The following is a 144,179-nucleotide window of genomic DNA, read 5'->3' as shown; positions in this document are numbered from 1 at the left end:
TGGGGGGGATAGCTAGCATTTACTGGAGGAAAAAGAAAATTCATTTTACATTTACAGTTTCAATTAAACTTTGGCAGTACACTGACTGTGAATCTAAATCTAAGGAATACTGGGCTGCTGGTCGCCTCACGTGCAGGTAGCCTTGCTTCTGTCCTCACAGGCTGGCTCCCAGCAGCACTCCCTGACACCAAGGCTTCCTTCCTGAGCTAACCTAGTGCTGTTGGAGCAAGTGTGTGGACTCGAGGTAGACTACTTAGGTTTGAATCTGGATTCGGCCTCATTGTCTCTCTGGGACCATGGGCATAGTACTTCTCTGTGCTGTACATTCCACACTTGTAAAATGCAGATATGTCTCAACGCTCCCCCACTAAATCCCTGTGTAAAATTGCAAGATAGAATGACAAGTACATGGCAAGTACAAGAAGAAATTATTATAATCCAAACAAAGCAAAATGGCCATGTTTTAAACAAGACTTGTTGGCTCCATGTAGCATTGTCATAGTTCCTTCTGGAAAAAAAAAAAAAAAAATGGCAAGGAGTCTCTCCATCCTAGCAAAAAATAGCTGAAAATAACATATACTTCCTACCATTAGAATTATTTATTTCAGCATTTTAGATTACATTCTAAACAATGCAGGATTGAGTTTTATTTTCTTAAGGTATGTCTAGTAAAAGCTTCACATATAAATGTTTATATTTAATGAGCATCTTATACATTTTTTCAATAAAGAACACAAGACTTTATAATTATCCAGTTAAAATCCATATTTGCCCGGCCTCCCATCAATACTCTAAGCTCCTATTCCACATTGTGGTTCATACAATGACAGGTTAGAAAACCAACAATTCAACCAAGTATGTGTGACGAGTAATACAGATTTCACTAAAGATTTCAGGAAGAGATGGAAGAGATTTCAGGAAGAGATTTTACCTTCAAGTAAAATCTATAACATATCTTCTGAAATTCTTTTAGTTTCACCCACTGAAGCTCTCCTGGTTATTAGCGGCCTCATTCCTTTTGTCCTCATAGAATCTCTCCATCTTTTTAATTTTCCAGATAAATAATCCACTCAGGAAAACAAAACATTGAAATTAGCTAATTTCTTAAGGGTGGCTCCTTAGGTAACAGCTCACCCAAATGAAAAAAGTTGTTCCCTGTTTCTCAAATGTCCCCTGCCTCTTCCCATCCTGAGAGGTAACCTACTCCAACTAAATTGTCTCTGTCAGAAAGAATTTTAATGCTTATGAGGTACATTTAAAGCTACAGCCATTGTAACCTATTCATGTGTTTTGACCACACTCAGGTAGAGGTATTTCCCTCTAAAAAGTAGTAAAGCAGCATCAGAGTGGGATTGGGAGGCTCTGCACAGCATCTGCGTAAACTTCTCCCCAGGCCCACCAGCCACCAGCACAAGCAGAGGCAACAGGATCAAACAGGATGAGAAGATGCTCATAGTTAGCTGATTTCCAACTTATGTGTCTTTCTTGATGAAGTTTGTTTGCTATTTACATGGTCCGAGAATAAATAACACTGCAGTTTACTGCTTTTCTCTTGAAAAGTACACAGGTGATTTAATGTCTATTCATGTTTCATGATTTAGTCTTTGACATGTCATCTATTTGGACATGTCATATGCGTGTGTGCATACGTGTACACGTGCATATACACACGTACATATGCATATTACTTTCCCCCCTCTCTTCCTCCTGATGTATCTGGATGTTATTCTGTGATCTTGGTTTAAGAGACGGAATATTATGATCTCATTTTCTTAATGCTCTGTTGCCCTCTTGTCAATTTATTCTCCCCAGAAATATATATTCTTGTCCAAAAACTTTTTCAGATGCATAATCCTTTCTGAGCCCTTTCTTTCCCTGCTTAAGATGAGTTAATCACGGCCTCTTCAGAATTGCTTGCTTCTTCCATATATTCACTATTATTTATTTTAATATAAATGCCCTTCTTCTCAACCCTTATGGGAAGCTTACATTCCTGTTGCCTAAAAAAATATCTGTCCACGTAGCACATGATTTTTTTTTCATTGAATGTACTGAAGCCATTGAGAGTGATTACTAGTTTGGTTTTTTACTGTTAATTTTGAGAAGCTGTTGTTTTGCAATTGATTTCTCACCAGATGAGCAAAAATACATTTAATGCAGATGGGCACAAGTAAACAAAACTCACACTTGGACTTGCAAAATATCTTCATGAGTAGATATTTTTTTTATAAAGATGAACCCAAAAATATTTCTCAGAGTTGCTCAGAAATGGCTTATCACTTGTTTCCTACCGGTATGAAGCTCAGTCGTTTACATTATATGGTGGGTAGATAAGTTACTACAAAACTTTTTTGGGGGGGACGGGGTGGCTCAGTTGGTTAAGCACCTGCCGTTGGCTCAAGTCATGATCCCAGGGCCCTGCTTTTCTTTCTCCCTCTGCCCACCCCCACCCCCACCCCCCCGCCCTGGGCTCGTGCTTTTTCTTGCTCTCTCTCTCTCTCTCTCTCTCCCTCAAATAAATAAATAAATAAATAAATAAATAAATAAATAAATAAAATCTAAAAAAGAAAAATTTTGTCTGACCTTTTTCTCCTCTTTCTCTGAGAAAGAGAAAGGGAACGTGTGAGTAGATATATGAATAGAACAAAATGAACTCTTGCTTCACTGATCAATTATAGAGGGCACTAAACCATGGCCAGTGGCAATTATATATGTGCATGCAGACACGCGAACATGCCAAGCATGGGCCTCCTTGAGTGAAACAGAACAGTGTGGTGACTTCATTGAGTTTCAATGGAACTCATGTCTGAAATGTAAAATTCTACCATTAATCACTACTGACAGAGTATACTATTTGTCATGGTCGTTTTTTAAAGATGTATTTATTTATTTTAGAGAGAGAGAGACGGAGAGACAGAGAGAGAGCATAAGTGGGAGGGACAGAGGGAGAGGGAGAGAGAATCTCAAGCAGACTCCCCTCTGAGCATGAAACCCAACACAGGGCTCCATCACATGACCCTGAGATCATAACATTAGCCAAAACGAAGAGTTGGAGGCCTAACCAATGGTGCCTTCCAGGTGCTACATCATGGAAATTTTTATTAAAAGCTACAAACTGCTGCAAAAATAATTTGGGAATATATCAATTGATCTCTATTCAAAATAATTTCTGTGTTTTCACTGGTTTAACTCATTTTACTAATGACCATTTTAGTAACAGGTTTATGTCTTTATGAAAAAACCCTCTATAATACCTCCAAATATGTAAAAAAATTTCAATTTATGACCATTGATATTTCTGTACCTTTCAAGAGATTCTTAGATGTGTTTCCTTTTGCTTCATTTTCCAGAGTGTTAAGTGAAAGTGAAAATCACTTCCAAGTAACAATTGACACTTTTTAAAAAAAGATTTTTATTCATTTATTCATGAGAGACACCGAGAGAGGCCGAGACATGGGCAGAGGGAGAAGCAGGTTCCATGCAGGGACCGATGTAGGACTCGATCCCAGAACTCCAAGATCACGCCCTGAGCCGAAGGCAGACATGCCTACCTGCTGAGACACCCAGGTGTCCCAGCAATTGACCCTTTTTGAATTGAATTGACATTAATTCAGTCCTACTCTCAAATAATGACCTAGAATTAAATTCAGAATAATGTACTTACCTATCCCTGACTTTCTTTTTCTAATACATTGAGGTCTGTCCTGTTCATTGATGAGACTATCAGTCTCTCTCTACTCTGTGAGAATACTGGCAAAATACTGGTATATTCTTGGGACAGCTTATAAAGGCAGAGGAGCTTGGCATAAGAGATTTCTAAAGAGCCAATTATAACTAGACAGATAGCAATGAACTATTCCAGAAATGTGACAAGATATCTGTATTGATGACAGAAAACCTGGAGATGTTTCCTGAAGAGATGAAATTGTTTTTAGAAGTTGCCCTTTGAATTTATGAACTTTTTTCTTCTTGAGAACTCTAACAACATTGCTGATTTTGTTAACTTGGTTCAGTTTTGGGTTTTACAAATCCTTCCTTAACTCAGACATCTGCACTGAATATTCCTCCCTCCTAAGATCCAACATCACTATCCTAACCAGGATTGTAAACAATAGGACTAAGAAAAGGGAGAGGGCTGTTCCTTTTGTTTACACCGCTTACTTTATAGGAAGCATATCTCTTACATAGTACTCTGTTTACTAAAAACTAGTGGTTTAAGGATAAAACGAAGAAGCTTATTGCCCCTAAAATAAAATTATATGAAAATGTTGAGTCTGTTCTAAATTCAGGCTTTACAATCAAGCTAGAAAAAAGAAGCTCCTTCTGGAGATCAAAATGTTGGCAACACTTTAGGATGGAACTCGTGGCTGTGATACTGGAAAGCTACTGAACAAGAAATAACATCACTTGGGGTTTGCAGCCCAGTGCCAGGTTGTGCCAAACTCCTCGTCTTCATAAATATTTATGAGTGGTCTCTGCCATCTCATTAGAATTTAATTCAAAGACAACAGGTGCAAGCAATGATTGCTCACGCTAGGCCAACTCACTTCATTATTCTGTTCCAAGTCTTAGATTTAGAGGAATCTATAGAGGGCGGTCTCGGTGACTTTTTTGGTTTATTCATTTTATTATTTTTTTTAAATGCTGGTTGGGCACGTCTAAAGATTTTATTTATTTATTCATGAGAAACACAGAGAGAGAGCAGGGGGTGCAGAGACACAGGCAGAGGGAGAGGCAGGCTCCATGCAGGGAGCCCGATGCAGGACTCGATCCTGGGACTCCAGGATCACGCCCTGGGCTGAAAGCAGCGCTGAACTGCTGAGCCCCCTGGGGCTGTGGTTGGGGACTTCTATATACTAGTGACTTGTTTCTAGTCAGCTAGTCTAGTTTAAACAACAGACACTAAATGAAAGATCATGCAAATAATTATTGAATTACGTGTATAAAGAGTATAATGAAAGAAATAGAGAACTGGCTATAAGTATGTATGGCAGAGAGATCTGCCTCATGCAAAGTGTTCCCCGACTTGTAGGGGATTTGAGATTTGCCAGGCCAAGTAGTGTGAAAGAGAGATGGAAGAGGATCACTCTGGGGAGCTTGAGATGCCTTGATGAAGGGCTTAAAGCAGGATGACACTTGGTTCCCCCCAAAAGCAGAAGACAAGAGTGGTGGAGGCATAGTAGGCCAGAAAGGCATAGTAGGCCATAGTAGGCCATCAGCAGTGCAAGATGAGACTGGAAAAATAATCAGAAGTGAGATCTTAAAGTATTTCATAGGCCAGGCTAAAAGATCATTCACTCATCTAGTGCATTCAACAAGTATCTACTGAAGGCTCAATCTGTTCCAGACACTGTTCTAAGTGCTGGGGATATGGCAGTGATTGCAAGATTGATTGCTATCTTTACGCAGCTTGAATACCAGTGGGGAGACAGAAAATAAACAAATGAGTAAATATAAAGTGGATCAGTAAGTGCTACAGAGAAAAATAAACTAAGGTTAGGTGGATATGTAATAACTAACATAGGAGGTGCTGTTCTACTAGCCTGCTCAGGGAAGACATGAGGGACACAGACACACACACAAAATAAGGGACACTCAAGTAGGCAATGGAAGTACTTGTGGTAAGAGTAAAGTAGATACCTGGGAAAATGACGTTCTATGAAATAGGAGTGTTTAATCTGGATATCCCCCTGAAGTTCAGGCAGTCTATGAACTTGATTTAGTAAAAAGATTGAAACGTTACATATTAACTATCCCCTTCCATTTTGAATTTTACAAAGACTCCATGGGAGTCATAGCAGCAACTGTAATTTTGTTACCCAAACAATTCAAGGACATTTTCATTTTAGATAATAGTGTTTGGACATGGTGAAAAACTTTGACACTAGCTACCACTTGAACATTATGGTTATTGTCAGATGTGCCTCTAGATCAGTATTATTATTATTATTATTTTAGATTTTATTTTTTTATTCATGAGAGACACACAGAGAGAGAGGCAGAGACACAGGCAGAGGGAGAAGCAGGCTCCCTGCAAGGAGCCCGACGTGAGACTTGATCCCTGGTCTCCAGGATCAGGTCCTGGGCTGAAGGCGGATCTAAACCACTGAGCCACCCGGGCTGCCCAAGATCTGTATTATTCTAATAAGTTAATAAAGAAGCATAGGGGTTTTTATAAAATACATTTAGCTTAAAAATATTTTTGATAGTTTTGTTTCAATGTAGTTGGTTACATTTGTAAATCCTGTGATTTTTTTTTTTTTTTTTTTTTTGGTATAAAACATCATTTTGAGAAGTGTCTGTAGGCTTTGCTGGACTGCTAGGATGCCAGAGAGGGCTCTCGGGCAGGAAATGCTAAGAGCCCCTTTTAGAGGGAATGGAGAGAAAAGTCCCTTGATAGGAGTGTACTGGGTGTGTCTGAGGGACAGCTCAGAGGCCAGTGAGGAGAAAGCAGAGGAAAAAGTGGGGGAAGTGGTAGAGAAAGAGCTCAGGGAGGTAGAAGCCCAGATCACCACATCATGGTGATGCACACACACAATGAAAAACTGTTAAGGAGTTTTAAGTTAGGGAGAAAAATTAAGAAGATTCAGAAAGCCTAATGATAAAAATAATTAAAAACTAATTAATATTTAGAAAAGCCTACCTAACTGGTATAATAGACTTGCTCCCTATGAGAGCCATGAAAATACATTGCTTTCCTCCAAAGCACTTTGCTTGTTAAATCGAATGTTTCAGGGTCAGGGCTGTGCTATACTTTATCAGTTGAAAATTAAACCATGTGAATTAGAGTACTATCTAGAAACAATTTCCTTCACTGCTTTCAATTATCTACATGCTGAGCTTTCTAAATTGGACTTGGCTTTTTTTCCAATAAATTTGCCTCCCTTTTTTTGTCTTAATTTATTTTACATCTACAATTTCAAAATTTCCAGGGGTAAGACTTGAAGTTAGCTAGAATCATTTATTGTCGTGTATACAAGGACAGAAAGCAGGTGTGTGTGCGTGTGTGTGTGTATGTGTTAAGATTTTATTTATTTATTTGACAGAGAGAAGCAGAGAGACTAAGCAAGGGAGAGGAGCAAGAGCAGAGGGAGAAGCAGACTCCCTGCTGAGCCGGGAATCAAATGTGGGCTTGATCCCAGGACCCCAGGATCATGACCTGAGCCAAAGGCAGACACTTAACCAACTGAGACACCCAGGTGCCCCAGCTGATGTGTTTTTGGTAAAACACATTTTGCCATTGTGTGATTTTTAACACGTTTGCCTGGGCAGTTCCACCCATCCTTCACAGTGATGTTCTATTAAGTCTTATCCTCCCAGTTCAGCATAAGAGCTACTTTATTGCCCACTGTGAGGATTCTGATGGATGTGTCCTTCTTGTGACATGTGAAAAATATATGTCATCACAATCATCCTCATTCCTATTCATATAAACCTTCTTAGGTTAGATCTTTAGTATATTTACCATCTGTTTATTTACCAGCTTATTGTCTTCCTCTAGCTAGGAAGACACTGGTTTTAATTGTTTTTTTTTTTTTTTGTCTTGATTAATTTTTAAATAACTAAATCTAATATTCATTCTGCTACTCTCCCAATAGACTATTTACTTTTTAGACTTTCCTTAGATTCCAAATTTAAGAAGTCTCCTTATGTTATTTTAGGTTTTTCTTTCTCTCCATAATATCTTTGGTGTTTCTTTCTTTCTCAACTTGTTTGTTTGCTACATTCATTCTTTTATTAGCTGACATTTATTAGGACTTTTTGCTGAAGGGCATTTTTTTTCTTTTTAGAGAGAGAAACCACTTTTAAACAGAGAGAAATGGAAGAAGGTATAGTGACTCACCAAGAGACATTACTCAAATTTTCTCATGGCAGCTAAGAATTTTGAATTGACTTCATAAAATCAAAATATCAGCTTGGGGATCATAGACTTGGGCCTAATAATTGTTCAGTGATTGTTTTTGTTCATTGATTTATCAAATATTTGAGTTTTTGCTACATACTAAGCATCACAGCAGATGATTCAGGACATACAGGTGGCATGTCCTGCCTTCTTGGAGCCTGCAATAAAATAAGTAATTGGGAATTAAGCAAAACTGTAAATAATACAATCAATTGTTATGAATTTTAAAAGCTACCAAGATCAATAATGTGGTGATTGACAGGACTTCTTTAAGGAGATGGTGTTAATGCCAACCCTTGAAGATACATACTGATTCCTTAGGTGATCAGAGCCTGGGAGAGCATGTCAGGCAGATGATTTGGCATATTCATGCACTATGGTGAAAGCTGAGAGAATATACAGGCCTGTGCAAAGAGATGAGACTGAAGGAGTGGGCAGGCCAGATTGTAGTAGGTGTTTCAAATTGTGTTTCCATGGTTAATGAGAAACAAATAAAGGATTTATAGAATGGATTTGATAGATATGTTTTGTATTTTATTTTTTTAAATGTCCTGAAAATATTAAGCAAAATGATTTTAAGAAACAGTGTATGTACTTTTTTAAAACATTATTTCAGTAATAGCTTTTAGTAATAAGAAGAGAAAGAAGGAAACATGCTCTGGCAATAGAAGGAAAATGTAAACAACAGACCTGGGTGTTTGATTGTGTATGGGATGAGGAAAAAAGAGGAGGTAAGGATGAATTAGACTTTTGGATTAAACACTTAGATGAGTAGTGGTGTTTTGAACTGACCTAGAGTTCACTGGAGCAAAATAGTTTTTGCAGGGAAGGAGATGACTATGATCTAACTTTGATACATGTTTTGTTTGAGATGTTGGTAAGAAATTCAAGTGGAGATGACAAGTGGTCAGATGATATATGAATCCTGCTTGACTGGTCAGGATTTCAGACAACAAGGAGGCACAGAACAGAGGCAGTAAACACAACCAAGACTCTGTAGACAGTAAGCACAAAAAAGGTCAGGAGAAGAGGGAGTGCTGGGTATTTAATATTCAGAGTTAATGAATCAATGGATTCATAAAAAATGCTCACCTTGCTAATGACTGAATGCAGTCTTAGAAGGGTGCTCCAGGCACTTGACCTGTTCTTTTTCTTTTAAAGATTTATTTTTATTTATTTATGATAGAGAGAGAGAGAGAGAGAGAGGCAGAGGGAGAAGCAGGCTCCATGCCGGGAGCCCAAAGCAGGACTCAATCCCGGGACTCCAGGATCCACCCTGGGCCAAAGGCAGGCGCGAAACCACTGAGCCACCCAGGGATCCTCACTTGACCTGTTCATTAACCAAATGTCTGCAGCGTAAACCTGGGAGGGCTGGAGGCCCATGTGAATCGTAGAGATTCAGTTCTGTCAATCTAAGACCAGATGTGGAGTTTGCTGAAAAAAAGTAGAAAAGTTTAACTCATTATTGCAAATTTTCTCCCTGTGAGAAATCTTGAGAAGTCATTTAGGGGTGGGAATTGGGAATGGAAGGATGAGGAGATGCGGAGAGGTAAACCAATAACAATGGTTGATTTGGGAGAGCCTCTAAGTCATCTAAGACTAATGTAGAACCCTCCTTTGGTAGGGAAGGCAGAAAAATGACAAACTCACTGTTCTTGCTTCATCACACCACATATTAAATTCCGCCTCACTGTGATATAAGGGACAAAAAACCAGAGGCAATTAAGGAACTACAAGTCTTATGGGTTGAAACAGGCAAAAAGTTGCAAGCTATATTGCCTCTTCTCTCTTCCTCTTGATGGTAAACCCATATTGAGGGCTTAAAAGTCAAGGAGGAATTCCATTTCAATAAAAATAGTTGTCTTTTCAATACTTGTTATTTCTACATCCCTTTCTTTTACTTTCTAACATAAAGCATTAAAAAATACTAAAGTTTGGCAGAAGAGAGATATTACGAATGTGATAAATGCCAATCAACTTGGACTCTACTAATATTTATAACTAACTTCTCAAAGAATAAATGAAAAACACTGCGATGAATGGATCTGCAAATCTGGGGTAGATGTGGAGCCATTAGTAGCAATGGAGGATACATGAATGTTAGTAAAGTTTGTAGAATTAAAAAGATTTTGGCTCCTTGGTGCACAGATGTAGGTGGCTGCAATATCTAACCATAGTGACTTACTGTCAAATTATCAGGGAACATAAATGATTAGCAAAGACAGGAATAATAATGAGAAATTAACTACATCCCACATCCTTTTTGAGTTTTCACTACCTGATGACTACATGCACACACAAACATTTGCATGTGTGACTTCTACGGATTTTTACAATATACTGGTGTCATCTTTCATGTAAACTAGACTACAGTGTTCTGCACTGTAGAACTATATTATTTGAGCTATCTGGATGTGTAGGAGAAATGTACACCATGAAAATTTAAGAAAGAAGCACCTCGAACTTAATTCATTCAATCATTCCACATTTGCTTATTGAAAGGCTACGATCAGCCATGGTCTGGCCCTCTCCGAGGGACTCAGGATGCCACAGTGGACATAACAAAGTCTCTATTCTCATGGGCCTTACATTCTTATGAGGAGAAATTGTTAATAAATAAACAATTACATGTACAGAGTATATCAGTGATGTTAAAGGCTATGAAAAAATACATAAAATGGGGGAGGGGATGGAGAATGTTTATCAGGGTGGGGTGTGTGGTTTTATACAGTCAGTAGATCACATTTGAGCAGAGGCCTGATTAAGGGAGACAGGGAGACTTGACAAAGTCAGAAGAGCATCTTAGGGAGAAGGAGCAGCAGAAGCAAAGGATCTAAAGCAGAAACATGTTTTTGTCTTCTCAAGAAGAGCAAAGGAAAAGTGTCCTTGGATATTTTTTTGCTTTCTTAAAAGTCATCTGCTTCTTTTTTTATATATTTTTAAAATTGTTTTAAGGTAAGCCATCTGCTTCTTAAAGCACATTTTCTTAGGGATCAAAAAATGAATGATTTAAGTAAGGCTACAAATAATTTTAATAAAAGTCGATTTGATAGATTGAAGCCATATTATCAGTTTTTATATAGGCAAGTATGAGAGAGTGCATTTCTTCATTCAAATTATAAAATTCTGTTTGTGGTGGTCAGTAAAAAGTTCCCTTGAATATTGGTTCAATGTTCAGTAATCATTGTGAAATAAACTGTGTCTCTATTTCTGCGGTTCTCTTTAAAGTGATTTATTTTCAGGGCAGTTCTTAGCAAAATGAAACACATTCTTTCATCCATGCAAGTACAGAACAATGGAGTTCTATGCACCTCCAGTAAAGTTTGGGTCTTTATTTTTCAGTTCTCAGAAGCCTGCAAAATGTATCGGGGCAATGGAATGGAGAACTTACCCTCCATCCACAACAAGGCTTGGAACTGGAGATTTCCCTCACAGCGGTAGCTTGGTACCTGGTAAGTGGTTTTAAAATTTTATCAGCCCGATTCTTAAAGCACAGTTGCCTTCCCCTGCTTGCTCCATCCCATGAAAAGAAGTAACAACTTTCTCTTCCTGTTAGTCTAGCTGCTTAAAAATAACACATTCCAGCAAGGAGGGAGGGAGATTACAAGCAACAGGACATATGAGACTTGCCAAGGGGGCCAGCATTTCCTGGCTCACAATTGCAGGAAAGGCTTTGCTCCATTATCAATGGGACCTGGATGCTTTGATAGGCAATTGTTTTAAAAGCTAAACAACATTTGCAGTTGAAATATTGTGTGTGTTATACAAGGCTTGTGTGGAGGAAACATAGCACCAGATGGATCAGACAATAGTCTTGTCTGATGTTTTGTTCTTTTACTGGTAATAAAAAAAAAAAAAAAAAAAAAAAAAACCTCAAAAAAATAGCCATATACAATTTCGTTTTTAATAAAGTCTCTGTTGTTTCAGAGAAGAATGGTGGGACTGTCATGAACAATACTGATTTCCTTTGCAATAATTGCTGATTTTAAAATGTGCTGAGTTAAAATAGACATTGCCCAGAAACAATGGAATGGCTGTGACGTTACAATCGCTTTGAGTAAGGAGATTCCTTATTAGGCACACTGAATCCATCATCTCCAGTGGAATTTGAAAAAAATGATCAACTAGCTAGAAATATACTCCCCCTATAGTCAGGACAGAAGCATGACTTCTAAACAATTTCTTTTATTTAAGTAATACCTTTGCTGATATTGCCTTGCTCTCTATTCTGAATTCCTATGAGAAATAGGTAGATGATAGAGAATTTAGTGTATTTATAAAATATGTTTCATATATATTTAAAGTTTTATTTATATATATTCTCTACTTCTCAGAAAATTTACTAGCTATGATGATCTTACTAGTATGGCTAGGAAATGTTTGTTTTTTGTCTTTCTTTCTGAAGAAGAAGAGAAGAATGGATTGAAAAATAGAGCTTCATTAAAAAACTACTTGTAAAAATATCTCTTCATGATAAATCTTATAATCCCATGTCTTATCTTCAAGTGATAGAGAAGCTGACAATTCTCTCTCAAAAGCTGTGTGGCATTTGGTTATCTTCAGGCAATTGCTGGTCTTCCTTACTCTGGGTCATCGAGATTAGAACATCTGCATGGTGGAGCACTATTTTCCATCCTCTTTCCACCTGAAAATATAGAATAATTTCATTATTTAGTCAGTCGAATTCTGATGCAGTGCTGGAATAATTATGATTCCAATATGCTCCCATGTTATTTTTAATGGGTCTCTCTCTGTGTGTTTTCCCACATGTAAAGAGGTAGAGAAAAATGCATCTTGACCAAAGAAAGTGAAATTTAGACTAGGGTTAGGGTTAGGGTTAGGGTTAGTAGGGACTCCACTACTGCTGCTGAACAGGTAGTTACCAAATCCAATAAGAGAATCTTTCGAGGCTATAAGAACAACTGAGAAATGAGTAGAGAAAACAATACAGACTATGAATAGAAGATAAAAAATCATTTGAATATTCACTTTGTTGATTAATGACAGGGAGACTTTGAAGATATTACTTAACTTTCCCAAGAGTAGAATTTTAAAATGAAATTGTGTTAATGCTCACTTCATATGTGTTAATATGTGTGAACTATGTGGCAATAGTAAGTTCTCAACATGTACACCTTCCCCATTCTCTGCATTGTTGTTAAATATAAGCTGACTTTTGAGAAAGTTTATCCAACCTTTTCTGGTTTCTCAATTTTATCTGATAGGAGTATAAATCTCCATCCACCCAACTATTTTGGACCATATCAAATTCTGAGGAGCCTACTCAAGTAGCAAGATTTCATATAGAACTTTCATAAAATACTTGAGTCAATTTGTAGAAAATATCTCTGTGGTCCTACCCCAACACTTCTTTTTTTTTTTTTTTTATTTTAAAGGTTTTATTTATTTATTTATGAGAGACTCACAGAGAGGCAGAGACATAGGCAGAGGGAGAAGCAGGCTCCCTTCAGGGAGCCCAATGTGGGACTCGATCCCAGGACCCTGGGATGAAGCCCTGAGCAGAAGGCAGATGCTCAACCACTGAGCCACCCAGACACCCTGAATCGAGGATATTATGATAAAATTAGTCATTCGTGGTTGAGCAATTTGGTATTGTCTAAGTGCAGCTGTGAGTTAAGCACTAAAAAAAAGTATACAGTTTCTCTGGTGGAAAAATAAAGATTTTATTATAAAGTGGTTTTGACATAAGCCCCAATGAGTTCCTTAAATTCATAATGTCTCTCGAAATCTAACCTTAATTCAGGATATAATGATCTACATGGTGACATAAGTTAATTTTATTCATGTCACAATTGGTAGTGATGCTACCCCAACACTTCTTTAGGATATTTTGGAGTCCTCGAAAGGAAGATGTGGTGGCTGAAGTCATGAGGGTAGCTCAAAGAATCTTATTTCCGGGGAGAAACACGTTCTATTTGACACACAAAATGAGAAGAAAAAAGATTTTACAATCAAGTTGAAGAAGTTGAAATTGAAAAGATAAATCAGGCAAAGTATTTTTAAAAATCAATGACAATATTTGTAAAATAGAAGTAAGTTCAGACTTAATATTTACTTTTATTTTAATACTGGCTCCTAATGGAACTTAAAAACAGCTGGCTTTGTTGATCTAATGGTTCCATCTACGACTGAATAGACAGAGTCAGAATCATTAAAGTTCCATTCTCATCAGATTTGTGCTTGAGAAAACTTAGTATACTCCTGCAATAATTTATTATAGACATTTCTTTGTTTCTCTTAGAAATATTATTAAAATGACAGAAGGGGATGAAATGAAATAGTACAGCAATTAAACAGTTTAAAACTTTTCAATAATAGAGAAGCATTCAACTGCATCTTTCATTACCACCATCTGCGTTGTATATAACATTTCAAGATCAACAGCAGGCAGGATTTTGTTTGTTTCTTTGTTTATAGGGAATTCCGACCATGGTAGGCTTTTCCCATTTCTGGAGAATACTGTAAAAAGGAAGATAGTTATCTTTCTTGGATGGCAAGGACATTCTCAAGGTCTTTCCCAAACTATTCACTTCCCTCACCCTCACCCTCCTCCCACAATAAACCTACTGTAGTCTCAGCCATGAATATTTTCATTCAAAATAAAGAGTACATTATCTTCTTACCTAACCTAGTGAAGGAAAAAAATTGATAATGATATATTCTCATCTTCTGGAATGTTAAGTACAACATGGGTTTGAATTTCAACACTAAAATGGAAATCAAGGCTGGAAAAAAGTCATCATTTGTGGTTTCATAGAAATTAATGTTCCGAATTGCATTGCCTCCTAACGGCCTCATGGAGTTACCACAATTTCCAGTGTGGGTAGCTCACTTCTCAATTCAATTCATTTTAATTCACTTCTGTTCAATTCAAATACACAAGAATTCATTGAATACTTTTTGAACAGAGTGAACACTCTGATGCTATATATCGAAAATTGCAAGAAACTCTTGACTTTACTTCAAATGAACTAATTTTCTGGGCCAATGATTTTAATTACTAGTTGTAGTACTTGGTCTTTTTTTTTTTTTTAATTCTGTTCTTTTAAAAAGTAACAAAATAGCACCACATTCTAATACAAATAGTTAGTTGGATAACCCTCCTGCCTAAAGATGGCAACACTATCAATGCTGAGCTGATGTTTGACCCACAGACTCATGGTGAAAAGGTATGGAAATCTAAAAAAGAAGTATTTGGGGTGCTTGAATGTAGTGGGAAGCATGGAGCAGTGAATAACTTCTAGGAAGGCAGATGCTGGACTGGAAATGAATTAGCTTTGGGTCGATGTCAGAATACTACTTTCTAGTCATCACTCTGCTACCAATTGTGTAATCTCAAATGAGTTATTCAAACGTCCTTAGACTCCTCAGTCATAAAGTGAGAGAAGAGAACCAAAAAGCCCCTTGGGTCCCTTCCTGTACTGGGTTTCTAAAATTGTAGTTTTTAAACTTCCATGGGATAAAATCCAACTCGAATTCTGACACATATTGACAGGCTTCTTTTCTTTCTTTCTCTTTCTTTCTTTCTTTCTTTCTTTCTTTCTTTCTTTCTTTCTTTCTTTCTTTCTTTCTTTTCTTTCTTCTTTCTTTTTTTTTTTTTAAGAGAACAAGAGACAGAGGGAGAGAAAGAGAGAGAGAGAGGCACAGGCACAGGCAGAGGGAGAAGCAAGCTCCATGCATGAAGCCCAATGTGGGACTCGATTCCGGGACTCCAGGATCACGCCCTGAGCCAAAGGCAGATCCTCAACCACTGAGCCACCCAGGCATCCCTATTGACAGGTTTCAAATAATCTTTGAATCTCCAGCTTATTGTCAAGTCCACAATTATACTCAGATTATTTAATGTATTTTCCATTGTAAAAACCTCTTTCAATTTTTAACGTTATTTAAAAATGCAAAATAAAACTAATGTACAAAATAGATTCATAGTTATATATGAAATAAATATGTAATAGACACAAAACACTGATTCACCAATTTAAGGAGATCTTTAGATTTTTACATATGTTCTATTCAGTACCAGGGTAGTACTTTATGTATTTTACTATTCAGTATCATGTTTATTACTATTGCTACCAAACTCATCAGACAAGTCTTGAAATATTGGGACACTGTCAAGCTTATGATATCAGATGGGAATCTTCTAAAACATTGAATTTTCACTTAAAAGCTTGAGTTTTGCCATTGGTTGCCAGTTGTTTTCTTAAACATTAGAGGCCTACTTCATTCATTTCTGAGAAAATGTCTGCCAAATATGCAAATCTCAGTAGCCATTGTTTTCTGCTATACTCTGAAGTAAAAATGGCATTCCTTTTAAAAAAGGAATTGTTCAGTTCACAACTCAACTGTGCAAGTGCTTTTCCTCAAGAAAACCATCATACTTCAATGTGCAAAAGTGCTTATGTGAACTTTCCATTTCATCATGAAAAATATTAAATAGATGTGTGCTCAAGTTCAGATGCAAAACTTCTATAAAATGAAATAAACAATTAAATTAATAGAATTACTAAATTTTAATAAGTGAGAAAATGTACTTACAAGGCTTATCTTGAAAGGCCACAAGATGAATTAAAATTTATATAGGAGCCTAAATTAAAAATTTATATAGGAGCCTAATTAGTCACATATACCATCTAGCTTGTCTCAACAGTACCTTACTCTTTCAAGGCTATATCCTTGGAACAGCTCCCACTGTGGAAATGGTAAGCAGAATGTATACTCCAAAGACAGAGGAAAAGGTGAGGAGTCTTTGGTTGCTGGTGTCCAGGTTGTAGGTCAACCAGTGGTCACATATTCTGATGACCTCTTCCAGCATCACACCTCTGTGATTGATAATTACTATTAAAATATCAATGAGTCCCTTTATTTGTTTACTGATTTAACATAGAATCCTGTGGTTGATCCAATTTAGAGGCATGTCCTTCCTCCTTGGCAATCATTCTGAATATACAGATGGTAGATATCTTGGGGTAGGAGTCCCCATATCCCTTCAGTGGGTTTGATGAGATAAAAAATATTTTCATAATAATTCTATGGCATATGGGATGGCTCAGCGGTTTGGTGCCTGCCTTTGGTCCATGGTGTGATCCTGGCGTCCCAGGATCGAGTCCCACATCAGGCTCCCTGCATGGAGCCTGCTTCTCCCTCTGTCTGTGTCTCTGCCTCTCTCTCTCTCTCTCTCTCTCTCTCTCTCTCCATCTCTCATGAATAAATAAATAAAATCTTTAAAAAAATAAAAATAATTCTATGACATAAATTACTTATTTCACTGTGTTAACATTTGTGCTAATTGTATAAAGCAAGGGTGGTAAAATTTCTGGTGCTTTATTATCAATCAAGGCAGTAGAATCCAAATATGCTACACTCTTGGTTCTCAGTTTTTAATTTATAATTGCCACTTTAATTCTTTTTTAAATCCAATTTCACTTTAATATACTCATAACAGGGTAGTAAATATTAGTAATTCTTTGTCTCAGCCTCTAACAGGCTATCGACTACAGTAAATTCTCAATAAATTACTGAACAATTTCTCAGAGAATCAAATCATTATGGCTTGTTTGATGTAATAATAATGAACACAAATGTCTTTAATTCTACTTTTTGGTATTTATATGAGTGATATTTATCTAATTTCTAATGATGGTAAATGGGATGATTCATATTTTTTTTTGCTGAAATGGCTCTAAATATTGCAGAAGAGTTCAAATCATTGGAAGCGAAGCTGTGTGTATGTGTATGTGTGTGTAAGAGAAAGAGACAGTTTCAGATTCCTTTCCATTTAAGTATTATTGTGAGTATGACTACAGTAAAGGGTAAGACAACATTCACGCTATGCCAGGCTGTCATGTGAAGGGTTGGGCCATAGGGCCTATGCCATTCTCATCACGAACTGCTCTCTGCACAGCCAGAGTTGAACTGTCTGTGCTGTACATCTGGATGAAACTGTACATCTGGATGAAATTTCAGTAAATGAGATGGGGAAATTATTTGGCACTTTGTTTCCCATGTTTGTCTGAGAGGATTAAATTAAATTTTGCTGGGTCACCATTAATGCACACGCCCTGCCATAAGCAAATGACAGAAGATTTAGAAATCTTCTTTAGTGAAATCCTTTATCTTATATAACTGCTTTCACTGGTAAATAATTTAGCTGAATTTTTATATTATTTTCCAGACTTTTGGAAGTCTCAGAGTCAGAGACATTTAACGTTGGGAGCAACTTTGGTGATAACCTAATTCAACACTTTTGTTTTGTTGACCTTGACACACAGAAAGGTTAAGTTGTTTACTCCAGGTTACCCCAAGCCCTGACTAAATCAGAACTTGAACTCAGTTTCCAAAGCCTCAATAAAAATGTATACACTTTACTTTTTACTTACGTTAGAGTTCAAATTAGAGTAGGAACAATATTTTCCTACCTAATCTCTTTCACATGGAATCAGGTCTCTTTACTTTTACAAAAGAATTAAAAAGTAAATATACTTGATGTTGGAAAATAATCTTTTTGAACTAACTGCAAGTTACTTTTCTAGCACAGCTACTAGGTTTTTTTCCCCCAATATTATCTTGTTTATTCCAGCTATGCTATTGAATACCCACTCTACTAAAAAAATAATAGTTTTCATAATACATTTCAATTTTGTTTTCAGTTGGCTTAACTTCCAAAAGCCCTAACTCTGAGAAATCTCAACACTGTCTTCTATTAACTTTTTATAAGACAAATTTTACATACTCTAAAATAATTCAGCTTGTACCTTACCTTTGAGATTTGAAAGTTATCAATAACAGTAGCTTAATATATCCACTGAATACAATAAAAACTAATAGGAAATCTACAGGAGACACTCGTTTAACCAAAATGATTTACTTTTCCCAGAAAAACATTGACCTATGTCCATTTCACTCTGAATCCATTTTAACCTATTTAAAATTTGCCTGGGTACTGCTATTTCCATAAACTTAGTTAAATACTCAATGAATAATTTGTGTTTGCTCCTAAACCTATATATGCTAGCTATACTCATAATTATGATTATAATAGAATGCTTTTATTGGTTCCTACTATTTTGAAACTATGTATGTGCATATGTAACAGATAACTTTGGGATGCCCTAGCATGGCCCCTTAAGGAAACTTTCTAGTGATGAGATAGGACTCTTTGAATTAAGAGTATATTGCAAGCTGTTTTGTGAGGTCTTAAATCTCCTATTAAGATCAATCTTAATAGACCTTTTATTAATTTTATTAGAATTTATTAATGTAGAATCATTTTTAAAGATTTTATTTATTTGTTTGTTTTTTTATTTATTTATTTATAGCAGAGAGAGAGCAAAAGAGAAAGACTAGGAGGAGAAGCAGAGGGAGAGGGACAAGCAGACTCTGCAGACTCTGAGTGCAGGGCACAAAGTGGCCCAATCCCATCACCCTGAGATCGTGACTGAGCCACCCAGAAGCCCCACTAATGTAGAATCTATTAATGGGAATTATTTTCATTCTCATCATGCACCCTGCGTATTGAATTTATACTATTGCAAATTTGATGTTTTTATTGTATTATTTTCCTAATACTGTAGGGAATTGAAGCTCTCCCAAATAAATTCAGTTCATTTCTCCAATGTCCAATATAGTTATCTTATAATCTGGGGGGAGAGATAAATGTGTTTTTTACTTTTATAAAATTTTTATAAAAGTCAGTTTTATAGTCCTGTAGGTTTAAAGTAATTACAACTCTCTTTTCCTCACAAATTATAATCTCAACTTCTCATGCCTATACTCATCTACTTATTTTGAATCAAATAATAGGCAGAAATACCTGATTCCAACCATATTTTATTACAGAAAAATATTCTACAAATAACTAAACCCTTACCTTGAACAATACAAGTACAGATATTTAAATAACAATATAAATATAGCAATTAAAATACGAATATAAATAAAATTAATGATTGGTACCATTTCATCTCTTAGCAGAACAGTTTGTAAAAAGAATATTAGGGTCAATATTTTGAAATTTGAGACCAAGTACTTTACTTATACTTTTTCAGCCTCAGTTGTAAAATGGTAAATGGGTAAAGAAAATCTAAAAAAAAAAAAAAAGTTTGTATTCAAAATACTTAAAACAGTGCTTAGTTTAGCCAAGAAACTTGATGATTGTTACTCTCTAGTTCTCCTTTCTGATTCCCCTAGAGTATTTTAGCAATCTTTAATGTTTGCAATGTTGATACTTTTTTATGCTGTTTGCTATTTGTGTCACAGAGATGCCACTGTTGATGCCCAGAAGAACAACAAAAATGTTTCTTTATTTTGTTTAATCTATAATAGTTCTGACTTCTTTTATGATTAGTTGGAAATAAAAGGCTACTGTTAGTTCAATTTGGTTTAAAATTTATTCCAATCCAATAATTTTAACAGTCCTCTAAGAAAATCCTCAGTCCTTAGAAACTGAAATCCTGACTGTTATTTCCATTCTCTCCATGCACTTGATATTTTCAAGGATGGTATTGAGTTCAGGGATGGGTCCAATTTGGAATCTTTAGATATATACAAGGAAAAAAAGGAGAGTCTTTGGATTCATCCATCAGATACTGGATTTCAGTCCCCTGTAGGGTGTAGGGTGTGTGTTCTGTGTCTGCCACAGTATTTGGTTGGCCTGGTCCTTACTTTGGATATTCTGCTCCTGGCATTTTTTTTCCTGATATCTGAGGTTGATGAACACAAAATGAAATTTTTTCTGCTTCACCAATGGCTCCCAGTTACCTAGCCCTTACTGTCTTGCAGACTTCCATTCTTCCATTCTTCCATATGGATCCTTGCTCCAGGCACTCCATCCACCATGGAATGTTCTTTCTTGCCACATAGGGACCAAGATGAACTTGGAAGCTAATCCCATAATTTATTTCTCTGTGGCTTTTTCCCCATTCCCATAACTGTAATGCTGTCCCTTAAGGTGGCACAGGGTCCTTTCCATAGAGGAGAGGAGTCCTTTCCAAGTGTCCCAAATGGAGAATTGGACAAGAGTTCCTTGTCTTCAGCTTTCTAATCAAACTAATTGACACATTCACTCCTGCAGGCCAAACGCAGAGAAGTGAAATTAGCACATCTACCTGACAGATTCCTTGCCTGGTACTTTCCCTGTAACAACCAGGATTCAGAGAGTCTGCTGATTTCTTCCTGTCAACCTAAGACTTCCTGCCATTGCCTGGTTCACAGCGCTTGAATCTTGATTGGTAAAATGGGTGGTAAAAAAATTAAAAACTAATTTCTTCCTCAGCAATGCTTCACTCTCAAACCTGGTATCTTCTCAAAAATTCATATTTGCAATATAGTCTGAGTATTGATTTTTGTTTTCCTTTTACACTCTCACTGCAACATTTTAATTATTCTCAAGGAGATGTATCTGAGCTAACTAGGGAGAAGGTCATGTCATGAAAATGCACAGTATAACAATCCTTTAACTTTTTTTTTTCAAATAGTTTCTATTACATATACTAAACTACTGATATTTTTTCTATTTAAATTTATATCTAGGATATCAAATCAAAATGTCTAAGAATTCAATGTTCAATGCTATGTGAACTCATTCACAATATTTTCTGTTTCTATTTATTTCTAGCAGTTAATGTATTATTTTTCACCAAAAAAGGAAGAACACATATTCAGACACTCTGTGAAAATAATGTTTCCTTATAGATCTTGTGAGAGTAAAGATCAAATAACAATACTTATATTGCTTGTGAAAATGAAGAATTTAAGATTTTATAATATTTTTAATTAAATTATAGAAATGAAAATGTGATATTTTTTAGTGTTTATCTGATTAGTCACCAATGTACATTTATTACTGTAGTGTATGAGCTTCCTTTCTTTTCTTCTTTTCTCTTTCTTCTCCTTTTTTTTTCCTTTCCTAATCCATTTTAGGCTGCCTCTATGGATTCCAGCATTTGTCCCAGTACGATCTTATATGGAAAGAAGTGATCAAAAAAGCATCCAGGATATGGTAAGCAGAATGAGGCATAGAGTCTTGCTAAGAGAATTTTACAATCTGTTATGCATGATTGAGTATCGCATTTATTCCTAAACTACTTTCTGCCATTATTACTCGCTATAAACTTTTTCCCAAAGTGCATATATTTAAAATTTATTTACATGTGTTTTCCTTAAACACTTAAGCCCTCTTACATTTAAGCTCTTGAAGCAATGCACTGACTCAATAGATAGAAATACTCATTCATTACAAAGAAATATGTTTTAGATTCTAAAAAAATTCGTGGAATTTCTGGTGCCATTCAAATAAAGGAGGTAAGTTTCTAAGATGCATGGGGGAATCTCTTATCCAGAGGACTTTGGAAGGTCATAACTATTTCATATTTTATTATGCATAGAATGTATTTCTTTGAAGATGCTCCCATTATATTTAATCTAAATTATTATACTCAATCTTTTAAGGTCTTGTCCCTCTGAGTTGAATTCTCTTTCTTTCCATTGTTATCTATGAAATTTGATGAAGTGAAACTGGAATAAAAATGATGATACCACTCAATATGGTCTTCACAGCTCTGCACATCTGGAGATAAACAAAATGGCATGTTTGAAAATGAAAGTTAAACAAAACAATGGCAAAATGTGCTGTAAAAAATTTTGTAATTCTAATTTGTCTTTTATTAAAGTTTACCTTTGATAACTTGAAATACTTGATTTTGTATATATACACTATTTGCAACCTATTTATAATGAGTAAATGTGTTTTATATATTTAATAAATTAAGTACTAAAAACAGTGGTTATGACTTAGCTTATCTTGGTAACTTAAAATTACTTATTATTACTTTTTTGAATAAAGAAATGAGGTAAATGAGGTAAGAAGATCAAAACAACTAAGAAAACTAATGAATCAAAATAGTAGAACAAATAATTCCAAAATTAAATGAAATATGGTGTTTTATAACTGCTGGATAAAATCTAAGAAAATAAAACTTTGTGTTTTGTTTTTGTGTGTGTGTCTGAGCACATGGAAACACACGATTGATAGATTACTTTTATTGTTATTATTTTCAAATTTCTAAAAACATATATTAAGTATTTTCCACAGAAAAGAACCATATGTGCTCTTTAATATTGGCTAAGAAAACTCCCTTGGATAAAATAAATATTAACACTTGGCACAAAATGTAAGTTGTGACCATATTTTGCTCAAACTACCCCAGTATTTTAAATTAAAGGAGGAAAATTGTAACTTCTAAATTTAATTTTTGTGAAAGTTAAGAGCAAATCGATGAATGCGTATCAAACGACCGCTTGTCCCCATGCTCCATGAACTGAATTTCTACTTAATATCATATGCTTTGAAGGAGCCTTGTAAGACTAAAATGAAGACTACCTTAATCTTGTTTCCCACTAGAGAAATATTATGCCTCACCTCTACTCCAGAGGTCAGTATACTTCCAACCGAAGTAGGAATTCATTGAGTTCTAGAATGATTCTGCTTTGTAAAATCATATAGATGAATAGATTGAAACTTTGTCCCAAAGAAAGCATTCAGTTATGTATGAGTGTCATACTCTTGTGACTTGTATCCTTCTCATACACACACATAGAAACAATGAATTAGGGAGTAAATTAAGACACTTGGCAGGATTCCATTTCTGTATATTTTCTAGGAATCTCCCCAACTCCTACCTTGCCTTACAAACTTCGAAGGAATTAAATGCTCTTCTGATTGTTAACCATATATATGGTTATATATCTCAGTTATATAGCTCATAAATATATATATGAAAATTGTATATATATATATACATATATATATGCTATCAGCATTACAAAATCAGTTCAGAGAATCAAGCCCATGAGAGAGTAGGTGAAGGAGATCCATTTTAACACTCATTTTTTTTTTTTGAAAAACAATAATGAAAAGACACATGGCACCATTCATTTGTGAAAATATAAATAATGTGGGTAACAGAAAAAAGCAGGATGAAATCTCTCAACTAGGCGGGCTGTACTAATTTCAAATTGGGGCCGCAATTCTCAAACCCCAAACAACTCTTTCCCTAGCCTCACTTTTAGCTGATGATTTTGATGAGTATTTCAGTGAGAACATAAAAGCAACCAGAAATGAACTCCCGCCAGCTCTCAACAACACATTTATCTTCCTTTTAGCTATTCTCTGTTTTTTGCCATCAACAAAGGTGAATTCTCCATGCTCCTGCTTGAAGTCGATGCCTCCTGCTCTAACCTACTCCACTACATCCATCGCTTCATTGCTGCTCCACTTTCTCTCCTAAATCATCAACTTTCCCTCTAATCATTCTCATCTGCATAGCAACATGCTATTGTTTCCACGGTCTTAAGAGAAACAAACTGAAAATTACTGTTTGTAACAATTGGCCCAAACTTCTGCATCCTTTCTCTTCCCATTCAGTAATATCCTTGCAAAGAGTTGCCTGTGGGCTTCTCCCTTTCTTTTGGTGGCAGGGCCACCCAAAGATGAATTTTTTTGCCCCTTTAAAAATTGTTCTACTGTCTTCTACTTGTCTTTATCGAGCATGATTAACTTTATAATCGATAAGTGACAATATTTTAAATGTCTACCATGTTGCTGGATTCAACAGTTGGCTCTCAGCTTTTACCTTGCTTTGATTTATATAGAGCATTTGATTAAATTGATCACTCTTTATTTTTAGTATACTTTATGGGGGGTTTTGGTATATTTGTGGGTTTTTAAATATTAATTTATGTATTTGAGAGAGAGAAAGAGTGTGCATGTGTATGGGCACAGGGGTCCAGGGTGGGAGGTCAGGCAGAGGGAGAGCGGGAAGGAGGGAAGCACAGGCTGGCTCGATCTCACAACTCTGAGATCATGGCCTAAGCTGAAATCAAGAGTCAGTCGCTTAACAGACTGAGCCATGTTGGTGCCCCTGTACATTTGCTTATTAATTGCCAGGCATTATACTCTTGAATTTTCTCCATTCGCTGAGGCCTCCACCTGGTTCTCTTGTCCTGCCCCAACTTATATTGCTGGAGGCGCCAAGCACAGTCTTTAGAACTCAGCCCTATCTAGTCTTTCTTCTTGGATGATCTCAGAATTTTACAAGCCATTTATATTCCAGTGGTTCTCCAGTGGTTATATTTCTAGTCCACACATGTTTCCTGAATTTCAGATTCACATATTCAAGCCTTACTTTAAATATTCTCTTGGATGTTAAATTGATATTTTTTGAACTGAACTTCTGACCTTACCACTGCACCTACACCAACCCACTCCAATCCACACCTCCCTGGAAAATTCAGCTTTCACATGGTGTGCATCTCAGTGGATGGCATCTTCTCTCCATTTGCTCAAACTGTGGAGTCATTTTTGATTTCTCTATTTCTCTTACACTTGATCGAATCCATCTGCAAAAGTAATTGGCTATACCATCAATATTTATTTCATAAATGATCACTTCTCAACCTTTTGCTGTGGTCAATCTAGTCTGTGCCATCATTTCTCTCTTGGATGTTTGCAGTTAGCAACCTAACAGATTTCATTCTTATTGTTTCTTCTCAAAATAGCATCTAGAATAATCTGCATAATATGTGACTTAGAACTTATTTAATTATATCCTTCTTTTTTTTTAAGGATTTTATGTATTTACTCACAAGAGACACACACACAGAGAGGCAGAGACATTGGCAAAGGGAAAAGCAGGCTTCCCTCCAGGGAGCCTGATGTGGGACTCGATCCCAGGACCCTGGGATCACGACTTGAGCCAAAGACAGATGCTCAGCCACTGAGCCACCCAGGTGCCCCATAGCCTTCTATTTTAAGCTGATCGTGGAGTCATACCAAACTAAAATCTTACATGAATATTAAGAAGCAAAAGTGGGGATCCCTGGGTGGTGCAGCGGTTTGGGGCCTACCTTTGGCCCAGGGCGCGATCCTGGAGACCCGGGATTGAATCCCACGTCGGGCTCCCAGTGCATGGGGTCTGCTTCTCCCTCTGCCTATGTCTCTGCCTCTCTCTCTCTCTCTCTCTCTCTCTCTCTCTGTGTGACTATCATAAATAAATAAAAATAAATAAAAAAACATAAGAAGCAAAAGCGTATTTATTAATAGGAGAATAAGTATAATATGCTATATTCACATGGTTATGTTATCATTAAAAGCGGTTCTGTGGTCATTCATACTAATATGAAAAATATTTATGATAGATGTTTTAGTGAAAAAGGAAAGACTAGTTACATGATTACAAGTATATAAAAGCAAACAATGATGACATAACAAAACCAAAAACAAGAATAACGATAAACTGCATAAACAGAAACTAGAAAAAATAGTTCATATTTTTATGAGTTGTTTTCCTTAGATAGTGATTTTTAAAAGTTTTTAAATGTTTCTGATGTGCTCTAACTTTTCTTTTATTGATATGAGTTTTATTAATTATGGATAAGTGATATAGTTCTGTAATTAAGTATAGCTTATACAGAAGATTTAATTTAATTTAAAATTATAATAGGTAACTTCTGCCCCCCAATTTATTATATTTATTTTTTCATCTTTTGGATGTAATACCTGATTTTTAATGTAGTGGCCTACATTCATATGTCTCCATATTAACTTTTTAGCTAATAGGGAAAAATAATATGTATACATCTATTGAAATAAATATTCATAGAAATAATAATCTACAGGGGATCCCTGGATGGCTCCCAGTTTAGTGTCAGCCTTCAGCCCAGGTGGTGATCCTGGAGTCCCGGATCGAGTCCCGCATCATGGTCCTGCATGGAACCTGCTTCTCCCTGTGGCTGTGTCTCTGCCTCTCTCTCTCTCTCTGTGTCTCTCAGGAATAAATAAATAAAATCTTTAAAAAAAAAAAAAAAAGAAAGAATCTACATATTAGTAAAGATGTGTAAATAAGAAGACCTAAAGTACGATTCTGTCCCTCTTCCCACTAAACTAGCTTTTGAGCTTTTTTTAATAATGGAATTAAGTTCATAATTTCAAGATTTTGAATAATTCATTCCCTTATATAATTGTTGATGTTTCTCCTTTTGCAAATACTGAAATATTGGATACTATGAAAAATTAATTTTAAACATTTGTATTATTTTTAAATAAATGTTCTCCTTTTGGTATTCAATATTACATATATTTATACTAATACTCTTCTTGACTTAATGGCTTAACTTGGCTTGCTTCACTTTACTCTGCTTCCAGTTAACTTCATTTTTCTTTGTGTAGCATCCACTTTTCTGCCCATTTATGCCTCTGGGGGAATGTTTGTCAGATTCCTCTACAAAGAGAATATACTCCTGTGACATCCCAAATTGGTGATTTGGACTATTTCTCTATTAGCATGTTTTTGTTCCTATTTGTCATATGGCATTTTGTAAACACTTCCAAGATTCTTAAAAAAAAACACAGTTTCTGTGTGGTACAAAGCAAAAATTGTTCGATATTTGTAAATCTACTAAAAGCAGGAGAAGTACTACAAACTATTTGATTTTTGTAATGGATAGAATCAGACTTCTTTTTTTTTCAAAATGTAAGTTAGAAAGATAACAGATAAAAGATGTTCTTGGGGAAAATGATCTATAAACTATGACAATCTAAGATTAGAAACAGGAAATACTTTTTGATCTAGAGATATTTTTGTTTTATGACTCTTTTTTCTTTTAGTATCTCTTCTTTCCATCTGGATGGACTCATTATCACCTTTAGTTTTTATCTCCCTTTGAAAGGGACCTTTTAGAGTACTCACAGAGCTTTGTAAAATAAACTAAATTGCTGCTAATTCTCTACGTTTAAGAGGAAAATGCATTTTGGAAACATGAATAAAAATGCTTGCTTAGTAAAATTACCTAATAGCTATAACAGAAAGAAGGTATTTTTTCTTTTTTTCAGAGAAAGAAGGTATTTTAAAATACCTCCCATAAAGAACAGATCTGTGAGTTCTGAGCAAAATGCTATAGCAGTATAGCAAGGTGATAAAAGTTCATAAAATAATAAAATATAATACTTTCCAATTATTAAATAATTGCAGTGTGCTAAGGTATTTTTTAACTTTTAAACACATGTTCTTTAAGTAAAAAAGTGTTTCATTTCATGTTTAAACTTCAGTGTGAGAAGTACAAATCAAAGCTAAAGGTAAGTAACTTCCCTTTGTAAAAAAGGAAAGAGGATAGATTTTAAGGGAAGAGAATGAATCTAGAAAATACGGAACATAATTTTAGAAAACGGTCATTTTTCAGGTCAAAGATTCAGTTGGCTTTTCAGAACACATCACTAAAGATGAGGAGACGGGTGCGGTTGAAAGTATAGATTACATTTAGCAGTGCTCTTTTTGAAGTTCTAAGTTTCTGAGAAATCTCAAATCATAGGTATCATAGATACCAAACCATAGACATCAATTGCTACTGTATCATTTTATTGGTAAAAATCAATGTTATTGATTTGCAAAGAAAAATTAAATGGCATCTGGAGAAACAGTACAATTAGTGTTAGTGTTTTTACAGTCTCCTAGCACTGATTTTAGAACTAAATTTGAAGCCTTACACAAGTTAGGTACATGATTAACACCTTGCAAAAGAACACCTGTGAGGCTGCTAGATCTTTTTTCTTTCCTTCATTTCAGTAACTGACTCCTCTATTTTTCATTCTCCTGTAACATTAAATGATAAAAACCAAGTTGAGCAGGGAGGGAGTAAGAAAACTTAGAGCTAGTGTCTGGGTGTGTGGTGAGATTGTGAGTAGGTGGTCTACACGGTCGGGTCATTTGACCTACCAAAGGGGCCAATGAAAGGAAAACAGTGTGGGAACCATTAATCTTTAACTTGTTTATACAACTGTAATTTTGTATTGCTTGTTTACTGCCCCTCTGATGACAGAAACAGCTCTTCCTTGACTTAGCAACAGGCTTCTGGTCATCTTCCCTAAAAACCAATTTGTGATAATCATGATAATGTTTTAATAGAATAGTTTAATAAAAGTTCAAAATATTATCTAATATTTTAAGTAAGAATGATCTTTGACTATTTTAAAGTATTAGTAGGCTACTTCTACCACATAAGTATTATGGCTTTAATGTTTACTTTTCTACAAAAACAACTTAAGTTTGAGGAAAATAATGTTTCTGCAATGAAGTAGTAGGTATTTATGGAAAATATACTTTTCATCGTAACAGATCATTGGTTAAATATATATTTTAATGATATTTTATATGCCTTTTATTTGTTCCTAGTGTAATAAGATCTTTGGGAATTATCTTCATACTATTTCCATTTAATAGGTATCTCCTGGTGGGTTCTGTTTTAAAAACTATAATTAGGTTAAGTTTTCCTCCTGATAAAGATCCCAGAATTTCTATACAGCAAGTGATTATTTTGTAATGTACATAAAATGTAAATAAAGTCCAAAATAAATTGTGAAGTTCTCTCCTTACCAATAAATGTCTTCTTTCATTTAAAAATTCATTGTCTACAATATACCAAACACAGTGCTGAGGTTGGAACATAAAACATACACAATCCTGAGACTCCTGAAATTTATAATCTAAGATGGAGACTAGTTTTGAGCACACAAATTGTTCTATAAGTATGGCATACTCAGTTAAAAAAATAATTTAAAATGTTTAAAATTCTAAGGAAGATAATTTATTCCTAGATATTTATTTTGAAAATGTTAATTTAAGATGAATAACAAGTTTGAATAAAGACTACCCAATAACACAAGAAAATATGTAGTGAATAAAGAAAAAAAAAGTTATCTGAATATTTTTTTACTAACCATTAAAGATTTAGTTTGATTTAATACATGTTCCTGATTTGCTTAGTGGTTCTCAAAATTTTGATCATCTCAACAACTTGAAGACTGAAATACATATTTCCAGCAAAAAAAAGTGGCTCATTGAGATAGTGATTCTCAAGGCATAGGACCTTGATATCAGAATCATGTTGCTGGGTTTGGAGGAAGCATGTGTAATTTTTTTTAATCCCATTTGTTGATTAATTCTGACACATCCTACCAATAGGCAGAAAAACTTTTTCTCTTCTCTCTCCCTGACATTCCCTCCACTAACTAACGACAGTCTCATAATTTTAGAAAACCTTAAATACATGGCAGAGATTTCAGAGTATTCACAGCTTAGTAGAAGAGGTCTCTCAGTTGACCTGACAGGAAGGATTTACCAAGAACTTTTTAATACCAATAAAACAATGCATTTAAAGAATTCAAAACATTTAATCATATAATATTTGTTTACCAAGACTATTACTACTATTTGTGAGTTAAAAATATCTTTTCCTGAAATTAGACATCTTTATGAAGAAATAATCATAAGCTATAGTGCTTATCTCATTTTTCAAGTAGCTGCATTTACAATTACATTCATATATATAAAAGGTTATGAAATACCCTTAAATAAGCTTTCCTATTATTGATAAAAACTGTAGGATTCATAAGAAAAAAATCTTCAGAATTTCCAAAAACTCAGCCAATATCTTGACAATGCAGAAAATATTTAAGAATAATAGTCTTAAAATACAAATATTCTTAAGAAATAAATAAGCTTTAAAAATTGGTCAGTGTTACCTGAAAGTCACATTTTCAGCTTATACAGGATAAAAAAGCAGATCACATTAGAAGCAGTTTTAACATCATGCATAATATCTTACTGCCATGTACTCCAATTAATGTGTAGAAGAAAGAGTTTTACATAGAAGGGTAGAAGTGAGGAAAGAAGGAAGGAATGGAATCTGAACCTCTCTATAGTTTACAGAATTTCAGCACCAATAAACACAATGTTCTCATTCACAGAGAGGCTAGAAGCTAGACTGACCCCCAAAGGATTCTCATTGAAAAAGGAGAGCTACTTGAAATAATAATTATTCCTTGACTTGAAAAGATCCAGCTTTCCCCCCAAGACATGAAATTATTACACATGCACAGAACAGCTGCTGGAAATTGAATGAGGATGTCAACAACGCTGATAGCACATGGAAGGGTGCGCAGACAGCTTCAAAGGGAAATCGATGAATGCATGGGTATATGTGCTTACCATAAGCACTTCAGTACTATCACCATAATGTGTTCATTTCGTTTTGTTCTTCTATATTCCATTTCCATTCTTAGATTTCCTTAGGACTGGGAAAGATTAAAAAGCCTCTGTGAAAATGAAAGCAGCTAATTTAAGTATCTAGAGTCAGACGACAAAATCACAGATCCTTCTTCTATGTCAGTATTTCTTTTTTCTTATTTTGTACACATTATTCTGCTGCTATATTAATTTTGTTTATGAAAACAATGATTTTTAAAAGTTTTTAAATATCTGTTTGATATTTACCCTGGTAAAGGACTCTTCGTTAATGTTTTTATTAGAACTGTAGGGATATTACGTTTAGTCAGCCCAGACTTTTGTTTTTACCACTCTATGGCCTGTAGTCCTATTTCGTCTGTATCCACCACAATAGCATTGGGCACATGGCCCAAGCTGGCCAGAGAGTACTATACCCTGGTTCACAGATAAGCATGTGGCCCATGCCCAGACAATTAGCATAGTGTTGCCAATTAAAAATAGTTCTGGAATTGTATATTCATTTCCTCATAGGATGGACAGTCCCTATACCAGTGGAAAGTTTACTTTGGTTATACTTTAAATATAGATAAGCAGAAGGCTAGACTCTAAAAGGAATAAAAATTTAAACTAAAACAAAGAAACCACAAACTTCTGTTTTCCAATCATTGTGTAGGAAGCTTGGAAGTTCCCATTCTATCCTAATAAGTAAAAAGCTGAACAAACTGAAAAGTACACAGCTCCTCATAGATTCATCAGGGAAGTGAGGTCAAAGGGCAAACCAAGGTCCCTTCATCAAAGATACATGAATGGCAAATAAGGACATGAAAGATATTCTACATCATTTGTTGTTTGGGCAATGCAAATTAAAACAATAACAAGATACTACTACACAACTTTTAGAATGGCCAAAATCCAGAACACTGACAACACCAAACACTGGTAAGGCTGTAGAACCACAGGAACTCTCACTCATTGCTGGTAGGAATGCAAAATGGTACAAACACTTTGGAAGACAGTTTGGCGGTTTCTAACAAAAGTAGAAACAGCACTGTGCTGCTGTGTGTGTATGCACACGTGTGCATGCATGCTGAAGAGTAAGGAATGTCCATCCATTCCTAACTGTCATGCCTGAGAACATTAATAAAAGGTTCAACCTCATATGCCTGGAAGTGACCACAAGACCGCTATTGAGACATGTCTCTGTTTTCTGGTTCCTTTTGAATCACCAGGGCCCCTCCATAGTTTGCTGATGTGGATAATCATGGGGAAGTTTGCACCCAAATAGATTCCAGACTGACTGTGAGTGGCCCTCATATTCCCCCCTGTGGTGCTAATCCATGGTGTCTGACCTGGTATGACTACTGCAGCAACCCATTCTGTAGCCCACAGAGCCTGGACTTGGGGCAGAGAGTCATTAACAGCCTGGAAGTGGAGTTCTCTCAATCTCAACAACGCTCATGTCATGCAAATTTCTCCCAAGCTGAAAAGAAAAGAACAAACAAACAAACAAAAAAAAGTTAATGGCAGTTTCCATATCACATGCTACACCAGTTCAGGGCGAGAATTTTCTAATAAATCGTTTCTAATATTAAAACTGCTTCCTTTCCTATCATTCCAAGTTCTACCCTGAATTGAGAGAGAGAGAGAAGCTGGATAGGCCCTAAATTCCTGCGGGAAATCCAGATTGATGTCTCCTCTTTGTGAGGAGATAGAGCAGGAAAGGGACGTCTAGCCCCCCAAACAAAGGACTAACAGGCATAAATACATTATTCCACCCTTAGGCTGGCCTGCCCTTAAGAAGGAACTACGTAGCCAGCAGGTGATTTTCACTGGGATAGTGGCTCCCATTATTTCTTGCAGTGGAGCGCTTCTACCACCAGCGGTAGTGAGCCAGGGCACGGTAACCTACTCTTACCATAGGATTCAGCAACCGTGCTCTTTGTTATTTACCCTAATGATCTGAAAATTGCTGTCCATACAAAAACCTGCATGTGGATGTTTACTGAAAATTGTCAAAACTTAAAGGCAACCAAGATGTCCTTCTGTAGGTGAATGGACAAACTGTGGTACATCCAAATAATGAAATGTGATTTAGTACTAAAAAGAAATTAAGTATCAAGCCATGAAAAGACATGGAAGAAACTTTAATACATATCACTAGATGAAAGAAGCCAATCTGCAAAGGTCATGTACTGTCTGATTCCAACCTTATGACATTTTTGAAAAGGCAAATTATGGAGACCGTGAAATGGTCTGTGATTGTCAGGGATTAGGGAGAAAGGAAGGATGGGTAAGCAGAGCACAGAGGATTTTAGGGCAGTGATACTATTCTGTCTGGACACACATTATTATACATTTGTAAAACTTCATAGAATATACAACATCAAGAGTGACTATGACTTTGGATGATGATGTTTCAATGTAGATTAATCAGTTGTAACAAATGTACTGTCTGGGGGCACCTGGGTCGCCCAGTTGGTTAAACCTCTATCTTCCGCTCAGGTCATGATCTCAGGGTCCTGGGATGGAGCCCCAAGTTAGGGTCTTTGCTCAGCGGGGAGTCTGCTTCTCCCTCTCCCTCTGCCCCTTCCCATTGCTTGTGGTCTCTCTGTCTCTCAAATAAATAAACAAACAAACAAATAAATAAATACATACAATCATACACAAAATACTCTGGTGGGAAATGTTAATAACGGGGGAGGCTATGCATGTGTCAGGGAGAGGGTATATAGACAATTTCTGAATGTCCTTCTCAATTTTGCTATGAATCTAAAACTGTTCTAAAAAATTATCTATATATAATGAGTTGATAGTGGAGAACCTTTTACTTCTCGGAGGAAACAGGTATACAATAAATGGGATTATTGTCATGTCATTAATTGTACATATGCAAAGTACATGAATATGCAGAAATAATATTTTTTTCAATCCGTTTTAGGAAAATATAACCATATAATTATATAATTAATCATGGCAATTTTTAGCTCATTTCTCTCAGAAGACCTCCTATCTCTGAGAAAAACCACATTGATTATGTCTGGGAGTTAACAAATATCATATGTGCTCAAGAACTAGTCATTTCCACCATTTTAATTAAAGTCATTCTGTAAGTCACTTTCATCGCCCCAGATGATACTAGATGTACTTCCTGCTGCTCCACAGTAACTCCTGGATTTCCATAGTTAGAGTGTATCTCCAGTGGTGGATGCCCTAACCCTCCAGGGCCCAAAGCAGTGACACTGTCTGCAGTGGTCTAGGAGTGGGAGGGGAGAATGACCATTCTCCTTTGTGATATAGGGACACTGATATATTTGATATAGCACGAATGTGTTTTAGAGTTCTAATATTTAAGGAGCTAGGACAGAAGTAGATTTAAATAACATGACCCTCTAGAATTAGTATTTCCTTTTTCCTCCCAATGATAAAAGTGTAGTCATTGCATAAAACTCGACATACCTTAGCTTGTCTTTGTCTTAGGGTGTGCTAGCCTTATCACAACTCCTTGGCCATTCTCTATTTTACTTGATTTGTTTATATAAAGGATGCCTTAGTCTCTTTGGGCTGCCATAACAAAAATACCAAAACAGAGTGGTTTACAAACAACAAGGATTCATTTGTCCCAGTAGTGGAGCCTGAAGATTCAAGATCAGAGTTCCCGGCAGTATGTTAGAAGAGTGCCCTGTTCTGGGCCACAGTGTTCACGTTGTATCCTCACGTGAGAGAAGGTATGAGGGAGCAATGTGGCGGTCTATTTTATAACTGCACTAATCCCATACATAAGAGCTCCATCCTCAGGACTTAATCGCCTCCCAAAGATCTCACCTCCTAAAACCATCACATTTGGCATTAGGATTTCAACACAGAAATTATAGAGCTACACAAACATCCAAACCATAGCAAGGGGTTTTTGAAAGTAAAATTTCAAGTTATTAAATGGAATAATTTTAACTGGTAATTTTTGTAACTATTTTACGATTTAGATAACATTTTATTTAATCTAAGTATTAATTTAATTAATAGTGAAAAATAAAATTCAGACAATAAATTAATGTATACAAGTATACTTTTCTTTTCCATACCAGGATTACCAGTTTCCTCTTTTGGTGGAGGGGAAAAAAATCCAATCTCAGTAATTTCTGTGTAGCCTTTCAGAGAATTTCCATATGTAAATACAAGAAACTGTTTGTAATGGGTTGACAGCAGCCCATCAAAAGGTGTCTCCACATCTAAACCCTGGAACATATGAGTATTGCTTTATTTTGAAAAAGAAAAAGGACTTCTGAGACACAATTAAGTTAAAGATTATAAAATAGGACTATCCTGGATTATCTGGTTAAGACCTAATCCAATGACAAGTGTCTTTATAAGAGATAAACAAAGGAAAAGGAGACGTGTAGTTGGAGATAGAAATTGGAGTGATGTAACCACAAGCCAAGGCGGCTGGGAAGGAAGAGGAGATAAAGAAGGCATGGATCTAATTTTCTCTAGAAACACAGCCATGCTGGCACCTGGATTTCAAAGTTCTGGCCTCCAGAACTAGGAGACAATAATTTTTTGTGGTTTTATGCCACCGAGTTTGTGCTAATTTGTCACAGCAGGCCGAAGAATTGAATGCTTGCCCCCTAATTAAAACAGGAACATACTCTACTCAATGATTTTCACAATTCATCTTATTGTTTGATTCTCTCTTTTTTGTATCAACACACGTAAATGAACCAAATTTTATTAATATCTGAAAAGTATTTCATTACTTGGCTATATCAAAATTGATTTAACCAGTTTTCTATTAAGAGTCGTTTAGGTTGTTTCTTACTGATTGGTACCACTAACACCAACAAGTTCACATTTTTCTACACATGTGGATGGGTAGCTGTCCATCTACAGATGTACCACTTGTAGAATACATTTTTAAGAGTAGAATTATTTTTGAAGTGACGTGCATTTTAATATCTCCCCTTCATTCCATTAATCTTCTTTCTTCTCTCCTTCCCTCCACCCCAATCATTGTACAATACACTGAAGAAGTAAAAAACAATGTTGTTTAATGTACCTGGTGTTCTAATGGAGTATGAGTTGAGAAATTAGTGTATTAAAGGATTACGGTACACACAGCACACAGATGGGGACATACACTGTACAGAGGGATGGTCCAGTCTAGCTTTAGCAAAGGCATGATAGAGGGAACTCTTGGTTGGAGTCTTAGAAAATTTGTTTGCTTGTTGGGGAATTCTATGCAGAATGAAGAGCCATAAAAAAAATAATGAGAGGGTGGGCAGCCCGGGTGGCTCAGCAGTTTAGCGCCACCTTGGGAGACCCGAGATCAAGGCATGACCCTGGAGACCCGGAATCAAGTCCCGCGTCGGGCTCCCTGCATGGAGCCTGCATCTCCCTCTGCCTGTGTCTCTGCCTCTCTCTCTGTGTGTGTCTCTCATGAATAAATAAATAAAATCTTTAAAAAAGAAAAAAGAAAGGGCAATGTGAAAGAGCAATATATTGATTTACCTGAAGCAAATGTTTTTAAAAAGGAGCACGAGGGAAAGCCTGGAGAGGCAAGTGGGTCCAGATTGTGGAGTCCCAAACAGAATCTGAAACTCTTCTTTTCTATGGAAATATGGAGCCAATGAAGGATGAAAAGGAATGATATGGTTAAAGTCGAATTTTTGTCAAGTCATGTTGACAGCAGTGCAGAAAATGGATATGCTGAAGTATGCATAGGGACTGGAGGCTGTAATCTCAGTTTCTCAGTTTGGGGATACATTTCTATTTTACTCGGCACATTTCAAAACACCTCAAACTCGGTATGTTCAAAACAGATTTTCTTTCTTTCTTTCTTTCTTTCTTTCTTTCTTTCTTTCTTTCTTTCTTTCTTTCTTCTTTCTTTCTTCTTTCTCTTTCTTTCTTTCTTTCTTTCTTTCTTTCTTTCTTTCTTTCTTTCTTATTTTTTTCAGATTTTCTTTCTAGTCTCATTGTACTCTATGTCTCATCAGGAGAATCCTAAATCTTTTGAACAGCAGATATCTTCTAAGTGATTCCTTCCACTACCTCATGACTTCCATAAACTTGGCAGTCAATACCAGAGAATCTACCTCTGCATTGTCTTAAAAACCTGATGTCTCCTCTCCATCCTTATGTCCACTGCCTTTAGGTCAGACCCATACCATCTCTTATGAGGCTGGTATCAATGCCTCCCATCAGATTATGTTTCTCTTCATTTTTCTCCTATGGAAATATATTTAATTTCCCACATCGCTAAAGCATTGTCTGTCTACAGATTCCGGTTATGCCATTTTTTGGCTTCAAACCTCCCTTGGCATTCTGTTGTCCACAGGACTGTGTCCTGCACTCCAGTCTGACTGCAGTTTACCCTACCACCTGCTGGAACCATTTCTGAAATCCAGCCACCAAATCTGTCATCCATTCCCTGTGTACACCAGGCTTTGCCATGACTGCATGTCACTTTGCGATCTGTTTCCCTGCCCTAAAAATATTTCTCCTTCTTCATCTGAAAGCTCCAATTTTTTCCCTAAAAAATAGAAATGTCAATAAAAATTGGCATTTCCTCTTAGAGAATCACCTCATGGTCTGTGGCAGAGTGGCTCCACGCTCACTGTGCTGTGACCACATTTTGTTCTTAGATGACGATACTTTCTGTCCTGTGTTATAATTTTTGCATTTAGGTGTCTATCTCCACTGGTTTTCAAGCTTAATGTGAAAGGAGCCTAGCCTATTACTTGATGCATTTTAGGTACTGAATTTATGACTCTCAAATGAATAATTACCCAAGATTATGCCTCTATTTCAAGAACATGCTTGTTATGAGGGAGACAAATGTACTCTTCATATAGCTAAAGTTTACAAATGCTATTCTTTCTGTTAATCATTAAGGCAGTAGTTTTAAAATCAGGTTTATTATATATGTCATTTGAAAAATTGTCAACTTTTATTGGAATTGCTTTTGGTTTAAATTTGGCCTTAATGTCAACAGAGAGCCTGATACTGTGTATGTATCATATATAACTTATTTTAGAAGAGATTTACAATTCACATGGTGTTTGAATGAAATCCTGATCTGGCATTCATGAGCTTGTTAATCAATTATTGGTCAAATCAAAGTGCATGACATTTAAAGAAGTCTAATACTATGTTGCTCTATTTCTAACTTCATCTTGAGAACTCAATAGACATTAGCAAGAAAAGTGTATATACTAGAGTGAACTGAGATTTCAGACTACCAGAGAAAAGTCTAGATACCTAGTGAAGACCAAAAAACACATCCTCCTTAGCTTTGAAGTAACAGCTAAATTTGGACAGCATTTGACGGCTTTCCACAACTTGATTAAGAAGGGTCATTATGCTCTCAAAACACAATGTGGCACTGAAGTATGAATAGTAACTTTTTTCTTGTTTAAATGATGTTAGCTTACCAAATGTTTCCTGTCTTTATGCCCATTATGCTATATTCCAAGACCTCTAGTAAATTTAGACAACACTATCCAAAAAAGACACCTTAACAATGATATAAATATAGTTAGAACTCAGAAGTTCAATGTGCATTTCAATGATTTACTGCCTTTTTTTTACTGAACTGTCTTTCTACTTTCCTGCAAACACTCATGTGGTGAGTACAGGGACCATTGTGTAATTTAACTTCCTATTCTTTATGTTTTTGTTTCTGCCTCTCCCACAGAATACAAACCTTTAAGAGCCATTTCTCTGATTTTTTTTTCTTTTTTTTCACAAATTTTAGCCTACAACAATAGGCCTAATACAAGGTCAGTGTTGAATAGACAGCATTTGAATGAATGAGTGAATGAATGAGCAATGGTATACCCTGCCCAGAAATAAATTTGGTTAGGAGTTAATAGAATACTTTTTAAAAAATTTTTTTAGAATAATTTTTTTACTTGCATATTCTTTTTCGGATTTGAAATATACAATTTGGAGGGCTTCACTTAAGATATATAATAGACAATGATAAATATAAAATTGCTGGGGCTTCTTTCAGTGCTGAGTAAGTGGTCCATGCAAGCAAGGGTCTCTGAAGCTTCAGCTTCATTAACCAAATGAGAATTGTGCTTCTGTAGTTAGCACTATGAGAATGTATTATCATAATGGAGCACTATGAAGTTTTTTTCCGTGGCTGGATTTACAATCTGGTTTCGGTCACTGTTACCTGAACAATTGTGCTGGACCCACCCAGACAGATGAGATCACAGAGGGTTTGAGTGGTGCGCCCTGAAAGAACTGCTTCCATTAAACACAGTAGGACTTAGTTTTTTTTTTTTTTTTTTTTTTTTTTAGTAGGACTTAATTTGAAGAGTAATTTTAAAACTTTATGAGAACTATTGTCTTTTTAACGTAGAGTTCTTTAGTCTTCTTGCATAAAATTAAGATTCATTTAATTAATCAAAATATACTGATTATTAAATTAATCCTAGTCAGCTTCATGTGTGAATAGATACACAGACGGAGAGATAAAATAAGAGTTAGAGATGCATGCACAAATATGTGCAAAGTTAGAATGAGCCTGGGAGATTTCAAACGTACTATACTTACCCTATTTGTCTAGTGGTGTGAATTTTTTATTTTTTCTCCATCCTCACCCAAAATGGAATTACCTTCATTTATTTCGGATTTGAACTGTAGGGCCTACAATTACATCTGGGAAATCTGGGGTTTCTCCAGATAGTTTCCTAGGAGGTCCGGACAGCCCATCCCCCATTTTTAATCCCTGCCTTGTTTATATCCAATTTAATGACCGTCTGGCCTGTGTTACTGGCACAAGGGTGTTACAAATCTCAGTGGTCATTGGCGCGGGTTTTAGCCACAGCCATAGAGAAGAAGAGAGGAGTGGAAAGACTGGATTTGCTGCTACTCAGTGCTGTTTATATCTGAACTGTCTCATAAAGCCTGACAAGTACATAATGGTTACTTCTGTTCGTGGCAGGTCTGGCTGCTGATCCTGTGGCGCCTGGGTCTCAGGCTTCCTATTTGCAGGCTCCTCGAGACTTCAGTTCTGGGGGATTTACTCATCACTCAGTAAACTGGTTCCTCTCCGAGATTAGCATATTGGATTTATTTCAGATTCGGTTTGCCAATTCTTGAGAAGTGTGTTCTGACACAGCAAGTATAAACTAAATAACAGGCTTAGTGGCCACTTAGGTCTAATATTTTAGTGTAAACTAAGACATTTGCAAAATTTTTTACTCTCATGATATCCTCTCTACTGTATCCTTTTGTGCGAGCTCTTCAGAGACAATAGTAGCATGTAAATTGATTACTCTAAATTATTTGTAACTTGCAATGTGAAAATAATCCTTTATACCATCTTCACATATATATTCCAGTATCTGGGTAAAAACACATTTTCAGAATTAAACACGTATTTATGGAGATGCTTGGGTGGCTCAGTCAGTTCAGTGTCTGCCTTAGGCTCAGATCATATCTCCAGGTCCTGGGATGGAGCTGTGCTTAGGGCTCCCTGCTCAATGGGGAGCCTGCTTCTTCTCCCTCTCTGCTGACAATCTCCCCTGCCCCCAGCTCTTGCTCTCTCTTAAATAAATAAATAAATAAATAAATAAATAAATAAATAAATAAATAAATAAATATTTTTTAAAAAAACATGCACTTGTGTCTCTAATTTTTTATCCATTGTTCTGATATTGAGTTTTCATGAGTCATTTGGCATTTAGAACTTGACCTGACCTTTTCTTTTTGCTAGTTTTTTGTTTGTTCTTTTGTTTTTCTTTGTCTCCAACTGTTTAATTCCAGATAGGTAGAAATAATGCCTCATTCAGATTGCATTTTGGTGTCTTACACAATCTATGTGTTATGAATAAAAATGAATTATACCAGAAGTGTGATTCTGCCCTGCAGGTTTAGCTTCTCAATGGGAAGACTTTGCTATTATTTGTATAAATCATTTACAAATAAAATGATATAGTGCGAAGCACCCCAGCTTTTATTTTTTGTTTTTTTTTATAAAGAACTAAAGAGAATTTTAAGCAGGCTCCATACCCAGCACAGAGCCCCACGTGAGGTATAATCTCACAACCCAAGATCATGACCTGAGTTGAAATTAAGAGTCAGACACTTAACCAACTGAGACACCGAGGTGCCCCTAGAAGCATACTAGATTTTAAATCAAAATTTAGCAAAGAAAGAACAGGTTGAGCCTGGAGTGTTTGTGGGATCAAAAAATAATGGGTAAATCCCTAGAAGTCTGCTTTATTGGGGGTCCTGGGGATCCCTGGGTGGCTCAGCAGTTTAGTGCCTGCCTTTGGCCTGGAGTCTCAGTCTCAGGATCAAGTCCCATATCCAACTCCCTGCATGGAGTCTGCTTCTCCCTCTGCCTGTGTCTCTGCCTCTCTTTCTCTCAGTGTCTGTCATGATTAAATAAATAAATCTTTTAACTAACTAACTAACTAACTAACTAACTAACTAACTAACTAAATAATAAATAAATGGGGGTCCTACTAAATAAGGAAAGATTTGATCATCAAATGAACAGCAATAATAATGGATTTAATTCATTGAGTGAAATAGCATATGGTGAGTCAATACTAAAATAAAACAATTAATGGGTATATTGAAAGCTTGATGAAGAATGGGATATTTATCATTTCAAACTACCTCTTCATAAGACATGTATTAATTACAGAGTTGTAGCATAACTTAACAGAAAAACTTGGCTAACATTTCCTTAATCAAATGATCAAAATAAACATCAAGTAATGGGACAGATCGAAATTGTTTGTCACTTTATAAGATGCAATGAGGAAACACAAAATCAATGTATGTTATTACCATATCAAAATCCATAACCTAAATCTAATTAGGGCCAAATTGGAATACATTATACAAAGTAATTAGCTTACAATTTTCAGAATGCCAAGGCCATGAAAGTTAAGGAAAGACTAAGGAAATATTCAAGACTGAAGGAAAATAAACAGACAAGACAATTAAATGCAGCTAATGACTATATGCTGTATTTTTTGCTATTCAAGTCATTATTAGGACAATTGAAGAAACTTGAATGGGATCTGAGGATTAAGTGACAGTAATGTATAAATGTTCATCTCCTTTTGGAGATGTGCTGGTTTTGGAGATGTGTTTTGGTTGTGTGCTGTGGTTTTATAGGATAACAGCTTTGTTTGCAGGAGATATACACTAAAATAATTTGAGGGTGCTGAAGTATCAGGTTGGCAATTTATTTTCAAAAATAATTTTGAACTTGTCTTTTAAGTTTAGTAGAGGTTGGCAGCTGTTATAAATTTTTTTAAATTAAAAGCTAAAAAAACCTTAGAATTACAAGTCTGTGAGAAATTGCAGTATTTTGTTTGGTCTTAAACTGCAGAGAAAAAAAAAAGCCTAAGAGTATCCTTCAAAATTAACAGTTTATTTTTTTTAATACCAAATAAAACATTTTTAGAAAGTGGGCATAAATTATGAAAGGGAGCTACTGATCTAATTAGGATGCTTACAGAATAATTAAATGTAGGAAGATGTCATTCCATGTGTAACATTATTTCTTTGGTGTGACTATTGCTTCTGATTCTGATTTCATAAATTTTCATCTTTGCTACTATTTTTATGTACTGGAATGTACTTCATGACATTTAAAACACATATATTTCTCTGGAAAAAATATTATGAAAGGCCCATAACATTTATGTTTATTGACCTCAGTAAAAATCTAGACTATAATTGGAAAATAGAAAATCCATCTGTCTCACCGGAGTGTAATAGATTTTGACTCCCAGACAGGGTAACTGAGTTATGCTTGGTATTGATATACATTAGTATCTGCTTGTTCTTTCTCCTTTTTTATTAGGTAATCCTTTCTAAACAGTCTCCCTAGTGTGAGTTGTAGGCATTCTGTAAAAACATGATCTACTTACTTAGTTATAGACTGCCACATTTTTCTTTTGGTAAGACAATGAAAAATATGTTACTCATTAAACATTAATATATCTCTTTATTAAATCATGTAAGTTGAGCCCTAAAATTTTGTATTGGGTCTAATTATTTGGTTTAAGAGCTTGCATTGATTAAAATATTGAAGTATTGAATTATTACCTCATCATTTTTGTTCTTAATTAACTTTTTGCTCAATTTCAGCCTTCTATGGAAGTGAATATTTCATGTTTTAAGATACAGTAATTGCTTTATATAATAATTACTATTAATGTGACCTAAGTTTAGCACAGTTTTCAGAGAAGATTATACTTTTACTCATTCATGAAGAGAGAGGACTCTAATACCATGACAATTAATTATTAAAATGATCATATCAGATAAAGATATGATAACTATCCATTAAAGAACAGTCAAACTAATTTCAAAGTTCATCCTGCCCAAGCAGAGCCAAGGGAGAGTAAGCTCTCCATGAGATGTAAGGGTCAGAGATGTAACAATAGGGAAATATTGCCAGTAACTATAGACATTAGGGGAAGGCCCATATCAAACTGATTTCTCCCAGCATGCTATATAGGTCACCTGCCAGTAGACTGTTGAGTATAAATGGGCTCAATTATTCTAGACCAAAGTAGTGTAAATTTTTTCTGTTAACAATGCACATGGACACTGATTCAGACAGACCATATTAAATGTACATGTTGGCAACCAGAACACTTGAAGTAATAGCATATGTTTTCCTGTGCATTAATGATAATGTAAGCATATAATAGGACTCTTCATTCAAGGGCTCCAAAATGAAGGCAAATATTTTTTTCCTTTTCACTTTACAAAAGTCTAGTGATATTGTGACTATTTTTCCAAATATGGCATACCAAAATAAAGTAGTGTCAATATACAGTAAGTCAGCTGTAGCAGAGTTGATATTATTTCTACCACTTCCAGAGTCTTTTTCTTGAATTGTTCATAATGTTCTCTGCTATTTCCTTTGCTTACAATCATCTCCTTATTCTACATTTTTCCCGTTTCTGCATTGCAGTCTCAACTTTCAACCCAGGTGATACTGTGTATGTAAGATATACTTTCCTAAATAATCCATGTAGTTCAGAAATATAGGTTTCACGTTCACTTTAAGGGTTGAACATTCAGCATTCATTTTGTTTTAAGGAAGCATGGATTTTACTGGGGGATGGATTGTCCAAATAATCATTAAATATTATTATAATATGATATTTTATATAATTATATTATATATATTACATATATTATTATTAATTAAAGATTATAATTCATGCTCTTCACAGGTTTCTCCCTGTTTCTTTTCCCCATTCAAATAGATAGCCAGTGCACTACTTCCTTGTCCAAAGGGTAGCATATGGTAGGTTGTAAATTTCCAAAATAAATGTTCTAAGTAGTAAATCACTATAGATGGTCTTGAGAGAAAAAACAAGAGGAAATTATTTAAATCTAGAGGCTTTGCTACAGAAATTGGGTGGTGAGTGGAGGTTCTCAACTACATAAGGAAGGGAGTTTGTCCAAATTAGAAAAATCTCAGGGGGCAAAAAAGGCCAACTGGATTTCAATCCCCTGACCAAGGAGGTAGCAAGACTCTAGAGGGAAATGGTTTTATGCTACAACTAGTCAAAATGTGTTTGTCATAAAATGTGATGATCAACTCATTGATGAGAGAGCAAGAGCTTAGAAACAAGTGGTTTTATGATACAGATTGGACCACAGAGTAAAGATGTCAGGCTCCTGGGATGTCCCAAAGGCATCAGGTAGTCACCACCCCAGAAGAAGTTCAGCAGACAAGGGTAGTAAGCATCTCTAAAATCTTGTGTAAACAAATGACCAAAAACTAGAGACACTAACCTATTGCACCTTCTCCCTCCCACCCAAGACCTGACCCCAGAAATTAGCAGTGAAGAGGATTCCAGAAATAAAGTACAGTGTTGTGGGATGAGAGCTCATCAAAAAGACTAAAGTTTAGCTTTCTGACACCCCAGAGCTGAGAATCTGAAATAAATTGGAGTAATACAAATAAAAGGTTGTGGGCTGAGATTCATACTTGAAAAAGCAACAGGTGAACCTTAATCCATACTTTAAAAAGGTATCTCAGAGAATCTCTCCCTCCCTTCCATATAGACAGACTATCCCTTAATTTCTTAGTAAAAGGCTCCTTTGATCTACATAGTCTTAAACAAATGCATTTCAGTTTGTGGTTTTTCTTCTCATTTGCAAAACTAATAGCCTGCTTAATTGATTTTACCACAAGGAAACAATTTGCTCTAAGGGTGGAGACAAGTTTCCTCTTTCAACAAATAAAACCAAACCCAAATCTCCTTATTTCTTTGAAAAGAAATATTTTGACTTCTACTCTTCTCATTAAATTTTCAGACATGGGTCAAGATTCTTGAATACTCAAGCTCCAAAAGAAGATTTTTCTTAAGTATGAGGCTTAGGAATAGAAGCCTGATCCTAAAATGATGGCAACAGAATGCTTTTTGCCTTTTTCATGGCTCCATTCCTAGCCGATGATCTCTGTGATATTAGTAGTCTCTACCAAGCATTCACAAGAATGCTCCATCCAACTTTTCTTTACTGATGTCATCTTATTGAGCTTCCTCTTCACATCTCAGTCAAGCTAAACACATTCAAATATGTCCCCAGAAGCCCTATTTCCTTCTTACATCTTTCCACTTCTGTGCCTCCTGCTGCCTTCCCCCTTTCCCACACCTACCACTATTGTAGCCTCTCCTTATGCCTTAAGACAATACCCAAGAGCGTTATATGTGAGTGATGAATCACTACATTCTACACCTGAAACCAAGTTTACCATATATGTTAACTAGAATTTAAATAAAAACTTGAAATAAAAAAGTAATAAAAGAAAAAAAAAAAGAACATGTTCAAGACCCTTTTCATTTCCTCAGGAAAAATATGTAATGTGTTGCCTTGTCTTTGGACTTGCATAAAACTTTCAAATGTCTGCATTATAGCACTTACCACAGTGACTATAATTATTTATGTGTCTGTCTATCTCAATAAATCATGCACTTCTTAAAGAAAAGTGCATGGTTTATTTTTCTTTAAATCTTCAAAGCTTGCACAGTGCTTGGCATATGATAGGTGTTCAATGTTGATGAATGAATCAACAGTGCAAAGGTTATAATCCACTGCCCAATTGTTATTTTGAAGCAATTTAATTAGCTTAGGTCTTTGTGTGTTTTAAAGTTCCATAAGAAAAGTCACAGACATATTGATCATGATGCATTAGAAGAGAGGATTTACATTTTTTTGTAGCTTCAGCAAAACACCTTTCATAAAAGGCACTACAAATTTTATCCCATGGAGGTACATAAATATTGTGTCGCCTTCCTTTTGACTAAGATGCAATATAGAAATGTGGCATTGATAATTGTATAGGTGATCATAACGTAAGACTACTCCCAAGTGATAGCAAAACATTTTTTTTCTGGTGGTCCCTTAGGTAATCTGACATTTTTAACGTGGAAAAAAAAAAAAAAGGTATTTGGAAAGGTCTGCCACTCCTGGAAACTTCCTGCAGAGTTGGCTACGTTCATATTGTTGAAAATTTAGTGGTTCTGAGCTGACAAACTGTAGCATTAAGCAGTGTCCCCTCTAAAGTCTTCTTGAAGTTGTAGTTTACAATTATTCCTCATTCCCTGGAAAAATGTTTGCTATAATAAGAAAGAGATAAGAGAAGAATAGTCTATGTCCTTTTCCCCTCTTTCTTTTATTTTACTGATATAAATTGGTTCGCTCAAATGACTAGCAGAGGGTATGGCTTGTATAACTTAGATTGCATTTAAATGATCAACTTTAATGGACCGATGGGGGCGGGGGGCACACATATGTGAAAGAGATAAGAAAGTGAAAAGACTGAAGCTAAATTTATATCCCTAAAAACTAGGAAGAGAGATATATTAAAAGCAAAAAGAATATGTTGACCTAAGACAATGGAAAAAGAGAGAGACATTTTCCTCACATAAGGGAGTGGACAGACACACAGTCAGATTTGATTTTTGTATGCTAGGGAAAAACTTTATAGAGCCTGGATTTCCAAGATCCTAGAGGGATGATTTAGGAGGTGAAGCCAACCCCAGTCATCTCCCAACTAAACACTCCAAGAGCTGCCAATGACTATAGTTAATGAGGTGGACTTGGAGCCATGCCTTTAATTAGCTTGACCCTGTGAAACCCTGTTTTTCAAACATTTTAAACCCATGACCCTTTAAAGCTTTCTTGTTCTGTATATGACCAGCCAAAAAAGATTCTCTCATCTTTCCTTATGTGCTTCAAATTATTTTTTAAAAATATTGTGTTGTAGACAATATTTCAAATATATTTGGCCTATTGGTGATTTTGACATGTATCCTCAGAGAATCTGCACCATGTGCTATGCTCTTCTCAGTGAAATGTGGGGTTAAAATTGAAAGCTGTTTAGATTGTGGCATAGGGTAGCCTATGTGGTCTGGCATATGTTATTCTATGTTCTTCATGCTCAGATTTGCATCATGAATGCTGTGGGAGGATTTCAGTTACATCAGATATCCAGAAGGCAGAAGGGATTTAAACTTCATTTCCTATTTATCTTGCTTATCACTTATACATTAATTACATGTACTTTTTGAGTATCTTTCATTGAAATTTTAACAAGCAAACTTATCATTTTTGTCAGCTTATCTGTAGTGAGAGAGTGCCTCTATCTACTGTGGGATACAGTTATAATTTTAATTTTGTAGTTCAGCAGATTTGGAGGAATGCTGACTTTTTTTCCAGCACAGAATGTGGTACTATCAAAAATAAGACTGAGTGTGGTACAGATTAGTTTCTCTATTATTATTAGAGAAGTATATGAAATTTAAGACAGAAAAGTTAATTCGTATACTTGGAAAATAGCAGAGAATAAAGTTGTTGTTGTTGTTACCATACTTTGAGTTTTGGCTTACATACTGTTAGAATATTCATTGCACCATAAAACATTTTTGTTTAAAAATATAACCAATTGCAAAGAGACACACCCAATGAGGGTTCTGGTTACAAATTTTACAATTGAATTAGATTTACTGAATGCTTCACAAACTATCTGTACAAGACTGGGCCAATTTTGACAAGACCTATGCTGCTTGATTATTTGAAGTAGAAGCCAGATAACTTCATGGATTCAAATGGATTCAACTGGAAAAGAGACACAGCCCAGCATGTCTACAAATGTTTAGTTTTGCAACTGAGAGGAAGAGCCATGAGTCAAGGTAATCCTTAAGTGAAACAGAGAAAAAGAAAAATTATTTAAAAGCTCAACTTATTTCAAATTTAGGATGTTTCTGATAGGAAACAATTTTAAAACTTGTTTCTATGTTGGCATTAAATAGGATCATCTAATCTAACTCTGTAGATATCTGAGGACACACTTCTGCAAGTGTACATTTACTACCATCCAATATATGATAGTTTCAGGCAATTCCTGGGTGTATAATCACACTTTGGATAATAACAAAATACTTGCATCATTTCAATTTGTATTGAGCCCTTGGCCTGACACCTGTCAGGAACCAGAAAGTATCTTTTGACCTTTCTTGGGAAAAGATTTCAAAATGTGTAAAAATTATTTGGGGGAATTATTAAAATACAGATTTCTTTGCCCTCAGAAATTCTGATTCAACATTCTGGGGTAGGCTAGAGAAATTTGCATTTTTAACTAGGAGCTCAAGACATTCTGATGGAGGTGATCTTTTGAATACATTTTGAGAAGTTTAGTCTTTAGAGGAATTCTAGGTACCATTTGCTTGAAGCTAATGTGACATCTAATACACTGTGCATGGTACTGATGGTAGTGCAATAATGAAATGGCTTACTTTGTAAAAAGTCAAATATCTACTGAGAAAGATATTTCTGTTTTTAAAAATCAACTTTGTCTTCCTATAGAGCTACTAATTGGAAATGTGAGCACAAGACTAAAAAAATAAAAAAAATAAAAAATAAATAAACCAGCTTTATCATAGCCCTTATTCTAAGAATATTATGTAGTAGAAGTACCTTTGTCTCAGGGTTTCTCCTGGTCTTTCGTATACCTAGTTCTAAAGGTCTACTTCCCTTTGCTATCAATTCCACTCTTTAGTGGTAACAGGTCAAGTTTTTAACGACTAATCAGGCTGGGACAACTGCCAATCATAGAGACTCTAGAACCAAGCAGAATGTATGGAATCTAGTAAAATTTAGCCAGAACAGAAAGTTTGTTCTAGCATTTGCCAGCTAGAGACAGCCCTTTGGCATCCCAACTATGCTGGTCCCCATAAGCTTGAGAATTTTGTTGATTGTTCTTGTTTAGTTTCCCATGAATCAATATTTTCATTTCTTTGTCAAAATGAACAAATGAATGAATGATTTCAAATAATACATGTGCATTTGTATAGATACAGTCTTACAATAAAAAATAAACAAAATAAACCTAACTTAAGAAGATGCTCTACTTTCCAAAATTGTAAGATATGTTAGGATATTGTTAGGTTTTTCTCCAGGAATTTTCACTTGTTGAAAACATTTTGTTATGTCTATTTATGCCAGGAATTACTTTAAAGATATGAATGGAATTATCAACAATTTTGTATAAGCAATTTCGTGTAAATATAATTTTGCATAAACAAAACCCGTCTTTACCTAGTTGACCCGGGCATTGTTTTAGCAGGTATCAGTTTTGCCAGGCAGGGAAGGAATGAAAATCATTGTTACACCAGCTGCCACAGAGACAAAGGAAGTCAAGAAAATATTTTAAGTATGAGCATCCTTTGAGTACAAGGTATCCCCAGGCCTCTTCACATTCCCCATTTATAGCTTACATATTAACTAGTCAATATTACATGATGGCGAGCTTTAAAGACCTATTCCTCTTTCCATAGCACAATGTGTCAACCCTCTTTCCCCTAAAATATGCAGTATAAAGATCGTGATGTATCAGAGGGCAGAAAATACAGTCATGCAAAATGTAACATGATGGCATGTGAAACTAGAGATTATTTGTGAAACATAGGTCACAGTTCTTTTTGTTCTTTTACATGGTAAATATCTTCCATATTTTCTCAGGATGAAAACAAAAACAATGAAGGATATGACCTCTTTTCATCCTTCATGAAGAAATCCATTATATCAGAATGTGCTTCCAACATGCAGACATCATATGCACACAATAGTGGATGAATTTAAGAGCTGAATGAAGAGGACTATGGGACTATTCTGGCTTTCATGGAATAAGGAGGGAGGAAGTGTCATCATTAGGAAAGTATGGTGGATGTTAACTGCGTGTGAAAATTATCTCTATGCCTCTTCTATCATCAATCGAGTTTTTATTCATCAGATTTTCTGTCAGTGAAAAGAATTAGTCTCCTTTATAGGAGATATTCATTAATAATTATTAAGGGGATGAGAAAAAATTAGGGCCAGAAAGAACATGTTATATAAATTATAGTAAAATGTGTATATGCTCAGATATAAGTATTAAAACATTTTAGAAAATAGTTCACAGATCCTAACTAAATTATAAAAGTAGAAAAGGGACATGACTTTCTTGAACTTGAGAAGCCAGTTGGTGTAGTAGCTATTATTTTTCAAGAATGTCTTCTCTTTCATAATTCCAACTAGTTTTTCTCACCTTTTATCTGCTACTTAACCGATTTATGACCTAATGAGATTTTATGTCATCCATATATTGAAACATCAGTAATAATTTTCTAAGTGAGGGCATATCTCTAACCAAGAGGAGGCATTGCCTTGCTGCAGTAATGATAGGTATATTGATTTATTTGCTACTAACTAACATGTAATTGTTACATTTAAGAGTAGAAGATCTATTTTTTCTTCAGATTCTTTAGAACTCTTCTCCCTTCCACCCACCTCTCACCCCATCCAAAACACACATTTAAATTGAGCAATTTTCTTCCTGAACTTAGGTTGTCTGACCCACTAATAAGCTTCTTATCAGTCTTAGAGATTTCAATACTAACTAAATGATATTGATACCCTCTAATTAAACCCCTCTAAGGTTTGAGAGACCTAGAGAGCATTTGCTATATTAATTTATCAATCCTGGGGAAGCATATTGTTTCAATTTTCTGTTAAGGTTTTTTTTTTTATTTCAAAAACATAACTATACAAGATTTACACTTAATTAAATGCTATTTCTCTTAAATTAGTATTAAATGGACTATCTTCATCTTCATTTTTAGGATTATGTTCTGTGTATATATACATTATTATTAGCCTGGATTCTGGAGCCAGACTGACTGGATTGGAATCCCAGAGCTATCACTTTTTATCTGTGTCATTATGCAGAAATTACTTAAACCCTTATGCCTCAGTTTCCTCTTCTATGGCAATGCAGACAATAGTAATTTGACACAGTAGATCACTAAAACATTTGAGGGATTAATTAGTCAAAATGATGCTTTTAGAAGAGTGGACTGTATACCATTTTTCTTTTACAGAATAATAGTATTGCTCACCTCATTTTTGCCCAAAAGTTAAACTTTAAAATCTTTATGTCATCTTTGAATTCCCAGTACATATAAAACCAGAAGATTGATATCTAATATTTGTCACTATAAAATCAATTTTATCATTTAGTTACACATTTAATAGAAAATCAGTAGAATTAGAATGACTGACTTTATATAAATTCTTAAAAGTTAATTCACCCATGTCAGAAATATTTATTTTTTCTTATGGCAATAAAATACTTGTTGTAAGAAAAAGCATGTATGAAGTCATTATCAGTGTGGATGAGAAGGCCACACTGATTTAAAAAAAGCACATTTGATTTAGAAAAAGCAAATAAGAAATCTGTGGTTTAACTTAGTGTCTACTGGTTTAAATACTGCTATGCGATTTTAAGGCGTTTCCAAGACAACAGTTCATCCTTTAGGTGGTGAGTAGTTTTAAAATGCGTAATATAAGACTTTGTCTATAGGTTTATTAGACCCAGTGAGCTGCTTATCAAATCCAGAAAGCTCAGTAGACTGTAAAGCAGTTCCATGGAAATTCCTCTTGAAAATAAATCAGAAACCTATAGGAAAGAACCAGTAGAGGTCATTCAATGTAAGTTTTGTCTGTCCACATATATACACTTAAATTATGTCCAAATTGATGAATTTATTGAATAATGTGGTTTATAAAAGGTATTAAATGGTTTTCCAAGTTTGAGTATAACTTATTCATTTCAGTTGCCTCTATACAGAATGTGAGAAGGAATACCAATATCAATGCATATCATAAAAATGTGTCCTTTTGGCTCAATGGAATTCATACTGATATAGAGGTTTTTAATACGAGTGCAGACTTTTTAAACTCGCTCCCAAGTTAATAATATTATATAAAATTATACACCAGACAACAAAGCAGCAGCTTTGTATGCAATTTTTACCACAAGCGTAAGATACTTATTATTATCTCTGTTTAACAGATGATAACATTGAAGATTGAAAAGTTAAGTAATTGGACTACATCTGCATAACAAATTGAGGGAGGGAATATTGACTTGAATAAAAACTTGTCTGGGCCTACCACTTAGTTCTTATTTTGGTGCTATGCTACCTTTTGCATATTATATTCCAAACACGCTCTCAAGATGGTTCCTAAAATTACATTAGATGAATAGTGTAAGACTTTTCCATCTTCAGTTAAATGTTAACATTTCCCAAATTTTACTCTTTTCCTCTAGAAACAAAAAATATACTCCCCCTCTCCCTCTGTCTTATAGATTAATATAATGATAATACTTATTTACTGAGTGTGTACTATAAGCCAACTATTCTGATTGACTGTTTCAAACATTATTATACTTAATCTTTGCAACAGCACTGTCAAGTATCATTATCTCAATTTAATACATGAAGAAAATATGGCTTAGGGTGGTTAAGAAAATTACAGAATTGGTGAATGGGAAGAGATTTGAACCACACTAGTCAACTCCAAATTCCATATTCTCAAACATTCTCCAAAACATCTGGAAAAATGAAAATGAAAAGAGAGATGTGTAAAGAAAAAATGATGAGGTAGTCTGTGGACAAGTGAAACTAGAAGGGCTAAAACATATATTTTAAAATGTATTTCAGATAGCTCCCCAAGAGCATAAACAAGATAGAATAAAGCAAAATCATAAAGTGGTCTAACAATGAAAATGAAAAAATTTAAGTTGCACAAACAATTAAACTCAAAGGAGAAAATAAAGGAGGAAAACTGAAGAATTAGAATCCCTCAATTGAAGTAATAACAGTTTGGAGACTAAGACATGGGATGGGACACAATGGGAACAAAAAAGGGCTTAATATGGAACGCACAAACTTTCCACATGAAGGCAACCCAGATGCGAGAAGAGCTGAGGGCTGCCGTGAGGAGATCCTGGTGCAAACCAAGACACAAAGGAAGAAAAGAAAGAGCGAGAACATGTCCCTGGTTTCATGTTTCTTTTGGCAACAAGAAGCTTCAGAATTACATCTGTTTTTCCATTTCCCTTTACTTCTAGTGCTGCTGGATTTGAAACTCCAAACCTCCAGTAAATTCTATCCATTGCCTTGGTAATCCTGCCTAGAAAAGTGGGGGTATGATTATTTGAAAATAAAGTCATTCTATCCTGTTCTCCAAAATGGAGAAATTGTGTTGTTAGGATTTCATCATTTGGAATAGTACCATTTGTCACCTCCTTCTCATTCAAAGTCGGTGAAGGAGAAATGGAGATTCAGGAGCCAAAGGCAACAACATTGACTTAACTGCAAGAAACATTTCAGCTGAAATTGGTTATTTCTCTTTGTGTATATATTTGCACCTGGGAGTCTTAGGTGATAAATTTGGCAAGTAGAACTATGACTTCTAGAGAAAATCCTGGGGCCCTACTTCACAGCCCAAAATGGGCACAGGGACAATCACACCTGCGTTTTGGTCTTTATATGAATATCTTTGGGTCAAGAGCAGTATTTTTCGCCACAGCCTTTTCAACATTCTCTTGGATGGCTGTGAAAATCTTGTGCAGAGAATGTATTCTACTCCAGAAGTCAAAATAAATTCGAAAGACCTTCCCTTACGAACTCTATTTATTTAATGCAACTGGTGCTTGCTACCTTTGTGACTTTTGGCAAGTCACTCTCCACAGCCCTCTCCATTTTCAGTCTACAGATATATTGTCTAAGGCAAAGTCATTTATAAATTTGCTTTAAGTTTTGGTTATTGCACGTATTTATAATAATGTGGGTGAAATTAATGGTGAGGGGATAGACATTAAGCACATTTTTAATAACTGCACTGTTTAAATGAAATATGTGCTTCAGCCATTCAAAACCTAGGCTCATGCCAGTTATGTGTTAAATAATTGATCATGTTAAATCCTTAACATGACAACTAAAAGAACAAGTTATTAAGGACATGCTTGTATTTCTGCTACTGAATTCAGGATGCCTCCAACCCTAGTTTCACACTTTGGTGCTGGACTTGGAGACCCAAGCCTTGCTCCCCCTCCCTTGCTCTTTTCTTTCTCAGCAACTGCTGCCCCAGAGGATAAAGGGGCACAATGCTTACCACGTTTAAACGTTTAATGGCACTCTGGAGTTTCCTCGCAATTTACACCTTAGAAAGCACAGCACTCTTGTAAATCTTAGAACTTACAAGTGTCCCTTTCCCCACAGGAGCCACTAATCTCACAGGAAGGGAAGGGAGGGGGGTGGAATCTCACACAGTTTAGAGATTTACAAGTCTGTGCTGAAGTTTGGGGTGTAAATTGCTGGGAAACCCAAGAGTCTATTTAAATATTTAAAGCTAAGGGACACCTAGGTGTTCCTCTGTTTGAAACCTAATTAGATTGGGAGTTAGAAGGGGGAGTAGGAAGATGCCTGGCCTGATCCCAAGACTTAAACCATCTACCAAGAGAAAAGTGGGAGAGCTGATTGAGCTGCCCAAGTCCCATTTTCTGTCAAACATTTAATTAAAGAGCCAGAAGCTTCTCAGAACAGGTAAAAGTTCTACATTATACAGATGATTAGTAAGAACACATCCTTTGTTCTAGAATTCCAAGATTGTCAGTATTTAAGTGCCAAGGATTACAGCTTCCGTAAATTATATAGGGGGCAGTATAATTTATCATCTATTGAGAATAACTGGAGGTTGCATTAATAATTACGCTGGGACGTCAAATTATTAAGCTAGTAAAAGTTATGACAGCATAAGAAGCATAAACTGGCATTGACCAGGGGAAACTGGAAAATAATAAGGATCCCCTATGAGGTCACCCTTAGGAAAAAACAGAAAGAATATTTATTGATTATGTTTTCTTTTTTCTAAAACAATGATTAGGTATTTTAGAATCTCATATTCAATATATATGACACATATTTTATAGCATAATGATCTATGGCTTTAAAATTCTCCATCTTTGTTGTTTCCTAATTGGATATACCCTTCTGGGCCATCCTAAGTAGCCTCCTCCCTTTTATCCTAGTATTAAGAGGATGCCTTCAGGGGATTATTTCATCATGTGACCCAATCAGAATTACTGAGTTCAGTGTCCTCAGTGTCCCTTCAGACAAGGGTTTCAGGTCCACTGTATTTTCCAGTCTAGCAATTAAGAGGAATTGGAAGCAGAAATCCCTAGGTTTGAATCCCATCTTTGTCATTTAGGAGCTGTGTGATCTGTGCAAATTATACCGTTTCCTCCTCTATAAAAGTTAAATAAAAATGATATCATCTACCTCTGAGGATTGTTGTGAATATGCCAAATGAATTAGAACGTATAAAATGCTAAGCACTGTGCCTGTCTCAAGTTAATGTTATTAATTGCTATGCTCTATTTGTTTTTTAATGATATTAAAACCATTTTTTAAAGATTTTACTTATTTATTTGAGACACAGAGGGAGCACAAGCAAGGGAGGGATGGAGGGAGAAGCAGACTCCCTGCTGAGCAGGGAGCTCAACCTGGCTCAATCCCAGGACCCTGGGATTATGATTTGAGACTAAGGCAAATGCTCAACCAACTAAACCACCCAGATGCCCCTTAAGCATTTTTATCAATATTATTCATAATTCTAATTTAAAAATTAACTATACTAATAAGCATAAAAGGTAAAATAGCAATATTCTGTTGATGCCTTGCTCATCCTTGTGTCACCCTCCCTTAATACTTTGTTGTTTCTTCTGATATGTAACTTCTGAGTAATGTGCTTACATTTCTATTTCTCCATTTGTCTAATTTGGACAAGATCTATTGCTTGTTTTCTAAAATTTACCTTATGATCTGTTGTTTCTAGTTCCTGCATCCCATATTTTCTGTAATTTTGAGGCATGTATCAGCTTACTTCTTTTTGGTATCTTCTGCTGCATATATTATATTGATCTCTATTATTATCTACATTTTAGTTTATGTAGTTTTTCATCTTTACTGTCATTTTATAGGGGTTCTGAGGGACAGGAACAGTACGTGTGTTCATTTCTACCATCTTTAACTGAAGATACCATTACTAATATCATTGATCATCCCTTCCTAATACCTTTCATAATTGCACTGAAAGTCACATATATTTCGGGTCCTAATAAAAGCTGGCATTCTGTATATTGGCATCACCAGACTTATTTTATATTTGTGACTATTCTGTGTTCCACACAGCTTTTTCAAGTTCAAAAACTATTCTTTTTCAAGTTAAAGTTATCAACCTTTTCCCCTTTTATTTTCTATAGAGGGTTGAATAGTGTTATACTCGCTTCCTCAATTCTTGTCCACTGGAACCTCAGAATATGACTACTTAGAAATAGGATCTTTGTAGATGTAATTAAAGAAAGAATAGAGGCAAAAACATGCTAGTTTGGGGTAGGTCCTAAATCCAGAGGGTCCTTATAAGAGACAAAAAGGGCACACAGAGGACACAAAGAAGGGGGCCGAGTGAAGATGAGGTGAAGATTTGAGAGATGCTACTACAAGCTAAGGAAGCCTGGAGAGAACCTCCTAGAGTTGAGATAAAAAAAAAAAAAAAAAAAAAAAAAAAGGATTCTCTCCTAGAGTTTTGAGTGGGAGTGTGGCCCTGTAGATACCTCAGTTTTAGACATCTAGCCTTTAGAACTGTGAGAGAATAAATTTCTGTTTTTATAAGCCACCAAGTTTGTGGTAATTTTTGTGGCAGCTCCAGGAACATAATACCGTCTCCAACCTATAAAATTGCATTAGGTCAAATACAACTCATTCCTCTTTTGAACATTTCAACTTTCTCTCCACTAAATTTTCCTCTCTAGTGAATTCTCTGTGCTGTTTCCAATGACATCTTTGTTCCTTTGCTATCTGTCTTTCCTACCTTTCACTTTGACCAGGCCAACTACAGTTATGGTGACCTCCTTTTTTGCTCAAGGTCATTTAAAGCTGCCTCAGAGTAAGACACTTATTCAAAATTACCCTCTAGCTGATACTTCTCTTTTGAATTGTGTTCTTTCTACTAATTATGCAACTCTTGAAATTCTTAAATGCCTCACGAAGTTGATCCAAATGACTCATGGGAGGATATATATCTAGTGTAAACATGAAATTGTTTATCATATCATAAAAGTTACATTTGGCTTACTTTTACATGGAAGGCATATAGTTGTATATTTTTCCATGCTAATGTCTCTAACTACTTTATATTTTAGATTGTTAGTTCTATAATACCCATATTGTAACTATCTAGAGTGAAATTATCAACTCTATGTTTAAAATTCTTTCTAATGAGCTAATAATAAATCATATGATAATGTGTTTTACAGATGCTAACAAAATGGAAAAGTACCTATAATTTTTCAGATATATCTTAGTTTTGTTTTTGTATATGGCACCACAGACCAAAGCTAATGGCACCAGAATCATTTAAGTAAGCAATTATAAATCATTTTAACAATAAAAGTGTCATGCAAATAACGCCTCAGAAATAATAACTCTCTTGATTAAAAAAATCATGTATATTTTAAAACTTCATTTCAGTGAAGCAAAGATACATTTTATGTTAACGAGCCTTACAACAGATTAGTTGCGTAGAGACAGAGCTAAAATTAACTAGATTCACATTCTTTAATTTTCTCATTCATTTCAGCGGAAGAGCAATGCTTTTCCCACATGTTGTCTGCAATGCTATTCAAAGAGTGAGCTGTTTGGTTGTGTTTTTTTTAAAGATTTATTTATGTATTTTAGAGAGGGTAGGAGAGGAAAAGAGAGAGAGAGCAAGTGGAGGGAAGGGCAGAGGGAGGGAGGAGAGAGAGACTCTCCAGCAGACTCCCTGCTGAGCACACAGCCCCACTCAGGCTTGATCTCAGGATTCTGAGATCGTGACCTGAGTGGAAATCAGGAGTCAAATGCTTAACTGTCTGAGACACTCAGGTGCCTCAAAATACAGTAAGTTTTTATGTTGATTTTATTATAGGGCAATATCCATTATATTTGAAAAATCAATGATTTTCATTAATTCCTGTATTTTGGGGCTTTTAACTCCTTTTGTTGAAAAATTACCTATGTTTTTAAAATAAAATTAGTTAGTAATTGGTAGATTTTTTTTTAAGACTCTCTGTGTCCAGATTAAACAACACAAATAAATCAGAAAGCTCATGTTGATCCATGTTTTATTGATAAAGCCAATCCAAAATTCTAGAAGTCACCTAGCTGGAGGAATTCTAGAATGTTTCATTTAACAATTAAGCATCTTATACAGAGAAGACAGAAAAGTTTAAAAACCCAGTTAAGGTGTTTTAAAAGTGTACAGTGTTGACATACTTTGGAACGACAACAGATTTGTTACATATTAGGTATATTAGATGTCTATTAGTGTTTAAGAAAATTGTATATTATAGGAAATAATATTTTAGGTGAAAGATCTTTCATCACTTAAATTTTATCTAGAGGAAAAATGCTAAGCCATTTGGTAAACTATGCCTATTATGAAATCAACCAAATATTTAGATCAACACTATCATGATGTAGATTTTGTTATTATTTCATATATAATATTTCCAGTATTTCTCTTTATATAAATAATCACTTTTTATTTTATTTTTTTTAAACTTTTTTTTTTAATTTTTATTTATTTATGGTAGTCACAGAGAGAGAGAGAGAGAGAGGCAGAGACACAGGCAGAGGGAGAAGCAGGCTCCATGCACCGGGAACCCGATGTGGGATTCGATCCGGGGTCTCCAGGATCGCGCCCTGGGCCAAAGGCAGGCGCCAAACTGCTGCGCCACCCAGGGATCCCAATAATCACTTTTTAATATGTAAAGCAATTTTAACCCATACTGGAAGAGCTGCTATTCACCAGCTATCCTCAACCTCACTCCTATAAATAGCATAAGAATGGCCATGAAATTAAACACAAACCAAAATAAATCACAGGAGTCTGAAAGAACATTTGTGCTCAAATTTGGAAGAAAGGAAGGAAGTGTCAAACAGGAAAATGCCAAATCTCCTGTTTAAACTCCCATGTATAACTCTCATTTTATTTTTTTTCCTTTTTCTTTTTTTTTCATGTAAAATTTGCCACATTCCTTAAAATTCTACCATTTGGATATTAATTTGGGATCAAGAAGCTCTTCTCTAGAAAATGCAAATAGCCTTACAAAGAGAAAGGTGTTGATAATCTCTTCCAGGTTAATGTTAATTGGCCAGTCCCCCTATTATTCATTCAATGCACAGTGATTAATTTCATGGTACACTCCAAGAATTTTAGGGGAACAAAAGGGATTGAGAATGCCTTGGACCTAGTGTACCATTGAAGCAGTATGGTAAGCACCTACCATGACACATTGGCACATCCTAATATTTCGATCCCTGTATTGTAATTTTCCAATATATTTAGGTTTGTGATTGTGGTCATATGATAATTAAGATAGTTAATATATGTATGGCTTATATAATACTGTAAAGCTGATTTTCTCCATATGCTCTCTTTTTGTTTAGAGAATAAAAACTGTTTTAGTATACTTGAATTTTGGAAATGGACAAACTATTGCTCAGGAAGACTGCGTACTTGATAAATTTTGGAGCCAAGTGTTCTTAGGTCAATTGTGAATTTTCTTTCAATTCTCCCAGTTCTAAACCATACCCTCAGATTCTGAGCCTAGGCATGTCCCTAGGCTTAGGGAATAATCAACTTCTTGCGGAAGTAGCTCAATAATTGCATTTAGTCAGTCTTGCCATGTAGGCTTCTGCTTGCTCCAGGATGAGCTTACTTCTCTGTTTTCTAGTTCCTTAATGGTTTGCTTACTGTTGTTTATCTCATAGCCTTTTAGTCATTAGATCCCTGCCCCTTAAATTTTGATACGAATGCCTGATGCTTAACATTTAAAATGCCATCTTCTCTTCTGTATCTCTCAATCTCTAGATTGATTTCCTGAACTTATTTGCTTGTAATTTCTCACTCCTTCAATGTCTGGATAGTCAGGTGTGCCTTAAACATGGGTACTTTTGAATTTAAGCATTCATACATTTTTTTCACTCTCTTTCCATAGATTTTTCTCTTGGTATCCCTATTTGATCATCTTTAAAACTGGCCAATCTCCATTTTCTCTAGCCTGAAAATCTTTGATGCAGGAACTGTTATTTATTTTATATGTTCATCCTCTGGTATAGTGTTTGACATAAAATTAATGCTCTCATACATGCTTGTTTTTTTATTAATAGTAATAATAACATTAATAATAATAGCTACAAGTTCCATACCACTTATATTTTGTCAGTCATTCAAAAGTTTGAAATACACTATTCAGCCTATTTTCATAAAAAAGTGAGTTAATTACTAGCTGGTTATCAGTATTATTTCCATTTTACAAAGAAGTAAACTAAGACATAGGATGATTTAGTAAATTGCTTAAGGTCATAAAACTTATTAGTGAAAAAAAAAAAAAAAAAAAAAAACAAAATTCGTGCCCCAGAAGTCTGGTTCCAGAGTCTGTGATCTTGCAAATGAAGGAATGGATATTTATTTGTTAACCCCTCATTTAGTGCTAAGACTATCTCCACACTCAATGGACCTACTCCTGTGCATGGTATAGATGTATAGCAGAGGTTGGGAAGAGGTACAGAATGATGTCAGCCTTCAGGAAAAGTTCACCTGTCACAATATTTTGACTCGTGTTGTACTTGACTCTACTTTCCCCTTCTTCCTTCATCTTGGTTCTCAAAACCTATGATTCATCAGTCAGGTTATATATTTCTATAACACATGAGGTCTATATTAGGCTAACCTAGAAATCTAATAATATTGTTTTAAGGGAAAATTCATTTTGAGTTCAAAACAAAAGAATACAAAATATATTTTTCAATATCACATATTCTCAAGTTAAGGTCCTGACTGTATGTACATATATATACACATGCCCCAACACACACACACATGCATGCACACATGCACGCACATGCATACACACACACTTTCTTTGTTTCTTTTATATTAGGAAGCCCTTTGTTGCAATTTACAGTTTCCCTTTCTAAAGAAAATTGCTCCTATATAGATTTACTCTAAAAGTCTATAGCTGGGATCCCTGGGTGGCGCAGCGGTTTGGCGCCTGCCTTTGGCCCAGGGCGCGATCCTGGAGACCCGGGATCGAATCCCACATCGGGCTCCCGGTGCATGGAGCCTGCTTCTCCCTCTGCCTGTGTCTCTGCCTCTCTCTCTCTCTCTCTGTGACTATCATGAATAAATAAATAAAATCTTTAAAAAAAAAATAAAAAAAATAAAAATAAAAGTCTATAGCTAATAAATGGATTAATTACTGAGCAATTTAATGAAAGAGTAACCTAACTGAAGTCCAATGAGAACAAAGGAAGCAAAGTTGTTCACAGTAAAATGAGATCATGAATGTCTTCGTCATAATCATTAATGAGTAGTATATAAAAATGTGAAATTTAGCCATATGGAAAAATATAGAGGGCTTGTTATTAATTTGCTTTCTTTGCTATAGCAGAGTAATAAAACCACTTATATTGGGCCACATCTACTGGGCTTTAGAGATTAAACAGGTTTTGTTGATTCTTGTGTTTTTGAATTTTGGTAATGCTAATATTGATAATAATTTCACTTTGAATTTTAATCTCCAAGGTCAGGAACATATTTGACTGCTTTTTATGTGTAGGTATTGTTCTACAATATGTACCAGGAATTAAAATTTATTGTGTATTTTTTATACTCACATAACCATCTGTAATTGGTAGATATAAGGTTATATGTCATTAAAATATAACCACATCAAATACAAAAGCAGAAATCTTCAAAGGTCTATAAATCAATTGTATAGCTAGGCATTTGATAGTGAAGAAAGGCCATTTGGGAAGGGAAAAACAGAAGGGAAACAGCTCATTCATAACTGTAACAAAGACAAAAGTCAGTCATTATCATGTGTACCTAATGATGTCTACTTTGAAAGTAAAATGAGCAAAACTACATAGTATCTTCCTTTGTTTATTCATGAAAGACATAGAGAGAGAGAGAGAGAGAGAGAGAGAGAGAGAGAGACAAAGGCAGAGGGAGAAGCAGGCTCCATGCAAGGAGCCCGATGTAGGACTTGATCCCGGGTCTCCAGGATCATGGCCCGGGCCAAAGGCAGGCAGGTGCTAAACCTCTTAGCCACCCAGAGATCCCTTAAGATTTTATTTTTAAGTACAACTAACAAGGGGCACAAATGTACCACCCCAAGATCAAGAGTTTCATGTTCTTCCAACTGAGCCAGCTGGGTATCCCAAAAGATGCAATGAGTTTTAAACAGACCTACTAATCCCCAAATGCTAAATATGTATATTCACACAAGTGTTGGATTACATATACCATACATTCATATATATAGTACCTGAAATCCAATGACATTATAAACATTTTCATACATCAAGAAGTAAGTCCCCAGAACCACAAAGTTGTTATGGACTATGCCACTGGCCTATTAGACTCAAAGAAGTAGAAGATGGGAGTGGATGCAAGGAGGTAGGTAGGGCTCCCAAAAAGCAAAGCACTAAAATTGCTCTCTGTGACACGTTTCTTTCTATTCCCTCTCAGCATTTATTTTTGTTTGTCTGTTTGTTTTGTTATTTATTTATTTATTTATTTATTTATTTATTTGAGAGATACAGTGAGTGCACAGCGGAGGGTGAGGGAGGGAGAGAATCTTAGGCTGCCTCACCCCTGAAAATGGAGCCTCACTCAGGGTTCCATCCACGACCCTGAGATCATTTCTTGAGCCTAAACCAAGAACTGGAGGCGTAACTGACTTAGCCACCCAGGCACCCCTCCTCTCAGCATTTAAAGCTTAGGACTGGGAAGGAATAGATCCCCCCCACCCCTCACACTCTAAAAAGAGGCTGAAAAAAATAGCTGTTGACTTACTGCTTGTGATATGGCATTATAATATCACAACAGCATTATAGAAAGCTGTTGACCTAAGGAAACAGGTATAGAAAACACAACCTTTGTCAAAGTACTGAGCCATGTTGTCAGCTGACTCTGTGATTAGATCTCTGATAGCCTGGATATCTTTATAAAATAAAAACTGTCAAATGCTATTTTAAAGATTTACCATTAATTTTTTAAAGATTTTATTTATTTATTCATTAAAGACAATTGAGAGAGGCAGAGACAAGGGCAGAAGGAGAAGCAGGCACCCTGCAAGGAGCCTGCTGTAGGACTGGATCATCATCCAAGCCAAAGACAGAGGCTCAACCACTGAGCCACCCAGATGCCCCTGTCAAATGCTATTTTAATAACTGCATTTTGTATGGACTAGAAGGAAGCACTTCAAAAGTACAGAGTTTCTGGAAGCAGGAGAAAATAATAACAGCATAAAAATCAAAGAAAAGCAAGCAAATACATATATGTACACCCACACTCTCCAAAGACAACAAAACAAAATCAAAATCCCCAAAACATTCCCATTCAAAACATATTTACAATCTGCACTTATTAGATCATTCAAGCAATTAAATAATAAATAATATGGTATCAAATCAAGCAACAAAATACACATTCACTCCAGGAGAAATTAATGTTTCAATCAGTCTGAGAATTTAAACAATTAGTGTTTGAATGATCAAAAAAGTAAGATACTCAGCAAACATAAATAATATGTATGAAACAAAAATAATCAGTCATAAATAAGAATGGTAAATATGTGAAAGGATAAATTAATAAATTAGATTTTTTTCATAAAAATTGTTTACTGAAAGGAAAACTCTGTAGTCAGTATCAGCCTTGTGTGACCTACATATGAAAGTTACCTCCAAACCAGCATAAGAAATTTCTATATATGCAACACGATGCATTGTTTCAGAATTCCCACCAGAGATATAAAAGAGACTCAAATGAAAAAAAAAAAAAAAACATAGTCAATATTTGAAGGAGAATACCAAGATGGTTCCAGAATTGATAGATTCCCAAGATGCAAAATTCAGTGCAAGTTGCAAGTAGAAAATAAGAAAAGAACATGCTCTTATATCTGGTCACATCATCTTTAATGATGATAAAAAGAGTAACATTCATGATTGAAAACATACAGCACACTTTATACCACCAATGAGGACATCTTCAAAGTACTGACAGTAAATCATAGTCAACTTAAAGTTTAATATTTAGTGGACATATCACTCAAGGTGAAGGCAAAATTAAACTAGTTTTAGTGTAAATAAAGGTTTTAAAGCTTAAAAACACACTAACTTTAAAATAATTTCTTTTAGAAAGAAAAAATAAAATCTGAGGATTTTTCTTTCCTGAGGATGTCATGAAAGAAATGTAAGAAACACAGTTAAGCAAAGTAAGTATTAATAAACTTTACTGTTCAATGTTAAAATTATTATTTTTGAGTTTGTTTAAAAAAGGTAAAAAAAAGCAACACTTTCCATGATGTAAATAGATGAATGTGAATACAGGGAAATTTGGAAATAAGTAAATATGCTAAAAGCAATGCACATTTGTTAGGTTACACAATTTATATTTAAAACAATATTCACGGGCAGCCAGGTGGCTCAGCAGTTTAGTGCTGCCTTTGGCCTGGGCTGTGACCCTGGAGACCTAGGATCAAGTCCCACGTCAGGCTCCCTGCATGGAGCCTGCTTCTCCCTCTGCCTGTGTCTCTGCCTCTCTCTCTCTGTGTCTCTTATGAATATATAAATAAAATCTTTAAAAAAAAGTAAAACAGTATTCAGAAGATAATAAAAATCAAATCTGTTATTTCAAAATTTTCTGAAAGAAGTAAATGTGGAAACTCTCTCAATGCAACAGAAGGCACAGGGCACCTGGATGGTTCAGTCGGTAGGGTATGGGACTCTTAATCTCAGGGTTGTAAATTTTAGTCCCACCTTGGGTGGAGAGATTATTTAAAAATGAAATCTCTAAAAAAAAATTAAAGAAGACATAATAATGAAAAAAAAAACAGAAGTCAAAAATTAAAAAAAAAAAGAGTACAAAGTATAAATATATAAATAATTATAAAAGTTATAGATGATTATCTATAGAAATATAAAAATTAGCAGACTACTTGAAGAAATAAAAATCTAGCTGAATAAGAGCATTCTTTTCTAATCTTTTTTAGTATATGTGCTGCCGAAGCGAGCACTCTTTTCTAATCTTTTAATTTATAGAAAGAGATTGAGGGCAAAAAAGATGAAAATCCATGGAACACGCAAAGCCTACTTAAAAGAAAACTGGTAAAATTACAATACAGAGACAATATATAGGTAATGAAAAATGTATTAATTTCAGCATATTAAACTTGTAAGAAGCAGCTAAGTGATCCTTAAGGTGATTTTACATCATTAAATGTGTTTAATGGTAAATAAGAAATACCAAGTTATGATTATATGCATTTGTTGGGGATTTTGGTCAAGTTACGATAAAATAAATATATTTTTAAAATTTCTGCTTTTACTGAAAATAAATTTTGATAAGCCTATTTCTTCAACTACCTTTCATTTCCTGATTAATTAAGATAATTTTCAGGGATATATTATGACTAGAATGATCATATAATTTACTATCCAAGCTGGGATGCCTTTGACAGTGAAAGCAAAAGCTGTTAATTACACTGGGACAAGATGAACGATGGAAGATTTATTGTTGTCCTGTTTTTAACTCTCATAGCTGGAATTTAGAGCACTTTTAATAACTTTAGAAATCCATTTGTGTCTTGTTTACTTATTTTTTCAAATTGTGCCATCTATTTTAAGGATCAACCTTGGTTTAAACAGCCTATGTTTGGGGGACACCTGGGTGGCTCAGTGGTTGAGCATCTACTTTTGACTCGGCATGATCCTGGAGTCTGAGGATCGAGTTCCACAGCAGGCTTCCTGCATGGAGTCTGTTTCTTCTTCTGCTTATGTCTCTGTCTCTCTTTCTGTGTCTCTCATGAAGAAATAAATAAAATCTTTAAAAAAAAAAAACACCCTACATTTAGAATAAAAGTGTCACTTTGTTTTAGTTAGTATTTCTGACTTTTTGGTAGATGTTAGCTTTCTTGAGAATCTTTGAAATTACTTCCTTTCAAGTCATTATCCAATTCTAAAATGAACTTCTTTTATATGCTTTTTTTGGCTTTTTCATCTAAAATTGGAGATTACATAGCTAATACATACAGTCTGATGAATAAATTGACTGTTTCACACTGGTATAATAAATGTCTTTGAAATTACAAATACTTCAGGGATGATCCTGAAAGTCCTAACACAAACAATAATAATCAAAGTTGAGACAGTTTCTTAATACTGTGAAATTCACTTACAGAAGCAAATAATTAGTGAACTCACACTGGGGAAGTAGAAGCAAAAACTGTCATTTTGAGTAAAGCATTTTTTCACCTTGTAAAATTGCCAGGTGGCCTACTTCGTTCCCTGCTTACATAAATGTTTAACAATTATATGTGGCTTTGAAGAGGCATTGTCTTTAGACTTTGTATTTTTACTAGTTGTTAAGCTTGTAGAATGGGACAACGTATGGGTAAGGTGACTTTGTGAATTTGGTATCACCGATGCCCACATGTACAGGGACAGATTCTAATCTTACTGGTTCCCTCCAAAGGGTGAAGGTTCCAAGGCTTCGCAGAGATTGCCAGGTCCATTCTGAGTTCTCTTGGGGAATTGCATTAATTGATCTCTGGGACACTGTGAGGCAGCCAATTCTAAAATCATTCTTTAGATCAAAGCTTTTGGGACCTTTTGTTTTCCTTTGAAAGTTTAATCCTCTCTTGAAATGGGACCTACACATAACTGTTTAATGTTTTCCTTATTTTCAGTAGTGCTAAGGTTTACCGAGCTGGGATGCCTTAGCAATTTACAGTGCTGCTTACAAGAAAGGGTGCCCCATTTGACTCAAATACTGCTAGTGTTTTATTCACCTTTGCACAATGGTTGTGCTCCCGAACTATGGTTTAGATAGTGTCATTTCCCCATTCCAAAATTTTTCTGACTTCCCAGAAATAATTGCAAAGTTTTCAGGAAAGCAAAAAGCCTACAATCTGGCAGCAATCTATCCTTTCCCAGTCATTTTCTGCTCATCTTCCACCTCCGCCACCACACACCTTTGACCAAACATATTTTATATAATTGCAAAAAGCACTCAATTTTATCCTTCCTGTGTAATCTCTCAATCCGAAAGTAGTCCAGGGACGCCTGGGTGACTCAGTGGGTTAAGCCTTTGTCTGCCTTCGGCTCAGGTCATGGTCCCAGGATCCTGGGAGCCAGCTCCTGGTCAGGCTCTCTGCTCAGCAGGGAGCCTGCTTCTTCCTCTGCCTCTGCTGTTTCCCCTGCTCATGCTCCCTTCCTCTCTCTTCTCTCACTCTGTTAAATAACTTAATAATTTAAAAAAAGGTAATCCAAATGCTCTCTCAGTACATCTTCTGTATGTTTTTAGTAATTTAGAATCTCTTATTTTCAAGAGGTTATGATTTGCTCTAAATTGCAAATGATTTCTGATTAGATATGATTATTTCTCTTCCCATTGATTCTGAGGAATTAGAAAGATTATCTATAATAGGGACAAATGGTGTTATTATATTATTCATGTATTAGCTTATTATTTCTATATCATTGTTTACTTTAATTGTTTACTTAAGAACTATGTTAATAATTCTTAATCAGATCTCAATCCCTGATTTAACTGAAGAATACAAGATGCCACTTCCAGGTTTGAGGCCAATAAAAATATCTAAAGACTGTTTCAAGCCTCTCCCAGGCACCAGCTGATGAGTGCTGGCTCCGCGCAGCTCTGTTGTGGTCATTGTCATCTGCTTGGCTCTTTTCTCCACTAGTGCAGTTAGTTGCTGCCTCTCAGTCAGCCGTACAGGATCTCTCAAGACCGTTGTGTTGTGTGGCTTCATCGTTTTCACTCACATCCCTTGCCTCAGAGGCAGAACTTGGGTAATTCGAACGGAGAGAGATATGTAGACTTTCATGAATTTAGACTGGCAAAAGAATGTGGTTTTAATGGAGCACATTTTCAAAAGAAAAGCAGAACACATGCTCTGCAGCTGAACTTCATAGCGATCCTGGTTTAATGAAACAGCAGTAGCCACCTCTTCTATAGTCCCTCAGTAGTAACAAAATGGTGGCACCGAAGGGAGAAAGATATAACCTTTCACACCTTTTTTTTTCATTTTTAATATAAATCTATTACTTTGGGGGAAAAAAAGAAATTGAGGAAATTATAATCCCCTAAAACCACTGTAAAAGAGGAAGAAAGTAAAGCAATAAAATTATAACTTCTATTTAATTTTCTGACACAGTGTGTCTCCATGTTAAATACATGATTTTTCATGAAAAAACATAGAGGTTAAAGCGTAGGCTCCTACTGTCTATTCTTAATGCTACTTCAGCAGCCCCATATATAAATAATGTCTTATTTCCTTGGGGACTGCTTGGGGATTGTCTACTTGTCTGGCTGCTAGAAGACTAGGTCACATGTTTTTGCTCCAAGACTTACTTTTGATAGTTCTTTTTGATGTAGGAATGTGTTAGGGGCAGATGGGGCTAGGCAGGGAAAGATAAAGGAAGGGCCCAGAGTCAGGCTCCTCCCCATCCCAAGGAAACAGAGATAAGGCAGAAAAAAAAAAAAAAAAAAAAAAAAGAAAAGAAAAGAAAAAATAAATCTGGCTCCCTAGCTCCAAAATGTTAGGGAGTATCTTCCTTTAATGGCTACCAAGTAATCACAGAAATTCACCAGAACCCAATGAAGTAAGTCATTGAGAATGTTATCAATAGTCCCTGCTCAAACCAAGACTGCACAAGAATCTCAAGGCCTTGGGCAACCTGGCTAGGTTCTCCGTAAAATACCATCACTAAAAGACCTCAGTGGCAACCCTGTTGGGACTCTCCTCACTTCTGAGAGCTTTCTCTGTATCTTTGCTTATAAATTTCTATTGCTTTACTCACTCTCTGTTGTCTGCAAGAGTCATTCTTTGACTCCGAGAGATGAGAACCTCGCTTTCCTGTATCATTTTCATGGAGGAATTTGGCTTTTTGCTCAGGTTTACTTCTAAAGGGGTTGTAGACAAATTAATGAAGTCCAATAACTCATTGTCTGAATAGCTTAGGAGTTTGAAGAGGCTAGCAAGTTAACTTCCTCTCCTAGAGTAGTTGGGTATGTCTGTCAGTTTAAGAAAACTAGCTAAATTGATGGGTATCACTGTTATTGCTTATATTCTTGCCAATCTGAGGGTAAGTGGAGAATGGATCAGGGCCACTATTTGGACTTTCTATTAGTATTAGAGCATAGCCTGTGTGGAGAAGTGTGCCTTCATATAGACGCCTATTGCTCATGACATGGGATTTTATATGACTCCATATGACTTACAAACTATAATATATCAGGTGTACTTTCCAAATCAATAATTCCTTAGGTGTACTTCTCAAAACTCCCTGTAATTTTTTAACTCAATCTTCAGGGTGGGAATATACAAGTAACCACATGTAGTACCTTGTTTTAATAAATATTTGGCGTTTTCCTTTTACAGGTTATTATTAATTTTTGTCTTATTCTCTTGCTAATCAGACATGATGGATAGACCTTTAATAATGCCCTGGATAATAAAACGATCAATTAAAATATATAGAGAGATTTTCCCATGCCATTGTCCACTTTATTAAAGTTTCACGTGTTTCTTTTTATGCTAAGTTTTGTTGCTTAGTTATAGATAAGACAAATCTTTGATTATATTAACTAAATTTGATTGTAAAAAGGAGCAAAGTGGGGAAAAAATCACAGAAACTCAGCAAATAAAATTGTGCTTTCCTCAAGGTGATATGCTATTACTCTTTCAATGATTACCAAAACACATAGAAATACAACACAAAAATGAGAAATATTTCCAGTAATAACAAAGCTTTAACATGAGTTGCATTTACCTGCTTCCTGCAGCATGGTATTATTAAGAAAAATTTTCCAAGAGTCAGAAAATAGTTACAGGGGAGAAAAAGTATCAAGATGTTTCTTCAATGTCATACAAGGGTATTTTCCTGGATTATTTTATTCTCTAGGAAAATTTACTCATGTTTGGCTATTTTGTTACATTTTGAGTAGAATCAAGATAAAATATAGTTGTTATGTTAGCCTGTAAATTTTTGTTGAGGGAAAAAAAACTCCCAAAGGTAATGGTTTTATTGCCCTTAGTTTAATCTCTCACAGAATCTTAATTCTAACACTCTTCTTTTTCTGCTTCCTATAACTTTTGTTCTAAAATGCCCTTGGAACCACTTTTACTATTTTAATGTTCCCTCATTCATGAGTCAAGCACAATTTTGACAGTTTTTATATGTGTATGAAATTAATGTTTTTGACTTTTGAAAATTATACTTTGACACTATTAAAGGAATCTGGGATTCAAAAAAATATGAGATTCTAGCCTAAAAAAATTAAATTATCAGATATCCAGTATAATCCCCACACAATTGGTAAAAAGTAAAGACTTTGACAAATGACATATATTTGTATAAAATGTCCCATATATTTTATAAAATGAGAAACTAGATAGATCATATCTAGTCAAAGTTAAACTGTATCTGGGATCGCTGGGTGGCTCAGTGGTTTAGCACCTGCCTTCGGCCCAGGGCATGATCCTGGAGTCCCAGGATCGAGTCCCACATCGGGCTCCCTGCATGGAGCCTGCTTCTCCCTCTGCCTGTGCCTTTGTCTCTCTCTGTGGGTCTCTCATGAGTAAATAAATAAAATCCTTAAAAAAAAAAAAGTTAAACTATATCTTAATATAGCCTTGAATTGTATCTTTGTAACAATTTTATTGGGAAACAAGTTTCTATTCTAGGATGAGCAGTATATGGCTGATTATTAGTCTACTATTGTTTCATTATTCTTTTTTTGTGACCGATTTATTAATTTATTTGAGGGGGGGGGAAGCAGGAACAGGGGGAGGGGCAGAGGGAGAAGGAGACTCCTCACTGAGCCCAATGCAGGGCTCCATCCTAGTTCTCTGAGATCATAATGTGAGCCAAAATCAAGAATTGGACAGTTAACCTACTGAGCTACCCAGGCGCTCCTATCGTTTCATTCTTCAAGGTGCACTATTATTCAGCATTATGCAAGGCAGCTAAAAAGTGAAAATAACCCAAATAAATAGGTAAACTGGGATATTATTTAGTAATAATACCGAATATAGTGCAGATACATTCTACAACATGGTCAAACCTCCAAAAATTCTATGCTAAGTGAAAGCAGTGACAGAAGACTACCCAGCATATGATCATATTTATAAGAACTGTCCAGAGAGACAAATGTATAAAGATAGAAAGTATTTTAGTCCTCGCCTGGGTTTCAGTGGGGGTAGGAATGGGGCGATGGCTAAATGGGTATGAGATTTCTTTGTATTGTAAATAATGTTTTACTATTAGATTGTGGTTATGGTGTGCAGCTCTGTAAATATATTAAGAGACATTGAATTGTTCAGCTAAGTGGGTGAATACTATAGTACATAAATTGTATCTCAATAAAATGTGTTTTTAAAAATATTTTATTTATTTATTCATGAGAGACAGAGAGAGAGAGAGAGAGAGAGAGAGTGAGACAGAAACACAGTCAGAGAGAGATGCAGGCTCCATGCAGGGAGCCTGACATGGGACTGGATCCCAGGTCTCCAGGAGCACAGCCTGGGCTGAAGGTGGTGCTAAACTGCTGAGCCACCTGGGCTGCCCATTAAATAAAATGTTAAAAAAATAAGATGCCCTATTATGGGCTGAGAGTTTTTAATATTCTTTCCTATCCCCCAATGTAAATCTACAGAGTTTGGGTTGTTTTCATTGGTTCTGATTAGGGCATTAAAATGAAGAAAGTATATTTGTGTGTTATGGTCATCTTTATAGTCCCATGGGCATAAAATAATACTAAAACTGGCAATAGTAAAGCTAATTCTAACAGATTTTAATGGTATGTGGATACATGTCATCAGATTTGATCTTCACTATTACCCAAATTATATGATAATGAAGTACACATTTATAACATTTGGTTTTACTTACTAATTCCAGACACATTCAGCACTTTTAAGACTACTTCTTGAAGTTTCAGGATTACCATGTTACCAGGATGCAAGTAATAAACAGCATCCAAAATAAAAATGAAGCATAGTTGTTAGTAATCCTACAGGAAAGAGTCTTGTGTTAGTTGACATTTGTTATGATGGAAACAAACATCCCTCTCCATTTTTTATTTCTTCCTTTTCTTTCTTTTAAAATTTCTTTTCCACTCCTCCCACCATGTCTATCTACATAATCAGCACACACTGAGGTAAACTTTTAATGGTTGATATTCACTTACATCAACTGAATAAGTAAATACATTAAGATTGGAAGAAGAGGAATGTAATAACTTGAGGAAGGAATTTTCTTTTTTTTTTTTTGGAAGGAATTTTCATTAGCCACATGGCTGAAGGAATTTTATCTACCCCTTTATACTCTAATCCTACAAGAGCAGCAATATACGATTGTTACAGTCACTTGTAACCACGAGAATGGAAAGGTGGGAGCATGTATGTATAAAGCTTCCCTTACTAGGGAAAAGATTCTGGTTGTAGTACTTTCAAGGAATTCATTATCAGACAAAGAAATAAAATAGGTTCTAAAACAGTTCCTAAAATTATATCTTATGTAAGTAGTCAATGTATATTTTAATAGAACTGATATTAATTTATACATAAGTTTTCTCTTTCATGTACTACTTTCTTTGAAGTTACAAATTATCAAGTTTCATGGCCCCAACGTTGACGTTTAATGCATTTTTTTTTCTTAATACATTTTAGAGAAAAAGTCTGACTTTGGCAAAATAAAGCAGAGCCTGAGTCAACAATAAACACATATCTTCTATTTTCAGAACTCAAATTGTTTTATAGGTAGCTTCTCAAAAGCACACTTTTGGAGTGAGAAATTGCTTCCCATCCTGTATTTAGAGGGTTGTGTGAGTTTTATGTTGAGATGCACATTTTGGCTGTTGAAGAGTATGTGATAATGAAAAACTTGCAACTTCTCTGCAGACAGCTGTGCCATTTCAGACAACCCACTCCCTTTCCTGTCTGGACTTTTTTATTTTTGTTTTTATTTTTAAGCTTTGTGAAATCTTAGGCAATATTTGTCTTTCGAACAAGATTTCTGTGTCTACTGGCATTTCTTCCTCTAATTTCATGATCAAAAATAACATATGTGGTTGTATTTCTTTAGGGGGTGAATTTCACACTTTGAAGTATTATTTATTTATTTGTGTGTTATTATTTATTTGAGAGAAAGCACGAGAGCACGGCGCAAGGAAAGGCAAAGGGAGAGGGACAAGCAAACTCCCCACGAGCAGGGAGGGCTTGATCCCAGGACGCAGGGATCATGACTGGAGCAGAAGGCAGGCACGTAACTGACTGAGTCACCCACGCACCCCAATTTGCGTATTTTTAACACGAGAAATTCTGAAGTCTTTTCACCTTTGTTAAAACAGATTATCTGTCCCTTTCTCATTCAAAAATTACAGATTAATGAAATGTTAACAAGTCTAGTAAGATTGTTTAAAATCCATTTCTTATACTAAAAGGATGTATATACTATGCAACGTTCAAGAATAAGTCTACTGTAGCATATTTACCTATATTGATCATGTATTTACAAGCTTTGCTCTTTCAGTTTGTCAGTAATATTTTCAATTTGTAAAAAAATCATAGATGACTAAAGCTCAAAATAAATGTTAGATATTGGATATCAGCCTTCTTTAATATTTTTACCCTGAAAGAGCTATTTAAATATTTTTAGCTCCTTCATAAAATTACAATGTCTATGTATGTGAATGTGATCAATAAATTATTGAGATTATAATCCAATAATAATTGTGAAGAGAATTTTGTTTTCTGTGGATCTCTTTATTTTGGCCAATTTATTGGTCCACTTTATTTGTGGGTTTCTCCCTCTCCACCATGGACATCAACTCCAATGAAAGTCAGAAATGTTGGTTAAAAAAAAAAAAAAGCCTTTAGGTTTTTTCTTTCATAGTTTTTGTTTTTTAAATAAATTTCCTATTTTAAATACATTTTTCTCATCCAAATAGGCCTAATTTTCATATTATAAATTTCTACTGTACAAGATACTTGTGGTACATGGCATGTGTTATATGGTATCTGCTAGAGTATTTTTTTATATTAAAAAATGGGGTGTTAGCCAATTTTTCAAGAGCTTCTTCTCCAGGCATTTATAGTTAATTATTTTTTAAATTAACTCCTTTCTTTATTTTTAAAAAAATTTATAAATGCATAAGGCAAACAACACATTTTGGATAAATGCCCATCTTCAGTCAAAATGATTATTGATTTTTTTGAAAGACTCAGAAGAATAAATTTAAATAAAAATTATGAAATAATTTTAATGAATTTTATTTGTAACATATTTTTGATCATATTGAACAGCACAACCACTAAAACTAAAACCAAAGCAATTTGAATCAGAATATATAGCTTTTGACAAATTTCACACAAGGCATTCAAAACAATATTTTCATACTAAGAGATACATTCAGGCTTAAATAGAGATTTAGCAGTACAAAATTATTATATACATGTATAGCCTTTCATAGCTGCATGTATAAATTTTAAGTGTTATTTTTGAAACTAAACATAAAAATGAAATATAACATTAATATAAAACCTATGCTTCCCTTTTCTCTACAAATACTCAATTGGGGTTAGATTTGAGCTAAAAACATATAGATTTCATTTTCAACTTAAATTAGATAATTTCTGTCCTTGCTCGTGATTCTTACTACACAAGAAAACCTTGTTCCCCTATACAAGATGTGGAAAACTGCAGCAAAATGCCTATTGCTCTCATAGTAATGGCAAAATAGAAATTCAAGATTTGTCTAGAATGGAGCAGTGAATCTCATCTTGAAGGAATGAATAGTCTGCAGCTCACAAAGTTCTTCCTCTTTGTGAAAGTCAACTTCTCTGGTTGAACAGAAGATTTAGATAAATGGTGCCTCACCCAGTAATTCATTTATATTGAAAAGTGGGATGTGATTCTCTACAGTTTTGATATGCAGTTCTTTCAGGTGGTTTTCAATAAGACTTTGAATGGTCTGTTAGTCTCTTTCCCCAGCAAGACCAAAAAAAACAGGAAATCCTTCAACATTTCCTTTGCAACATGATTTGCCCAACGATTAAGTTCTCCCTTATAGCCAAGACTATAGTCACTCAAAGGCAAAACATATTCTACAGGACACTGGATTCTTGTTTCACAGGTTCATGTGGTGAAAAATATCTGATAGTAAGTGAGTTTCTGAATACTCAGCAAAGCCTGACATTACTTTATGAAAAAATGATTTCTCCAATGCATCTTTCAGCTCAAACACCTTATTGAGAACTCCTCTTTGGTTAAGCCATCAAAATCTCTGTGTGTTGCACAAGATTTATATATTCTTGGTCTAGGTTTTCATACGCTTCTTTAAGCGCTCTTGAGTGAACTTGTCTCTGTTTTAAAAAACCATTTTGTAACATCCTCAAGAAATATTTCATTTCCAAGAATTCTTGATGCTAGCACCTCTCTGTGAAATATGTGATGTGAGGACTTTTTTGTTTTTGCAAGAGAAGTGAAACCCTTCATAAAACCAATCACTGATGCAGTACTATCTGTACAGATGCTGACACATATTTTTATTTCCAGATATGAAGGCCACATTTGAAGTAGATCTTGGTCATTATTTATTTCCATTGGCATTCACAGCAGAAAATATTTTACTGAATTTAACCATGATTTACAAGTCTTGCAAAGGCAAGACATTTCCTGAGGAAATCTGTTCACTCATCATCTTCAATATAGAAGTTTTTTACATAAATCTCTTCAGCACATGTTACATGCCATCAATATATCACTTTATCGCGCTGTTTGAGGATGGAACCATTTCAATTTCTTGTATTATATACTTTCTCTGCATTTTACTGACTATATCTTCACCTGCTGGCATTATTAGGTACTTAGTATCCATGTGACTTTTCCTTTTCTGAGATTCTGTAGCCTTTTTATTTTCCCTTTCTCCTTCCTCCCTGCCTTCCTACCTTTCTGCTCTTCTTTCCCTTAATTAACTGTTGATATGAGAGTCCAGTAGCTATTTAAAATAACCAGCACCTTTACGAGTCAAATGCTCTGATTTGGTTTTAAAGGTTTTTTTCAGTGTTTCTGGAGCCATTGTTTCATGTGTAAGTTGCTGGCTACCAAAGCATTGAACAATTAGAATAACTTGTATTAGCAACCCATGTAAAAACCACTGAGAATTAGTGTTTTCTTTATAATTAACCTTATCAGAGTAGTCCGTAGGCCTACAGTTCCCTTTATTTTCTACTTTTATTCTTTATTATGGGACTGTCTACTTGCTGCCTTACATACATTTAAAAGCAAGCCATTTTAGCCTGTGTTCATAAATGAGTTACCTGCCAGAGGAAACCATATAAATGCACCTTACTTCTACCTCTGCCACCAACATCAGAAAACAAAATACTCCCACAACTGGCATTGCTTCAGTCTGTTTTGAAATTTGATGGCATTTCTGTGCTTTTAAGGGAATACCATCACTCCCTGGTGTGTGGGCTGCTACTACTATTTATTCATTCCCTCCAAACTCGCATGTTGCTTTCCACTGAAGCAAGAAAGTCTCTTTACTATGATTTTGTGCTGTCTTTGTCACATTTATTGGATCAAAAGCCATGCTCCTTTGTGTTTTCAGAATCTCACAGATTTTTTTTTTTTGTATGCTTAAAAAAATACTGTAATGGATATGCTGGGGAGACTCACTAAACACTAACTTCTTTCTAGGGTGTCTTCACAATTTCAGAGACTAGAAAGCTAGAAGTGTCATTTCTCAGAAAGCTCTGCAGACACAGTTTCACATGTCATTTGGGTAGTCATTGGGAGAGTAAGTCCCAATGGGTAAGTCATTGGGAGATACTTATTTTGGAAGACAGATAAATAAATAAATAAATAAATAAATAAATAAATAAATAAATAAATAAATAAAATTGAGAGAGAGGCAGAACATGAGAACCCACGTCTCTTGGTTTGGATGATGGCAGAAGTAGCATGATCATGAAGGCTGAGGTTGCCTTGGCAGTTTCCAGACTGTGGCAGAGCAAGCCACTCTCCTGGCAATTCAATTTTGTGGTGTGATTTTTGGAGTCACTTCACTTTGGATCTTAGGGTCTGTTTCTTTAGCTCTTCCAGTAAGTCTTTAAACTAGACAAATCTGTACCTAATCTCTATATTTGTGTCACCAAAAATAGTGATTTATATGTATTTAAACTAGTTAGATAACTTTCATTTTATAGGAATGCACAATCCTGAACAAATGGTGTTTTTTTTTTAATTTTTATTTGATCCCGTTCCCTTGAACTCATAATTCCATAGAAAAGTAGAGAGATAAAAAACAAACAAACAAAAAAAAAAAAACAAAAAAAAAAAAAAAAAAGAAAAGTAGAGAGATTTCACAAGTTACAAAAATATCTTCTCTATCTTTTTTCCATGTGTCTCCCTTCCATATCTCCCTTCCTGTTTTGAATCATGCATATGGTCACCAAACTGTTATTTTAAACCAATCATCTTTTTAAACCAATCATTTTTAAGGGACTCTTTCCCCTCCTTTTTTCTTCCAGAAGGGTCTTAGTTCTCTCAAACAAGTTAGTTTCTGCCGGACTTACCAAATCACATCTTCAGCCAGGCAGGTCTGTGACATACTGTAGTAATGGCAATCAATTGGTGTAGGAAACTTCTAGTGTGAAGTTATATTCTATATTTTATAAGGGTAAAATGCCAGGATTGTTTAATGTCTGTAGTTTCTTCTATTGTTTTCTCAAGAAATATGAACATAAGTTAACCAGGAAAATTAACAGATGTCTATTATACAACCTGCTTCTTACTAGATGTTTTCTTCAAATATATTTGAAATATATTTGTAAATATTGTGTGTTTTTTTAAGTAGACAGGTAAACAAGCATCGATAATTTATAGTGAATCAGGGCACAATTATCCACTGTATTTGCAAAAGATAAATTCTTTTTTTTTTTAATATGCTTCAATGATTGTTAGTAACAACATGGAGGGTAGGCTAATTGGAAAATCAAATTATCAAATGCGATATAACAATGAACTTGATAAAGGCCTTGGCAGGATTCTAAATGAGAGACGAATTATAGGGAATTATATAGTAGAAACTCTCCCAAGTAAATTCTGGAGGGTAAAGCTGAAGCAGTTTTGTTTCCAATTAGAAAGAGAAGAATCAATTTAGGGAGAGGAGAGCTTTCTTGTTTCTACTTCTTAGTATCACGATAGTGCTATTAACTGAGGTAGAGATTACGTTAAAGAGACTAGTTTGTGGACTGTGTTGTCCAGATGACTTTTATCCCTTTCAAGAGAGAAGAACTCATTTACCTAGTGATTAAGAAAGTTGCTAATAGGGCACCTGGGTGGCTCAGTGGCTGAGTGTCTGCCTTTGACTCAGGTGGTGATTCCAGGGTCCTGGGATCGAGTCCCACATCAGGTTTCCCACAGGGAGCCTGCTTCGCCCTCTGCCTATGTCTCTGCCTCTCTCTCTCTGGGTCTTTCTTGAATAAATATATAAAATATTAAAATAAAAGGAAGTTGCAGATTGACAGATTATAATCAAAATTCACTCCAGAGAATGCCCTAGACTAAAGAGAAAAATTTGCCCAATGTGACATCCTCTTCTTGATGGCAGCCTGAGTCCAATGAGTGACTGATATCAAGGTGCACATGCCCAACCCCTTGCCCTTGATCTGGAAACAAGCCAGTGTCAGCTTGGGAAAAACTGAGGCTTTTCCTGACTGCCTTGCAGCCCAACTTCTGGTGTTCATACTTCTTTTACCCTCAAAATTGTCCACACATATAGGGCTCATAAACTTCTTGCTCTCAAAAAAAAAAAAAAAAAAAACTTCTTGCTCTCAATCTCTGTCCCAGTATTTTATTTTAGTTTTATATGTGTTGTGTTTAAGATAAATCTAGAACTCAACATAATGCCCTGAATGAGAGAAAGAATTTGAGTCATAGGGCATTGAAAGCCATAGATATGAAATAGATAATTCATGGAAATTTTATAATGAGAAAGGAGTGGCACACACACACAAAAAAATACTTGAGAATACAAATAATTTAAAATTTGGACAGAAGAAGAGAAACCAGGAAAGAAGATCCAGTAAAGGAGAGAAGCTACAGAGGTAAGAGAAGAACCATGGAAATAAGGAGCCATGGAAGGCAAGGCAATATTTTGCAAAGAAAGGATGGTCTCAAAGTCAGATACTCCAAAGATGTCAAACAAGAGAGCAGAAAAAAGGCCTGATAGAGTTTATTTTAGGATTTCAATGCTTATTACGATAGACATCATTTCAGCATAGTCAAACCTGAGCAAAATGGGTTGAGGATATGAATTTGGAAATAGTAAAACAACAATAAAATAATTTTCTTGAAGAATAAAAACCGAGTGTGATTGTTAATTAAGTGTGCCAATTTGACTGAGCCACGAGTGACCAAATGGCCCAACATTATTCTGGGTGTGTCTGTAAGCGTGTTTCTGGATGAGATTAAAATTTGAATCAGTAGACTAAGTAAAGCAGATTACTGCCCATGCTGTGGGTGGGTCTCACTCAATCATGTGAAGTTTTGAATAGAACAAAGCGCTGAGCAAGAGGAAACTCTTCTAGCCTGTTTGATTGAGCCAGGACACTACTACTTTCTGGTCTTCAGACTCCAGTTAAAACTTTGGCTCTTCTTGGACAGTGAGCCTGCTTGCTTGCGACTAGAACAACATCATCGGCTCTCGTGATTCTCAGGCCATCTGACTCACTTTGGCTCCCCAGGGTCTGTGGATTATTGACTACAGACCCTGGAATTTCTCAGCCAACATAATTGTGTGAGCCAATTCCTTTTAACAAATCTATATATTGTCTCTCTTTCTCTGAAGAACTCTAATACACTATATAGACTATAGTTTGTCTCAAAGAGCTAGCCTAAAAGTGAAGACTTTTACTGTGGATGAGTTTAAATTTTAAATAAATTTTAAATTTTAAATAAAAATGTTCCAGTGCCAAAAGGTGCTATTTCTTTGTTCCTGCATGGTTTTATTCCCATCTTCTTTAACCAAATATAAGATATAAATGCTTCTCTAGTCTTTATTACATGATATTTCCCGAGTACTGCAGTCATGCAGAAAATTAAATCATATGTTCTAGACACTGAAACTTTCACCTAGAATGGGGATCCTAGTATGTTCTCTCCTCCCATGTTTGCTCTGTGTTGGGTTCCTTTTGCATTTAACCCTCGGAGAAAAAACATCTTTAATATTATCTCTATTGATGATAATTTTATATTAGCATGCTTATCTGAATTTCTTTGTAATCACCTTTAGCCATTTACAAAGAAACCAATATGTTCTTAGTAATGTAAGAAATTTTCAATTTGAATTTAAATCACCTAAAAAATTGTAAACATTTCCAAGTTATTTTCTGTTTACTTACTCCTCTGCAGGTGTGTTGACCCACCGGCTTGTATTAGTTTCATAGGACAACAGTAACAAAATGCCACAAATGAGGTGGATTAAAGCAACATAAAGAGAGACAATAAGAGACAATAAGACAATAAGTCTCATAGTTTTGGGAGCTAGAAGTCTGCAAGCAGGGAGTGATCAGGACCCTGATCCCTCTGAAACCTGTCAGGCGAAAAGTCTTCCTTTGTCTCTTCCTAGTTTCTGGTGGCCTCAGGTGTTCTTTGGCTTGTGGCAGCATAACTCCAGTCCCTGTCTTCATCTTCACACGGGCTTCTTCTCCCTACATATATGCCTTTACATCATCTTCCTTCTTTTTATAAGGATACTGCTCATGTTAGGATTAAGGGCCCATCCTGCGGCAGTAGGTCTCCATTTTGACTTAGTTAATTACATTTATAATGACTCTACTTCCAAATAAAGTCACATTCTGAAGTACAGGGGCTTAGGAGTTCAACATTTGTGGGGAGATGCACAATTCAATCCAGAACTCTATTTCTTTGTGAGCACACAAAATTCCTTCACACCTCCTGGCCTTGAACTTTATGCCCTTTCTTGTGCCTGTCATGGCCCTCCACTCCTTCTGGTCTATGCTTAAATGTCATCTTATTAGAGAGAACTTCCCCGACCACCTACCAACACTTTGTGTTTCCTTTTGCTTCTTTATAACACTTACCACTAAATCCATGCAATATATTTATTGGCTTATTTATTATTGTCTGCTCATTTTCAAGGATTGGAATACCAAAAGTATTATCTTCATGAATTGTGGAGGAAAGTAGAATCAATAAGGAAGAGATCAGCGTGGAGGTAGGAGGCAGTGATGAATAAATAATCTCAAATCCCTCTAAATCACACCAAAAAATATTAATATTGAAGGGAACAAAATAAGCCACACTTTCCTAATATATTTAGGGATAGAGTTTATATTTTAAGCAAATTACAGATAAACATCTTGAAAAAAATGAGTTAATTTGATCAACATTCAGCAACTATTTATTGAGTGCCTATTATATATCAAACACTGTTCTGAGCACTGGTGCTATGGGAAGAAAATACTAAAATATTAAATTCTCTGCTGTCAGAGGGCTTCTATTCTTTTTTTTTAAAGATTTTATTTATTTATTCATGACAGACACAGAGAGAGAGAGAGAGAGAGAGAGAGAGAGAAAGGAAGAGACACAGGCAGAGGGAGAAGCAGGCTCCATGCAGGGAGCCCAACGTGGGACTGGATCTTGGGTCCCCAGGATCACCCCCGGGCTGAAGGCAGCACTAAACCACTGGGCCACCAGGGCTGCAGAGGGCTTCTATTCTAAAGGAAGAAGACAGAAGATAACCAAATTTTAAAACAATTCTCTTTATATCTTCAATATATATTATATCTATATAAATACAGATATTTATATCTCTCTATATAAATACAAATGTCATATATAATGTTGTGACAGTAACTATCCTGCACACTAACGAAATGATTAATGAATAGACATTTTGCTTTCCCTCATAAAAGGCTATAGTATAGGTAGGGAGAGAGGCAAGAACAAATAAGCTAGTAATCAAACAAACCTAAATGAATTACAAACTGTGAAAAGTTGTAAAAGGAAACAAACCTACCACCAAGATAGAAATAACAGAGGGTTGTATGGTGACAGATGGTAGCTACGCTTATGGTGAGCATAGCATAGCATGTGGAGAACTTGTATCACTCTGTCTACCTGAAACTAATGTAACACTGTCTGTCAACTATACTCAAATTTAAAAATAAAATAAAATAAATAGTAGAAGGAGATCAATTTTAGTTTGGGTGATAAAGAAATTTCTAGAAAAGTAATATTTAAGTTGAGACCTAAAATAAGATGTAGCCAATCTTGTAAGGATTGGGGAAGAAATCTAGTATGGTAGTGTGGACAGCACATTTAAAGCCCCTATGTAAGAAATACATTTGGTGTGTTTGAGGAATTGAAAAGCCAATGTTGCAGGAGCACAACTATCAAAGGACAGAGTTGAGATGACCACAACCACACAGAAGAAATGACACTGCAGTTTCTGACATAAGGTGGCACATTTACACACTTTCAATAAATTGTGTAGAAAAGACATGATATTTAGAGAAACTTTTAAAAAATGACTTAAAATAAGTACTTTGTCTAGTTTAAACAAAATGTTTGAATTATTTGAGCATATTAATCAAATGTTTAATTTTTTCCTCTAGGCACAATTTAAGAAATCTAAGAAATAAGACTTTTCATTAGCCACATCATCCCAATTTACATGCTTCATAGCAGGAAATCCTTTTTGTGTGTGTGTGTGCTTTGATCTTGCCATTTTATTTCATCTTACTAAATTTCTTATAAAGTCTTATCAAATACAAGCCTTGGGAAGTATGTATAAAATCCATTTCCATTTTTATCCTATTATTGGGGTCTTTTTCATTGAAAAAAAAAATCCCTAAGGTTGCTCTCATTTTGTATGCGGTTTGAAGATACAGCTTAATGCCTGCAGAGACACATCTATTTATTTTAACTTTGATCACAGCTGAAAATTTAATAGTATTTTTTAAAAATTCTCCCCTTTGGTGATAAGATTTTTTCTTTATTGTTACCAAAGAATAATCTAATTTTGACACTCTACGTATAAATGTATATTTTTTCCAATAAGAGTGGTTGGAAATCCCCTTATCACATAAAAATATAGCCTAGAGGAATATATTTCTGCTTTAGAGTACAAATTGCTAGCCACATCATAAAGAATTCTACAATAGATAAACAGTGACTTACTGAGGAAAAATCACTCTATGATTTTTTCCTAGCAATCTCATTTTCTGCATTTCAATATAAAAACATAGATATGTTGACCTATTTTGTCTAAGTATTCATACTTTTAAACTCAGACTTTAATACTCTTACAGAATCCTATTTTAAAGGAGACAGAAATTATGAATTCAAGCTCAGAATTGGTTGATTCAGATTAGCCTCATATCATAGTATCCTTTCTGAGAAAGAAAAATATTTTTATTAAAAAAAATCAACTCAGAAACTAACATGGATGTATTTAGCCCCTCTTTCACTGTGAACTGACTAAAATAATTTTGTTAGGGCAACATATTATTAGATTTCCAAACATATGCTTTGGCTGTCACAAAGCCAACAGGTTTTAGAAAACTGTAAGGGGGGATCCCTGAGTGGCTCAGTGGTTTAGCGCCTGCCTTTGGCCCAGGGTGTGATCCTGGAGTCCCGGGATTGAGTCCCACATCGGCTCCCTGCATGGAGCCTGCTTCTCCCTCTGCCTGTGTCTCTGCCTCTCTCTCTCTCTCTCTCTCTCTCTCTCTCTCATGAATAAATAAATAAAATCTTAAAAAAAAAAAAAACCTGCAAGGTATTAAGGTAGGTCAACTTAATGACATGTATCACAGTCTATGACTATGGAGAGGAAATAGTATCTCTTCTTGCAATTTACCTGGTAATCAAAATTATCTAGAGAACATTTAAAAACTTTATAAGCCTTCATCCTACCCCATTTAAGACAAAACGAAGGGTCTCTCCTATAAACCGGAGAGTGATATGGTTAAATAAGGAAAGTCAGTGGAGCATCAGGATGTAAGTGGATAGAGGAAGGAAGTATACCCCAGGTGAGCTACTGTACTAACTTGAGTGAGGATGACAGTACATGAATTAAGGCTGTAAATGTGGAGATCAAAAAAGAATCAAGAGAGAGTCCAGATAATTAAATGAATATAGAGTGTAAACAAAGAGAAGAATTTCATTGTGTAGAGGAAAAACTTGTCTTAAGAATCTGAAATATTAGATACGTGTTGCCCAGTACTGTAGTCACTAGTCACATGAATTTTGTCACTAGTACTTGAATTTTGGAGATGTAGTGAGAAAAAAAAAGAATGCTAAACATGTTATTAGTAGTTTTGTATTGATCACATGGTTAAGTGACAAAATGTTGGGCATATTGGGAAAAATGCTATAAGAATGAGTTTTATCTGTTCCTTTTACTTTTTGTAATGTGGCAACCAGATAATTTAAAATTACACTGGCTTGCATTATCTACCTATTTAACGACAACACCTTAGTCAATGATCTTGACTGCATAATTTTAAATGTCACTTAAATATTCTAAGACCCTGTCTTCACCTTAACAGGATGTGACTACTTTTTTTTTTTTTTTTTTTTTTTTCCTGAAAAGCTCCAGGCCTGTTAGGAAGACCAACTGAAATAAAATATTAAAAAACAGTGTACATGACAAGACATTTATAAATTAATTTGAAAGGCTAAAATAAATAAAATGTACAAGTAACCTAGGTCAGCCTGAAAATCATGTTTTTTAGCGATTTTAAAATTTATTTTAGAGAGGGAGAGAGAACACACGAATGTGCATTAGCCGTGGTGGGGGTGGCAGGGGCAGAGGGAGAGAAAATCAAGCAGACTCCCTGCTGAGCACGGAGCCCCTGTGCAGGACTCCATCCCATGACCCTGAGATCATGACCTGCACGAAAATCAAGAGTCGGATGCTTAACCAACTGCACCACCCAAGTGCCCCTGAAAATCATTTTTATACAAACATAACTTCCATGACTAGGCAGCTAACCAATGAGTACAAAGTAGCATAGACTAGGACTCCCAAAATCTGTTTTGTAGAAGGCAAATTTTTCATCCTAGCTAGTACCTGAAGAAATTCAATTGTAGCTCATGTCTAGTACCTAATAATTTTATGAAAACCCAATGCTCTCCATTACATATGGCAATTTATTTATTTAGAATAAAATCTATCCCCCTCAACAGTCATTAGGCCTATTATTTAGATTCAGGAAGTCACTGAATAAAGAAATGACTGTCCACCTGTAAATTGGAATCATTTGTTACTTTTTTTTAAAAGGTTTTATTTATTCATGAGAGACACACAGAGAGAGGCAGAGACACAGGCAGGGGAAGAAGCAGGCTCCCTCCCTGCAGGAAGCTGGATGCAAAACTCTATCCCACGACCCCAGGGACCAAGACCCCAGCCGAAGGCAGACACTCAACCGCTGAGCCACCCAGGTGCCCCTATTAATTTTTAATATATTATCTTTAGCTTTCTTCTTTTGCTTGGGATCTGTTTTAAATTAATAAGTTACACACAGATAAATGTATCTCTAACAAAACCATTCTTTGGAATACTGTGAAAAAGCATCCTTACAGCATGGACTGAGCCAGTGATGATTTTTAAAATCATCTTCAGTTGAAGGTAACTGTGCCTCTCACAATTGGCAAGGTTTTTGCTATTACAGACAATACTCATAACTTATTTGAGAATTACCAAAGTGACTTTTCACAAAAATAAGTGAACATTTTCTCTTGATTTTGTTTTCCAATTTAGGTACCTTGAGACTTCATTTCACTTTAAATTGCCCTAAAACATAAAACACTTCAAGTTCTGCATGGAATACCTGACATAAAGATAACATTAAATATGTATTTTAATGGAAGGTAGTTATAAATAAGCTGGAAAATGTAACTACACACGGCTTCTCTTTATATGTTTATACTGTTAATTGGTAAGACGAAGACTGACTATTTAATATTTTTTTCATAATATGTGAAATGTGATATATTTAATGTTTCCTTACAAATAGGATTCCATTATCTGCCTTCTGGTCTGTAGGGATTTTTAAACTAGAAGACATAATTCAATATTAACATGTAATAAAAAAAAAAAAAAACTAGGACTAACACTGTTCCTACTGAATTCATGACCCTTATGCAAAAAAGTTTACTTTAACAACTTAGTATAGGTTTTCTTAGAGTACATGATAAATTATTCTTAACTATTTCTTATCTGCAACTTAGAGGATACCTGCAGCCCTTCTCTTCCAACTATTTCCTTCTTTTCCCAATCTCCCCTTCCAGACTCACCAATAAGTAAGCGGAAGACCTTTTCAGTTCTGCAGTTTAAATAAGAAACCTATAGTCACCCCATTATCTAAATATTATTAGAGGGTTGGGCTGTATTACCCTTATAAAGAATCAGAATGATGATGTGTAAGAAGAGGTACCAAGAGGGGCACCTGGGTGGTGTAGTCCCTTGATTTTGGCTCAGGTCATGACCTTGAGGTGAGATTGAGCTCTGCATCTGGCTCTGCACTCAGTGCTCATGCAGAAGTCTGCTTGAGACTTTCTCTGCCTCTCTCCCCTGCTCATGCTCTCTCTCTCTTTCTCTCTCAAATAGATAAATAAATCTTAAAAAAAAAAAAAAAAAAAAAAGTAGTAGCAGAGGCCAGCCAGCAGAAAGAGGTCACAAGTCACGGTTAGAGGTTGACATTTGACTCTTTCTTTCTTTCTTTTCTTTTCTTTTCTTTTCTTTTCTTTTTTTTTTTTTTTAAGATTTTATTTATTTGACACAGAGATAGCGCATTAGCAGGGAGAGTGGCAGGCAGAGGGAGAGGGAGAAGGAGGCCCTCCACAGAGCAAGAGCCTGATTAGGGACTCAATCCCAGGACCCTGGAATCATGGCCTGAGCAGAAGGCAGACGCTTAATGGACTGAGTCACCCAGGCGCCCTGACATTTAGCTCTTTCTATATTTTCTCTTACTCATGTTTTAGAAATTTCCCCTTTGGGTGTATGTACTCTGTGTTCATACACAGAGTACAATGACAAAATACAATCCTCTCTGTCTCAAGGAAGATTTGCAATATAAAAGCATATTAGGGGTAAATTTATAGTATGCTAGACCCTGGGAAGGTGAGGGAGAATTGGAATATAATATTAACTAATGAAACACAATATTTAAAATAGTATAGGAAAAGTAAACATACTTTTACTCTAAGAGGCCATGGATCAGCTTTTCAGCTTTTCCTGAAAGGAAAAGGAAATCTGCTATGGCAAGTAAAATACAGTTCACAGCATTTTTTAACAAGATGTTCAGGGGATGCCTGGGTGACTCAGTGGTTGAGCATCTGCTTTTGACTCAGGGCATGGTCCCAGGGTCCTGGGATGGAGTCCTGCATTGGGCTCCCTATGGGGAGCCTGCTTCTCCCTCTGCCTGTGTGTCTCTCTCTCTCTCTGTCTGTCATGAATAAATAAATAAAATCTTTAATAAAAAAAGATGTTCATATAATTCTGTATGTGGTAGTCTTTGTGCTAGGCAATGAGGAATACAGTAATGAACAAAATAATTTTTTCATTTGAAAACTTTAAAGGTTTTCTGTGAGAAACATACATTTCAAAAGAAGTCATATTAAGAATATGCTTACAATTATGGTAAAAATATGGAAAGAAAAACAAAAGGATCTAAGAGGCCATATAGTAGGAAAGACAATAAAAACCTTTGACACTACTATATAACTATATACATTAGTGGGAAAGCAGATGGAATTAACAGGGTATGATTAATGACTGTTGTTTGTAAATTGCTCCAAATTCTAAGGCTATTTTTTTTTTATAAGGCTACCTTTTACTATAAAGGTAACATTTGTAGAAAACCTTTGTTTATAGGTCTTGCTGGCTTGTTTTTTATATTTTGAGTTGTGATTTAGAAAGAAATGAACTATCCTCTATTGTCTAAAATGAAAAAAAAGGACTGCAGTTAGTTGTTAAAATTCAATTTAGTTTAAATTACATGTGGGATTTATAACTGAGGGACTTCCATTAATGACAATGCAGTGAAGTGGTTATAAAAACCCTATCAGTGATAACTGTTTTATCTGTACCAAGAAAAAAAAATTAAAGATTAGAATTTTTCCAAGACAAATAGCAGAGAGGAATTTATACTTGAATAAAAACTATAACTGCAAGGAGTAAAATCCATAAATAATTATACAAAAATCTATGTACAAATACTAATAATAGCATTGTGCCCTAAACTGAAAATAACCAAATATCTATCAACAATCAAGTTCTAGTCATTTGATGCAATATTATGCAGCAATTAAAAAAAAACAAATTATTAACATGTATGAGGATAAATGTTAACACCATTATGCTGAGAGAAAAGAGCAAGAAACAAGAGCATACACTATATGATTCCATTTATATGAAATTCTAGACCATACAAACCTATCAACACTACAGATTGCAGATGAGTGGTTGAGTGTGGTTGTGTTGGAGGGATGGTTGACTACAATGGGGAATGAGAACTTCTGTGAAATATTGGAAATTGTGTGTTGATTTTGGTGGTGCTTATGTGTGAATACATTTGTCAAAAGTCATTGAACTATAAATGTAAAACATGTTCTGTAATTTGTTAATATGTTTTCCTTAACAATGCTGATTTTAAATAACAAGAAAAAAAGAAATATATACCGAATAGACTTCCACTTTGTCAAAAAGACTATATTTAGTGTCCTGCCTGAAACAACTAAAAAATGGGCCAAATATATAAAACAATAAATCAAGTTATGAGCATCAGAAAATAAAAGCCAATGATCTCTGAGAAATGAGAAACAAACAAGGAGAGTCCTAAAATTGCCCCACTTACTGTCCCAAACATGTTTTCAGGGCACATTACAGTGAGGGAGAACCTCTCCCTGAGTGAGGGAGATGGAAGGTGTGTCTGAGGAGGCCACAATGGCTTGAGTTCATAAGAACAGAGCATCCCAGAGAAGAGAACTAAGCAAAGAAAACTGGAGGTTTACAGAGGGTCCACTTTATTATTCAGTTGAGTGCGAGTAGCATATACATGTGAGGAAACTCGCATAGCTGATGGTTCCCAAAATCAGGGTGAAGAGTGTAATTCACAAGGCATCAGCATGATGTATTAAAAAGGGTCTTGCTTTAGTGGCAGGACAAAATTTACCTGAGACAAAATTCTGCTTTGACACTAATAAAGCTTAAAAGCAAGAACTAAAAAAAACTAAAAAAACAAAAAAACAAAAACAAAAACAAAACAAAACAAACAAACAAACAAACAAAAGCAAGAACCAAGAGGATTCAACTGTTTCCAAATAACTGAATTGCACACAGATACAATGCTCAATAATACTATGGCAATGTTAAGTGAAAAAGTAAAATTCACATATCCAACAAAAATTATCAGACACACAATGAAGCAGGAAAATACAACACTGAATAAAAATAAATCAATTGACAAAGAACACAACTGATAAAATTAGTAGACAAGCACATTAAATAATTATATTTTAGCAGTTTAAGAAGCTAGAGGAAAGACTGATGTTCTTAAGCAGAAACTTTTAGAGGAGAGACTATAGTATCTGAGATTAAAAAATACTGTTTGTGGGTTAAGCATTATGGATATTTAACAGTTACCTCCAGATAATTATGATCCAGAGTTTCTAATTTTACCAATCTTCCTTTACCTATCCTTCCCATTAAGTTAATGGCAATGCCATCCTTTTTAGTTGCTCAGGCATACAACTTGAAAGTCATCCTTGACTCCTCTCTTTTGTTCTCATTACAGCTCTGCTCCATCCATCAATCTCTTGTATTTTCACAATATCCAGTACATCCAGAATCTCACCATCTCTCTCCCAGTTTGGTACAGTGCCCTCCTAACTGGTTTCCTTGCTTCTACTCAAATATCCTTATAGACTATTAACACATAGCAGCCACAGTGACCCTGTATGATCTGAATCTAATCACATCAACTTTTTGATAAATATTATTACATGGTTTCCAAACTTGCTGGCAACATCCTTATCATGACCCATAAGTCTCTATGATATGGCCCATAACTGACTCTTTGATATCATAACTTATTAGTCTTCCATTACTCACTATGCACCAATTGCCCTTCCTTGTTGTTAATTAAAAATAACACACACAATTCATTTTTTTTTTTTCTTTCAGGGACTAAAATCTGGTTAACTGGAGCTCAGTCAGTCCCCTCACCTTATGGAGAGAAGGTGTGTGGGAAAGTGGGAGGTAATATGCAAGCTCAGAAAGGTCTACATGTGTGGTGGAGAGAGGAAAAGAAAAACCTGGGAAGCTGGATCTTGCCTCTGGCTCTTCTAGGCTGGGCCAGGGGAGAGGCTACCTGCTAGGGTAGGTGGGTAGAGAGCTAGAGCGTGTGAAACACGCCTGGCCCTTGTGGGGGGCAAAGGGAGGAAGAAGGTGCTATTCACACAGCAGCCACAGGTCAAAGAGCAAAGTAGACGCAGTGCTGTCTGCCTCTGGTCTCAGATTGGGCCTGGATTGGGCCACTGGGCCCATGCCCCAGTAAGGGGGCGGGTCTTTGTGCCATTCTACTGTAGGGACCAATGAAGCTCTGGGGACAGATGTAGGAGGCCCTCTGGAATTCTCGTTAAGTGTGGATAGGAGGGATCCCTGGGTAGCTCAGGGGTCTGGTGCCTGCCTTTGGCCCAGGGCATGATCCTGGAGTTCTAGGATCAAGTCCCATATGGGGCTTCCTGGATAGAGCCTGCTTCTCTCCTCTGTCTGTGTCTCCGCCTCTCTCTCTATGTCTCTCATGAATAAGTAAATAATATCTTTAAAAAAAAAAGTGTGGATAGGAGCAATCTGCATTTATTTATTTATTTATTTTTTTTTTAATTTTTTTTTTTTTTTTTTATTTATGATAGTCACACACAGAGAGAGAGAGAGGCAGAGACACAGGCAGAGGGAGAAGCAGGCTCCATGCACCGGGAGCCTGATGTGGGATTCGATCCCGGGTTTCCAGGACCGCGCCCTGGGCCAACGGCAGGCACCAAACCGCTGCGCCACCCAGGGATCCCCAAAATAATTGTAATTAACTATTATATTATCTTCAGCCAAAACTCTTGCTAAGTTAAGTGATAGGCATGCCTTTAGCTTTTTTTTTTTGTTTTGTTTTGTTTTTTTCTGGGTCTCGAACTTTTTTTCCCTCTGTCCCATTTTTCCCTTATCATTTTGGTGGACCTTCCCCATAACCTTTAAAATTCAATTTGGTTGTCCCTTGTCCTGTAAAATTTTCTGTTCCTTCCCTCTACATTACTCCCCAGGCTGCCATTTGCACATTTGCACATAATTCAACTGTTTCATTGAACAAATTCTGGAGTCATTGTTTACACGTGTTTCACTTGAAAGACTGTAATCTCCTTGTATACAGTATAGTACTTAGCATATATTAGTCACTCAACACATGTTTATTGGATTGAATGTTTTGGAATTAATTAAATTGTGTAGAATCTAATTAGCTGGAGTGATATTTGAACAGAACAGTGTACGATGAACAGAATTCCAAAAATGCAGATGGAGACTAAATAGATGTCAGAAGGTAGCATTTGAAAAAAAAAATGGCACCATTTGATGATTCAGAAGATACTAACTGTAAGAAGTTGAGCTTGAGTGACTGACAAAACAATACAATGTTAATAGAACTAAAAATATCAGAAAGAAGAGCTAGGTTTACAGGTAAATAATGGATTCTGATTTGATTGGTTCTCTTTGAAAAGCACGCTTACCAATTAACTTTTGGAACAAAATCACATTTTAAATTTCATGCTAATTATAAAATAGCATTTACTTAATTCATTTATTTTAACAATGCAATGATTACGGCAAAGATTAAGAAATAAATGAAAGACTTCAAAACCAGGCAAATAAAATGTGAAAATACATAAACTTATATAAAAGTGACATTTGTTTCCATCTGTTATCTATTGGGAAACTGTTAAGAACTGTTAAGCCGATGCTCTGAGTATGTGCATATGCATGTGTGTGTACTTATTTAAGGCAGTAACAGAGCAGTATAATGCTTTGCATTATGCATTTGCTTTTTAAAAATTTCCTTTATGCTTATTTAATGCATATGTTTTTATTCTTTGAATCATCAAACCTTTTTTATAGGAGTTGAGATCATGCCAGACTTCAGACAACACAAACATGAGGAAAACTCTTAAAGTATGCTGTGATATTTGCTAAAAGGTAATTTTCTCTTTTCTGTATTGTCTCTGTACTCAGTAATGAAATGGAACAAACAAGCATTACATGGTTCTAATTGTCTTTCTATGCAAACAATTAAGACTAGAGAAGGGAGGGTTTGCAACTAAGAAAATAATGGTAATTCCTATCCATTCTTGATTGTACACACACACACACACACACACACACACACAGTGAAATGTAAAAAGCACCTCTGTCCAGAAATTAACATGGGAAGAAATGGCAAGGCAAGACAAGAAGAGAAGAAGAGAAAAAGAGAAAAGAGGAGAGGAGAAGAGAGGAGAGGTGAGGGTAGGGTAGGGTAGGGTAGGGCAGGAGAAAGAAGAAAGAGAAAGAAGAGAAGAGAAGAGAAGAGAAGAGAAGAGAAGAGAAGAGAAGAGAAGGGGAGGAGGGGGAGGGAGGAGAGGAGGAGAGGAGAGGAGAGGAGAGGAGAGGAGAGGAGAGGAGAGGAGAGAGGAGAGGAGAGGGGAGAGGAGAGGAGGAGAGGAGAGGAGGGGAGGGAGGGAGGGGAGGAGAGGAGGGGAGGAGGGGAGGAGAAAAGAGAGAAAGAGAGAAGAGAAGAGAGAAGAGAAAGAAGAGGAGGGAGGAGAGGAGAGGAGAGAGAGGAGAGGAGAGGAGAGGAGAGGAGAGGAGAAGAGGGAGAGGAGAGGAGAGGGAGAGGAGAGAGGGAGAAAGAAAGAGAAGAGAAGAAAGAGAAGAAGAGAGGAGAGGAGAGGAGAGGAGGGAGAGGAGAGGAGAGGAGAGGAGGGAGGGAGGGGAGGGGAGGGAGGGGAGGAGGAGGGGAGGAGAGGGGAGAGAGAGAAGAGAAGAGGAGAGAAGAGAGAGAAGAGAAGAGAAGAGAAGAGAAGAGAAGAGAAGAGAAGAGAAGAGAAGAGAAGAAGAGAAAGGAAGAAGGAGAGGAGAGGAGAGGAAAGGAGAGGAGAGAAAGAAGAAGAGAAGAGAGAGAAGAGAAAGAGAGAAGAAGGAGAGAGAAGAGAAGAGAAGAAAAGAGAAGAGAAGGAAGAGAAAGAAGAGAAGAAGAGAAGAGAAGAGAAGAGAAAGAAGAGAAGAGAAGAGAAGAGAGAAGAGAAGAGAAGAGAAGAGAAGAGAAGAGAAGAGAAGAGAAGAAAGAGAAGAGAAGAGAAGGAAGAGAAAGAAGAGAAGAGAAGAGAACTACTTGGGAAAAATAGGAAACATCAGGTTTCTGATGACACATTGCTCTTTACTTTGTAAGCTATCTTCATTCTTCGTGTGCAAATGAGTTTTAATCCTTTACAGATATGCAGATACTCAGCATGGAAGAAGCAACCCAGAGTTATCCCATCAGAGAGAAGCCAGAGCTCCAGATTTATATCCTAAACCCCATCAGTCACTGGCTGAGGAATGTCTTCTTATCCTTGAGTAGGATAGACACTCTTATTAGCCCTTTAGTAGGCATTCTTTTTAAGAAGTAAACTTCCAGGTAGCAGAAATATAAAAAGCCAATTTAAATTTTGTGAATTCTCCAGTTTTCTGGCTGACAGATAAGCTACGCAAGGCAGTAACATGGAAGGAATATAAGATAATAAAAAAGACAATTTCCAATGTTAACATTAAGATCCGATAAGGCAGAAGACACAAAGTTATTAATTCCCTTGTATCAAGCATATCTTCTGGTGTATAAACCAGGTTCTGAAAAACGTGCCTTCATCCTTTCAGATAAAAGCCCACAAACTACTCGTTAGCTGGCCATTTCATCATTGTAGAGGAAGCTGGACTGTGCTAGAGAAGATGGTCCAGAAGTGGGAAGGGAGGTGAAGGGAGGCTGTGGGAAAAGGAACAGGAAGGAGTAGAGTTAGAGAGGAAGAGTGAGGAGGAGAGGAAAGTGGGAGAGAACAAGAAGTTGGAGGAACACAGGACAGGGAAGGAAGGTGTGGGAAGGGTGTGATGCTGAGGGAGGGGGAGGAGTAAAGACAGAGGAGCAGCAGAAGAAGTGGAAGGGTCCAGGGCTAGGAGAAAGGGTGGCTGAATGGGGTAAGAGGGATAGAACAAAATACAGGGGTGCCTGGGTGGCTCAGTGGTTGAGTGTCTGCCTTTGGCTCAGGTCGTGATCCCAGGGTTCCAGGATCAAGTCCCTGTCAGGCTCCCCTTAGGGAGCCTGCTTCTCCCTCTGCCTATGTCTGTGCCTCTCTCTGTGTGTCTCTCATGAATAAATAAATAACATCTTAAAAAAATAAAAGACAGCCCTACAAACATCAAGGACAACTGCACATTAGGAAAACACAACAAAGAATGATCTTTACCCATTTGAGACAATTCAAAGTCCAGGGTGGTGGGACGTTATGAGATGAGAGGATGAGATGAAGTAAATGGGGCAGGCAGGGGTCACATCACGCAAGTCTTTGACTAAAATCCCTAAATAGTAGAAAGTAAATGATATTAAGTCTGAAGCCTTTGAAAGGTAGTTTCTTTAATTCTTTTTTTTTTTTTTTTTTTTTTTTTTCAAACCACTGGCATTTGATTTAACCTGCCTGGGTAATTCTAACCTAAATGGGTTTGAAAACCACAGCCCTAAAATATTTAAAGAAGTACAAAATTTTCAACCTGAAGCTAGCAACTTAGGCTCCCTATGACCTCAAGATTCAGCCAGCTACCCTCCCATTAGACGCACACACCCACACACACGCACACCACATTTTTCTTTCCAGAGCTCCTTATTTAGCTTGGTATTTAAACTGTTTTTCATTCAACAACTAGAAATAACAAGCACAGCATAAACATCAAGAGTTTAAAATCCAAGCTCTAACATCACGAGCTATCTGTCCCAGGAATTATCTAACCTTTCTAAACTCCGGTAACAGAATCTGAAAAGTTGAAGTGTTTATGTCATAGGATAGGAATGAAGCTAACTGAAGTTACAAAATTTTGAAGATAACACAAGGACGTTTTCTAAACCACAATGTTAGGAACATATTAGCTGCTCTGGCAGTTATATGTTAAAATAAGTTAAATGCAAATATCTGGTTATGGTGATTTTAGTGTCAATACATTTCAGTAAAAGTATTAATACATATTTATTAGCCTTGCCCCAATTTTGAAAAGAGTGATCAGGGAAGAGGCAAACAATGAAACAAAATGAGCAGAATATGCTGGCTTTACAAGCTCGTTTCTATTATTTTAAGATTGTTTTTAAAAGAGAAATCATGTGGAAACATTACCTTTTATTAGAAGCTTTACAATTTACTTTAACAAATGAGAAGAAAAAGGAGTCCTTTCAAGATTAATAAAAAAGGAGAAACGTAGATATTTGAAATTCAGCATAATTCCTGTTTCCTATTTTCTTTGATCTTAGTAGGGACAAAGAGAAGGTACACACTGAGCTATTTGGTTTTACTTTGCTTGACTTATGAAGTCTTTTGTGGTTTTCATTTAACATGGAGGATTTCTTATAACATATTCCCATGAAAATCATTAAGACAGTGCTGTATATTCTGAATGAAATGGGAAAGGTTGTTAATTGGTCAATGTTGATAGTTTATTTACATAAATCATGACCCCATTAACTAAATATTCTCTTCCTAAATAGCAGCAATTTTAGATCTGAATTATCTAAATAATTGACTCAATTTTTCATTTTAGCTTGCCATTATACACACAACCTTTGACTTAAGGATGAATATGAGCTTTTGTAAATTTAGCTGACATTACCAAATTACTTATTTTCTTAGTGATTTTTATCTAATTGGAGTCTTAATCTGAAATAACTTATTTTCCTTAACCCCACAGCAAGTCACTGCTGACTTTATGCTTTAAATTCCAAAATATACACTAGATATCAGTGAGATGTTGGCTGGCTTACTAGAACTCAGTTGGAAAATGTAACAAATTTTTATCAAAAATAAAATAAGGCAGAAGAGAATCATGTTTTTTTGAATGGACAGGAATTAAAGCAAATTTAAAGAGCTTATTTTCAATGGTATTTGTGACGATGAGTTAGTTTATTACTTTAACATCATTGGTTCTTTATTAAAAAGTATAAGAGCAAATAAATGAAGAAAATTATGTTTTTTATTGACTTATTTCCTAGAAAAATAAGCCATTTGATCTTCAAATGAGTCTGCCTGTTTTCAGTTGATTTCTTAAGTCTTGCCTTAAATGATTTTTTTTTTTTTTAACTCCAGTGGAATAGGAGGGGAGTGTTCTTTCCCGCTGTTTTATGGTTAGCATTCCCACTGACATAGACAGCAGTAATTAGTCAGAACAATACTTATACTATGATGTGAGCTTTCCCTACTGACAAAAAAAAAAAAAAAAAGATCTGGAATTTTTACTTATCTGGAGCTTGAGCTTGAGTTTCTGATTTTCTTCTCACCAATTTTCCCTTGTGGTTAGATCCCTAGAAAATAATGCCATATTTGATTAATTGCATCATTTTTGCATTTGTGGCATGTGAAACAACTTTTGTTTATATTTGCAAATTTAACTGAACTTATCTGGGGCTCTTGAAGTTCTTCATCTTTAGTGGTTTGTGGATCACCTACCAGTAGCTAGAACTTCCTGCAATAGTAGAAATAGGCAGATTTCTATCCTGTCAGCCCCAGACTATAAATTGTGGGGTTTGGCTGAGAAATTTTTGTTTATAAAGGTAATAAGTGATTAATGATTTGTAAAAAGTTATAAGCATATATATATATTTATATTATTTCACTTAATATATATTAATTTATGTATTATATGTATTAATTTATGTGAAATATATGTGTATATATAAGGTATACTATAAAACACATATACATCTATAGAAAGCTTTTCTTAATATATAAGAAATATGTAAAAAAAGAAATATGTATACATATATAACTTTTTATGTATGTAAAATATATATTATATATATATTATACATATATGCCTTATAGTTGAAGTATTACTTTGCATTTGAATTAATATATTTTAGTTTATTTTTAAAAGATTTTTATTTATTTATTCATGAGAGACACACAAAGAGAGGCAGAGACACAGGCACAGGCAGAAGCAGTCTCTATGCAGGAAACCCAATGGGGGACTTGATCCTGAGACTCCAGGATCATGCCTTGGGCCGAGGGCAGGTGCTAAACCGCTGAGCCACCCAGGTATCCCGAATTAATATATTTTATATGAGAATTTCACTAATGCCAGACATTTTCAGTAGTTTTATATGGACCAATAGACCTGTAAGGATTTTTCATACCCACTAATCACTAATGTTTAAAACCATTAATTGAAGAGCTGATTGGAGTCTGCATTAGTTTCTTAGGGCTACTGTAACAGAATACCACGAACTTGGGTGACTAAACAACAGAAATTTATTCTCTTGCCGTCTTGAAAAATAGATATTTAAAATCAGAGTGTTATGGCAAAAATGAACTATTGGGACTTCATAAAGATAAACAGCTTTTGCACTGCAAAGGAAACAGTCAACAAAACCAAAAGACAACCTACAGAATGGGAGAAGATATTTGCAAATATCTTATCAGATACAAGGCTAGTATCCAAAATCTACAAAGAACTTATCAAACTCAACATCCGAAGAACAAATAATCCAAACAAGAAATGAAGAGACATTCCTCCAAAGAAGACATCCAAATGGTCAACCAACACATGAAAAATGCTGAATAGCACTCAGCATCAGGGAAATACAAATCAAAACCAATGAGATACTATCTCACACTGGTCAGAATGGCTAAAATTAACAAGACTTGAAACAACAAATGTTGGCAAAGATGTGGAGAAAGGGGAACCCTTTCACACTGTTGGTGGGAATGCAAGCTCCTGCAGACACTCTGGAAAACAGTATGGAGGTTCCTCAAAGAGTTGAAAATACAGCTAGCTACTCTATGACTCAGTAATTGCACTACTAGGTATATACCCCAAAGATACAAACGTAGTGATCCCAAGGGGCACGTGCACCCTAATGTTTATAGCAGCTATGTCCTCAGAAGCAAATAGCCAAAATATGCAAAGAGCCCAGATGTCCATCAACAGATGAATGGATAAAGAAAATGCAAGTATATATATGTTTTTCCTTATGACCCTTTGAGGTATGCTGTGAACCTCCTCCAGGGTCTGTAAGTAATTAAATTTTCTCCTTTAGTTTCCCTGTGGTCTTTGTTGAACCAGGGCTCAGCATCCCACATCCTGGGCTCTACTTAACAAATGTTAATTTAACAAGTCACAACAATTAGACACTCAGTTTATGATATTTTGTTACAGCAGCCTGAACTGGTTAAAGACAAGATGTAGACAGAAGCATGCTTTCTCTGAAAGCTCTATGGGAGCGTCCTTCCTTGTCTCTTTTGGTTTTTTTGGTAGTTGCCCCAAATTGTTGGCATTCTTTGCCATTCCTTAGCTTGTAAACATATTACTCCCACCTCTGCTTCTGTCTTTAAGGCTTTCAACCGTGTTTCTGTATCCAAATTTCCCTCTTCTTATAAGGTCATTAGGATTCTCTCTAATCTGGCATGACCTTCATCTTAATGATTACATCTGCAAAGACCATTTTTCTAAATAGGGTCACATTCACAGGTATCAGAAGTTAGGACTTGAATTTAGGGGAGACATAAACCAACCCACAATAGTATCTGTATAATTCATATTAAGTGAAATAGGGAAAGGATTTTTTTTTTTTTGTCAAGAGTTGTTCTTTTTTTCTAGCATTTATCTAGTATTAAAGTAAACTAAGTTTTTTTTTTTTCCGCCAAAGATAATAAATAGATTTTTAAAAAATTCTCTAATAGTTCTTCATTGATGTTTTCTATAATGATAGAGTCTTGGAACCAAAGGAAATACAAACAAAAGTAGCAAGCAAATAATATGGTCCAGGATTCATAATTGAGTTGTAAAGACAAACCATATGTAAAATAGTTAACAAAACAAGCGTAGTATCATATGATAACTGACACAACTGTGTGATACAATAAGGGTATGGGAGTAGATTGGAAATAGGCAAGGCCAAGTGGCAGCCACCACTGGGGGAAATGAAGTGAAAATCATCTTTCTCATTCCCTATTTCTGTGTCCAACAGTTTCCTTGGGACATAATGATACATTGTCCTTGTCACAGATACCAACTTACTAGCAACGTAGTTTATATAATAGGCTTAATGTTCTTTCAGTAACTACTACTATTCAGAACTTCCTCAAACACCTTGTTATAACTAGCCAAGAGATACCTGTTTCTTCATTTCTCTCCCAGTTTTGTTAGTAATATTACTAACTAGCCTGTACTGATCACCCCTTACCTGTCCACGGTTTTCAATGAGATTTAAATTTTCCACAAAGCATTTAGAAGTGGGGGGAAAAAGCCTGTTTACTTAAGGATCAGTACCTCCAATAAAAAGAAACCACTGAGAAACCACTCGTATTTTGTATGTTCTTATCTTCAAACAGACATGATCATAGAGGGCATGTTCATCCACTTCTTTAGTTGTGGCTTCACTGTCATGGCTAGCGTTCATTACTTAGCTGTTTACAAAGGAACGGTTGAAATTGTGTTGGGTTTCAAAGCATTATCCAAACCGGTGAACTGTGTATTTCCAACACTCCATGCTCAGTAGGACTCAACACCCTACTTCACTGCCTGAGCTTCTCTAAACAATTAGAAACAAGCTGCTTTTGACTGTTCCAACTTAAAGTAAACTAATACTTTTTGTTGACTTACTTACCATGAAGACCTTGCCAGAAGAGTGGGAGGTAAAAATCGTTTAATCAAATGCTTTTGCTTATTTAGGAGAAAAATGTCAAAATTCATAATAATTTTATAGTTTGCCTCTTTGGCCCTTGCAAACTCCTAATTCTTTGTACATTTAGCTGTAAACCTATTCACAATATAAACCTTAAACACACAATGATTTTGTGTTTGTTTTACAAAGGGATAAAATGCATAATAGAGTTTGCAGTGGGTTGAATTGTCTCCCTCCAAAATTAATGTTGAAAGTCCTAACCTTGGGATCCCTGAGTAGCTCAGCGGTTTGGCGCCTGCCTTCAGGCCCAGGGCGTGGTCCTGGAGTTTCTGGATCGAGTCCCACATCGGGCTCCTTGCATGGAGCCTGCTTCTACCTCAGTCTGTGTCTCTGCCTCTCTCTCTCTCTCTCTGTGTCTCTCACGAGTGAATAAATAAAATCTTAATTAAAAAAAAAAAAAAGAAAGTCCTAACCTTTTGTTTCTATGAATATAACCTAATTTGGAAATACAATATTTTCAATGTAATCGAGTTAATACAAGGTCATTTGAATGGTTTCTAACCCAACATGACTAGTATCTTTACAAGAAGGGGGAAATTTAGACACAGGTATATACATGGAGAAGAATGCCATGTGAAGACGCATAGATAAGGAGAGGACAGCCATGTGACATGGAGGCAGTTTGGAATGATGCATATACACAGGCAGGGAATATCAAGGATTCCAGAGGCTAGAAGAAGTAGGAGATATTCTCTCCTATGGGTTTCGGAGGGACAGCGACCCTGGCAACACCTTGATGTTGGACTTCTACCCTACAAGACTGTGAGATAATACTGGGATGAGCCACCCAGTTTGCGGTAATTTGTTACAGATGCCCTAGGGAATGAATACACTATTTTAAAAAAAGAATTTCCAAATTTCTGACTGCTACCTCTGATTTTCACTTTCCTCAAAAATCAATTAATTCTAAACAGAAATTTAAGAAAGTGGTAATAGAACTGTGAAGTCCTAATATAAAATATGTAGCAAGAAGCCATTGAGTATTTTTGAACAGGGGTTGACATGGTTAAACTTGGGATCATATATCTAAGATTAGATATATGCTTAGGTCTTAGATATATGCTTTAACCTCATTAGGAGTTTAAAAATGGATTCATTAAGTAAAACTAGAATCCCTGTGAAAGGAATGGAGGAAAAAGGGAGAAAAGAAGGAAGATACATATGATGAAAACAATGAAGAAATGAAGAAAGCATCCCCAAACAAATAGTAATAAGATATAAAACAATAATGCTGATGAATTTAGAAATGAGAATGACATAAAATAGATTTGAGAAACCTTAGAAAGAAGAATTGACAAAATGTATTTACAAAATACACACATTTACATTAATCTAGGAAATGAAAGGGTGAAGTTAACCATGGCACTCCAAGTTGAGTGAATAAAGATAAAAGTAGTTGAGCTGATGATGGATGGCAGGCAATTGTTAAGAGAAACTTATTTGAATGAGATACAAAGGAGAAAATAAACAGCTATATTTTGACATATTTGACTGAAGGTATGCTGAGTGTATCAATTAGATATTGAATTCAGAAAACAATTACACATACCTGGAAAACAGAGGTATGATTGCACAGAAGCTGGCAAAGACCAGCTGCCTGGAATAACTAAATATTAACAGTCATTCTAGCTCACCCAGTATTTTGCTGTCATTCTTAGACTTCGATTCTCATCCTCATTTTTTGTTTCTTTGTTGATTCGTTTTATTTTTTATTTTTTTAATTTAAATTCAATTAATTAACATATAGTGTTATTAGTTTCAGAGGTGGAGTTCAGTGATTCATCAGTCTTATAGAACACACAATGCTCACTGTACCACATTCCTTCCTTAGTGCCCATCACCCAGTTACCCCGTCCCCCCACATCCCTCCCCTCCAGAAACCCCTGGTTTCTTTCCTATGATTAGCAGTCTCTTAGGGTTTGTCTCTCTCTCTCTGATTTCGTCTTGTTTTATTGTTCCTTCTATCCCCTATGATCCTCTGTTTTTTCCCCTAAATTCCACATATGACTGAGATCATATGATAATTGTCTAACTTTGAGTGACTTCTTTTGTTTAGCATAATACCCTCTAGTTCCAAACACATCATTGCAACTGGAATTAATTCTTTTTTTTAATGGTTGAAGAGTAGTCCATACTATATATTGTACTATATATATATATATATATATATATATATATATATATAGTGCTATATACTATAATATATACTATATATTGGCTATTGAAGATATTGCTGCTATGAACATTGGGGTGCAGGTGCCCCTTGAGATCACTACATTTGTATCTTTTGGGTAAAAACCCAATAGTACAATTGCTAGGTTGTAGGGTAGCTATATTTTCAACTTGTTGAGGTCCCCCTCATTATGAGGTGGCTCCTAGAGCCCCAGTCTTCACATCCGCATTCCAGGCAGAAAGAATAATGAACAGAAAGAAGCAGAGGGGGAATGCCACCCCCATCGGTCTTTAAGAGTTGTTTTTTGTTTGTTTTGGGTTTTTTTTTTTTTTTTTTTTTTTTTTTTTTGCGTGTGTGTGTATGTTTTTTCAGGAGCTTCACCTAACCCCTCTTTCTCACATCACCTATATGCAGAGAAGGAGGGGAAACTTAGTTATTGGTGGAACTAGCAGGCTCTGCTGTGGGGATATCCTGGCTTGTTCAGTTTATTTAATTGCTGAAATATGATCTGTTTCTGATTCCTTGCCAGTGGATTAGCTCCAGTGCTTTAAGTATTTTTCTTTTCAGATATTTTAGAGAAAGCCTGTAGAATCAAGCCAGTAAATCATGAAGTGCAGTTTTTTTTTTTTGTCTAAACATATGCTTGTTTATATGCCTTTGTGTATATTTCTACTTTCTGAAGATTGATACAAATCATTTTTGTCATCTGTTTTCAGCAGTCTACTTTTCTTTTATATCTTACATTAACATAAACAATTAAAAGTTGACTTCATCTTGAAGCTGTGAATACATCATTATTTTATCTTTGAGAATGATACAACCCATTTATTTTTTTTCTATTCTACTTGTCAACACAACAAAAGGAAAAAACAGTGACTTTCAAAATGTACATCATTTGAATGTTTTGCTCAGACTATCATATGACAGCATAATATCCTAAACTATATGTCAATCACAGTTAATTATTTAATTTCCCATTGTACAGAAAAAAAGTTTCCTCTTTTACACATTTTCAAATTAAAAAAAAAGGAATAATTTTTTTTTCAACATTCACTCAGCAAATATTTACTTAATTCTTTCTGAGTGCCAGACACTATGCTCGGCTGGATTCAGTGGCAAATAAAACAAGTTTGGAACCAATACTTTTCAAGACGTTTGTGTCAGGGCAAGTTATTTTATCTACAATGTATATATACACATATATGTGTGTGTGTATATATATGTGTGTGTATACATAAACATGTATGTGTGTGTATACATTTATATATATATATATTTGTTCATAACTTTCTTGGTGCAACATAGAGTATAAAAAATGAAAACAATGGAGACTGCATGATATGGAGGTAAAAGGTACCAAGTCGGAATTGTACTGCTTAATGCTTGTCTGGACCACCCATTTAGACTGCAGTTTCCTACTGGGTGGTGATATGTGTCAGGAGGAATTGACCCTTCTGCAGAAAGTGACTAAAAGTAAAAATAATAATAATAATAATAATAACAGTCAATTTATAAAGTATTTTCAGCAATATTTTCTAATGTAGAGGTCAGTGATTTACCGTTAAACTCGTCATTCTTGTTCTGTTTAAAATAATGTCTTAGCCGTTATTCGTCATATTGCTTCCCAGGAGCACATTTAACTCTCATCTAATTTATTTGATGCAGTGTAGATTCAATTGGCATGTTAGCAAATGTTCAGAAACATTATAATTTCATTTGGAATTTACTGAGTTGGCACAAAGAATAAGATAATGAGACAAGTGCAGATTTACAGCCTTCTGCCTCAAACATATTCATTTGAAATTTAATTCAAGAGGATTGTCTTAAAAACTACATGTAAAACAAATCTTCCTGTGTCAGAAGCATAAAGTCCTTAATAATACTTTCAAAATCTAAACAATTAGCCTATCTATATGGATTAATATGAAAATAAATTTGAAAATATGTCTTATAAAAATAAAAAGACTAAGACAATGCTGATTTTAACTTATTTTTAGTTCTTAAAAACCATTAGCATCATGTGCTGTGAATGAAATGTAAAGTTTCTAAATATAAGGAATATTGTTTCTTCAGTTTTCTACTTAATGCTATATATTATAAGAACACAGATTCAAAGTGATAATACATATATAGCAAAAGATGTTGTTATTCAAGATATGTTGAAATCCTCTTCTAATTTTTGTTGTATTACTATTGACTGCTCCCATTAAATTAAGTCATAAGATTACAAGTATCCTATAGAGGCAGAAATTTTTTATGGATTATGTGTAACAAAGTCAGCCTAAAACACTAAAAGACTACGATGATATTGAATCATATCAATCATCAGCAGGGGAACAGATGAGATATTATCAGACAGTAAAAGACCAAAAACATGTGAAACAAAACAAGTGTTGCATTAAGTCATAATTCAAAGCATTCTATCACTATGACTGCTAAATCAAATTAAACATTTGTTCTATTAATCAACTTATAGTTTTGTTATAGACATGGCTAATATGAGGTGTAGGTAAATGAAACATAAAGCAAAACATAATAAAGCATAAATAAGAAAAAAAAAGCATAAATAAGGTTAGACGACTTTCTGGAGAAATATTTGTGCTTTCAGAGAGGTTCAAAGATTTCTTCATCCTTAACTGATTTTAACCTTTATATCATGATCTGATCTAAAAGAAAGTGAAAATTTATAATAACTGGGAAATTGCTCTTTCCATGAAGCGTGTGATGAAAAAGCTACATATGTTCTTAGTTATGAGTCAAAGACTACAAAAGCAGTATTGCAAGGTTTAATTAATTGATAGTATATTGATTTAATCCGATTATTTCTTTATTCCAGGAGAGTAGTGTTTACATCATCTCAAAGGATGAGCATTCTAAGAGCATTGGTGATGCCTAGCTCTGCATTGTGACCTTTCTAATAGTTAATTTGGAGGGATTTTTAAAAAGCTTAAGTGAAAGAATATGTTTATATATATAAACATATATAGTGTATATACACACACATAACATGTAATAAGAGTCAGGAAAAGTTAGCTATTGTTAATATAATCATAAAACACAAGACTGATTTGTAGAAAATTATTATAAATACTAATAAATGTTAGCTTATATCTGGGAGCTTCTAACCTAATCCTATACATAATACAGTTTTTATCATTTCTATACTCTTAATTTTGAATTAGTATTATTTTAGCAAAAGTTTAGTAGAGATTAAATACAGTGTAAAATGACTTGATGTCTAAATTCCTTATTTTTATTTTTTTATTGTATTTAAGATTTTATTTATTTATTCATGAGAGACAGAGAAAGAGGCAGAGACATAAGCAGAGGGAGATGCAGGCTCCCTACAGGGAGCCTGATGTGGAACTTAATCCAAGAACCAACCGCAGGATCATGATTTGAGCCAAAGGCAGAGGCTCAACCACTGAGCCACTCAGGTGCCATATAAATTCACCTACTTTTAAAACTATCTTTATTAAGCTGAGATGAAATGCTGCCATTGGTATCTTCCTTTTCATTGGGAAGAAAAAGAAATGGTTGCGTTTGATATAATGTTTTTATAACTTACCTAAAATTTGCAATCCACTCATAGGTTGAAAGGCCATTAAGAAGTATGTTGGTGACAAAATAGTATGCTATAGAGAATTATAACCATAGTGATTTGCTGTCAAATATCAGTGAAGTAGTAGCTAATATAAAAATCATTAGAAAATGATTTGATTTGCAAGTTATAAAAAATGTTACTTCATATCCTGGAGTTTCCAATCAAAGACTATGTATAGCAGGTGCTTCTCATGCATTTTTGGCCTGTGTACAATTTGAATACAGCAAAAGATCCCAGGAATTATACATCTAGGCTATGTGTTGATTAATTCGCATAACCCATAGACCGAAGCCTAGATTTAATAACGCACATAAGAATTCTTTCCAACCCTACAATTGTTTCTGCCCTAATATAAACCTCAGTGCTCAAGACGTTTGTCTACAGATCATATATATTGTTTCACAAGATGCAGAAGAGTGAGTTGTATTTACTTAATCAAAAAGTCTGTCTCAATTCAGGGTCAATATTTTCTCCCACTATATATATTATGACCGCATATAAGGATACTACAAATAATTTCCTAGTCAATATCTAAAGTTCCAAAAAGATCCAAGTAAATAGTCAAGTCGTATAATTTATATGAATATTTTGAATGCATTTACTTGCTAAGCATGGGAGGCAGTTTATATACTAAACATTTAAAATACAACAGGGAAAAGATATAATTATGAAGGAGTTACAAGTAAAAAGCTCTGGAGAGAGAACATAAGTTACAGAATGGAAAAGAAAAAGAAAAAAAAGAAAAAAAGATGAAAAAAAGAATGGAAAAGAAAAGGGAAACATCACAATAAGAAAGGACACAATGGAGCATTTACTAGAAGAATTCAAAATAAAGTTGCCACAGAAAATAAAAGATGGCACTTAAATTTGAATTTCAGATAAATTAAAACTGCATGAGAATGCTCCAAGCAGTACTGGTGACACCTACACTACTTTTTTGTTTGTTTGTTTTTTCTGAAATACAAATTTAACTATATTTTTATTTGCTAAACCTGGCATTCATTCTCTAAACAATAGAAATGAAAGGAAATAGAAACTGACAATGTTTAATAAATTAATAAATACAGGATAATGGAATATGTATGGGCAATCCAAATGATGTGGCTTAAAAATAAAATTCATACTATTACTTAAAAAAATTTTTTTTTACTTAAAAAAATTTTTAAGGCAAAAGCGTATGTAAGTGATGGCCATATTTTCATACCATAAGGAGAATCTCCATAATCATGGAGATTATTTACATTTATAATAAGCTTCATATATTTTCTGAATATTTCACATATGTCAACAATTTAAACTATCAGTTTAATAACTATCAATAATAGGAACAATTGTTAAAGTACAGGTGGTTTTTTTTACTAAGAAATTAGTTTCTAGAGAAATGTCACTTGCTTATAAACCATAAGAGCCTTTTTCACATTCAAATATTTTTTACATATTAACAGACCACTTTTCTTCATTGATGATAGCATTTGGAAATATTAATGGAATATTGTTTATAAATACAGATGCTACATACATTCCCCAAACTCTGAAAATTGCTGATGACAAAGTTCACAAGTAACTATAAATATTTAAATAAAAGCCAAAAATACAGCTGGTGTGTTTAGTTGTTAATGCTCGAAAGGAAATATTTATATCCATTTTGTTTTAATCTAAATCCATTGTACTCAGAAAGCTATACAGGAAACTGGCTGTATTTTTTTAAAAATTAGATATATTATTTCATACACATTAGGCGCACTATCTAGAACTAAGTATGAAATACATCTTGGGTCATTAAAAAATTAAAAATTAACAGTTTCCTTTAAATGCCTACTAAGAGGGCAGCCCCGGTGGCGCAGCGGTTTAGCGCCGCCTGCAGCCCAGGGTGTGATCCTGGAGACCCTGGATTGAGTCCCACGTCAGGCTTTCTGCATGGAGCCTGCTTCTCCCTCTGCCTGTGTCTCTGGCTCTCATTCTCTCTCTGTGTCTCTATGAATAAATAAATAAAATCTTAAAAAAAAGTATAATAAAAAAATAAAATAAATGGCTACTAAGAGATCTCTCACACACAGGTACACCCACCTATATGCCAAAAGAAATGATGAGAAAGAAGAAAATATATTTTCTTTATATTTAAAAACCACATATAGTTTCACAAACTTAGTACCTGTGACATTTGAGGCCAGATAGATAATTTTTAGAGTGTAAGGGGTGGTTATACTATGTGTTATAGAATGCTTAGAAGCATCCCTGGGTTTTACTTAGTGGATGTCAATTGTACCCTTAGTTGTAAAAGTCAGAAGTGCCTCTAGTCGTAGCCACACGTTCCCTGGCGAGGGTCAAGAGGAGAGGGCAAATCTGTCTTTGGTACTGTAATATATCAATTTGGCCACCGATTTAGTCATTACCAATACTGCTATTAAGCCTATTTACTCAGGCCTTCATATACACTAGTTGCACACCACCTGTAATCATCATAATCACAATACATAAATGCAATTTATTTCATTTTTACGTATTCTTCATTTTTTTCGAACATTGAAAGATTCACAACAAATTAGAAGGGCTGTATAGAGATTTTCTCATACTCTCATATATTCTCTGCTCACACACATGCATAGCCTCCCCCACTACTGGCATCTCCCACCAGACCAGTACATTTGTTACAACTGGTGGAACTACACTGACACATCAGTATCACCCACAGTACATAGTGTATATTAAGTTTCACCTTGGTGGTACATATTCTATGGGATGGAAAATTTATAGTGATATGTATCCATCATTATGGTATACATAGTATTTTTACTGTTCTAAAAATTCTCAAAAAAATAAAAAATAAAAAATAAAAATTCTCTGTGTCCTGCCTATTTATCCCTTTCCCCTCCTCACCCTGGCAACCAGCCATCTGTTCACTATCTTGATAATTTTGTTTTTTCCAGAATGTTTTATAGTTGGAATTATACAGTATGTAGCCTTCTTAGTATTGGCTTAATTAATTTAGCAACATACATTTAAAGTTCTTCTGTATCTTTTTATGGTTTAATAGTTCTTTTTAGCTCCAAATAATATTCCATTGTTTAAGATGTAGCACAGTTTACTTATCCATTCACTTACTGAAGGACATCTTGGTTATGTCCAAGTTTTGGCAATTACATATACAGTTGCTGTAAATAAAGTGAACAAATAAGTAACTTTATGAATAAAGTTGGCAATTAGTAATAAAGTTGCTTGCGTTTTTGTGTGGACATAAGTTTTCAACTTCTTGAGTAAATAACTAGGATTGTGAGTGCTGGATCATATGGTAAGAGTATTTTTAGTTTCATAAGAACTTAGATTTGTTATTGTTCCCTGGACATTTTATCTATTTGGATTGGATATTTAGAGCCCTTTTTAAATGTGTTATTTTTTAAATCTTTAGGTTTAACAGGTAGATCCTGCCTGCTTTTGTTGCCATTCTAAAGACAGTTCAAGTTTGGGATTTTTTTTTTTGTAGCATGATTTTGGTCTGGTTGGTTTCTCTGGAGCTGTGGGGCTTCCATTGTTTTCTGTCAGTGTTGCCTGAAGGGGCATTCTTTTGAGTTAGTGTCCTCTGTAATCAACATGTTGCAGAAAAGCATTTATACATGGCATCCAGAGAAGAGGTAAATGAATAATCTGGTGGTAGTGTGGTGGAACAAAATATGTTTTAAGGGAAAAAATATGTGTTTATGTTTGTGTTTATATGATTAGAAATCATCATAATAAAAAATATATTCTGAAAGCACAATATGTTCCTAATTTTTCATGTTAGGGATGGCCATGCTTAAGGGAACCTAATTTTGTTGTTACAGAAGTGCCTACAGGAAGAAATTTAGTTGCAAGTAATATATCAACTATAAACCTGTCACACAAATTTCTTGGGATTTTAAAAGCTTGTAGTTAGTCATTAAATTACTATTACCCCATTACATGACTTTTTATTGCTTCATCAAAAGGAAAACTGATACTAAATAGTATAAATGACTAAGCAAATAAAGTAGAACGGCAATGAAACTTAAAACACAACACACAACGGTAAGAGTCTTTACATTTCACAACAGGAAAACTCCTCAAGCCATGTCTCCACTCCTCCCGAACTGATATAAATGGCTCGTGGAATAAATGAAGCCAAATTATAATGTCAGCTGTTAATTAGCATCTGTCTTCAGGTTAATTGTGAATTTAGAGAAAACAATAAAAACAAAGAAATAAGGGAAAGTTAATCTTCATAATTTTTTAACATTGACTAAATCATTTTCAAGTTAAAGAACTACATTAATCTAGAAAAGACCATTTCTTAATAGCACATACCCACTTGAAAGAATTTACTTGATATTGAGCAGTCTCAGGAAGCAATTAATTGCAGTCTTTGAGATCTTGAAACATAAAATAAAAAGCAGGAAATCCTTTGTCTAAAATTATATTAGAGAAAAAAAAGCAAATCGAAAAATAAAATTATGTTGGGAGAAAAAATAGTGTTTGGAAAGTGCCTGAAAAAGTGTCCTATAGAACTTCTTCTGGTTAAATTATATTGTAACTTCTTTACATCACCTAGACTATAAATTAATTCATAAGAGATTTATTTGCAAATCTTTGATTAGATAAAATAACTGTTTTTAGAGGATGTAATTACCTCTTATTCTCAACTCATTTGAATAAATTCAGTTGTGATGAGGTAAAAGGGACAATTCAGGGAACTGTTCCAAGGATCTTCAGTTAATGACTGCAGTGAATGAGAATTTTCTAACAGATAAATACGGGGCTCTCACGATCTGTGGTGCAGAAACTCCATGGCTTCATCATATGAGATGAAAGTCATGCTGTGTGCACTGGCTAAACATGACCATGTTTCCCACGAAGGGCAGAACCACTCATCTATTTCACTGCCATCTATAGTGTTTTGGGACTAGCTTTGTTTACTTAATGTGGTATTTTCAAAAAGTGTATTTGGGTGGATATTTGCACTCAATTGTCATGTATTGCATATAACTAGGAGTAGAATTTCTAGAAAAGAGAATTTCTGTGTGTTCATTTTAGTGGGTTTTGATTGTTACATCTTCTTGATAAACTGACTTTTTATCATTAAAAAATGTCATTTTTTATTCATTGAAAATACTCATTAATGTAAGCTCTTTTTCTCCCTGGTGTTAATATAGCCACTCCAATTTTTATTTTGATTAGTATTCGCATGGCATATTTTCCCATAACTTTACTTTTAACTCTAGATAATTTATAAAGCATAGTTCTTGTAAACAGCATATAATTGGAAATTTTAAAAATCACCAATTATTAGTATTTAAATAATCACCTTAATACTAGTTTTGTTTTTCATCTAGACTTTTTTTTCTTTACTCTTCCTTATCTAATTACTATTGCCTAAACAAGCACTTTTTTTTTTATTATTCCATTTTTCATTTTTACTCACATTTTGGTGACTCTTAGTATTCTTTCATTGGTTATCCCAGGAATTAATACATCCTTAATTTATTATAGTTCACCTCAAATTAGTAGGGCCTCACATCCAAAACAATGCACGAATCTTTCAACAGTTAATTTCTTCTATTCTTGCCTTTTTTTCTATTGTTCCCACATACTTTACTTTTATTTCTGGTAAAAATCCAAAATGCATTTTCTTTTTTGTAACTATAAACTATAAGTAGTCTTTTACAATTACTTTTGTATTTACTCTTTTTGGAACTTTTATTTCTTCTTACTCTTTATTTCCTGTTTGTGATCATTTCCCTTAAGGCTGAATAATTTTCTTTAATATTTCCTGTAGTTCAGATGTGTTGGCATTTTTTCACTAGGCCTTTTAAAAAAAAATATCTGAAAACGCTCATATTTAACTTCATTTTGGAAGATTATTGTGATTATTGTTCCTGAGTATAAAAATCTAGGTTGGCATTGTGGGGTTTTTTCCATACATTAATAATACATTTTAATATTTTCTGATATACATATCACACAAGTTTCTTGGGATTTTATATATATAAAAACAAAACAAAGGCCCCAAACCCAACTCTATAGTTTTTTTTTTTTTTTTTTTTTGTAATGTAGGCTCCACTCCCAACATGTGGCTTAAATTCATGACCCTGAGATTAAGAATCACATGCTATACTGACTAACCGCCAGCCTCCCCATGAACTCTGTAATCTCTGCTGAGAGATCAAATATTATTGTTTTACTACAGGAAATGTCTTCTTTCTCTGGTTCTTCTTTTTTTTTTTAATTTTATTTATTTATTTATTTGAAAGAGAGAGAACATGAGCAAGGGGAGGGGTAAGGGAGAGGGAGACTGCTCATTAAGCAGGGAACCTGATGTGGGGCTCTATCCAAAGACCCCAAGATCACGACCTGAGAGGAAGTCCGATGCTTAGCTGACCAAGCCACCTAACTGCTCTTCTTTCTCTGGTCATTCTTAAGATTGTTTCATTATCTTTGCTTTTTTTCAGTTTGATTATGATATGGTTAGAAGATGTATTCTTTATCCACTTTTGTTTACCTTTTAAATTCATGAGTTTGTACTTTTATCAAATTAGGAAAACTTCACCATTCTTAAAAATATATATATATATCCATGTAATTCCCCTTTTCTTCTTGTATTCCAATTACATGTAGGTTAAACTTATTGACTCTATATCACATTTGTTTCATTTCTGCTCTTTTTAAAAACAATATTTTTCTTTCTGTAGTTTATATTTTCTCAACTAGTTTTGGCTTTATGAATTTATGTTCTAGTCTGCTGTTAAATCCATATAATACTGCTTAACTTGATATAGTTTATTTGACTTTCTGGAATGCACATTTATTTTGTGTAGATTTTAAATATCCATTGAATATCCCATTGTTTCATTCATTTTATCCATATCTTCTATATTTAAAAACATAGCAGTTGTTATTATTTTGAAGTTCTTGTCTGTTGACTTCAGTATTAAATTATTCTACATCTGCATTTAATCGCTAGTTTATTTTTTAATCATCAATCGTTTCTGCTTCTCCATCTAGTTAGTAATTTTTAAACATATATTGGAAAAAAATAAACATATGCTGAGTATTTTGCACGATATATTGTAGAGATTTATTTCTGTGCATCACATATTGTGTTTTGTTCATCCAGCAATTAAATTACTGGCAGTTTATTTTATTTTGCTAAGACTTGGTTTAAAGTTATAGTAAGGAGGGTCTAATTCAGTTTTTCCTTCATTGCTACTATGTACTCCTTTTTCTTTTGGGGCCTGGCCTTTCTTGCTTTTAAATAAATCACCTGAGGAGTTAACAAGGTCTCTCTATTGTGACTGAGCCAGAACCATATCTCTCCAGCTCTGTAGAAACACTTGAATTGATTTTTAGCTCCCATATCTCAGCAGATGTTCTATGCTAGGTCTTTTTTTTATGGCATCCTGGGCATTCATAGCTTAGGAGTTGGCCAAGGACTAGAAAGAAACTTTTACATGTTCTTGGAGTTCCTTCTTTATGCAGTCTTCTTCTTTTTTTTTTTTTAAATCTGCCTCCAGATCTTATTAACATCAGGAGACATAAATTCTGATCTCTCTTCCCTCTGACCAGCCAGACATTAACTGTATCATCCAAAGACAAGAGGCGTACACAGGAGTAAAAAACGGCAAAACTAAATTAGACCTTCTTTTCCAAAATAGGAGAGCTCAAATTCTCCTCTGGAAAATCTCTGAGAGCATTATGAAGATATTACTTTCTCCCAAAATAATGTATACATTTTGTGTGATTCCAAACAAAATACTAAGAGATATTACACAAAACTTCAGAGCTAAGACTAAAATTTATCTGGAAACTTAAATAAAAGAAACCAGAAAACTAATACAGTAGAATTCTCTTTTTCAGAAATACACTCCCATGTAAAAGAACCATCTCGAGACTTTTTAGCTTTGGATAACATCCATTTATTTGGTCTACAATTTGGGCAGGACCCAGTGGCACAACTTACCTCTTCTTTGTGTGGTGTTCACTGAGGTAGCTCAACTAGCTGTGAGATGGCTTCACTCATTCATCTGATAGATCATCCTGGATGTTGGAACATCAAGGGGCCCCTATTTTTTCCCTTTGTACTTTCTTAATCTTCAGCCTCTCTCTTTCTACATGTAGCCATTTTCTGAAGCTGTGTAGTTGGAACTCTTAACCTGGAAACTGCTTTCCTAGAATAAAATCAGAAAATTGAGGTCTCTTAAGGTATAAGTTCAGGAATCCTAGACAATCACATTTATTTGTTAAATTACTCAAAAAAAGTGACATGGTTTGAGAAGATGAATAGGAGAGAAAATAGACTTCATTTTTTAAATTTATTTGTTTACTCATTCATTCATTCATTCATTCATTCTTGAGAGATAGAGAGAGGGGAAGAGACATAGAGGGAGAAGCAGGCTCCCTGCAGGGAACCTGATGTGGTACTGGATTACCCCACCCAGATCATGCCCTGAGCCAAAGGCAGGTGCTCAACCACTGAGCCACCCAGGAGTCCCCATAAACTTCATTTTTAATGGAAGAAGCATGTGCTTATAAGAATGGCCATTTTCACAGATAATCCACCACAATCAGCCTCATGGTAACAGAATATTTTTTCTTTGTACTTAAGTTGAAATATAAGCTTTGTATCACCTTATACTCTGTTTATAACATTATTATATATAAAAACAAGGGTTCTTTAGTGAGTGTTGATCACCACGTGGAAATCTACATCTAGGGACTCATGGGTGGCTCAGTGGTTTAGCGCCTGCCTTCAACCCCAGGGCCTGGTCCTGGAGACCTCGGATCGAGTCCTGCATCAGGCATCCTGCATGGAGCCTGCTTCTCCCTCTGCCTGTGTCTCTGCCTCTCTCTCTCTCTCTCTCTCTCTCTCTGTCTCTCATGAATAAATAAATAAAATCTTAAAAAAAAAGAAGCCTGTATCTAGATTTGCATGGCAGCATATCTGTACCAATGGTATGCTTTACTTCACTGACACACTCCAACCTGGTGTATGAAACTTGTTTCTCCTCTGAGCAATCTTGGCAGCTCCCACTGGCCAAAGGGCTCCTGTTATTAAGAGATAACTAAATTTTATTAAAAAAAAACCCGCCTATTTGTAATAATAAAAGCAATAAATTTCTAGCATAGAAATAGATAAACAGAGAATGCCCAGAAATAGATATAAATACATTTGAAGTTTACCTTTTTACCTTTTAATATTAAATATGGGAAAAATTGACACTGGGATAATTGATTGTATATTTAAGATACATTTAGAGCTCTACCTCACATTACAGCAAAGTTTATTTTTATAAATTAGTTTATAATTTTATAAATTACCCACAAGCAATTTTAAATAAATTCTGGAATATTATTTAAGATGCTATTATTTTATCATCTTTCAATAAAAAAAAACATAAGATGTAAAGTATAAATGTCATAAATTTATATAAAAAACTGGTTTGATTGTTTAAATCTGAAATTCTGAATTCTGAATGAACAAAAGTAAAAACAAACAAAAAACCTCAAATGACATATTTGTGAAATATGTAACCAAGATAGGACCAAAATATTTAATACAAAGAAAAATGAACCCTATAAATCAATAAGAATAAGACATATGGTCTATTACAAATAAAGCAGAAGAGCATGAGCAAAATTATGACCTGGTGGAATTAAAAAGATCCCTGATCTCCTTAGTGATACACTGAAAATTATAAGCCATTAGAAATGGGGTAGCTAAATAAATTTCAGAATAGTATGTATGGCATTAATTTATTTTGTATAAATAAAATTAAAAGCATGTATATTATTTTTTTTTTAAATTTTTTTTAATTTTTATTCATTTATGATAGTCACAGAGAGAGAGAGAGGTGCAGAGACACAGACAGAGGGAGAAGCAGGCTCCATGCACCGGGAGCCCGATGTGGGATTCGATCCCGGGTCTCCAGGATCGCGCCCTGGGCCAAAGGCAGGCGCCAAACCGCTGCGCCACCCAGGGATCCCATAAGCATGTATATTAATACGTATTTATATACATATACTTGTGTATATATAAAAATGCAAGCAATTACTTTATATACTTTATATATGAAGTATTATATATAATACGTTAGTATTTACTTTATATACTTTTCAATTGTTTCAAAATTTTAATTAGCAGTTATCCTTTTGTAATGTAACAAAGGTAAAAATAGCAAAATGGTATTAAATTCTATTTGTGTTTCTCATTAACCACCTGAACATAGCAAATCTCCTAAATTTGAGTGTGCTGGTTTTCTAATCTACAAGATGAAGATAATTAAAATAGCCTCTACTGGTTTTGGGACAATTAAATGAGCTAACATATCTGTAAAGAGTTATATATGTATTTGGTCAATTCGGTTCTCTTAAGCATTGTTGGCTTTGAGTGTTTAGAAGGATATTTGCTCTTTTGTTCATAAACACATTTTCATTTGTGTCTCATGGAAAGCTCCAAGAGTTGCCATGTTGGTATTCTGTTCCTTCATGGGCAAAGTATTAGCATCATTGTTGAAGAAGCAACTTGTCCAGGAAAAATAATTTCTCTATTGTTTCAAACTATTTAGAGTTTCTGCTCTTTTACCTATAAAACAATACTCATTTTTTAAAAAATTACATCAGGAGAAATGAAGTCATCTATCGAAACCATTGCTCAAATATATCTGATTTTGCATATTTCTATTTTTTTATGACTCAAGTATTTAATGAAAATCAGAATATTGATTAAGTGCAGTGTGGCCTCAGGTCATATTCTAAGATTTTACTAGAAACTCATAGTTTTTGTTTCTGTGTTTATAGATATATGTCTATCTTGTGGATAAGATACTAAAAGAAATGGACAAATGCCCTGGTTCAACAACGACATTTTTTATTTGATATTCTAAAGGGCAAAGTGTCTCTTAAGTCTCTTTGTAAATGTATCATATATATACATTATATTATATATATTAGCCATATATATATGATATATATATCATATATATATATATCATATCAAGAGAGGAAGTTGTAAAAGTAAAACCAAAATATATTTTAAAGTTTTATCCTTCAAACAAATAGGTGCTGAATCACTGAGAGTCAGACTTTCCTTGAGTAATTGAAAGCTAAAATATATTTTCAAAATATTATAGGGCAAAAAAATATTATAGGGCTATAGTTCTGTGGGGTAGAAGAGAAAAGATCAATGTAAAATGAGAACAGGAGAAATGGAGAGATGAAATAATTTCATTTGAATAAAACCATTCATCTCTTTTTTCGCTTATTATCTGGATCACAGAGACGGATTCTTCAGCTCTGGTTTTTCCCATCATGGGCCATGTGGAATACCTTGCATGCTGCCAGGTCTTCTGCTTTCTTGTTTCCCAGAAGTTTAAAGTAAGATGATATATCCTTATTTACATTTATCCAAGACGTTGTGCAGGCATCCCATTTTTTCTACTATTCAGAAATATAACATATGGTATAAGATTAAAAACAAAGAAAATAAAATTAAAAACATGGAAATAAATTTGTGTTTGTTTTGGATTTTTGTGCATATGCTTAGGCTTCAGTATATCTGCACCACACCATTGTTATTGCCCTCACACATGGGTCAATGTTCAGCACCCTATCAGGAGTACCAGAGAATAAGTATCATAGATAATAAATATTTAGGTTGATAAATTTTAATTTCTAAAATGGATGAGCATGAGACCAAGAAAACGAGATTTAACAGACTTAAAAGACATAAGTATGCAGTAGAATTAGCCAGGGATGCCTTGTGGCTCAGCGGTTGAGTGTCTCTGCCTTTGGTTCAGGGCATGATCCTGGGGTCCCAGGATCGAGTCCTGCATCAGGCACCTTGCATGGAGCTGGTTTCTTGTTCTGCCTCTCTCTCTCATTCTCTCTGTCTCTGTGTCTTTCATGAATAAATAAATAAAACCTTTTTTTAAAAAAAAGGAAAACCCTTTTCGTTCAGGAAACATTTCTTACAGCCTACTGTCATGGGGTTATGTGAAGGATGGTGTGAAGGCAATAAAGGAGAACCATGGGTTTTATATATCAAGATGAGAATGCTATGCAGAGTTATGTCTGAAGGCTCTGATTTACTTAATATGAAAGGTAAGTATACTTAACAGTTTGTCAGGAAGTAAGGCTGGAAGATAAATCTATCAAAAATCTATTTTACAAGGTGACTGCAATGTGAACATTTTAAGAAACGCTAATCTTTATGGGTAATTCTATGTAGATATTGGCTTTTATTTTAAAAACACATATTTTTCAATGGATATCTGGCCTCTTTTCATAGTGTGATTATTGTGGACATTGCTGCTATAAACATTGGGGTGCAGGTGCCCCCTCAGATCATACATTTGCATCTTTGTGGTAAATACTCAGTAGTGAAATTGCTGGGTCTTAAGGTAGTTCTATTTTCAACTTTTTGAGGAAATTCCATACTGTTTTCCAGATGAATGTATAAAGAAGATATGTACACACACACACACACACACACACACACACACATATAAAATGGAACTCTACTCAGCCATCAAAAAATGAAATCTTGCCATTTGCAATGACTGGATGGAACAAGAGGATATTATGCGAAGCTAACTAAGTCAGTCAGAGAAAGACGATTATCATATGATCTCATTCATATGTGGAATTTAAGAAACAAAACAGAGGATCATAGGGGAAGAGAGGGAGAAATAAAACAAGATGAAATCAGAGAGTAAGACAAACCATAAAAGACTCCTAATCATAAGAGACAAACCTGAGGGCTGCTGGAGGGGAGGGTGGTGGGGGGATGGGGTAACTGAGTGATGGGCATGAAGGAGGACACGTGATGTAATGAGCACTGGGTGTTATATAAGACTGATGAATCACTGAGCTCTACCTCTGCAACTAATAATACATTATATGTTAATTAATTGAATTTAAAATGTAAAAAGTAAAAAAAAAAAAAAACTAAAAAAATACATACATTTTTCCATTAAGTGAGAAGTCTTGCTGGTTGGAGTCTCATCTATAAAATAATGGTAAAATTGAGATTTAGTAATCATAGTAACATCTTTCAAGTGTGCACAAGGTTTCAGGTATGGTGCTAAGTGTTTCAAATACATTAACTCATTTAATTACCACAACAAACATGCATTTTGTGATGAGGAAACCAGACACAGCAAGGCAAAGTAACTTGCTGGAGTCAGACAGCAAAACCTAGCTTAGAATTAAAAAGCAAGAATGGTTCCAGCTCATGTTTAGACATTGATGTCACCTCGAAAGGAACGATTTGATCGATCCAATGGTTCTACACAACCAATTTATTTTCCACATCCATGTTTCTTCATCTAAAAGCATATGATTTTCCACCACATCTTATAATATTGAAAATGTTTGAATCTAATTTAATCATTTTAATATCACAGACTCAGTAATAAATTGTTCTTTAATTCCACTCATTCTACCTCTTCTATTTTAGCAACTTTGTGAAATGTGGTCATAAGCACAAGCCTTTTCTAGCTTTTCTCTTTCTCTATCCATTCGACACTCACCGGTACATTATTGCAAAATTATTTTCCTAGTCCTATGTTATAGACGTGTGCAGTTGAAAAAGTTTCCCAGATGACTCTGATATAAATATATATATTATATATATATATAATATATATATTTTTTACCTTTTGAGAAACACTGGATTAATTCAACCATCGGCCTCCTCCGCTCTGAGCCTGCACCCATGTTACTGTGTACCACTAGAGAAAACCAGATGATCTTGCAGATTAGTACCATAGCAAATTTATGGTATCCAAACTCAGAGGTAACCACAACTGCTTGGCAATCCTATTGCATTTTTCTTATCTGGCCTATTTCCCATTCCCCTCAGCAATTATTCCAGCCCTTCTTCATTTTCTTTAAATCCACAGCCCCAGTAGAGTCCATCTTACTCCATCAATTACTTCCATTGTATGCAGTATTTTTAGGCTTAAGCACACATACCACACAAACATACAAATATGTTTGTTTTAGGCTAAGCACACATACCCACACCCATACAAATATACATACATCAAAATTTGAATATGTATTATATACCTATTATGCATATATAAGAATATATGTATATGTGTACACATGTATGAGTTTGTTCAACTTTTGATACAATTAAATTCAACTTACTTCTTAAAAGATTCTCATTCTTTTATTTACACATTTTCGCATATTCTCACTTTCTTCAGCCATTTCTGTTTTGTAAGCACCTCCTTTTCTTAAATGATGAAACTCATTAGGACTATAACTAAATGTAAAGTCTTCCTCAGGAATCTGGCCTCAAGTCTTTTTGCTGTAAATCAGATGTGTTTAAACTATGATCTTGAAATGGATTTTAAGGAGCCAATAAAACTCCTGAAGCTATATCTTTATTTCTTAAAATTTTTTAAAAGATTTTTTTACTTGACAGAGAGTGCACAAGCAGGCAAAGGCAGAGGGAGAAGCAGACTCCCCATTGAGCAGGGAGCCTCATGTGGGGCTCTATCCTAGGACCCTGGGATCATCCTGAGCTGAAAGGCTGACTGGCCAGCTCACCCTGGAAGCTATACCTTTAATACCATATATATGTACCTATTTCTGAATAGGAGATCCAGAATTTTGAAGTCAGAATGTGACTCAATAAAGTTTATGAACCATTGTTCTAATACTCTCCCTGTGCATTTTAATATTAGCCTACTTTTCTAATCTCTGTTTGTCCATAGACAACTTCTAGATTTATTTTCCAGTTTGGACTTCTGTCCTGAGCTAGAACTGTGACAACTAAATTTCTTCATCTCTACATCTCACATGCACCTTAAATTGAACAAACCTCAAACTGAATTTATTAATTTTATTAATGAGTCCATCAAAGCCATTCTTTATATTCGTTGTAGTGCTTAGTATTTCTTTTTGATTCTTTCTTAGAATTGCCATCTTTCCATTATATTTTCCGTCTGTTCTTACATGTTGTCTATTATTTTTCCATTATAGCTCTTAACATATTAATGATGATTGTTTTAACATCCCAGTCATATCTGACTCTGGTTCTACTGCTTCTTCAGTCTCTCCCAACTTCATTTTTTGCCTTTTAGCATGCCTTGTAATTTTATGTTGAAATCTAGACATACTATCTTTTGTAAAAAAAAAAAACTAATATAAATGGGCCTTTGGTAATGTGGCAGTGAGGCCTGGGGGAGGAGAACTGTTCTATAGCTTTTGGTTAGACTTCAGTTCTTTTTTTTTTTTTTTTTTTTTTTTTAAAGATTTTTTATTTATTTATTCATGATAGTCACAGAGAGAGAGAGAGAGGCAGAGACACAGGCAGAGGGAGAAGCAGGCTCCATGCACCGGGAGCCCGATGTGGGATTCGATCCCGGGTCTCCAGGATCGCGCCCTGGGCCAAAGGCAGGTGCCAAACCGCTGCGCCACCCAGGGATCCCTAGACTTCAGTTCTTTGGTGAGGCTGTGCCATGGATTTTGAACTTCCCCAGTGCCTCTCAGATCTCCTCCACTTTAATTGGGACAAGAATCCTAAAGGGGGCTAGAGTCGGGTATTTCCCTACCACCAGGTTAAGATAGGTTCTGATAAAACTCCAGCAGGTTAGGCTCTGAGTTTCGCCTGAGGTCAAGTCTTGTCAGGAAAACATGAGACTCAACGTGGCTCAGTGGTGGAGCATCTGCCTTTGGCTCAGATCCCGGGGTCCTGGGTGCCACATCAGGTTCCCTGCGGGGAGCCTGATTCTCCCTCGATAAGTAACTTGGAGGTAAAACTCACAAAAGTGTGGGATCCCTCTGATGACTAGGCCCCCTGGAGTTTTTAACTCTTAGATTTGTTCACAGGGAGCCACTCGCATTTCTCAATTACATGTCAGATTTTCCTACCCTGACACTGATTTCCTTGGAGGCTTCTGCTCTGGTAAGTTGTGATTCTTTGTATCTTTCTATCTCTCCAGTTTTTGAAGTAGCAGTTTGCCTGATGACCTCCTTTCTTTGACACATATAAGAGAGATTGTTGATTTTTTCAGTTTGTTCAGGTTTTTACTTGCTGTGAGGACAGAGTGATAATGTCTACACTCCCTACATGTCAGACTGGAAACCCTACTAACTTTATTCAAATTATATTTCCTTTTTCTAGTTTTCATATCAGTGAATAACACCATCACCATGCATTTGACCTAACAGCCTAACCTAGAAGCCATCCTTGACACCTCCTTTTTTCTCAACCTGACATCTAACCAGTAGCCAAAGCTGGTCAGACCATGCCTTTAATGTATCCAACAGTCCATCCTATTTCTCAGTCCTATCAGTCACTGATTTTGCTCATGTCCTCACTATTTTCCATATAAAATATTCTTTCTCTAGTCTCAAGATTCGCCATACACTACCCAAAACATTTTTTCTGAAACAAAAGTTTAACTATACCTTTTCCCTATCTAGCATTTAGATACATGCCTCTATTAGTCCATTCAGGTTGCTGTGATAAAACAAGGCTGGGTAGTTTAAACAAAATATTTATTACATATAAGTCTAGAGGCTGAGAAGTCAAAGGTCAAGATGCCATCAAAGTGAGGACTTATTTCCTCATTGTGTCTTCTAGCTGTGTCCTCATATAGTGAAAAGGACAAGAAAACTCTCTGGGGTCTATTTTATAAGGGCACTACTCCCATTCATGAAGGTTACCGTCATGAGCTATTCACTTCCCAAGACCCCAGCTCCTAATATCATCACATTGGAGGTTAAGATTCCAATATATGAACTTGAGGAGCATATCAACATTTAAGCCCATAATAATGCCCAAGATTTATTATATTGTGAAAAATATTGTGATATTTATATATATTTTTACAAAGCTAATGAAGAGATTGCTTATTGATAATATTCGATAACTACATTGACAGCAGCATGCTTTCTTGACCCATATATCGGACAATCAAATATTATCCCTTAAATTATATGGGATAAACTAAGGCTAGGGTAAGAGTTCCAAAAAATGTTAAATTGTATCATTTTCAGATATTTAATTATTTTCAGCTTATTGCTTTATAGTTCAGATTACACAAACTTGCTAGGTTTTTTTCATTGATCACATTTACTTTTTACTGAGGTTACCATAACTAAATAGAAAAGAAATTGATACAACTTCATGCAAAGAAACCATAATTGGAAAAAAAAATAGTGTGTAAGAATTGCCAGGCAATAAAAATTTGTCATAATGATATTTTCCTTTCTGTGACAAATCTCTTTTTATGTCACTAAAATATGTGAAATCTTTAACAGCCTAATCTGATCAGTAAGATCAGAAAAATGGTGAAATTATTTTGATCAGAAAAATATGAAATTATTAAAAAGACTAAATGAAATATGGATTTAAATCCTTTATTGTTAATGATAGATATTACCTAAGTATATATTGTGCCTTTCATGATTAGATGGATTTTTAAAAAGTTTATTAATAATAATATTTAAAGTGAAAATTATTTGAAATTTCTAATTCATCTTTATTTCATTATATTTTCTATTTGTTTATTTTTGTAATGCATTACATGCTAGAGTACTAGGACAATACATATAGTTCCTTGTAAATAATACATATGTTTACAATGGTGATTTGTGCATGAAAATTTTTACATATGGAGGGGAACAGAATGATCAAAACATTTTGAGGCCAACTACTTATAGTGTAAAATCAGTATCTTTAAGGTAGAAAGAAGATCTTTTATAAGATGAATCGTTTTCAATTCCAGCCACAGCTTTTATTACATTCCACCTTACTTTTGACAATTTCTGAACTTTTTATAGTCCCAGGACATCAGACACATCACTTTATATTTTTCTTTCTAAACTGAATTCTACTCACTGATTCCCTTTAGTCCACTGCCTGTTTAACCAGGACTTGACCATTAGGACCAAGCATAGGCATCTATTCTGTCCAAGAAAGCTTTCAGTGGTACTTTCCATATGCCCATCTGGGTTTTGTTTATGCCATGAACACCTATTCATTTGCCTTTCTACCACATAACATTTTTTTGAGAAATAGTTTTCCTCATTTTTCAGAGATCTATAAGACCCCCATTCTAGTGAAAACAATGGAATGGAACCTAAAATCTATTTAAGTAAACCCAATCTCATATGTTACAAAGATTGGTCAAAATTTAAGCAGCCAAACCAGGTTGGATCATTGGTAGTGAGTGCCTTGCTCTCCTGTGACTCGCTACTTTGGTGGAGGAGTGAACATGTGACTCAAGTGAAGTCAAGCAAAATGGTTCCTTGAGACTTTGGTAGCAGAAGCTGATCCCCAAATGGGTAAGTCGGCTCAGTGACTCAGGGAAATGTTATTCTAAAGCAAAAATTAAACAAACCAAAATAAAAACAAAGCTGGCATCCGAAGAGGTGGAGAAGAGATAGGAAGGAGAGTCTGATGGTACTTACAGAACAGGCCCTATCCTAAGCCACACCACTCCTCAGTTTCCCTAGGATTCATTGATGGAACCTTTCTTCTTAGACCCCAGAAGACAGCCCTTTTCACTTCTCTCTATGGCAACATGTATTGAAATGTTTCCTGAGCATCCCTCTTGTCCCTTCTTCATTTTCTTTTCTATGTTGGCGAGAGATTTGTAGAAAATCTCTTCTTTATCCCCCACAAAAATTAGTGACTACCAAATTCTCTCCGACCTACTAATAATGCCTCTATGCTCTCCTCTTCATCGACATTGTCATTACACACTCTCAGCCTTGCATCAGCTTTTAACTGGTGTGTGCAATAAGCCTCCGAGTCTCCAGGCCTTTCTAGCATACTCTCCACTATGGACACACCAGATGCCTCATCTTCTCATGCTACTGTTGAACTTTGCTACCTTAATTATAATATTTTTTCTTATTTTACAATAGTTTGCTTTTCTAATCTTCTCTCTTTACCATAACTACAGGAAAAGGACAGTGAAATTTCATCCTTTTCTAGAATAATATATAATTCATACTAGGATTTTAGTACACAGCTATTGAATAAGTACAGGAGAAAAAGAAAAGATGCAGAAGGACATTTCTGAAAATAATGAGCATGATGAAATACTTGGGTTTTGTTTTCAAAAATAGCATATATGGCTATATTATGATATAGTGTTTAAAATTGTAGATGTAGTCTTAAACATAGATGTAAACTTGATTGCCTAAGGTAATTTTCTGTCGTTGAGTGGTACCATTTGACTAATTTTTAGTATTACATATTTCAAATGGAGATGAACAACACTGGGGCATATGGAGAAAGTTGATAAAAATGTAAAAATTTGTATTATACGGGGATCCCTGTGTGGCTCAGGGGTTTAGTGCCTGCCTTTGGCCCAGGGCACGATCCTGGAGTCCCGGGATTGAGTCCTGCATTGGGCTCCTGGCATGGAGCCTGCTTCTCCCTCTGCCTGTGCCTCTGCCTCTCTCTCTATATATATATCTATCATGGATAAATAAAAAATAAATAAAAATCTTAAAAAAATTGTGTTATACAGGGAAGTAAAGTTTAAGGCATATTTATATTTAAGGAGACAAAAGTAAATAAGGGGAAATAAAACACCATGGCTTCTACCTTAAAATGTCTAATAAATACACACATGCACACAAACACACACACACACATTTGTTCTTTTAGAGATTGTGAGATTATAACTCGAGCCAATGAATGATAAAGTCAGGAAGGAAGATTGTTCTTTTGTGCTGTTTTTATAGGTGTCACATATAAGTCAATTAATATGGTGTTTGTTTTTCTCTGGTCTGGCTTATTTCACTTAGCATAATAACCTCTAGATCCATACATGTTATTGAAAATGATAAGATTCCATTCTTTTTTGTGGCTGAGTAATATTCCATCGTGTATATACCTCATCTTCTTTGTCCATTCACCACCTATTGACAGACAGGTGGGTGTCAAAGGGGAATAGAGAATGGACAAAATAGGTAAAGGAATTAAGAAGTAAAAGTTCTGTTTATAAAATAAACATATCACAAGGATGGAAAGTATAGCATAGGGAATATAGTTAATAATATAGTAATATCTTTTTCATGGTGAGCACTTTGCAATGTGTATAATTTTCAATCCCTATGCTGTGCACCTGAAACTAATTGAATATTAAATGCCAACTACACTTCAATTAAACATTAAAAAAAAACTTTTTTAAAAGGACAGGAAGGAAGGGTTAGACAGCATTAAATAAAGAGCACCCTAACAATTAGTTTGCTCTATTGAAAATACATGAAAATTCTGTTACTAGATCTATTCTCGTGCAGGTTAAGAAATATTTGACCAATAAATAGTAGAATCCATTCCAGCATTGTTTGGGAAATAAAATTAAAAGACTTCATTCCCTTTCAAAACTAAAACTCTGAATATAATGTGTTTTACATGAGGATAGAATTTAAGCAGTTTTCCCTTTGGGAAAAAGTCTGATTCAATTATTTTTCTTATTTGTTTTTAATAGAGAAGAATTAATATGCAATTAACAATTAAAACTGGAGTGAATACTATTATTTTGAGATCAGCATAGTAAAGATTAGAAGAGAGACTTGTCAAAAGGTTCTTTTGTATTGTTTTATTATTTTTATATTCTTGCTTTAGCTATAGATTAAGAGAATAGACTCTGGCTTCCTCACTAGACAAACTGAAACTACTTTAGAGGCAATGTAGGTGCCAGTTCAGTTCAGAATTTGAGATCAATTCGAATGTATTTTCATTATTTTAATTTATCTTTCTCCTGTGAATTTTCAAGCTGTTACTTAACAGTTTCTTGAGTTTCACTAGCCTGTTTTAAAGTCTGAGGTAATACAGAAAACTAAAATTTTTAGAAAGGCCATTTGGAATGTTCCTTTTACAATAATATGTTTTAGTATAGTATCATATTTCATTTGAGATATTTCTTTGTGGAAGAAAAAAGCCCCGAATAATTACCAATCAGAAATTGGAAAAGAATTAATTTTCTTATCCATTTATTTCAGCTACACCATAAGAAGCAGCATAATATGTCCCAGATTTATAAACAGATCAGTTATAGATTGTTAGTTTTAACTCTTTTCAGGTTATTTTACTAAGGATATTCTAGTGTTTACCATAAAACTTTGATAAAACAGTTTTTGTTATAAATAGTACCCACTAAATCAATGACTGGGGATTTAATAACAAAATGTTCATTTCTTTGGAGAGATGCCATTCTGCACTTGCAGATGCTTATGTGCTGGAAGCCGGGCTGGCTGGGAAAGGGATGGGAGTGCACAAAGGATGAAGGGAGCTAGAGATAAAGAAGGGTGTGCACCTTTCAGAGGACTAAGATGAGGTTGTGTGTCAAAACAAACTGAGGCAAGCTGAGAAGTTGCTTAGTGTCTATTTATGCTTCAGTTCTGTCTCCTTTAGACTTTTCTAGCAAACCCTATACTCGAGTGGTGGTTAAGAGCATTGCATTTGCCATACTAAAGACTCTGTAGGTAAGTATTACCTCTTCTCTCCTTTTCTCACGCTATATACTCTGTAGGGAGGTTTGGGTTAAAATGCCAAAAAACATGTCTTCCAGTGATGTCTAATGGAATGCCACCAGTGCCAAGGCACGAGTCACTTTACCTGGGCATCTTTACCTTTCTTCAAGGGATATTATATGCTTTTGTTGCCTTTCACTTTTATTACTGGGGCCACTAGTAATAAAATGTTTTTGTTTGTTTTTCTTTTAATTTTAGTTTTTTGTTTGTTTGTTTGTTTTTAATTTTTAAAACTCATTTGATTTCCAAAGTCCTCAGGTTCAAAACTTCACTGTGCTCTCTGAAACAATACAGAATTTCCATAATACATTATTTCCATAATAACCTCTAGATCCATACATGTTATTGAAAATGATAAGATTCCATTCTTTTTTGTGGCTGAGTAATATTCCATCGTGTATATACCTCATCTTCTTTGTCCATTCACCACCTATTGACAGACAGGGTTTTTACATGGGTTTTTTTTTTTACATGGGTTTCACAGCAGTACTATTTGCATTCTGGCATTCTACAAAATATTTTTGCCAGCCTCTTCAGTTTTTATTACCAGAAAAGTCTAAAGGAGACTGAACTGATGAGTGAATATGAGCACAAAAAATATGAGCATGTTGGACAAGCAATCTTCCTACCTTGAAGTAGGAGACATTTGGAACTGGAAACATTGGTTACCACAGATGGAAGAGGGGTGCTATCACTTTCTAGTGGGTAGAGTTAGCTGAACATCTAACAATGCAAAGAACAAACCCCACAAAAAAGAATGAACCATCCCAAATGTCATTAGCAGTAAGGCTGACGAATTCTGTTGTACAGGCTTGTTTATATAATAAACTTCTGTTTTCCCCCAATTTTTAAATCCTAGAACAGAACTTAGGCTCAAGCTAGTGATTATGTTGAGTTTTTCTCCCATCCTTGATATTATCACGTATACATACCCGTACACACAATATAAACTACATAATGAGACCGCATATTATGCATACAATTTACATGACTTTTAGAAATAAATAAATTGACTCTAACCATTGAGAATCTGGATCTGCAGAACACAAAGGGTTAATTACTAGCAAAGAGAAATAAAATAAGAATCCTTGACTTATTCCTTGACTTATTCATTTCTACAATGAGGTACACACAGAAATATCATTCCCTTGGTATTTTTGGGTTTTTTTTGTTTTTTTTCTCTTGTTGTTTTTAATAAATTTGTAGTTTTTATTATAAAATAGCTTCTTATTTGGAAATAGAGACTTTAATGAAACTTCCAATATTTTAAAAATAAAAATGTTATGTAGATTCCATTTGATATTCAATCGTAGATGAATATATTTTCAGGTTGGAAATGACACGCTAAGAAGTTTTTCATAACATTACTATCTTAAAAATTATGAAAATATCTTACTTATGTAAAACGTTAATCCAAAGTCAACTTTTATGACTGCAAGTAAGGATTTCAGTGAAAAATGTTGAAATCTCTTAAAAAATTTAATTAACCAAGTCACAATAATAACTCCTAGTTAACCTTGTCACAGTCAATGAAGAAGATGTGAAATGGTTACAAATGATTATTAAAACATAATTAAAGAATCGAAGAGATTCATTAAATGTAACTAAAAAAATTTGAACTAATGTCCAAAATGAATTCAACATTTAATTTTCTAAGAAGCACTTGTTCTATTTTCAAGGATTATTTTTCTTTATCATTACATAAATACATAAAGAATGTAGAATATATGTTTGCTTCAGTAAATTGATGACACTTTTCTAAAATATTCATGGTCAAAAGGCTGAATGGTTTGTTATCATAGTTTCAGTATATACTTTCATTTTTCTTCTCTCTCATTAGTAAGTAAAAAGAATTCTCAAATACAGGGGAAATAATATATAGTTTGAAGAACAAGTCATGCCACAAAAATAAAGCAAGAGCTTAAATGTCTTCAAAATATATTATGGAGTTTTAAAAATAATGACTGTGCTATCATAAGACATAATTTTTCATTAGCTAATGATATGACTAGTGACTATAGGATAAATGGTAAAATAGCTGGGAACACAATATGTCATAAACATATTTCAGTGACCAAATAATTTTGCAAACATATATACATGCATATGTATATAAATGGTTAGAGAGGTATCTAAAGAAACATACTACCATGTTTACAAATGCATAATATGTATTATATTTTCAAATATATACCATTTCTTTTCACATTTGTCTAATTTTGCTTTCATTGACTGCATTTGGTATCATATCCAAAAATCATTTCCAAATCCAATGTCATGAAGCTTTTCCCCTATATTTTCTTCTAGGAATTTTGTAGTTTTAGGTCTTACATTTAGGTCATTAATCCATTTTGAGTTAACTTTTGTATATGGTGTAAGACAAGGGCCCAACTACATTATTTTGCATGTGGAAACCCCACTTTCCAAATACCATTTGTTTTTTTGTTTTTGTTTTTTTTTTAAACATCAAAGGATTTTTTTTTATTTTTTTAAAATTTTTATTTGTTTATGATAGTCACAGAGAGAGAAAGAGGCAGAGACATAGGCAGAGGGAGAAGCAGGCTCCATGCACCGGGAGCCCGACGTGGGATTCGATCCGGGGTCTCCAGGATGGCGCCCTGGGCCAAAGGCCCGCGCCAAACCGCTGCGCCACCCAGGGATCCCACCAAATATCATTTGTTAAAGAGACTATGCTTTCCCCATTTACTCATTTACTACTCTTGTAGACACTTGAGTAGTAAATTTGACCATATATGCTAGGATTTATTTCCAGAAACTCTAGTCTAGTCCATTTATCTATTTGTCTTTATGCCAGCATGCTGATTTTGATTACTGTGTAGCTTGGTAATATATTTTGAAATCAGGAAGTGTGGAATCTCCAAGTTTGTTCTTCTTTTTTTGTGTTAGTTATTCAACATCCCTTGAGACTCTATAAATTTTAAGACTAATTTTTCTATTTCTGAAAAAAATACTCTTGGGATTTTGACAAGGACTGCACTGAATCTATAGTTTGCTATGCCAAGCAGGATGTCTGATGTAGGGCTTGATTCCAGGATCCTGAGATCATGACCTGAACAAAGGCAGATGCTTAACTAACTGAGCCACCCAAGCACTCAAGTAAATTTTCTTTGTATATTTTGAATCCAAGTGTTTTATCAGATACTTGATAAAAATATTTCTCAAATATTTTCTTCCATTCTATGACTTGTCTTTTCATTGTCTTAACATAGTCTTTTACAGAGCAGAATTTATTCATTTTGATAAAGCTCAATTAGCTAGTTTTTCTTTCATGGATTTTACATTATTTATATTTCAAAAGTCATCATGAAACTCAAGATTACCTTGATTTTCTATATTATCTTCTAGAAGTTGTGTAGTTTTGCATTTTACATTTAGGTCAGGGTCCTTTTTCAAGGAATTTCTATGTCACGTGTAGGATTTTTTTTGTAAGTGTAAGATCTTTATATTGATTTTTTCTGTGTGTATGTCCAATTTTTCCAACATCATTTGTTGAGTTTTAACCTGTCAAAACTCCAACTAATTTTTTTTGTATCCAGTTAAATTATCCTTCAAAAGTGAAGTAGAGAGAAGACTTTCTTAGACAAACAAAACTGAGTGAAATTGCTGCCAGTAAAACTGCCTTGAAAGAAATATTAAAAGATATTCTTCAGAGAGGACGGAAAATGTAGTAACTCTGATCTACATAAGAAGAGCGCCAGAGCAGGAATAAATGAAGGTAAAATGAAATATTTATGTTTTCTTATCCCCATTTGATTTAATAGATAACTATTTACTCAAAGTGATAACAACAACAATAAATTAGGTGATTACAGTATATGAATGAATAAGTAAAAATAAAGGCAAGTAATATTATGAAGAATAGACAGGGAATGGGAATACTATGTTATAAGTTACCTGCATACTATGAAGCAGTATAACATTATTTGAAGGGGGACTTGGATTAGTTACAAATGCATAGTACAAACTCTGGGGCCCACTCAAAAAACTAAAGAAAGATATAATTGGCAAACTGAGTAGAGAGAAAATGGACTCATACAAATGCTCAATTGAAACTAGAAAAAAGGTAAAAATTATAACCAAGAAACAAAAAACAAATGCAAAAGTGGAAACAGTTATAAACAGTGGATACTAATCCAACTATTTCAATAATCATTTCAATGTTAATGGTCAAAATACATTAATTAAGAGACAGGGTGTCAGAGTACCAAAGAAAAAAATAAGACAAAATTACTTATGAGAGATGTACTTTAAATAAAAAGGTTCAACTAGATTGGAAATAAAGGAATGGATTGCTCCCATACCTTGGCTATGAAAGTAATTCTGCAATAAACACAGTGCGTATACCTTTCTGAATGAATTTTCATTTTCTTTGGGTAAATACTCAAATTACTACATCATATGGTAGTTCTATTTTTAATTTTTTGAGGAACCTCCATACTGTCTTCCACAGTGGTTGTACCAATCTACATTCCCACCAACAGTGCATGGAGGTTCCCTTTTCTCCACATCTTTGCCAATACCTGTTATTTCATTCTTTTTTTTTTTTTTGATTCTAGCCATTCTGACAAGTATAAGGTGATACTGTGGTTTTTATTTGCATTTCCCTGATGATTAGTGATATTGAGCATCTTTTCATGTATCTGTTAGTCATTTGTATGTTTTAGTCATTTGTATGTTTTCTTTGGAAAAATATCTGTTTTGGTGCTCTGCTCACTTTTAATTGAATTATTTGGACTTTTTTTTTGGTGTATAAGTTCTCTCTGTATATTTTGGATAACAACACCTTATTGGATACATCATTTGCAAATAACTTCTTCCATTCTCTAGGTTGCCTTTTTGTTTCGTTGATGGTTTCTTTCACTGTATAAAAGACTTTTATTTTGGTATAGCCCCAATACTTTATTTTTGCCTTTGTTTCCCTTGCCTGAGGAGACATATCTAGAAAAGTGTTGCCAAGACCAATGTCAAAGAGATTACAGCCTATATATTCTAGGATTTTTATGGTTTTGAGTTTTAAATTTAGATCTTTAATCCATTTTAAGTTTATTTTTGTATATGTTGTAAGACAGTGGTTCAATTACATTCCTTTTTATATAGCTGTTCAGTTTTCCCTGCACCATTTGTTGGAGAGACTTATTTTTCCCCATTGTATATTCTAAGTGCCCATTGATGGATGGATAAAGAATATGTACATATTGTGTGTATACATACACAATGGAATATTATTCAGCCATAAAAAGAATGAGATCTTGTCATTTGCAATAGCATGGATGGATCCAGAGGGTGTTATGCTAAGTAAAATAAGTCAGTTAAGGAGAAATACCATATAATTTCACTCATATATGGAATCTAAAAAAAAAAAAAAGGAATGAACAACAACAACAACAAATTCAGGAATGACCCATAAATACAGAGAACAAACTGGTGCTGTCCAGAGGGAAGCTGGGTGGGGAACTGGGCAAAAAGGGGACAAGGGAGTGGGAAGTGCAGGTTTCATGGGGATGACATGAAGAGCATAATAATCAACTTAATCCATTGACTTTATAAAGGACACACAACAGCAGAATATGTATTTTTCCTCAAGCTTAACATGGAACGTTCACCAAAACTTGTGATGATATAATTAGATTAAGAAATTTAAAAATAATAGAAATCATATGAATTCTGCTTACAGACCAAAATGCAATTAAATTAGAAATCAAAAGCAGAAAAAAAGAAGAAATCAAAAACAGAAACATAGCTGGAAAATTCTCAAATGTTTAGAAATTAAATGAAATGCTTTTAAATAACACATTTGTCGATGAAGAAATATCAACAAATTAATACATATTTTGAATTAAATGAAGATGAAATATAACTTGTACAAATTGATGGAATAAAGTGGAAACATTGTTTCCATGGAAATTTATAGCATCGAATGCATACATTAGAAAATAAAAATTCTAAAATCAAGAACTCAAGCTTTTTGTCATATAAAACTAGGAGATAAAGATCAATTTAAACAAAAAATAAACAGAAGAAAACAATAAAAATTAGAGCTTTTTTTTTTCATGGACAGTGATATACAATTTTTGGTGTCTGTTTTACAATTCCAAAACTTTATAAAATACAAAGATTTCCTTTTCTTACAATTAATATAACAGACTATCTTCATATAAAAATTTTGGGTCTAACAAGATTGTATTGGCATAAACTTTGAAAGAAATTATTATTTTTATCATATATGTGTAGATTCAAGGATTCAACTAGATTTGTAGAAAAAAATAATATTTGGAATTACGGACATGAAAGAAAGAGAAAGTCATTCTAAGCAAAAGGAACAATCTGCTCGAGGACAAGAGTGTATGGCCACCTGGAGCATGTTTGAGGTTAACTCTCAATTCGATGATGTTTATAGAAAAGAGTGAGTGGAGGTGAATTTCATCTTAAGGGACTTTTTAAAAAGGTGTGGTTGTTATTAAAAGAACTTAGATTTTAATCTGAGCTATTCCAGTATTTGGGTAGGGTAGGGAAATCTATAAGAGGAGAAGGATAGAACAGTACTTGCACATTATTTGGCTAATAGACTGGAAATGAGAAAAAATACATATAGATAAGGAAAACATTAAGAAGGACAACAAATAGTCCTGGTGAATTTTATTTTATTTTAATCCTGGTGAATTTTAAATGGGGTCTAAATGTTAGTAGCAACAGTGGAGGTAAATGGCAGAGAAGATCTGGGGCAAGAGACATTATATAAATTATGGAGATGGATGTGAAAGGAGTCATGGGGAGCCATAATTTTCAGTTCGGGTGGGGGCAGCAGTAATGTTGTTAACCGCAATGAAAGATACATAAGGAGTAGAAAAATTGTGAAATAAGAATTCCATTCATGTGTTCCATTTTGACTCTGCAGAGTTTGATGAGCTTAAATATTTACTTTTAAAGGTTCCCAGAACTCAGGAGAACAGTAGGAAGGAATACAGGAAAGTAGTTATATGGTCAGATTCTGAAGCCACATATCCGTATTTGAATTGCAACTTCACCTCTAACAAACAGTATATAGTTCAGTTTCCTCCTTTAACAAACAGAGATGGAAATCATAACACCTAATTTATACGTATTTTATAAGACTCAAGTGACATAATATAGGTAAGCCACATAGCACGGTGGTTTATCTGCCTGGCATCATGAGTATTTGTAAATATGAGATATTACGTGAATACATAAGGACGTCATTGAATTCTACCGGGGATTATTTGAGGCAACTGAGTTAATAAAATCAACCAGGAAGCATGTAAGAAGATTCCAAGAATTACTTAAAGATCATGGAGAACTCTGAGAAACAGAAATAATAAGTAAATGAACAAAGGAAGAAAAATCAGAAGAAGCTAATGAGAAAGAGTATACATTATGACAGAATAAGAAAAAAAGAATTTTGAGTGTTGGTAACATCAATAGGAAAGTAAATTTTTAAGAGAAAAGGCAATATTGTCAATTTTAAGTAATCAAAAGGAAAGTTAGCCTTAGAAGCATAAACATTGAAAAACTTTGCAGTTAGAAGTTAGATGTTAAAACTCATGAAAGCACTTTGCATTGAGATGAATAAATTTACAGATTTCAGTGGGCTGAAGATTAATGTAAATACAGAGCAATATAAATTAATATAATATAAACTAGGGATCATAGACAACCTAAAAAGAGGATTGGTGCTTAACAAAATAAATGAAATATATGTGTGCTACAGTGAAAAATATTCTAGGCAGAAGATTGAAGTGCTTGGTTAGAGAAGTAATATTAAAGTTCATGAAAAATATATGTAAAGTTTAAAGTTTTAATTGTTACGCCTGAAACTAATATTGCACTGTATATTAACTAACTGGAATTTAAATAAAAACTTGAAAGAGAAAAAAATTAAGTCTTAATGATGGAATGCCTTCATTTGTAATAGCAGAAAGAAAGCTAAAATGTGTAGAAACACCAAAGCATTTGCCAAATCTGTTTGAAGAGAACTTCATATAGATAAAAAGGAAGATGTGAATAAAGGAGGAGGTAAACTTTTTTCCTGTATAATTTTATCTAAATTCTGTTGTTGATGATCAACAAATGTAATGTAACCCCAATAAAACTGTCAGCTGATTTTAAACTAGAAAATAAATAAAAAAGCAAAATTAGCCAGCAAATTTCTGAGAAAAAAGACACACCAGCACATGGATAAACTAGATGAACAGGGAGTAAAAATTCAGTGAGAGGAGTATATTAGTTGAGATTCAGCTGGAAAGAAACCACAGCAGTCATTTGGGAAGAGAACTTTTGCTGAAGGAGAGTCAACTAGTGAAAAGTGGTTAATGACTAGAAGGAGTAAGAGAGGACAGTAAGGGATTCAGAAATAGGTAATGCAAAGCAAACACATAAGCAAAACATACTACCTTCAGGACAGAGGGAAGGTGAACAAGAAAGGAACCAAGAACTTAGAGAAGATCTCACACTCCCACCCCAAGAGTGGGATTCAGATAATACTGAAGATTCCTTGGCTGCTACCGACTTGTGAGAATCAAAGGATAAACCTAGTCTGAAGTAGCAGACTTGTGAGAAACTTGCCAATGGGTGCAGACAGACTGGGTTCATTTGATACACTTTACCACCTGACCAGAAAACTTACTAGAGGATGTGGGTAGGGCAGCACCAGGAAATTCTCCACTGAAGAGCTGAGAAGCTCATTGCATGGTACAGTGGGGCTGAAGCTGATTATAGGAGTGGCCTGCTGGGTGGCTGAAAAAATTGTGGGAAGGTGTACACCTTAACCTTCTGCTGTGGCTTCATGCTCCTGATCCTCTTATATCGGCACCAAAAAAAAAAAAAAAAAAAAAAAACCCAAAACCAAACAAAAACCAAACAGCACACCAGAAGCAAGATGAGAAGTCTCTTCCTCTTGCCATAGTATCACTCTAGGTTCTCTATGGACAGAGCCTAACATTAGGCCAACTAGAGGAGAGGAGAAATCCTTACAGGGTTCAGCTCTTGTTTCACAAAATACACAAAGATGACTGGATTTGAAGTATAATCATAATTGGCAAAAGATCCATAAATACATAAACACAATGGGAGTTCAGTATATTATAAGTGATCAAAGAAATGAGAAGAAATTATGGGAGATTTCTTTTATAAAACCAAAGGCAGAAATTGCATCCTAGTTTAAAGAAAACACATTAGAAAATTAAAAGAAAACTGACACAGCGAAGTATTATGTACATGGCAAAATAAACAAAAGTAAAGTCAAAGACAAACAAAAACCAGAGAAAAATACTAGTGACTCCTATCAGATACAAATGGCCAATTTATCCTATCATATAAAGAATTTCTGCTTATCATTAAATTAAAAATGCCTCAAGAGAAAAAAAACCAAAAGATAAGATCAGACACTGCAGAAAATAGTCAATATAAATGTCTCTTTTTTCCCCTTTTTTAATTGAAGTTCAATTTGCCTACATATAGTATAACACCCAGTGCTCATCCCATCAAGTGACCTCCTCAGTGCCCGTCAATATAAATGTCTCTTAAGCATACAAGATAAATATTCAACTGTACTCAAAATATGAGAAAGGAAAATATCAACAAAAATAGAATATTTTCACTTATTGGATTAGTAAAGAGCCAAAAGTTTGATAACGTGATGCACTAAGATATAAAGAAACTATAACTTTTAAATATTGTACATGTGAATATCACCAGTTAAAAATAGACAAAATAAAAATGTTTAAGTTGATCAATATTTTTAAAATATTGGAATATAACTTTTATAAGGCATAATCTTCATCCTGGAGTGTCTCACAATTTGTAGATATTTCAGATACACAAAAATGATGAAATATCAATATACTCACTGTCACAATTCAGTTATATATAAAATACTATAGGAATATATTACTGTTTGGTTTGCAACGAGGATTTAATGAAGGCTTCTTTAGAAATAACAGTTTTGTTGGAACCCATGATCCTGAATGATCCTTTATTATCTTTCTAGCTGATTCCTGCCTAGTCCCAGTTTAGTTTTTTCTGAACTTTTTCAGAAAATACTAAACTTATTCCAGCTTTGGGATTCTATCATGTTTACTGCTTATATCACCAATATGAATACTTATTCCTCATTGATGAATGATTGACTGTTTCATGGTCTGCAGCCAACATCTTTGGTGAATTTCAATCCTAAAATTCAGGGAAAATAAATACAGATGGAAAGGCCTGTCAGTGCCTATAATAACATTCTTCCAAAGTAAATGCTTACAAAATACTTTTTTGGAAAAAAAATAAGTAAAATACTCCCTTTCTCATATTCTTTGAGGCATATTTGGTGATAGACTTTCTAGAAAAGTCTCTGCTAAAATGTATAAATATAGAAAAATTATATTCACACCAGGCACTCACAAGAAATGAGAAAAATATGAGAAAAATACCTGTAGTGAACTATTCACCAGTTAATATCCTCCCGGGTTTAAAATGCCACAATTTAAACGAAGTTCAGTTCTGCAAACCAGGGAGTGATGTATTAGGGGCAAAAATCCATTTCAGCTGTCATTGGCTACAAATTCCAAGTAGTAGCTCAAACCATTAAAGTGTTTCTCTTAAGTTTTTCTATTATCAAAAAACATCAGGCTGTGTCTACATGAAAAATATTTTTGGAAAGCCCAAATAATCCTATAAGTAATATATCCATACTGATTTACAAACCGTCAATCTCTCTCCCCGTCACATATATCAAAATCTCACAGAAAACGAATTAAAGAAAGAAAAGGGAATATATTATTTATTACTTATATAGCTGATGTTAATAAATTTTACTATATTACTTGCCCATACAATGGCACTTTAGGAGCTGTATTCCAAATATTTAGGTGTTATGTATATATTATATACATGTTATGTTTCTAGGTTGACTAGCACCAACTGCAAACTAAAAGGCTAGCCTTCACCCTTAATAGGTCACATGGGATTCTTATAATGTAGGCCCTTACCTGGAAATCTATCCTCAAATGACTAATTGAGAAGAAAGGAATTTCCATAAATTGAGGACTAACTGAATAAACTAGTACTATTTCCACATCTTAACCATGAGAAGCCCTTGTCTCCCAAGGCTTCCTTCATAATACTCCATATATCCTCCTTCTGAACCCTGACTCTCAGTCTTCTATTCCTGAATCCTTCCACTAGGGTCTTTAGGAGCCTGCTGTTGTTCATCAGCAATGTCTCCAAGATCCCTGATCTTCCATCTGCATGCTCTCTTCCTCTACTGGCTGTAACTATAACCTGGAGCTTTCCTAAAGGCACTACAGCTTCCCCTGTAGCTTTATTGAATGGTTTCTGTTTTCTACCACATACCCCTTCCTTTTCATTGCCATTTTCAGACTATTTTCCTTTGCTTTTTCTTAAAATCTATTAGTATAGGATCTCTTCTCATCAGACGACTGCATCAACACTTCTTACTGTGGTTATCAACTGACCTGCTCATCTCTTCCTCTAATTTCTTAAATACCTTAGCTTCTGATTCACAATAACTCTCTCCAAACTGTTCCTCTATGATTACCAGTGATTTCAAAATCCTGAGCCAAATTCTTTCCAATGCCCTTCCTCTTTCAGTTATCAGCCTCAACTCTTCCAATGATATCAATTTCTATACTCTTTGAGCCAATCACTCACAAAGTCATACCTAGACCTTATCATTACCAGTAAGTGTATCCACTTCATAGCCACCATTTCCATCATCCCATCCTCAGATCACCATCTCTGGCCTTTCCAGTTCAGTGTCTTTAATACTGACTCTTCATTTTACAGGGAACATTGAACCTCTTGCCCACTTCATATATTTATTCCTTTTTACTGGCCTTAAATGCCATGGTTATTTTGATTATATCATATTTATACTCTTTGATTACTTTGATTATATCATATTTGTACATTTAAACTCTTCCTTTTTCAGTTAAAAATATTATTATGCAAAATAAAAGGCCTGATTAAACTCAAAATGTGATCTACTTTGTGCCTTCACCAATGCAGCTTAGCATTTTTAAAGAGAAATAAAAATAATTTTAACTTCTCTCACTGTAAGGTCATAATAATTAAATTCAGGTGGGAGTATCAATGGTGCCTAACATTCATTCTCATTTTCCTGGTCAAACCACATGCTCAGTCTTTGACTATTTTGTACCTTGCCCTCACTCATCAAACCTTTCAAGCTTCCCCCTTTATCCTTGATCTCAGCTGATCACGTTGTTTTCTATTTCACTGATTAATAGAAACAAGTCAAGACAAAGTTCACAAGTCCTCATCTCACATCCACAACTTGTGAACATCTGCATCCAAATCGTAGGACTTCACTCTGTGACTCATCCCTCTCACCTTGTGGTGTCATTGTTGCAGCAATTTTCACTCTCTTCCTGAATGTTGGCTAAATTCCTCTACTGAATCTTTTTCATCAAAATAAAATGTTTGGGGCAGCCCAGGTGACTAAGCGGTTTAGCACTGCCTTCAGCCCAGGGCGTGATCCTGGAGACCCGGGATGGAGTCCCACATCAGGCTCCCTGCATGGGGCCTGCTTCTCCCTCTGCCTGTGTCTGTGTGCATGTGTCTCTCATGAATAAATAAGTAAAATCTTTTAAAAAATAAAAATAAATAAATAAAATGTTTGTCTTCATTAATTCAAGAAAAACCTCTCTTAGTTCTACTTTCTTCTCTGGCTCATACCCCCATTTCTCTCTTTTGCAGCAAAGGTCTTCAACAGGCTATTCATCTTGTAATATATGTCATTCTATGAACCCATTCTAATCAGGCTTTCACCCAACATTGAAAGTGCTCATTCAACTTAACATAACAACAGGAGGTTTTGATTCAGTTGATTATCCCTTCTTGAATTTTTTTTTCCACATGGGACATACTATATTCTAGCTCTATACCCACTTCATTTGCTGCTCCTTCTCAGTGTTCTTTGTTTGATCCTTCTCATCCCCTTGGCCTTTGATCAGTGTCTCAGTGCTCAGTTGTTTCACTTCTTCTCTTTTCTATCTGAACTCCTGCTCCTGATCTTACTTAGCTTCATGGCTTTAAATGATCACTGTTATAGACTGACAAGGGCAAAATGTATATTCCTAGTTTAGATGATGCCTCTAAACTCTGACTTATATTGATCTCTACTTAGATGCATAATAGACATGTCAAAGTTAAGATGTTATAAAATCAGCTCCTGGACTTCTCTCACTCCACTGGCTTCTCCCAACAAGTCCCAAGACTTCTCCATTTCAGTTAATGTAATTAATAAATATTAATGGTAAGAGAGTAAATGAAGAAAAAAATGTTATAGGATAGGAAAAGATAAAAATTATAACTTTGGAAAGTATAATATATACGAAATATATAAAATATGTGAAATACACATGAAAATATTATACATGCACATAAGATAAATAGCACAATACATACACTCACACACTTGAACACCTGACAACACACACCTACAATATCCTTGAATTAAAGGGGATGTTACAAAAGGTCAAGAAGGCATTAAACTCTTAATAAGAACATAAATAACAATAACTTCTCCCAATGATTTTAAACTTTAGAAAATGTGGCTACATAGTTTTTAGAAAACCCAACTTACAGATACTGATATAAAATAAATAAAAAAAAAGAAATGAAAATTCTGAATAGTATGACTATTAGAATTAATAAGAAAACCTTCCAGCTCAGAGGTCGACAAAGATAAATTCTGTCACACAGGGTTCCTCCTGAAACATTCATCACTATGGAATACATGGTGATAGGGAATTATCAAAGACCATAGAAAACAAATCATGGTACTATAGCATTGTTTGTTTTTATTTATCTATTTTCATTGATTTCACCTCATTTAATTCTTTAGCAGATACACACTATTTTTTATCATAACTTGTTTCTTTTTTTGCATTATTGATATTTCCTCAAGGAAGAAGATTATTTTAACTGAATGGTAGAAGTATTTTACATTTCAAAATATGATAAATGAGCATGGGCTTGGAACTTCCTTTTTTTATGGAGCTGTTACAAAACAACACAAATAGGTTTCTTTGAATTAATGTAAACTAACCCATTGTGTGATAAAACTTTTCACATTTTATTCTATTTTATTTTATTTAAGATTTGTTTATTTGAGAGAGAGAGCACAAGTGATATGGGGAGGAGGGACAGAAGGAGAGGGAGAAACCCTTAAGCAGACTCCATGCTAGGTGGGGAACCCCAGGCAGGCTGAATCTTATGACTCTAAGAGCACAACTGAGAGTTGGAAGCCTAACTGACTATGCCACCCAGATGCTCCAAAACTTTTCACATTTCAAAATTATTTTGTGAATATTCATTTGTGTGAACATTATTTTATTTATTTATTTATTTATTTTCATTTGTGTGGATTTTAATTGGGTAAGGAGTTTTAGGAAATTTGGAAATGAAACATGTCAAAGTACATGATAAAATATGGCATATGTATATTTTTATTACTATATATATCTATATCAGTGGAAAAAAACATATAATTCTCTATCTTCTATTTTGCTACAATGATCTGAATGCTGACTGAACTGAAATTAAAAAAAGGCAAGGCGAGGGGAAAAAATTCTTTATACCCCCATGTTATGTTGACTGTATGTTATGATAACTTCAGTGAGAATATGTGGTCAAAAATGCAAAGTGCTGCTATGACTAGGAGTCAGAAGTAACCTCTATGTTAGTATGACCTGTAATATTTCTATTCCACCTTCAGAACTGAAACATGATCACATCTGGCTCAGTCTATTGTCGAATTCCAGATGTTCACAGTGTTAGTTTGCTATCACCCTCTTAATCACCTTTCACTAGAGGAAGAAGTCAGAGATTGGTCACTTCAGGTGATTGCTGTCACCAAGGGTTAGTTTCTCATATAAGAAACTGGGTGTTTTTGAAAGTTTGAAAGCTTGTCCCCTCTTTATATGGCATTAAAATCTTATGCAATGTCATTCATTCAAAGTTCTGACATTTGAAACAGCTTATACCGCTCTATTGGATTATATTTCATTCTTGAATCAGCTGTAGAAAATATGTTATTTATATACATTTTATAAGATAAAATTGCATGGGCCAAAAATTCATACCCCATCTGTTATAAACTTGGAGAATGGCTAAGAATAAACTTATAATGTGATCTGGTCAAATAGGATGCCAAATGTCAAGTAAAGTGCGTACGTGTGTGGGTGTTTAAAAGGAAAAAATTGGTTATGCTTTTGATTTTATAATTTACTTAAAGTAGACAAGTGTTTAAAGGAATACATTACTATCTAAAATTTTGGACTTTGTTCTACAGGTATCCTTTATTGTTTGTAATCTAAATATGTGAAATGAAAATATATCATTAGCTTTATATTTCTTAGAAGATTAAGGGTTAAAAAAGGGTGGATAATATGAGAAGACTAAAAACTACTTTAGGAAAGCAAAATTTTATATTTGTTGATTATTAAATTAGAAAACAATAGCAAATGAAGTATTGAACTATGTGACCCCCCAAAAAAGATAGTGCAGAGTGAGATTGGTCAAGTGGGCTAGAGTATTTGAGGAAGGATTTCTGCAGAAGTTGATGCTGAATAAAAAAAGACTGGAAAAATAATGGGATGGTATAATGAGAATTTACAAATGATGGGGACTGAAGTTTAGTAAAAGTTCAAAATCACTGGAATAAGATACTTATTGAGGAAAAAGTTTTATTTGACAGTTAATTTCACCACCATAAGTCCTCAAACAAGAGTCTATGGGATAATAATGGTCATTTATGAAAAAATATATTTCAGAGATGGTATGCAAGATTAATTCCCAAGTATGAGAAGGGCATTTAGGAGAAGTCTAGTCTAGAGATTGTGCAATCCTAATAACTAGAACCTGAATTTCTTTTATGATCACTTTGTTTTTGTTTGGGGAAAATATTTTGAAATTCCTTTGTGAGTTGTGTAAGTTTGGGGATATGGGCTCTGAGAAGCCAAGGAAACAAAAGATACTTGCTACAAACCTGGAACCCAGTCTGAAAAAGTGGCTAAGATTGGACAAAAAGGACAAAAAGTACCTAACATAGATTCTTCAGTTGCTTTTATTGCTATGTTGCAAAATCTTTTATTCCTCAAAAGTTTTGCAAATTATGAAATGAAAGTAAATGAAAATACATGAGGGAGCAGAGAATTTTTGTAGTGTTCATTTATTACTCAAGTAATACATGAGTATGATGGCTAGAAAATGTCTCAAAACAATTAAGCAAAAGCACAATGAAATAAAAAGCATTTTGCAGATGGGTAGAAAATATTTGCTTTAAGAAG

The 144,179-nt window shown here is 34.8% G+C and overlaps 3 long non-coding RNA genes across 3 annotated transcripts; 1 reads left to right on the top strand and 2 right to left on the bottom strand.

The window, feature by feature from the left end:
• Nucleotides 1–11,745: 11,745 nt before the first annotated feature.
• On the bottom strand, nucleotides 11,746–32,616 carry LOC125753040 (uncharacterized). The gene is made up of 3 exons (XR_007403888.1): nucleotides 32,331–32,616; nucleotides 30,964–31,070; nucleotides 11,746–12,548 (listed from the first exon to the last, which is right to left on the bottom strand). It is a non-coding gene; the product is annotated as an uncharacterized LOC125753040 (long non-coding RNA).
• Nucleotides 32,617–58,604: 25,988 nt separating this feature from the next.
• On the top strand, nucleotides 58,605–92,825 carry LOC125753064 (uncharacterized). Its single transcript, XR_007403985.1, has 4 exons — nucleotides 58,605–58,711; nucleotides 64,614–64,690; nucleotides 90,721–90,776; nucleotides 92,698–92,825. It is a non-coding gene; the product is annotated as an uncharacterized LOC125753064 (long non-coding RNA).
• On the bottom strand, nucleotides 82,021–120,042 carry LOC125753063 (uncharacterized). The gene is made up of 5 exons (XR_007403984.1): nucleotides 119,967–120,042; nucleotides 119,273–119,314; nucleotides 114,272–114,479; nucleotides 95,055–97,147; nucleotides 82,021–82,246 (listed from the first exon to the last, which is right to left on the bottom strand). It is a non-coding gene; the product is annotated as an uncharacterized LOC125753063 (long non-coding RNA).
• Between the last annotated feature and the right edge of the window lie 24,137 nt (nucleotides 120,043–144,179).

This window comes from Canis lupus, chromosome 19 (genome assembly GCF_003254725.2).
Source record: "Canis lupus dingo isolate Sandy chromosome 19, ASM325472v2, whole genome shotgun sequence".
NCBI classification, from domain to species: Eukaryota; Metazoa; Chordata; class Mammalia; order Carnivora; family Canidae; genus Canis; species Canis lupus.
This window is presented reverse-complemented; position numbering and strand designations above follow the sequence as displayed.